The sequence below is a fragment of the Xyrauchen texanus genome, chromosome 29 (genome assembly GCF_025860055.1).
Source record: "Xyrauchen texanus isolate HMW12.3.18 chromosome 29, RBS_HiC_50CHRs, whole genome shotgun sequence".
In the NCBI taxonomy this organism is placed as follows: Eukaryota; Metazoa; Chordata; class Actinopteri; order Cypriniformes; family Catostomidae; genus Xyrauchen; species Xyrauchen texanus.
The window spans coordinates 33,811,889-33,956,067 of record NC_068304.1 but is presented as its reverse complement, the minus strand read 5'-3'; the positions used below and the strand labels follow the sequence as shown (position 1 = coordinate 33,956,067).

Genomic DNA, 144,179 nt, shown 5'->3' with positions numbered 1-144,179 from the left:
CATTTATTAGGATCCCAGCGCACTGTGATACGACGTGATGCTTTAATAAAAACTGAACGCTTTGTCTGGATGAAAGCACAGCCTGTTTTACTCATGACAGTGAAGACACATAGCTGCATTTTTTGGCCATTAAAAAAAAACAACTAAAAAAAAAAACACAGTATGCAAGTGCTTTATTTACACATAAATTTGCAGGGACATGAATTTTTTTTTTATAGTGCTATAGAATGAAGCCCCAAATAAATGTTAATAGTTGTGTTCAAAATATATGACTATTGCTGCAATATATAGAATGTATATTATGCACAATGTGCAGATATTCTGAATGGATTGAATAACAGATGGCTCACCACATCTGCCAAAATGTGCAGTTCACCATAGAGCATACTGTGTGAAATACAGTATCCAACAATGCAATGCGCTCATCTTGACCTTCAATTTCTAGTGTGACGCAGTGGCGGATCTAGGCATGCCAAAAGTAGTATTTCATTGCGAACATAGCTGATTTTCTGGTCTACTGTGAATTGCATGCTTTATGTGTTTGATTTTGCTGTGGTATGATGTAACAAGGAAACAGAAAAGCATATCGTAATGTATCTCAAACTCCATGACAAGCGGCCGCTCATACTGGAAAAACAAAACTAGATGCAGCACCACAAAAAAAGAGCAGAATGCAGGCGTCTTGAGACACGTTTTTAAAAGTTGTGTTTTTTTCTTAACTTGACTGGTGCACCTGCGTGAGATGCTAAAAAGCAGTGAGATGTGGAGCAACGGTCAAAGACGTCTGTCTAGATCATGTTTACATAGAAAAACATTGAAAAAACAATTTGGACAGAAAAACCAAAATGTGTTTAGTTTGAACAGTCCCTAACAAAAAATGTATAATGCAAAATGTTTTAGTCTGTATTTTTCAGAGAGCATTAAGAGCATTTTTCATTAGAGCAATTAAGAAACTCTAAAAGCATTCATAATTGATACTGAAATCATTCCAGTCTCAATTCAGTGTCGATCTGAAGATGAACTCTCTGAGAGATGGTTTGAAGGGTCAGTTTTTCGCCACTGGATTTGCCTCAGAATAAATCAAAATAGTTTTTCGTAAAAACATTTACATTTATTAACATTGCCATGATTTGCATAGACCCAGCAATATGATAAATTACATGGGCTGAATAAGGAAATTGACCTTTGGGTATCTAAATCCCTCTTGAATTCTAATGGTTTCTTGAGCCAGACAACAATATACCACAGCACAAATCAAAGTGGCCAAAACAAACCATGTTTATCCTCACTGTAAGTTAACCTGTGTTTAATGTAGTTGGGGTTGTATTTCCTTTAACCTCAAGTAGTTTTGCTCATGATTTTTTAAGGGATGAGTGCATTTCACACAACCTATCCATGTTGCCTAATTTGGCTAGTTTCTGACGATGAAATCTGATCGGACACACATGACAAAAAACATTCTTAACAGACATCTTTGTCTTGAAAACTTGTTTATTCATTGATTTATTTTGCGTTCCTAATTATGCATAATTATATTGTCATTTGCATTGTATTATTTGCATTCAGCATTGTTTTTCCCAGCTGAACCTATCAGAACCCAGTTTTGGGTTGTGACACAGCAGTTAAGAATCTCTGCTTTAGGCCTTATCAGAAAGTTCCTGATTGTCTTTGTTGTACATTGTTGTACCCATAATGCTTAAAGACAGGATCTTTTTCCTGGTGGCTCCATCAAAGAGTCAATAGAGTCCAGAGGTCTTTTCTCCACTGTCTGTGAAGCTTCTTCTCTTGTTCTCTCATTCTCGTTGTCAGGGGGCTGGTAACCAGGTTCCAGGGGGTCCAGAGGGTCTTTAGAGAGCAGGATGCTGATTGAGGGAAGTGTTCGGTGGACGGTCATCTCCGAGTCGTCTCCTTCCTGACTCTCCCAGACCTCTCTTAAGCCCTTGTACTGCAGTTTAGTCATCTGGTGAAGACCACCTATCTTTCTTTTCATGATCTCGGCACATGTGATGGTTTTAGTGACAGCCCGGCCTGAGCCGCTGAACACGACCTGTCTCAATCCGGTCTGACCGCTGGTCCCGGTGTCATCCTGCATCCGTGCCATGGCGAAACCCATGAGGTTACGAATTTTACTTCCCTCCTTCACCCTCATTTCCAGCACGCCCGCTGGCAACCCGGGAAATGGACACAAGATGTCCTCCTCGGTCCGACATACTTTCTTAAAGCCTGTGTGACCCTGCTTGAGGCCACTGCTTGACAGTTGCAGAGGCGGTAAGGTGGAGACACATTGGGCGTTTCTAGCCTGTCCCTGAACGGACAGGCATGCGTCCCGATGGGTGCTAAGCTCCATTGGAGACTGTTTGAACACTTTGAGTCTCGGGAGTGATTTCTGGAAGAGCCCACAGCAAACAGGTAATCATTCCTTCATATTAAATGCTCAAATGACACACTATTCCGCCGTTTTATCCGTGATTAGCACCCTACTGGTGAATCACTTCCATGAAAGGACAAACCAGAGAAGAGAGTCCAGAACCATGACTGCAGAAGTCTTATGACATGATATATTTAAAACAAAACTCATGTTGTAAAGTTTTATATATTTTGAAAAGCTGCAAGCCTTTACCCACGTGTCCTTTGAAACGCAACGTCCAACATCACTTGTCTGGTCTTTAAAAGAGCTGTTAAATTTGACAACATCCAGGCTTGTAAGTTTCAGAAATGAAAAGGCAAATCCTCAGAGTGCGTAAGGTTTCAGACAGCACATTTACTTCTTTGGGATGATCCAGGATAAATACATTTCTCCTTGTCTCTCTTTCAGTCCTCTTTACTCACCTGCATGCTCTTTCACTTTGCGGATGTGAGCGCTGGACTGCATCACTGTCTTTCTCTTTTTCTCCTCTTCTTCCACGTGCTGGCTGGGTTAAATGAGGCTGGAATTGCTCTGTATCTCTCCCGGCACCCGTGCTGCCTCATAAATGCGAGGGAGAGAGGGAGTGCCAGCCCTCTTAAAGTCACAGCAACCCCAGATTAACAATCTCATTTAATAAGCACACAGATCTGATGTGGGTGATTCTTCAATTGGGTAATGTCTGTGTCATCTAAGACAATGATGTTTCCTCATTTTTAAGTGTTGAAAGGTTACATTTGCCAGAATTTCTCAATTTTGAGCTTTTTCCTTAGCCCAAACTTTTAAAATAAATAAAATTATATTTTGAATGAGTTTGTTATTTATTCATTTATTAATATATATTTTTAGAACAATGAATCACTGTCTCAAAAAGTAAGTTAGGACATAAAGTTCACACTAAGGGCTTAGCAACTTCTAGTTAGTTTGTAACAAAGTCAGTGCTTAATTTGGTTGCACCACCTGTTCGTAATGCAAGACTTAACTAGTAGGTCATAAGCTCTCCGTAAAGCAATGCGTAGTCGCATAATATGAAGTTTACCTGTATTGATCCAATAAACAGCCTTCAAGTATTAAAAAGCCATGCATTTCAGTTCAACCTTGCTACGGCTGATGTTCAAACCTTGTTTGCTCACGTCAGCTGCAATAAATTGTATCCCCATTGAAATATGATAAATATCACGTACCAAAACTAGATTTAATTAATGGTATTTCATTTAACACCCCCTCTCCCTTTTACTTTAGTACAATGAGTGTTATTACAAATCGTAATTTTTTTTATAAAAAATAAATACAAATATTACACATGTATGTTCGGGTCATTTTTGACCCGCGAACATCATAAGTGTAACTCGCAAATGAACAGTACACAAGGGTTAAATCCATATCTTCAGAAGCAATATGATAGGTGTGGGTGAGAAACAGATCAATATTTAAGCCATTTTATATGATAAATTCTCCTCCCTTTCCTCCTCTCCTCCCGCGCTTTCATATCAACAAGACTTGACTACTGCAACTCTGTTTTTTATTTGTCTGAATAAGTCTGCTCGAAGGTCTCACATAACACCAGTCTTACTAGATCTCCATTGGCTCCCTGTAAAATTCAGGATTGATTTTAAGATTTTAGTGCTGACTTTCAGAGCCTTAAATGGTCAGGCCCCACATTACATCCTGGACCTTTTGAAGCTGTATTCCTCTGACCGCACTCTCCGGTCCTCTGGCCAGAACTTGCTTGTAGTCCCTAAGACTCGTTATAAGACCCGAGGGGACATGTCATTTCAGTCTGTAGCTCCCAGACTGTGGAACGCCCTGCCCCTGTCCATGCGTCTGGCAGACACTGTTGCCTCTTTTAAAAAGGCTCTGAAAACATGTTTATTTAAGAAGGCTTTTGGTTGATGGGTTTTCACTATTGTCACTTTAATCTTACATATGTATATACATTTTATACTGTTTGTTTTTACTTATCCTCCTGTACAGCACTTTGTGATTTTATCTGTGAAAAGTGCTTTATAAATAAACTTTACATACTTACTTACTTACTTACTCCCTGCCCAGTCGATCTCCATTTTCTACTTTCACTTTTGCATTCTCCTTCTGTTTTTGGAGATTCATATTTTTCATGCATATCACCCCCTACTGGGCAGGTAGAAGACTTTATAATGAATAATGACCTGTTTGATCCTATTGATCTGTTTCTTACACACACCTATTATTTTGTGTCTGAACACATGGATTAAACCACTGGAGTCATATGGATACATTTTTTATTATTTTTAATTTTAGTATCAACTTCTTCAAATGTGAAAAATGTCAAATCAGTTGAAGGTTGATCAAGGCCATGATCTGATTTATATTCTAGAACATGCACAAATGTTTTTTAACATCGTATGAAGGAGTTTCACTTTTCAAGATTTCAAGTTGTCAAAGTGCCCCCTTATTAAATAATCACCAATACAGAACTCTACAGAGGATTCTGTTCCTTTAAAAACAAGCCAACAGCTCTGAAGCAACTTTGTCTTTCCGTTTAGAGGACGTTCCGGTGCGAGAGCTCGAAAAACGCTGACAATTAAAGCACAGCTCTGGAACACAGAGCTGCTTGCGTGCAGAAATACACATTTTCATCAGGAGAATAAATGTGTGAATGAAATGAGCTGGAATTTAATTGAAAACATCATTCACAGAGCTGCTCACAGTCCGGCTGTTAAACTGTGCTGCACTCGGCCTCTGCCCCGCTACATGCATTTGGCCATTTTCATTTGCATAATGTGATGTTAATGGTCTTTATATAGGAGGAATCTTGGGAAAGGTTTCTTGAGCAGGGAATAAAGTGCATGATAGATTTTAATCACCTGCACACATGAGAGTTATTTGGCAACATCCTTCCTTTTCATCCCTGATTTATTTTAAACCATTTGTAAAATCATAATTAACCTATGATCTTTCATGAGTTTTTTATTATTATTATGATTATTCCGGTGTAAAGCACATTTAATTACCACTCTCTTTTAAGTGTTTTATATATATGAACTTATCTTGTTGCAAGCATCACTATTACTCACACTTAGTTACACTTACTTACAATAGTTCACACAAAGATTCAAATTTTGTCATAATTTACTCACACTCATGTCATTCCAAACCTGTATGACTTTTCAACCTGGAATACAAAAAGAGATGTTAGGCAGAATGTTTTGGAATGACAGCCTCATTCAATTACTTTCATTACAGCATTTGTGCAATGGACATGAATGCCACAAATCACATGGCTTGTTGAGGAAAGGTGTGTTATTTGTTCTTTGAACAATCTGACTTTTTTTCTTTACCTGATGGACAATAAAACAGACCAGAAACCTCATAGACATGCATTGAAGTAGCCTAGCCACATCTGGAGAACAGGATATCATATACAGCCATGGTCAAAAGTATTGGCAGTGACATACATTTTGTGTTTTGCAAATGTTTCTTCTTCAGTTGTTGTGGTGTTGATTCACATTGTTTCTAGATTATTGTGCAGAGTGATCAGATACATTTTAAATAATTGCAAAAACTTCATTGGCCAAAAAATGAACTTTATCACAAAAACCCAAATTTCAGAGTTTTTTTGGCCAGTGATATAATTTCACTAATCATATCAGCAGCACCTGGGAAAGTGTGAATGAGTACAAGTCAGGTGAAATCACTCTATCATACTGATTGGATTATAAGAACAGTCTGATTGCAATAAAAGGAGGGAATATGTGCTTCCAATCATTGTGTTCTTGTTCACAATGGTTACCCCTAAAGGAAGAGATGCAGCCATCATTGTTTGCATCAAAATGGCCTCACATGCAAGGAAATTGCTGCAAAGAATATTGCACCTGAAAGAACCATTTACCGGATCATCAAGAACTTCAAGGAGAGAGGTTCAACTGCAGTGAAGAAGGCTTCAGGATGTCCCAGAGTGTCCAGCAAGCGCCAGGACCGTCTCCTCCTGACGAGTCAGCTACGGAATCGCGTCAACAACCATGTAGAGCAGGGGTGCCCAATACGTCGATCGCGATCGACTGGTCGATCGCAGAGCCAATGACGGTAGCTCACAGAACTAAAAAAAAAAAAATAAAAAAAAAAAATAAAAAAAATAAAAACATTTTTTAAAAAAACCGCGCCTTTTCAGAAAAGCAATCCATCCTATCATGTCATTACATTACCATGTGCCCGCTGATTGACGTGTAGACAGGCCAGTCTGCTGGTTGCTAGAAAGTTTTTTTTTACACGTTACCATAACAACCATAAACATAAATGCGCCATTGCCAACGGTTTTACCGTTGCTTTTCGCTATTGCTCGTTTATTATCTGTAGTGTAGACAGACATAAATTATACCACAATGAATGAGGAAATAAAAGAATTAAAAAAAGCAAAGACTTACCATTTCCATCAGGAATGGGAAGATGACTTCTTATTCACGATGTCATACTCAAAGTGTGTCTGTCTGATCTGTCGATCCAGCATTAAACTTCCAAAGAAGGGGAATGTAGAGAGACACTTTAGAATGGTTCATCGAACCTTTGATACAGACTTTCCTCCAAGCAGTGAATTAAGAAAGAGAAAGGTGAGGGATTTGAAATCTCAGCTTCTTGGACAGCAGTCTCTTTTCACTCGGCCAACAGCGAAGCGAAGGCCGCAACAGAGGCATCGTTCCGGTGAGTCGGACGATCGTTAGGCACAAAAAGTCTTTCCAGGATGGAGTAATGGTGAAGGAAGCCTTCATTGAGGCTGCGGATTCTTTGTTTAAAGACTTTACGAACAAAACAGAAATAATGTCTGCAGTCAAAGCTGTTCAGCTGACAAGAAATACAGTGACCAGACGATGCGAAATGATGGGCGACAACTTAGTGCAGCAGCTTGCTAAGGACATTGACTGTTGCGAGTGCTTCTCGCTACAGATGGACGAGTCTACGGACATCACAGACAAAGCCCAATTGTGCATTTTTATTCGAATGGTCTTCCACGACATGACTGCAAAAGAGGAACTTTTAGCAGTTCTGCATATGAACGCACACACACGAGGGGGTGACACCTTTGAGATATTCAAACACTTTATCGACAAGAATAAGATTCCAGTGTGCAAATTGGTGTCAATCACCACCGACGGTGCACCTTCCATGATCGGCCGCTCTAATGGATTTGTTGCCAAATGCCGCGAGGATGAAGCGTTTCCTGATTTTTTAAGTTATCATTGTATTATACACCAACAAGCGTTGTGTGCGAAAATGTTGAACATGAAAGAAATTATGGACGTAGCAAACAAAGTAGCCTGCTCTATCCGTGCTAGATCTCTTCAAAGACGACTGTTCCGCTTGCATCTTGAGGAGGCTGGCAGCGACCACTCAGACCTACTGCTTCACACGGACGTAAGGTGGTTGAGTAGGGGAAATTCCTGCAACGATTCCGCGATCTCCTTCCCGAGGTAAAGCAGTTCCTACATGACAACAAACATGCGGAATACACGCAACTTAATGATGATCGTTGGCTGCTTGATTTGGCGTTTTTAACTGATCTGGCGAACTTGCTCAATGAGCTGAACGTGGAATTACAGGGCAAAGACAAAATCGTGATCGATATGATAAGCACAGTAAACGCCTTCAAGGGAAAACTTAAACTGCTTTCTTCAAAGATCCAACGCCATGATCTGGGGAACTTTAGAAACCTTGCATCTGAGCTGAATAATCAAGGGAAGGACTTAACAGAGATTGACAGTGCATGTTATGCAGAACAGATTGACACCGTCCTGTCAGACTTTGACAGGAGATTTCAAGACTTCGCCGTACTCGAGCCAGTTGCCACATTTATGTGCTTCCCTTTTGTGGAGAATGCTGAGGTCGATGTCCTTGCTTCCAAAATCGCAACAATGTTTCAGCTCAGTTCTGCTGAAGTTGAAGATGAGATCTTGACACTACAAGCGGATATTAACTTGAAGTCTAGGGCCCATGAACAATTCTGGAGTTTACTCACAGAAGAAAAGTATCCCAACATAAGAAAATGTGCAACATCACTGACTGCAATGTTTGGGTCTACTTACTTGTGCTGAATCGACCTTTTCACATATGAAATTTATCAAATCCAAATACCGCTCCACCCTGACCGACGATCATTTGGAGGCCTGTCTTAGACTGGCTATCAGTAGCTATTGCCCGCACTATGCATCCCTGGTGGACTCCATCCAATGCAAGTCATCATCTGAATGAGGTACTGACCACTGATGTGAACATGCCATGTGTATGCAAGAAAATAACTACATGCAACTTATTGTACATAAAGTTAATTCATTGTCTGAAAGTTTCAATGTTTGAACAGTGAATTGTAGTGTGATATAGTGTGTAATGTAGGCCAAATGCCACTGTATATGTATGTATGTTAAAAGAAAATTCTAGTGTTAAAAAAAGTTACATTTCAATGTGAGTGAGTGTGTGTGTGTGTTGCCTGAATGGGTAAAGTTGCATTCCAATGTGTGGATTTTGATGTACTGTAAATGCACTGAATTGTATGGGAAATGTAATGTAAGTGCCACTGTGTATGAAATCACATGCATGTTGATTAGCTTCTATTGTGGACTATGTTACTTTTGTTACTGTATTTTTAGTGTAGGTAGGGAAATTAAACTCAATCATAAATTAATAATGATTTAAGTGTGAAACATTAAAGCAAACTAGCAGCCAATATGACACTGTGTGTTTGTTTTGATACATTAAAAAAGACACGTAATGTAATGTGAGTAGTAGATCATTCTGACCTAGTCACTTAAAAGGTAGATCACCATTCAGAAAAGCACGGGCACCCCTGATGTAGAGCTTACACAATACTGGCAATATTGCATGCACAGTGAGGCGAAGACTTTTGGACAATGGTCTGGTGTCAAGAAGATCAAGAAATCAAGAAAAATTTCAAGGACAGACTGAAATTCTGCAGGAAGTACAAAGATTGGACATCAGAAGACTGGTGGAAAGATATTTTCTCTAATGAAGCCCCATTCCGACTGTTTGGGACATCTGGAAAATCGATAGTCCGGAGAAGAAAAGGTGAACGCTACCATAAGTCCTGTGTCCTGCCAACAGTGAAGCATCCTGAGACCATCCATGTGTGGGGTTGCTTTTCATCCAAGGGAGTGGGCTCTCTTACAATTCTGCCCAAAAACACAGCCATGAATAAAGAATGGTATCAAGAGCAACTTCTCCCAACGATCCAGGAGCGATTTGGTGATGATCCTTGCATTTTTCAGCATGATGGAGCACCATGTCACAAGACAAGAGTGATAATGATATGGCTCAGAGATCATTACCTTGACATTTTAGATCAGTGGCTAGGCAACTTCCCGGATCTCAATCCCCTAGAGAACCTGTGGTCAATCCTCAAAAGGAAGCCCACAAATTGTGATCAACTCCGAGCACTACTAAGGCAAGAATGGATCGCCATCAGTCAGGATTTGGCCCAGAAGCTGATATGCAGCATGCCAGAGTGAATTGCAGAGGTTATGAAGAACAAGAATCAAAACTGTATATATTGACTCTTTGCATATATTGAATGTTTTTGCCAATAAAAGCCTTTAAAACTCATGAAATGCTTCTCATTGTTTTCCAGTGTACCATAGAAACATGTGAAAAAATTATCTACAAATACTAAAGCAGCAAACTTTGTAAAACACAAAATGTATGTCACTGCCAATACTTTTGGCCACGGCTGTAGACTTGGACTTGTTTGAATTGTTTGTTCTGGACAACCATCCAGAACACTCTAAAGACTGCATAGCAACATGCTTAAAAACCACTTAGAACAACTTAGCAACCGCATAGCGAAATCCTGGCATCTACCCATCTAGCAACCACAAAGCAATGTGCTAAAAAACACCCACAGCACCTTAACAAAATCTGCTTTATTTTTCTTCTCTCTTTTTTTTTTTACTTGGTTTGAGAGCCGCAGTGGAGGGGAAGATTTTCAGTGAATTAGACCTTTTGGTTGAATTTGTTTTCTGTTCCTCACACGCAGCTATTGGGTTCAGAAGACTTGGAATAATTCATAAGAACTAATTTGATGGTGCTTTTATGGTGTTTTTTGATGGCTTTGGAGCTTAGCACTATTCGTCCCTTTTCGCTTTCACTCTATGTAAAAGAGCAGCATGAACATTGATATAAACAGCTCCTTTTTGTGTTCCACATAAAAAATAGCTGCATACGAGTTTGGAATAACATGAGGGTGAGTAATCATTTTCGTTCAATTACATGTTGTGGGAAAACAAAAATTCTGTGTGCCAAATATTTCACTTCAGATATAGTCAGTATTGCTCACTTTTTTCAAATAAAAAAAACACTATCTTGATGTTTTTTCCAAATAAACACAGATCAACAATTACACTTTCCTCTCTCTTAATGCGTTAGCACAGTGACAAAGTGCAGCTCACTAAAACCCTCATATAATTTGCTGTATATTTCCTCTCAGTGTGGATCAGTGATCCGTGATATTCTACTTTGAGTAATTTGGGTTTTTCAGTTCTCTGGTTAGCTTTGTGTGCACTGTCATTTAACCACAGTCTCAGCATGGACAGCAGAGGTACTCCGGCCCGTTTCCACCAGACAACAGGCGGGACAGAATGAGAGGTGAGCAAATGAGAGAAGACAGATCATTCAGGCTGAACCAATGCACTGTCTAAGAGAGAAAGACTCAGGGAGAGAAACTGAAAAAAAAAGCACAGAGAGAGAGAGAGTGTTAGTATTTTTTTCATACACACATTATTCCCAAGTGAAAAAAGGCAATATAAAAACAGTTTAATTTTATGCAATTCATTTGATTAATGACAATTAAATGAACAGTTCACCCCAAACTATAATATTATGTCATCATTTATTCACCCTCATGCTGTTCCAAACCATAAGACTTTCTTCCGTGCAACACACAAGGTACATTTTTTGAGAATGTCCTGTTAATACATTTTTCATTTTAATAAAAGTGAATAAACACATGTTCTTTCGAGCTCCAAAATAGCACTAAAGCACCATTTTCAAAGTATCAAATAGCCTATTCCAAAATGCTTTAAGTCAAATATAATTTGCATTACCACATGTTCAAACTTGAGTTGTGATCAGTAACAACACACACAGCAACCAATGACATCTGGCATTTGTGATGTCAAAACTGCCATTTTATTATACAAGTAAACCGGCATGGTCTCATGAAATTTACGTGTGCATTGCAATGTTTTTGCAAAACTGAAATGACAAGCTTGACTGCAGTTTTCAAATTAAATGTCCAGTGGAGGGCTCCAGAACCGAGCGAAGTGAAGTTGTAATCAGACTTGTAAAGGTTTATAAGGTGAATTTTAGATGGAGTTTTTAAAGGGGTCATGACATGCTCTTTTTTATATTATTTTATTCTCTTCCCTGAGGTCCACTTGTTAGTATTTTTTTTTAAACCAAAACATAATAATATATATAAATAATATCGTCATATATAATAATTTTCCATCCTGTCTCTGGTTTTCTGTCTGAAAACTCAGTTTCAAGATATCTGGCCCTTTAAGACTTCAATGTAAATGCCCACTGTTCTGATTTGCTAACATCGTGCAGCCTTTCCAAAGCATTAATATTTTAAACGAATAAACCTGAACAAACTTCAAGTTTACGCAATATTAAAAAAACCAAATTTCAGGGTTCACATATAACGGACACCCTGAAATATAATGTTTTTTAATCATGCAGCACCATAAACAATCAAACAGTCATGACATATGAAATATTCATGAATGAAATTGTTTATTTACGTCTGGCCACAGCAGAATGAGACGCGTTTTAAAAAGTTGCAATTGTACCTCTCTTAAATTACGGCGCACATCAACAAAAACGCATCAGAAAGATCAAAGACGTTCATATAGTGCATGTGTACAAAAGACAAAAAATTTTAAATGGCACAGATGGTTGCAAAAACAGTCCATGTCCTGTGAAGTCTTCAAATTAGCACAACAGCAAGAGAGCAAACAACCAACAGGATGAAAAAGAATGGGGGTCTCCTTTTTAGTGTAATAACTCGACATGTCATCTTTTAAAAGTGGCCTGAGATGTATGATAATGGTCAAAGCCGTTCATCTAGTGTAGAAAAACATTTAAATCCAGATAGGCACATGAAGGTGTCTAGTGTAATGATCCGTTCACATAAAGCATGAAGTAACTTTTCGCCTCGCATTGCTCGTATGAGTTTGATCTCTAGATTATGAAATATTATACATTTGTGTTTAAACTTGCGTTCGTGCAAATAACGCGAACCTGCGAATATTCCCCCTTCTCTTCCGGAAAAGGACAGGAGGAGGGGCTTCTACGACTTGGTTCATAGTGAAGTACAACCAATAGCTGGAATCATGTAGACGTGCATATTTTCAGAACTTACCAGGTAGTCCAACTTCCTCGCTCACATTCCTCCAAGCGATGTCTTTTTCCATCCGGTCTCTGTACATGTATGCCCGGGTGCCCACACACCGCTACAACAATTGTTTCATACATTTTTCCAGATTTCTTCTGTCAGTGACATCCAGACAATCTCAATGCTGATAGGCTTTCACGAAACGTGTCATGCGGATTTCTCGCTCGAGTTGAAAAATGTAAACTTGCGCGAATACGCAAATGTAGCGATTTCGCATATTCGAGTTGTGGCATTCACTTCAATCGCGCCGCCCAGCGTGAATTTGCGTCTATTCTCATCTTTGTATTGACTTTGCATGTTATTGCGCCGTGTGAAACGCTCGCTTCGCATTGTATGTAATCTCTCATGATAGGCCCATCTCTCTCCTCTTCACCTGTGTGAGTATGAGTGTCTGAGCACCAGAGGGTGGGGAAAAGGGTGCAATGACGAAAACTAGGCATTGATGTCTTGCCAAAGAGGTAGTCCACAAATTACAAACCAGCCGTTTCTAGAGCCTGATTTACAACCTATAGCTGGAATCATGTAGACGTGCATATTTTCAGAACTTACCAGGTAGTCCAACTTCCTCGCTCACATTCCTCCAAGCGATGTCTTTTTCCGTCAGGTCTCTGTACATGTGTCAGGAATCAGTCAAGCTCGTTCCAATCCACCACTCAAAGATCACTCTCCCCAGAATACTAATCACACACACCTGGTCATCATCTATCACATCATTAATCAGCTCATAAGAACACTCACCACGATTCCAGTCTTTGTCAAGCCTCCAACAGGAACAGACCGTTTCTTCTTGCATCCTGAAATCTCCGTCAACTCTGAATTCCTGAGTATCCTATTTTCCTTACCTGATTCATGCTAACCCTATGCACTGTTGTTCTGCCATCTCCAGATCTCCCACCCGATTCCTGAGCCCATGTCCGAGATCTGATCAAATGGCCCCGATCACCCCTAGAAGAGAAGAGGGGTTAACGAACTGATACTGAGTGATATTACTACGTTGGAAGTTATCTGGCTTACCTGTTGTTCTCTGTACATCCAACGATCTTCACCTGCACCCGAAGATTCACCATATACTTACCTTACACGATTATCACCTGAAATAAACAGCATTTGAATCACTTACCTCCGATCTCCTGGTCTCTACCCTGACAACATGTATGACGTTGTGACATACAAAAAAATAAAAAATATGGGTTGCAGTGTGAGGCGCATGCAGTGGATGTGAATGAGGCCAGTCCACAAATGTTAAAATACTCACAGTTTCAAAAGAATAGCCACAAGACGAAAACATTATATACTGATTTTTAGTGTGGTAAAATTACTAACTACCCTTTTCTGTGTAGTTAAATCCAATGGTACACTTTTGTTGCAAAATTACGTAGCTTTGTAACCTTGAAACGATTAAAAGAAATATGATTTAAACAACTTTACAGCTCATATAATAAGAATTTTAATAGAATTATAAGCTTCACATTTCTGCTTTTAAACTCTACAAGAATTGACCTCACTGTAACCCTGATTTTATTTTTTGTAATAAAAAGAAAAAAAAAGAAATGGTAATGATTTTTGTGATACTCAACATTGTCACAATTGCTATCAATTGAGCTAAACTTGTATTGATCCCGGAATGATCCTTTAAATTTTGGTTCGTTCTTCACACAAATATATTGTATGGCTATTTGAATGATATATTATTGTATAATTTATGGCCTTTTTTTAAAATACATGCTACGTTTTTGTGCTTTTTGTCATTTTTGGAGCTTGGCAGTATCTATCCATTCACTTTCATTGTATGAAAAACAGCAACATAAATTTTCAATATATTCACAACTTAATAATGCATGTTTAATTCAGTAAGTGGTGTGTAGTTATTATTTTGGAAATAAAAAGGTTTATTTTGCACTTGAAATCAAATTTGTGCCAAAAAATATTAATCATAACATTTAACATTTATCTTAACAAGTTGTGCACATTGCTTTTTATGATACAGTATACCACACATTGTGCTCTGTTGTATACAGCACATTTTAGCAAATTAATTGTCATCTGGGTTATCCATACAGAATGCAGAATATCTGCATACTTTGCATGCTATACTTACTACATACTACAGAAATAGTAAGTGTAACATAGCCGCTTGGTATATCAAACAAGCCTGTGTAATACTCCAGAGATAACATGTCAGTATGTCAAGACCAGAATAGAGTTTTCCACTTTAACAGTCAGAACATTGTTAAAAGCATCGTTAAATTGTAAATACTGTACATGCTCAGTAGTAACAGCAGACATTAATGACAGCAAAGCCTGTCATTGTAAAACATTCAAACCTCTACATATTTATCTGTATTTCTCATGATTATTGACTAGCAATCATAAATTGATCAATCATCGTGGCATATTTTTGCCTTTCATCTCACTAAAACAATTTGCTTCTCGTTTAGATTTCAATTTGTTTTTAAATATGATAAACTCTTCATTCAACACAACATTATCCACAGCAGGAAACATTGCAATGAATGCCACCACTTAGATAGTGTGTGTCTGTGGGGGTTAAATGATCGTTTGGCAGTTTGGGGGAAATTACCCTCATCGCTCATAAGGAGATACACAGCTGCCTACGGGGGAGAGAGAGAGAGAGAGATGATACTATTTGTGGTAAAAGGAAAAAATTAGATCGTATGAATATATAATAGGCTGGGGAGATAACAGTCAAACCAAATTGATAACACTATTTCTACTGCAAAATACATTAACATCATATAATGAACTGCAGTGAGTGTTTCAAAATGACATGAAGATTTGAGGCTAATTTGTCTTTTCAGTCCTCCTAGATTAAGTAGTTTAGCCCATCAATCATAAAAACGGCACCATATAGCACCTGTTCACACATGCTTTCTACAACAACAGCACAATTTCATACTAAAGCTCTCACAGTATTATCCAACATGATCTCATGAGTACTCTTCTCTATTTGTACTAAAATGTGGTTCTAGCATTCGTACATTTCCTTACATTTGCATAGACGTTGAAACTTATATTTGATATTGACAGCATCTAAAACTTACACCGTTTCAAGTACGATCCACTTTAAGACGTGCGAATGTTTACAAATCCTTTTTGAATCCATTAATATTGAAGTCATAGAATTAATCTGGTGATATTATTGTATTTATATTCAATGAGATAACTATATTTAATGATAACTATATTTAATGCGGTTGATGCATTTATCTAATTTGACATTATAATGGTTTGATTTTGTCCTGTCTGATTTCTGGTGCTGTATTCAACTTTAACCAAGACAAAACTTTATAAAGTTTAAATGAGTAAATATGCTGTGGAAAAGTGGTTATGTTAAGAGTAGTGGTCGGGTTTCTAGACTCAAAAAATATTTTAAGATTTCAATTTTCTTACAAATTTCCATCAAACTGAATTGTCATTTTTTAACTAAATTAAAAAATATATATTTTAAATTGTAATTTAAATTAGTGAAAGATTACCCAGTTCAACTTGATGGTAATTTGTTGTGAAATTGAAATGTGTAAATCCTAAAAATAGGCTTAATTATTTTTTGAGTGTAAAATATCTACAAAATAGTAAATATTTATAGTTTCTATAGCTGTATATGTCTTTAAATATTACATTGTAGAAGCTTTCAATATATAAAAATGGTACTTTTCAGGTATGTATACCTATGAATAATAATAGGACGAGGCTGTACGATCAAATGGTAAAATGCTTAACCTACTGTACAAATGTCTTATAGTTGTCTTTGAATATTAAGCTTGGACTGGATAAATTATTTTAACATATAAAAAAATACCCACATCCCTTTTAAGTTTTATTAAAAGAGCTGCAAACTTCTGGCAACCAATGGCAGCAAACTGTTTGGTTTGCCATAAAAAAATGGCAAGATTACCACAAATAAACAGTTTTTTGAGAGTTAATCAAGATAACCAAGAATCCCACATCCTTTCTGAATCAAGCAGGTTGAGGTGAAATTAAACGATTTCTTTATCAAATTGCCATCAGGAATGAAAGGCCATCAGTCTGTTTGTAGAACTCCAGGGCAAATAAATACAGAGCAAACATCGAAAAGACACTCTCCCATCAATAACTACCCCTGAAGCCCTGCATAAAGAACTGTGACACGTCTGAGGAGAGAAAACTGGATCAGGGAAGACAGGATTGAGGGAGAGAGAATGGAGGAAGCCAGGGGCAGCAGGGGTATAATTAACTTTCTATAACACTAGTGACACCTTAAAGCCCCCCATTGGCTTCGATCGTCCCTCAGGACTGCAATGCAGATACACGCATCAAATACACACTGACAATACACTTTTATCAGGACAACAAACACTGAGAGAGAGCATTTATAGTGTATTTAAATCCTAACTGCTCGCACAGAGATAATGATTCATAATTTAAGATGTTCAACAAATACTTTGTCAACAGATGCAGATGCAATAACAGGTAAACAACCCAAACATTTGATTCCGCCTCAGTAAGTTTGAATTCATCAGAACAACATTTCACACCATTCACTGCAGTAAGTCAAAATGCATGTTTTCTATTTTCTTTAAAGATGACTCGTGCATGTCAATGTGGAGAGTTTCATTTAATGGCCCTTCAGTGTAATTGTCATTACCTGATAATGGCAGACACATGCAGAGAGTCAGGACAACTCTAATGGAATTTATTACATTACTTTGATCAATTAAATGAAAAACAATTAGAGCTTCATGCAAAAAAGCAAATGGCTCATTAATGATTCCCTGATAAGTGATTGTTTAGAGCAGAAATGATGCATATATCATTTGAATCATAACTATCACATTATTTAAAGAAACTTTTATCAAGATTCAGCAAACATATTGCATATTGAGGAACATATTACCAGTCTTTCATATCAGTAAACTAAGGGTAAACATTACCATAAGCAATACCATTGGGTTTGGCTATGGGTGCTAAAATATCTATCAATTTGTCTGTTAAGGTACAGTGTTGAACATTAAAAACAAGTAAATCAACACCAAATCAAGCAAACAATTTGTTATTAAGAGTATTTAAAGCAATGTTCAGGGTTTTCAGCTTAAGCTCTGGCTTAAGCTGTTGTGTGTTCACTGTGAAGTGTAAAAATTATAAAATGTAATCATTAATAAAAGTTAATAAAGGGCTTTAATTGACATAATATGTTAGTTTATCATCCCCACCTATGGGGAACATTTTAACATTTCACTTCCCTTCTTTCTGGTTAGATAACCCCCAAAAAAGTATATGCTGTAGTATATGTTTGGCTTGAATATTGGAGGGGTGGGGGGTTGCAGCGTGATGCATTTGCATGTTTCCATTGATCATGGTATAAATAAAGGGGGGGTTGGGGATTGTATTTGCTTGTTTTGATTACTGGGGGAGGTAATCCCCCCCACCCCCTCGAAATCTACGCCCCTGACTGTATTCATGAAACAAGACTACATATTTGTACCAGATGTGTAAAATTAATGTGAAAGAAAAGAAAAACTCTCCACAAAGTCAAGAAAACCAAAAAATTTGGTTTGTGCCCTGCTTTCCATTACACATTCTTTGACTTAATAATTTAACAATATATGAAAACCTGTTATAAAGTTGCTTACTAACTGCAAAGAGATCAATGGAAAGGAGGAGGTGAGAACCGGCTTGACGATATAAATAATGGCTTAATGATAAACTTAAAAGACAACATAAACACACACATGACGGAAATGTCCGTAAACGATCTCTCTCTCCCGCATGATCCCCTGCAGTCGACCTTTATCCCTCACGGAGGCATAATTAACCTAATACGGGACCGGGTGTGTAGGATCCCGGCCCCACCCTCCGCCCTGCCACACTAACCTTGTCTCCATGTCAGAATTTTGTACACATGGAGTTTGCTCCTGTGGAGAGGTGCCTAAGTAACAACAAGCCTCACCACTGGCAATGACAATTAGACTCGCTCGCAGAGGTATTCAGGCACACCTGATGTCTATAATCAACGTGGGAAACACAGGGATAAAAGCCATCAAGAGAAACAGTTGAACAAGTAGTTGGTGTGAAATATATCTTTAGCTCGCTGATAAACGTGAATGCTCAACACAAAGTATGTTCCAATAACAGTTACAATAACATCAAGCTCTGGTTCCTGGTCTGAATAGGTGGGGATAATGATAGATCTCCCCGTTCCACTAATGTTGGGGAGAGACTGGCCAGGATATGAAGCACTCCTGCTGTCGACAAAGTAGCCAGTCCCCCGAAGACCTTTTAGACCACAACGTGCCCAGACTGCACTGGTGTCAACAGAAAGTGAGAGAGAGGGTGAGTCAAACAATAGAAATCTTAATGTGTTGTCTGATCTGTGCCAATTGGTGATGACAGAAGGATCCTTTGTAAGAGAACACAGAGAAGATAAGAGATTGAGAAACTCCTGGGGACAAGTCAGTTTGGTGGAATGAGAACAACAGCATTCCCCTCAACTTTTGGTGGTTCTATGTACAAAGGCAGAAACACTGATGGACCTGGCCCATTCCCACCCCATGGCAGGCCACCTGGGAGCTGAAAACGCCCTGCAGGGTACACCCTTCATCTCTTGACTAATGAAAGATCTATGCAAACTCCTCAAAATAAAACAACTGCACACCTCAATATACCAGTCACAGACAGATGGTCTGGTGGAATGCTTTAATCAGACTCTGAAACAGATGCATCGGCAGGTGATCGCTGAGGATGGGTGTGACCTCCTTCTACCATATGTACTCTTTGGGGTAAGAAAACTGCCACAAGCTTCAACAGGTTTAACTCCATTTTAATTGTTTAACCCAGGAGCTTTTTAGATGTAGCACTGGAATTCTGGGAACAGCAGCCATCAACATTCCACAAGTCCATCAAGCACATAAGGAACACAAAATACTGAATTTAATGGGTCATGCTGCTCGTGAAAAAGCACCTCGTGGAGGCCCAGCACGCACAACAACAAACATACAACAGACCGGCACAGGTACGTGAGTTTCACCCAGGTAACTGGGTCCTGTTATTGTTAACAAATGCATCATGTAAATTCCTCGCATCTTGGCAGGGCTCGTACACCATAGTGGAGCAGGTGGGACACATGACCTATCGGCTCAGGCATCCAGGGAGAAGGAAGGCAGAACAAATCTACCACATCAATCTCCTCAAGCGCTGGGTGAGGCAGGAAATCAACCAGCCCTACCAGCAATGGAAGGACCCCTGGTTGTGGATTTAGGAAAAAATCTGTCAGCAGCCCAGCAAAAGGAAATGGAGGCCCTGGTCAGTCAATTTAAGGACATTTTCTCGTAGTTCCCTGGGCAGACAGAGATAATATCACACAACATTTGCACACCACCAGGACTAGTGGCACCCATATCGAGTTCCTGAAGCCTGCCAGCAAGCCATTTAGGAGGAGTTTAGAAGAGTCTAAAACTCAACATGATTGAAGCATCCAAGAGCCCATGGTCCAGCCCAATCGGTATGGTCCCAAAGAGGGATGGCACCTTCCGCTTCTGTAATGACTTTAGGAAACTATATGATGTATCAAGCTTCGACAGCTATCCCATGCCTCGGGTAGATATACTCATTGAAAGGATAGGGAGAGCCTGTTTTATTTCAACCTTGGGCTTGACCGAGAAGTATACATCAGTCAGAAGCTGAACCCAGCCCGATATGCTGTTATATGGAGATAGAGACCCTAGCAATAAAGTGGGCAGGCCTGGAGTTGCAGTACTACTTGTTTGAGAGGTCCTTTACATTAATCACAGATCCCGCACCTCTTCAATGGATGGCCCGGGCAAAGAATATGGATGCCTGTGTGACGAGATGGTTCTTGGTTCTTGATGTCTAATAAGCAATGTGGGAAACACAGGAGTACAAGCCAGAGAGAGAAACAGTTGGACAAGAAGTCGCTCACATATTCTTTCTATGTGTTCACAGACAGAGACTAAAAGGAAGCAGACTCAGATGAGGAGCGAGTCTCACCTCTCTGCTAACGTCACCCAATTCCCATCACACTGCACGAAGGGACCTTCATCTTCACCTACCCCGCACACTTCTCCACAACCATATTTCAACCAATAAAACAACCCTCCGTAGGTAAAAGTGTACCTCGTCTGTGTTGTGTCAAGTTTGTGCCCAACGAATCCTGCTACACTCCATGTAATCTTTACATGTGCTTTAAAAATATGGTTTAAAATTTAAACCTTCTGGTACACTTTCCCCTTTGACAACCATTGTAAGTGAATATACTATAAACAAAACTTTTGTACTGATGGAGTCAAAATCTTTTTCTTTGATTACCGACTACAAATCATAGATGCTGTCCGTAGTGCTTAAGTGGTTTCAAATACAAAACATTACGGTAAAACTGTAAATAACTACTGGTGGTAAAGACTCAATTGAAGTAGGTTAGTTTCTTTTTCTTTATTTACATTTGTTTTTGTTGTTGTTGCTCTCGTCGGTCAGAAGAACTGTTTTAACTGCACTAGAGCTCCATAGGAGTGACTGTCATCCCAAACCTCATGTAAAGTTGTGCTATTCAGCATGTATCAAGATAGCAAAGAGCTCCTTAGAGAGAGAGTGTGTGTATCTACTCCCCTGCAGTGGCCGTTCGTACTGGGTCACTTCTTTCTTCGTCACGCTTGTAGAGATGCTAGGTCATCTAACACAGCATGCTCAGAGGGAAATGTCAAGTGTGTGTGTGAGAGAGAGAGACATTTTCCATCATATAATTTACAGTAGGAGCAGCAGTTTTAATCTAAATTCTCCTCTCAGCAGTTTTGTTGAAGCTTAAAAAGAGGTGATGTGGAATTTTCTTTGTTAAAATATTTCCTTCCTCCTTAATATGTAGAGACAACTGCAAGCAGGGTTGTGGAGTAACGAAATACATGGGATTACGTATTTAAAATATAAGTAACTGTATTCCACTACAGTTACAATTTAAATAATTGGTATTTAGAATACAGTTACATTCCAATAGTACTGAAGAGATCACTTTGCATTTTATTGTAATTTGTTTGATTTAATATTTAGTCCTTTCAGATGGAAAAATGTATACATTTAAATGATGCGATCCAAAGTTAATTTGAACAGTGGTGAAACACTTTCTTAAGATGTTACATTCATACAAGCAGACAGTAAGAAGTAAGATTGAAAAAAGTTTGGAGCAGAAGAAATAGAAATAAACCTTGTGTAAATTGTCAGCTTTACGCTAAGCTAAAATGTTATTTCTAGCCATTTTACACATGTTCTAATATGGTACCAGGCACGATCATGTTCCCCTTCTGTCACTCACTCGATGTTGTGTCAATGTAGTGACACTAGGGGTTGCTCTTTGGAGCCCCAGACATCTCTGATCTTTGAGAAAAGGCCAATGGCAATGTTGCGGTCGCGGATTTCCCAAGGGAAACTGGGCTCCCACCCAGTAGGCCGTCCTCGGCATGGAGCCACCCGCAGAAAGCAAATGCCACCCATCTCATGGCCGGTCGCCAAGAACCCAAGAAAAGGCTTCAAAGCGTCTTTTAAAAAAGTGGTGTCGACTTCTTCCTCTCCCGTCCCAGGCTCTTCCGGGAGTGGTCATAAGGAGCCAGGTAAGTGCATTGATTTTCCTGTTGATAAAATGCGTCTTCCTTGGGCAGAGGCCTCTCTGTCCCTGGTCGTCATGTTTGAAGTAACTCCTCCCCCTTCGGGTAGGATCTACCATGGGACCCTTCCACATGACATGCTTCTGACTGGACTCGGTCTAAAGGTCCCCTCTCCGGGTGGGGTGTGGTCTCCGTGGTGTCCTCCTCTTTAGAGGAAAAAGAGAAGAGGCCGCAGCTGGGTCAGCAGGTCCTTATTTTTTGAGAAGTTGACTTGTCCGCGAGGTTCAGGCGCAGTTTGACACCTACAAGTGCGTTGGGGGTAGTTACATGGAGGCCTGATGCGCTGGCTATGAGACACACAGAGCTTTGCCCGTCTCGCACCGCCAGTCCATGTAATGGTAGTTGTGGCATTTTCCGTAGGGACCCCTTGTGTCACTTCATCAACACAACGTCGAGTGAGTGACAGAAGGGGAACGTCATGTTACTAATATAACCTCCATTCCCTGATGGAGGGAACAAGACTTTGTGTCCCTCCTGCCACAACACTGAACTACCCGTTGAAATGGCCAGGACCTTGTCTCGGCTCCTCAGTGCGAAACCTGAATGAGTGGTTGCATTCCAGCTCATTATATACCTGTATGTCCGGGGGAGTGGCATGCAAATTCAACTCTCACAATTTCATTGTCCATTTCTCAAAGATAGTGTCACTACATCGACACAACGTCTCATTCCCTCCATTAGGGAACGGAGGTTACGTTATTAACCATGACGTAAGACCTTTGATATTAGGGCAAAAATCGTCCATCCATCCATCCATCCATCCATCGTCAACCGCTTATCCTGTGTACAGGGTCGCGGGGGCAAAAATCGTATTCTTGATAATTATTTTTGTATTGTTTTCCTGTATAAAAATTAAAAAAATCCTTAAAACAAGATCAATTTGATTTTTCTTGTTTTAGAAACAACACTGCATATGATATTTAGGTTTTTCAGAGAATGTATTTGTAACGTGTGTATTTTGTCTTAGTGTACTGGCAGAATTGTAATAGTCAAAACAAGTGAAAAAATCTACCAGTGCTGAAGAAGTAATCCAAAGAATTTAGAATACATTACTAACCTTGAGTAATCTAACGGAATACATTACAAATTACATTTTACAGCATGTGTTCTGTAATCAGTAGTGGAATACATTTCAAAAGTAACCCTCCCAACCCTGCAAGTAAACCATTCGTAGGTTGATTCCTACAAAAGTGTAAACACTGTGGCTCTGTGGAGCTGTCATATCATTGCTCTGCTTGTGTGAGCATCCTGACCAGCCTGACACAGCAATAATGGCCGACCAATGCCGTGAGTTTGATGTGGAACTCGACCAATAAAAGATGGGAGTGTTTGGGAAAGCTGTATGAATACAATCATTATTTTGCCAATTCTGTTTGGTGACACTACTGGTGCAGAAATTACATGCCTCACCTTCCTCCCACACCTTCAAGTCTGGGTTAGCACTGCACAAGGGCACTTTGTTAGTAAGAAAAATTAAACTTCAGGTTTCAAAACTTTATAAAATTTCTGCCCTGAATGTGTAATTCAGTATGTAAATTGGTTGTCTTTGTGTGGAAAAAATTAGCAGATTTGGCCCGTTATTTTAATTGCAATGAGGAGCAAATCCCCCATAATGCCATGCTTTAGAATAGAGCCATAATTGCAGGAGTGTAATTGCACACCAATATTCTGCAGCTCACCGTGTGTCGCGCGTGTGTGTGTGTGTGTGTGTGTGTGTGTGTGTGTGTGTGTGTGTGTGTGTGTGTGTGTGTAACTGTCAACAGTGAAGAGCTCAATAATTAGAAACTGGGGAGAAATGAGGTGGCAATTTTACGTCTGTAATTATCAAAATCCAACAGAAGAGCTGTAACAGTTTGCTGAGGCAGAGCCTATGTTCAGAATGCAATAGTGTCATTCTGCTTGCTGTGCAGACAGTGTACACTGCATGCCTACTGAAACAGTATGTAGTATGCAACGACAAACATTCCAAACACTACTATTCTACATTGTTGTTGTATGACGTCATTGTATTGCAAGTTTGTTTCAGTGAGTGCCCTTCAGTTATTATCTCTGAAATAAAAACAATTTATTTAGTATATTCAGTTTATTTATTTATATAAGTAAAGCATTCTTATCAAATTTTGTGAGAAAAAAAAGGCTGTCAATCGATTACAATTTTTTATTAAATTAATTACATGACAGGCATGCCAATTAATTCATTGAATTAATAAAAATTAATTGCATACATCCATATTTATAAATGCCCCAAAGTAAAGATAGTGCAATATAAGTTGTACATAATAATTCTAATATTTATAAATACATTGTACTATACATTTCATAATATATATGATATTGTAATTTAGATTTAAATATATTGCTTTATATGTTATACATAATGATAACATATTTATAAATACAATAATACAAGTAAAATGCAAATACATTTTGATTGAAATATACTGCATTATTGTGACAAAAAAGTAAAGAATTTACTACCGTAGACAATACATTAGTAGCAATATATTAGATGTCAATTTATTGTTTGTTTTATTCCCTTTCATTGAAGCCTACAGTCAACAGTAATCTATTTTACAATTGAGTTGGTCAATCTGTCCTGGTCTCGCGTGTTCTTGTGTTCTGTGTGACTTATTTTTAATTCTCGTCTAAGTACATGTGCATCAGATGGACACTTTTGGAGCATCTCAGTGGAATTCAGCATCATAAATGCCACGTTTTTTGGAATGCTTTGTCCAGTTAAATGTAGTTGAAACTTCAAAAATCGCTACTCAAGATCCTGCATTCTTCCTCGTTCTGTCAAGAATGCATCCTGTGTGACTGGCTCTCATTCTGTTGCTGCGCTGCTTGTAAGGCATGCTGACCTCCCCCTACTGATGATGCTGATGAAAACACAAAGTCACTTTAAGCTTGAATAGCTCTGATCAAGAGCGTAGATTTGGCTTGAATGTGGGTTGAATGCAGCGTAAAGCATTTACCCATGTTTCCATTGATCTTGATATAAGTTTTACTTGCTTGTTTTGGCTCCGATAGGAAAGTTAATACTTTTATTACGGAAATTACATACGGGTCAGGGAGCATGCACATAAAACATTTTAAGCACATAATTTTTTTAAATACAATTATTTTCACTAAATTAACGCATTAAATCAACAGCCCTAGTAAAAATTCGTTTTTGCTATTTTTTGCAGTCTGATAAAATAATGGGTCAAGAGAAAGAAAATGACTTATGGTTTAAATGGTCACTGTGCATGTGGATTTACAACGATATAAGTGTATGTAATTAATGACAGAACCTTCATTTTTGGATGAGCAATTGTTTTAAATTAGGGTGTATCCCAAATGGATATAAGTGAATATTATAAATAGGAAGTTTACTTTTAAGAGGGCGAGCGAACAAGTGTTTATAAGAGCAGAAATAATGCGAGCAAGGACGTGTCGAATCCGTGTGTCCTTCGGTATCCACTTTAACAACTCTCTGCGGCACTCAGGCAATCAGCTGCTCCAATTTACTGCTGATTTTAATTTTGGATGAGTGATCTAATTCCCTGCAGTCAGAGGATCTGGCAACCACCAGAAGATGCATACAAATCAGCTTTAAGGTCAACAAGCTGGGAATGAGCAGATTAAAGCCTATTTACCGCTAGTAAATGTCCACTCCCCTGCATTTTCACACCTGCTTTTCAAACACACAACACTGCAGTTATCATGAGAGCTGCACATCTAAAGGTTCACACATTGGCAGAGAAACTCTAATATCATGGCCTTCTGTAGACATTTCTAGCATTAAATGTCAATAATGCTATTTATTCCAGTTAATTTTTCTATCCATATCTTGAATGCCATATTTAAATTCAAATTATCCCAAAAGACCTCTAAAAATTCTTAAAACTCTGCTGAAAAGCTGGGAGTAGGGTGTGAATATTCTCTCACCTCCCCACAAGCATTATCGAATGGTCTTTGTCACGGCTGGCAGAGCATTTGTGCTGATGGAATAAAAAAAAAAAAATGCCTTTCACAGATTGAAAAAAAAAAAAGGTTGTGTTCAGCCTGTGATCGGTATTGGAGAAGCATTTTGTGGTAGAAAAGTGCAGCAGAGAGTGTCTTAAATACAAGGCAATCACGGTGTCAAGCAAAAAGACAAAGTGTGTGTGTGTGTGTGTGTGTGTGTGTGTGTGTGTGTGTGTGTGTGTGTGTGTGTGTGTGTGTGTGTGCACTGCAGCGAACATGTCTAGGATGGTAATCAGAGGTGAACCCAAACAAAGTGGAGTTCTTGAAACCCTTTTCTATTTCATATTGACAGCACGTCTTCACGCAGTATAAAAGCTATAATTTAAAACTCATATGCTGCTCGCCTTTTATTTTTCACAGCTGATCTGAACACACAATCTCCCTCTCTCTGTCCGGTCAGATCTGTACACTTACACTCTGGCTATTAACCATGTCTGAATCTATACTAAAAGTGCACTAGGTGTCAAATGGGAAGCTAGCCATGCAGGGTTGTGCACCATTAGAATAAAGCTGTTCAGGTTGTAGCCCTAAAGCCCCAATGAAAATGAACATTTTCGTGTTATGTGCTCCCTCTGGAATTTTCAATGGGTTTTTAGAACCAAGATTTTGGTTTGTTAAGCACGTATTATATTCACATCTTTGTAGTTTTATTCCATATTTAGCATTTTCAAAATTCCAACAAGGGGAATCGACATCTTGCTTCAGAAAGTTAATGTACCCTGAGAACACACTCTCATTACGATACGTCCCTATAGTGACTTTTTGCCAGCATCACCGAAACATCTGTCTTGGTATATATTTTTTAAATCTCACTCTAATGCCGTATTCAAATAATTTGGACTTATCCCAAAGCTACAGTACATTTAAAATACTCTCATCATTTAGTCATTGCTTTATTTTTATTATTATTATTATATTTTGCTTTTATACTCATTGTTTTGTTTGCCGTAGGACACAAAGGGAGTTTTCAGAATGTCTTAGTTGCAGGTTGAAAAATGAAAACAACAAGGTAAAAATTATTATAAAAATTGGGGTTTTGGTTAGGGGGATCTAAAATATTGATATGATAGTAAATATAACTAAAAAAACTAAATTTAACAAAACTATAATTTTATTTATCCCCTTTTCTCCCAATTTGGAATGCCCAATTCCCACTACTTAGTAGGTCCTCATTGTGGCGTGGTTACTCACCTCAATCCGGGTGGCAGAGGACAAGTCTCAGTTGCCTCCGCCTCTGAGACAGTCAATCTGCACATCTTATCACGTGGCTCGTTGTGCATGACACCACGGAGACTCCCAGCATGTGGAGGCTCATGCTACTCTCTGCAATCCACATGCAACTTTCCATGCCCCCCCATTGAGAGCGAGAACTGCTAATCGGGACCACAAGGAGGTTACCCATGTGACTCTACCCTCCCTAGCAACCGGGCCAACTTAGTTGCTTAAGAGACCTGGCTGGAGTCACTCAGCACACCTTGCAACTCCAGGGGTGGTGGTCAGCATCAATACTCGCTGCACTACCAGGCCCCACAAATCTAATATATTTATAAGTATAATGTAACATATTGTGTTTAAACAAGCATGTTAAATCTGAAGATGGCTGAACCTATGACGAATTTGCCCAAACTGCGGTGAGAAAGAAATGACAATGCCTTATGATGCTTTCAAAAAGTCGCTGTGGGGATGTTTTCATTATGAAACTGCCCCTTACACTGTCTCAAGTGTATACAATTTTTATAAAATCTATTCTACATATAAGAGAATAAGTAGACCTAATTGTGGCCAATTTAATTCAAAATCATTGATAGAACTGCAGTCGATTTAAAATAAAATATATTTTGCCTATTTCTGCTCTAATGTAATGTCTAGTGTTTCTGTGGACGGTGAGAGTCTTTGCAGTGGTGCTGGTTGGGTGGGTGGCTGTGTAATCTTGCAGCCCAGTTTAATGGCACCCTGTCAAGGCTACAGCTCCTTTCAAAGTGCTTCCTAAATAAGCAGCTATTGTAGAGCTTCAGCAGAGGAGACACGGAATGCTGAAAAAGCCATCATTGTGCCGGGAAAGAGGAGGAGAAGAAAGGGAGTATGGAGAGAGGGGGAGAAGAGAGGAGAAGATTGCAGGGCGATCTGCTGTGTTAGATATTTTGAGTGTCGTCTTAACAGCAGACCATTCCTCCTATTGTTCTGCTCTTTAAATGATAGAAAGCACAGACCATCCAGTCCTCTTTTCTATTCCATTTCAGTATCAAAGTACTCATTGGCCTGATTGTTTTGCACATAATATCTATCTATCTATCTATCTATCTATCTATCTATCTATCTATCTATCTATCTATCTATCTATCTATCTATCTATCTATCTATCTATCTATCTATCTGTCTGAAGTGTCCATCTCTTTCTTTCTTTCTCTCTGTTCATGGCTGGCGAGTCACAGAATGTCTGGCGTATATATATATATATATATATATATTCTTTACCGGGCACTGATAAGTTGTTCACAAACAGACCAAGAACCTGAATTAAGAAAGTACATAGAGTCAATTTTGACTTTAAATCAATCTCTCTCATTTTCATGCAAGAGCCAACTCTCTGTACATTTTAGCTCTGACCTATAAACTGTCTTTTTCTTCAACCATTTTGTTCTGTCTGTCTGTCATGGATGGCTGGCTCTGCATCCTGCTCTCTCTCTCTCTCTCTGTGTGTGTGTGTGTGTGTGTGTGTGTGTGTGTGTGTGTGTGTGTGTGTGTGTGTGTGTGTGTGTGTGTGTGTGTGTGTTCTGCACTTTAATTACTCCGTATTCAGCCGCTCTAATAGAAGTAATGATGAAAGTGATTAGACCTGGACAGGCCTGAATAGGACTGCAAATGGAGCAAAAGATGGAAAGATAAGTGGATGAATGGAAGGATAGAGAAAGAGAAGAGGAAAACAAGAGAGTAGAGGTGAATATCATTTGAGCACAATACAGTATAATAACGAGCTGCTGCAATTTGTTGTTATAAAGTCCTATTCAAATCCTTTGCGTATGAATGGAAGTAAATGGAGCACGTAGTGTAGTGTGTCCATGGCTTAAAACCGACTGCAGCATGTATGTAAATGTGTGCAGAGGTGAACATCTGACCTCTCCTCCTGCTAAATGAACAAAAGAAACAAAGAAACAAAGAAACAATGAAACAAAGAGGATGAGGAAGTTAAAGGAGAGGAGAGGAAGGGCAGAAGAGATGTTTAAACTCTCTCGGCACGTTCATGCATCACAGCCAAAGGGGTGAGAAGAGACGATTAGATGAGACGTGAAGGTATGACGGGAATGAGAGTGCGCACAGACGAGACGAATGATCTGCAAACACATACACACACACACACACACACACACACACACACACACACAAACACACAGGATGAGGTGCTGGTACAGTTCTGTGGTTTGTGGTCATTCATCACTCAGTGATCTGCAGTCATGGCCTGCTGTCACAGTACCCCACACCCCAATCCCATCTCCCCACACACACTTCAGAAAACCCCTACACACACACACACCAAATGTCATATGGTATAAATAATATTACACTACATAATGTTATTAATATTCACCATGATAGGATGTATTAATTGGCTTAAGATTCCATTTGTAAAATAATTAGTTTATGTGGGATGTATTGACCTTCAGATCAGATATTCAGTAGAGTATTTCCAAAATGTTGTAATAAACTGGAACTTCCAAGTCAAAACTAATGTACTTTGTAGTGATTGCCATTGATCTCAGTTCTTCCACTTCCACAGTGAGTTAAAAGCGAAACATAAAATTGACGTAGTTGGCAGATAACAAGAACATCAACTCAATAGTGTTTGTTGGCCTTTTGGTGTCGCAGTAACAAGACCATTTATTGTTCTACAGTATGTGAAAATACTTTTCAAAATTCATAATGACAGAGATTAAGTGACAGCACTTCAGTGAATGCGCAGGAAATGTGAACGGTGACTTCTTAAAGTCCTAATGACCATCATAAATAACGGTTAACAGACACGCCAACCAACGCAAATACACCCATAGCAGCGTGTGACATCTCAATTAGTGGCGCAATCAAATAAAATCCATCAAATCAGCGACAGTGAGCACTGATACAAGCTCATGTCTAATGGACATCCGACACCACTGACATCACTGCAGCCTATCAGAAATTAAGTCTATGTTCAGAATAGGATACTAACACACACTATTGCTGCAGTATATAGTATGTATATATGCATAGGATGCACAGTATTCAAATCTTGAATGAATTAAACATGCTAATTAATAAGGTCTACTGTTATAAATATAATTAACATGTATGCAGTATTCAATAAGTCATATTCAATAAGTCGTAAGCTAAAATTCCATTCAAACTTGGCGAGTGAAAGGCTGTTTTTACTCCAGATGTTAGCAATCCGTCAGGAGCTGTCGCTGCTTTGACATTAGCATCGAGTGGCAGATTTTTGGCTGGCAGCAGTATTCATCTAACCCAGCAATCACACACACACATGCATCAACAGCAAGGCAGCATTTGGCCAGCTAGAACATTAAAGCTCATCATTTATTGCCAGTTTCTGTCCCAAAATTTCACCCTCCAACAGAATGTGATTTCAACGCACTGCAGGCCTCTCGTGTTTGAATAGATGCTTGAGCTCGAGATGTTTAGTGAGTTAATGGCACCAGAGATGTGCAGTTCATCGGTGCGTTCTGAGGGTTGCCAGATCCTCTCCACATAAGTAGCCAATTAGCACAAATTATTCAAATGAGCGAAAGCGAGTTCGTGAGGGTGGGGTCTCAACTCATCTGAACACTTGAAAGATCTGTGGAACTGAATAATAAACACTCAGATCTTAATAAATATATACATTTGCATAAATACACAGTGGTGTTGTTGGTTCTAAGTAAATCTGTATTAGCTATTTATTAACTGTGAAGAGTGCTTGTACCGAGTGCATGAATGTTTCACCCTCCTGGAGAAATTGCACAAATCTTTTTCCATTTCACCCACTTTCAGGGTTTTCCCACCTCCGAAATCCCAATTTAACCCCTACCTAACCCTAAACTTTCCTTAAAAAAATGAACCATGGTTTTACCACATTAAACATAGTATCGCCATGGTATTTTGTAGTAAAATCATAGTAACCAAAAAATGAAACTATATATACTATAAATAATACTATATTAACACCATATACCATGGTTATTTGCATTAAAACTATGGCTTCCTCCAAAAAGCATGATATTACTATAATAAAACCATGGTTAATTTTACCCAGATCAAACCTTTCACAGGGTCACTCAGCACACCCTGGATTCGAACTCGCAACTCCAGGGTTGATAGTCAGCGTCAATACTTGCTGAGCTACCCATGCCCCAGGAGACACTATATTCACGCACGCACGCACGCACGTTGTCGTGACACACTGTTGTTTGCTTTGTTTCTCCCCTGTCATCTGTTCCTCCTGGACTACACTTCCCATAATTCCCTGCCCTCATCACTGCCAGCTCTCCTTGATTGTCCTCTCCTGTGTTTCATTAACTCATTATCAATTGTGTATTTAATGCCCTGTTGTTTGCTTAGTCTTTGTCAGTTGTTATGTGTTTTGATCCCCTGTGTATGATCAGTACCCTTTGGGAATGTTTCCTGTTTTCCCATCATGGATGTTTAATTTGTTCCTGTGTTTTCCCCGTTATTTTGTACTTGGTTTTTTCATCCCATTAAACTCTTTTTAGCCGCACTTAGATCCAGCTCTCGTTACTTCCTTCCTAACGTTATGTCAACTGTTACAGAACAACTGACCACAAAATGGATCTAGCGGCTTACTTCACTGAACTAAGCCAGACGTTTTTGTCAATAAGGGAGTTTTCCCACTTTTTTTTTCACTGTTGCTGTTCACACTGGATTTGATGATGCCACTCTCAAATCCATTTACAAGACTCACTACACGCCAATGGAGGGAATTGCCAGACTCTGGAGATTACACGTGGGAGAAATATGTGAGGCTAATACTTGATACACTTTCTACAGAGGATCTTCCTCTCTCAATCCCGGTTCCAGCTTCTGAGTCAACCACTTCTGAGGTTGCTCCACACCATGTGACATCCACATCTGAGTCCGCTCCATGCCAAATCAAAAGTTTACATACTCTTGAATGTTTGGCCTTGTTACAGACACACAAGGTAATACGCACAGGTTTAAATGGCAATTAAAGGTTAAATTTCCCACACCTGTGTCTTTTTAAATTGCAATTAGTGTCTGTGTATAAATAGTCAATGAGTTTGTTAGCTCTCACGTGGATGCACTGAGCAGGCTATATACTGAGCCAATGGAACTTTACAAAGATGGAAAAGGATATAAAAAGATATCCAAATGCCAGTTAGTACTGTTCAATCACTTATTAAGAAGTGAGAAATTCGGGGATCGCTTGATGCTAATCCAAGGTCAGGTAGACCAAGATAGATTTTAGCCAAAACTACCAGAAGAATTGTTTGAATACAAAGACTTTCAACAGGTAACCTCAGCAGAAATACAGGCTGCTCTGGAAAAAGACGGTGTGGTTGTTTCAAGGAGCATAATATGACGAAACTTGAACAAACATTAACTGCATGGTCGAGTTGCCAGAAAGAAGCCTTTACTGCCCAAATGCCACAAAAAAGCCTGGTTACAATATGCTCGACAACAACTTGACATGCATCACAGCTTCTGGCACTGTAATTTGGAGTGGCGAGACCAAAATATAGCTTTATGGTCACAACCATACATGCTACGTTTGGAGGTGGGTCAGCAAGGCCTATATCCCCACTGTGAAGCATGGTGGTGTTTCACTGATGTTTTGGGGGGGGGGGGGGGGGGGGGGTGAGCTCTAAAGGCACGGGGAATCTTGTGAAAATTGATGGCAAGATGAATGCAGCATGTTATCAGTTTTGCTAGCTCGCTCATGTTTTCTTTAAAAATGGTACATATATTACCAGTTCTCCATGGGTGTGTAAACTTTTGCACACAACTGTAGACCAAAAAAGATTCCTTTATGTTTGAAGTGAAAATTTTAAGTTGGACACATGGGGTAATACAGTATGCCCCCAGTTGGTGGTGTATGTATTATTTAATTTTTAAATGTTTTTGTGTATTAATTGTGTGCATTAGATATACATTTAAAACATGTTCAGTATAACCTGCAGGTTAATTGAGTTTGTATTTAATCTGATTTCATAGTATTACTATTATAGCATCCCTTCAATTAATTTTATGGGCTTCTATTATTTACAGGTCTGTACATGGTAGATATTGAAATATTAATAAGATTGTATAACCTTTGTACATTGAAATTACATCATTTGAATAGAAATTGTTGATTTAACATGATATAATTTAATGTGTAAATATGTGTTTACAGTACATATAGTTTGGAGATAAGGACATACAGTGACTAAACCTTAAAAGGTTATGATACCATCCAAAAGGATGGCTTTGTTCCTTGACCCCATGGGAGAAAGTTTGTTAAATCTGACACCATGCCAGGATGTAACAAGGCAGTGGAAGTTGTTAATCTACAAAATGTGCTTTTTGTGTGCTAAATCAATTTCTTGCTAAATAAAATCAGTTTACAATAATGATGATTTACATATGTTAAGGTTTTTTTTGTGACACAAGGAATGCAAGGTGGTCAGGCGATACACTGCCTTACTCAAAACAAGATGGCACATCCTGTAGTGTCTTTGCTTTGGAAGTAAGTGATGCAAAATAGCTGATGTATGTTATCCTCCTAAACTGTCAGTCCCCTAAAGCATGATCTTGGGAAACACAATGTTAAATAATTAAGGTGTATATTGTCTGCTGATGTCTAATTTATTATTTTTTTTAGAATTCCTTAATTTCTTAAGTGAGTTAAGGATGGAAATCGCCATCACTCCTCTCCAAAACAGTATGTTTAATGAAATTAGAGAGAACTGATTTTCCAGTGTGCTTAAATTTGTTTAGCAGAACTTCACCTGTACCATTTAGATTTAAAAGGTTATTTTACAATGCATAGTGAACATTGATGAAGTTAGAGCATTCGTGTTATCCATCTCACTTTAATTGGTTATTTTTAGATGACCTGAGCCAGCTGTGCCATGCCTGTGGGGAGGAAAGTGGTGATAATATCTGGGTAAGTACCCAGTCCACCAACAGTTACAGTGTCTGTCCGTAACATTGGTTAAAGGTCATAGGTTTTTACTTAATTTCAGTTTGTCTGTGACTGCTGCAATCAGTGGTACCACCAACCATAGCCATAGCATGGTAATCTGAGCCCCCTGACTGTATATTGCTCTGGGCCCCTTTCCTATAATAAAATACATTTTAGAATTTGTTGTGGGGCCCCCTGGACCTTTGGGCCCGTTGAATTGTTACCACCTTTCACCCCACTAGCTATGACCCTGACCACCAATCATGTGTTCAGGGACATCAAAATGGCATTTTTTGTGTCCTGCCTGTTACAATTATGCAGATGTGAAGGACACATTAAAGCTAGCTTAATGATCATTTGAATCAAATTATGTATAGGACATACAGTATAGTGTTGCTTTTGTTAATAGACCAAACCTATTTTTATGACTTTATGAGCATCAAGGCATGATGAATGAATGAGGATGAGGGAGGTAGAATCCAGGAAGGTAGGTTCTGAAAAGATACATTCACTTGTTTGTTTTGGTGTCTTAATGAAAGTAATAGATCTGTTGCCACATAATTATTAAGAATAAATAATAATAACATCTTAAGGTACATTTTGCACTTTAAATGTTTTGAGATGCACAAGTCAAACAGTCACTGCTCAACACAAGATCAGAGAAGACGTGTGCATACATTTGTTGTCCATGATTAATTTAGTCTGCGGCCCTCCAACAGCCTTTTTTAGTATAATTGGAATCTTATTTAAGTGAACAATTTTAAACAGATTTGGCAAAAGTTATGAAAAAGTATAAAAATAAATAAATAAAAAAGATACTTTAGGTGGAAAATCTTTTTTAATATGGAAAATTACCTTTTAAAGCACCTGTCAACAGGCAGATGTATTGAGACCTGTGGTCACTGAAGCGTCAGTGAATTTCTGTGTGTTTCTGCTGCCATCTAGCGGTGACACACCTCAATATCAAACCATGATTTTTTTTACATAGAAAAAAGATAAATGTTTCATTTGAAATACTCAGACGAGGTGCCTGAAATTCAAACCCAACTATCCTAAACATTATTTAAGGAATTAGTGCTTTTATATTCACTTCAGAAAATATCCTCCAAAACAAAAGCTCTGAGGATATATACAGGTGAAACTCGAAAAATTTGAATATCGTGCAAAAGTTCATTAATTTAAGTAATTCAACTTAAAAGGTGAAACTAATATATTATATAGACTAATTACAAGCAAAGTAAGATATTTCAAGCCTTTATTTGATATAATTTTGATGATTATGGCTTACAGCTTATGAAAACCCCAAATTCAGAATCTCAGAAAATTAGAATATTGTGAAAAGGTTCAGTATTGTAGGCTCAAAGTGTCACACTCTAATCAGCTAATTAATCCAAAACACCTGCAAAGGGTTCCTGAGCCTTTAAATGGTCTCTCAGTCTGGTTCAGTTGAATTCACAATCATGGGAAAGACTGCTGACCTGACAGTTGTGCAGAAAACCATCATTGACACCCTCCACAAGGAGGGAAAGCCTCAAAAGGTAATTGCAAAAGAAGTTGGATGTTCTCAAAGTGCTGTATCAAAGCACATTAATAGAAAGTTAAGTGGAAGGGAAAAGTGTGGAAGAAAAAGGTGCACAAGCAGCAGGGATGACTGTAGCCTGGAGAGGATTGTCAGGAAAAGGCCATTCAAATGTGTGGGGAGCTTCACAAGGAGTGAACTGAGGCTGGAGTTACTGCATCAAGAGCCACCACACACAGACGGGTCCTGGACATGGGCTTCAAATGTCAAACGCCTTACCTGGGCTAAAGAAAAAAGAACTGGTCTGTTGCTCAGTGGTCCAAAGTCCTCTTTTCTGATGAGAGCAAATTTTGCATCTCATTTGGAAACCAAGGTCCCAGAGTCTGGAGGAAGAATGGAGAGGCACACAATCCAAGATGCTTGAAGTCCAGTGTGAAGTTTCCACAGTCTGTGTTGGTTTGGGGAGCCATGTCATCGGCTGGTGTTGGTCCACTGTGCTTTATTAAGTCCAGAGTCAACGCAGCCGTCTACCGGGACATTTAAGAGCACTTCATGCTTCCTTCAGCAGACAAGCTTTATGAAGATGCTGACTTCATTTTCCAGCAGGACTTGGCACCTGCCAACACTGCCAAAAGTACCAAAACCTGGTTTAATGACCATGGTATTACTGTGCTTGATTGGCCAGCAAACTCGCCTGACCTGAACCCCATAGAGAATCTATGGGGCATTGCCAAGAGAAAGATGAGAGACATGAGACCAAACAATGCAGAAGAGCTGAAGGCCGCTATTGAAGCATCTTGGTCTTCCATAACACCTCAGCAGTGCCACAGGCTGATAGCATCCATGCCACGCCGCATTGAGGCAGTAATTAATGCAAAAGGGGCCCAAACCAAGTACTGAGTACATATGCATGATTATACTTTTCAGAGGGCTGACATTTCTGTATTTAAAATCCTTTTTTTTTATTGATTTCATGTAATATTCTAATTTTCTGAGATTCTGAATTTGGGGTTTTCATAAGCTGTAAGCCATAATCATCAAAATTATATCAAATAAAGGCTTGAAATATCTTACTTTGCTTGTAATGAGTCTATATAATATATTAGTTTCACCTTTTAAGTTGAATTACTTAAATTAATGAACTTTTGCACGATATTCTAATTTTTCGAGTTTCACCTGTATGAATCAGAATCAGCTTTATTGCCAAGTATGCAATATATATTATATATATAATTATGTTTATTATTATTATTGAATGTTAATTTATGCATATATTAGTATTCATATTTTTTTTTTCTTAATGCATTTATCCCCTTGTAATTTTTTTATTTGTTTTGAGTGAAATCATTTTTTTTAACAAGCCCCGCCCCTTTTATGCGTCATCTCTTTGCGCTACCACCATGCGTAATCTCCGTGCGCCTCGTCCTGTTTGGACCCGCAGTTTTGGCCGCACATCTGTGCATCATGTTTTCAGCCGCAGTTTTGCGCGCATCTGCCGCCGGTATCAGGAGTTTGACTCGAACACGTCCCGTTTACACAGGTAAACACAGACAACAGCGCGAGGAAACACATGTTGTGAGGGTTTCATTCATAGAGATCACAGCCGTTACGCTTTGAGGTCAAAGACAGTCTGAGTTTCACTTGATCACAGATTTCAGCCGGTGTCTAATGAGTTTATTGATCATTAACTGATTTTAATCGATTCGCTTGTGTTTAGCTACATGAGTGTGTCGTTGTGATTATAGATCATCGTGTTTGTCCTTGTATTGACCCGCCGCACACATTGGATTCACTTTCTGTTTAGGCGCATAGGACACTCATTTTACATCAAATACAGTATATGCATTGATTATTTGAACTGTAATCTAACAAGAAGTACCATGATGTTATTGTTTTTAGCTATGGCTATTAAATCTGTACCTGCCACAGTAGGTTTTTGTAAGGGTAATGTATATGCATTAATTAAAAAAATGTATAACTTTGTTATGGAGTGTTGTGATTGTGTCTCGTCTTTCGTGATCTACAGAAATCTTCCTGTGTTTGACTTTTAAAGGTGCACTCAGTAATTTTTCCCCCTTTAAAAAGTTTTACTTCTAAAGAAATGAATTGTAATTTTGAAACATATTAATTAAATTATGAGCACTCGCATGAAATGAAGACTCCCGTCATATCTGCGACCTTATAAATGCCATTGTAATCTACAAGGAGAGGGTCTGCTCATGGGGGTGGCCATGTTATGATCACATGCCCAGCTGAATACTACTCTCTTTATCTCAGTAACCGCCCTGCAATTGGACACTTTAACTCCAGGCTGACTGTGACTAGTGAATTTCTACAATGTCATCGGTTGCTAAAAGAAAATATTTTTCTATGTAATAACTTGCTCTGATTAAATGTTCACAATAAGACCAGGATGTTGTATTCAGACTTTAAAGGTGGATTCAGTAATTATTTTTATGTGTCATCTTGGACACCTAGGATGGAACATGAATCCATAATAACTTGTTACAATATTGCTTTTCAGTTGACATTACCTTGGTCTATCTACAAAATGCCCAGTTTGTGTGAATTTTTATTTACACTATTACATATCTAGGGTCTTCAATGACCCTTTACACTTTAGGTAATCAAGCAGTTATAAAAAATTTAGTTATTTTTTTGTTACAATATTCAGAAGAGAAAGGTTGAGGAATACTAAAGATGAATGGGCATAACTAGGAATTAGCAACTAATTAGCCAGATTTATATGCTTATAAGTGGTTGTGTAAAGTTGTTTTACATTATGGATTTGACAACTGTCATTTTTCCTCTCTGATTTATCTGGTCTTCTCTCTTTTTTTAGCTCCTGCTGCAGTACGATGTTACTCTCATGCTAAAGCAGAAACGGATGAGGAGTTTGACTCACGCTGGGTGACGTACTTCAGCAAACCTGACCTCGACACCTGGGAGCTGCGTAAAGGTGATAAAAACAAAACAGACAAATAACACTGTAAAGAAGATGAAAAATCGATAGCTGTGTCTACAAATATTAGTTTTTGATTGTGTAATATTAATGTGAGCAAATGTGTTTTTTCTTTCTCAGGTATGAACACACTGATTGGATATGACCTTGTTCCTGAACCGAAGATTTTGGACTCTGCTCTGCGTGCTTGCAGACGGTTGGATGATCTGGCCAGCGCGATTCGCATCTTAGAGGCCATTAAGGTGAGACGAGCGCAAGTTTGTTTTCCTGTGCTTCTGTATTAATTAATTCATAACATAATTAAAATGTGTCTTTAATGGTTTTGTATCTGTTATATATTTGGATTTAGTCTTTAAGCTGGCCCCAGTATTTCTTTGGAATCAGACAGCTGTGGCCTCTTATGTTCACACTTACTGAACAAAGTCATTCATGTTTATTTGCAAATTTGGCTAATCTGTGTACGTTTTCTTGGATAAAATCCTCAGTGGGTAGAAGGTTCATTGTTTTTGAGTGCGAGTTTGTGAGTGTAATCAGTCCCTTGTGTCTTCTCATTAACATGAAGTGCACACTTTTGTAATTCCCTGCAATGTTTTGTCAGGATAAATCGGGCCCTCATAAGGAGATTTACCCATATCTGATCCAGGAACTCAGTCCAACACTGCAGGAGCTGGGTATTTCCACTCCAGAAGAGCTGGGCATTGATAAAGTGTGAATGCCACATACACAGTGAGTTAGGTTGTGCTGTACATAATTGATTCAGTTGTGGGGATTCGCCCACATGGGGGACACAAATATTAAACAGACACAAAAGTGATGAATGGTGAAAATAAACCAATAGCAGAAACAGAGTTCCTTGATAAACCTGGAGTTTCTTTAAAATGCCAAACCAATTTCAGAACTACCCTGATTATACTAGAAATGTTTAAAACACTTTTTGTAATGAAACATTATTTTCAAAGATTATTTCACTTTTAACACATCAAATTCTACCAGGTAAAAGCATATAGAACAGCTGTGATAATTAAATTGACTCATCATAATATTGTAATATTGTTTGTCTATTTTTTGTCTTTTTGAAACAAATGTTTTAAATGTCTTTCTTTCTGTTTCAGGGGTTTTATGTGAAATTAATGAGGTTTCAGCTCATCATTTTGTGAAATTCAGGAAGTCAAAGTGTGTCCCGTCCTGTATAAAATAATAATGGACATAATAAACCAAGCAATACTGAATCAGCCTGTGTTGTTGTTAATGACCATCCATTTCCAGTGTGATGAATGAACCAGTAGTAATATCAACCATCATTTTATCATCTTTATCAAAATCATCTTTACTGCCAAATATGCTTACACATACAAGGAATTTGTTTTGGTGACAAGCTTCCAGTGCACAACAATACAATACAGCAACAAGACACAACAAGATAATAATGCAAAATAGAGTACAAATTGAATAGAAAATAAAGTGTATATATAGAACACACAATAAGACAATATATTCAGTACATAGTGCAAATACAAATTTTTGGCTCATCTAATCAGGCTGATAAGGTTAGAATTGTTTACACATCATTTGATTAAAAATACATAATAGAAACAATATTTATTTTCAAGAAGATGTGAAAAGGATAGTTCACCTAAAAATTAAAATTCTCTCATCATTTACTCACTCTCTTGCCACCCCAGATGTGTATAACTTTCTTCTGCAGAACACAAATTAAGATATTTGGAAAAATATTTCAGCTCTGTAGGTCCATACAATGCAAGTGAATGTTGATCAGCAATTTAAAGCTCCAGAAAGCACATACAGTCATAGTAAAAGTAATCCATATGACTTCAGTGGTTAATGTCTTCTTAAGTGATGTGATTGCTTTGGGTAAGAAAAAGATGATACTTAAGTCCTTTTAAATATAATTGTTTACTCTCACTCTCCAATTCGGTTCATGTGAGGACCGAGTTCATGGAGCCTCTTGAGTGACATAAGCGCGTTGGCATGTTCAAATGAAAGCAAAACCAATAACGCTTGTGAACAGCAATCTGTTGTAAATAAATCAGACTGCACTTCCATTTGTATTGCCTCACTTCTCACGTGAACATACCCGTCCTGTTTGCATCACATGAGTGGCTGTGTGAATTGGGTCCCATAATGAATGTGCATTATAGAGTGACTGGAAGTAAACAATTACGGTGAAAAGGACACAAATATTGATCCGTTTCTCACCCAAAACGATTGTATCGCTTTAGAAGACATTACTTTAACCACTGGAGTCACGCATAGGTTGTCTTTAATATTCTTGTCTAAGCTGTTTGGAGCTTTAAAGTGCTGATTACCAGCCACATGCGTTGTATGGACCTACAGAGCTGAGATATTCTCCTAGAACTCTTAGTGTTCAGCAGAAGAAAGAAAGTCATCTGGAATTGCATGAGGGCAAGTAAATAATGAGATAATTTGTGTTTTGGGGTGGACTTTTCCTTAAATTAGACATCACTCACTGAATTGAATTTGTGGTGTAGTGGGTTCATGTGACTACGATGTTTGCAATATTTATTAAAATATTTTATTGAACCTAAACCTTAAAAATTTTAAGCTACATGCGTACTGTTTCAAATACAATAAAAAAAAAATCCTTTCTGGGCATGGCCAGAAATGTTTAGAATTATCTGTGTACTGTTTCACACACAGACAGAAAGAGTTGGCATTTTACAATGAACGCTGATACGGTCATGAGAGGCTGCAGTACCACTGGAGCGCCTGTGAGTGGCAGTAGTGCGATAAGCGGCGATGGGTGTAACGTCAGATGAAGAAGAATCTGTTTACTGTCGCGTTAGCATAAGTTTAATCTGTGAATTTTAAGACATGATTTCATATTTCAACTTTCACTTCGAGACACACACATGAACGACATGAAGGAGAGCGCAGAGCAGGGCACTTTCTCCGACGACGAGTCTCCAGTGGCGAGGATGAAGGTCATTTTAATTTATTTTTAAAAGTGTTTGTAGCTCAAATCTTAAGCTGATGTTCGATTCCACTTTTCATAATCATAAAAATACACACAATACTCGTTGAAATTCTAATGATGTGTCTGGGCAGAGGATAACGAACAGTAAAGCTTTATTAGCAGCTATTTTATATGCTGTCATATAAAATATGTATATGTTTTGTGTTTCTGATTGAGAATTTTGTCAAATCAGACATATTTTCATCTTTTTCCTGCTGAAAGTTTAATTATCAGTGTGTTTTTGTATCTAAGGGGTGATTCAGGTGGATTTCATACATTTGTAAACCAGGAATCTGTACAGAATATCTAAATCTTCATAAGTAATGTGTCATCAGTAAATTATATTTGGTTTATTTTCCAAAGAAATTATAAGTCACATAAGGATTTCGACTTGCTCAAAAGAACAGTCATACAAACAGCTATATTTAGTTATCATGACATTACTCGCACAATATATACACATTGCACAAAATACAGTATGACACAAAATATACTGTACAGAATATTCTCTTAATGGATTTGGTGTGATGATATATAGATAAAGATTGCAATTGTTATGAGCAGGGAATATAGAACAGAATATGATATGAAGTTGTTGTTACCTTATTTGATGGACAAACTGTCACATGTCAGTATGTTGATCCAAACATTTACAAATCATGTTTAATCATAAGAGTGATGCAAGCAGTGAGCAGCCACAGATAGGTGACAAGAGAATCAAAGTGATGGAGAAGAGAGGACCGTATATCATGTCAAAAGCACCTGCATTACACATGAAACTCCGTAAGTACTGATGAAAATGCATAAGTATTCAATATACGATTTGCTTTAAAATGCTTTTTTTCATAGTGTGTAAACCAAGATTATATAATCTATTTTTTAGTAATTATTAATTAAGTAATTATTACTATATAGATAGATAGAAGGTGCAATGCATAGATGTGCTCTGTGTTCAGAGATGTGTTGTTGTGTTTATCTCCTGTCATGTTCAGATGTCATTATTTAACATGTGTATTGTGTGATTGTGCTGTATGTCTCTGTATTGTTTTATTTGCAGAGAAACACAGAGACTCGGCCAGAAGAGCTCTGCAGAACAGAGGCTTTAGCTCGGGTAGGCCTGGGCTTCATCAACTCCGACACAAACCAAAAAAGTGAGTCCTGTATGCTGTGTTTTAAAATATGCTGCTGTCATTTTCTAAAATACATTTGATCTACCTCCGGTTTTCATGAGTCAAGAATATGCATTATAATTGAGATTTTTCCTTTCATAGAAACTCTTTTGAAAGGTGTGGTGAAAACTCAATAGTAACAGGCACCCGCTTGTTTTATTTACGTCTCTTGCAGTAAATCGATTTGGTTTGTATGGTGAATCAAGGAGTAGTCTATTATCAATGATTAACGTGTGTTTGATTGTGAGAGGTCAGGTGTGTTTCACAGTCACATTGATCAAACCCATTTGTATTTCTCCTCCAAGTCAAACATACTGACTGTAAAAGAGGCAAGAGACCATGTGTTTATCGGGATAAACATGCCAGTTTTTACTTTTAAAATATTTTTCCATTGTTATGATCTTTTTCCTTATTGACATTTATGAATTTTGTATTATTGTGTAATTCTTCTGTTTGCAGTGTGAAGTTTAATAAGGGATATGCTGCTGTGAGTCAGACAGCTGAAGATTCACTCATCTCTCTGGATTCAGACAGGTATGTCAGCCTCTCAGTTATTAAAATCTGTTCAGAAAGTGTATGAATGTTATAATTAATTGTGTGCTGTTTAATCTCCTTAGTGATACAGAGCTGGATTGTTCATCTGGATATTCCTCAGCTGAGGTGAGACGCTACAAACAAGCCTGATTATAGATACACATATAGAACACTTTTTTGTGTGTGTGGAGGAAATTATCTGTAGATTTCTGTGGAATATGCTCAAGTGTGCTAAAGTGAGGTTTTATCTTTTGGGGGTCTGAAAGCATAATCAAATTAGAAAAAAATATTTAATATGCCAACATGGGGGCATGTGAATTTATGGATGTTTTAATCTGTGCCCTTTCTGTGGAATTTTGCTTGGCCTTATTGCATGCACTCCTATTCATTCATATGTATTGAGTAGTCGGATAACATTTCATTAAGCAGAAATCTTCTGTCCTGAACGGCTGCACTCATTTCTCTGGATTACTAGTGCTTAGATTTGAACTTTTAATATTTATGTTAGCAGTGTCTGTCATCACACACCCAATTTATAGTATCTTCTGCTGTTGCTGACTAACTTGGCTGCCAATAACTGACTTAGAGCATTTACTCTTCCCCAATAATTGCTGACAAGTGTTATGTGCGCAAAAAAAAATATATTCACAGAATTTACAAAAGATGTATGTGCTCATAAGTTTGTGTTAAATATGTTTCTGAACCCTGCTTATTTTTTATGCAGAACAAAATTAAGCTATAACATACAGTTTTGTCACTCAATATCTTATGATGAACTTGATTCAATGTTCCTCAAACAGCTACGAGGATCTATAGTTCCTCTGGTGCGAAAATGATGAAAAGCACTAGTCCCAGGGAAAAGTCCCTAAAATGGTTTAAGTCCCTGCAGTGGGAAAGGGCCTAATCATGGATAGTGGTTCCACATGTTTGAAATAAGTTTTAAAATGACCATGTAAATTCAACTGAAATAATTCAAGTAAAGGGTGGTAGAGTTAATTCAATGAGTGTTGGTGGCGTAGTTGTCTAAAGCACAGGACCGGTAAGCAGAAGGTTGCCGGTACGATTCCTCGACCACCACTGTGTCCTTGAGCAAGGCACTTAACTCCAGGGGGATTGTTCCTGTAATAAGTACACTGTAAGTCGCTTTGGATAAAAGCAACTGATAAATGTAAATTAAGAGGGAACCTACCTTAATCAAGTAAACATAACAAGCTTTATTCGTTTGCTGGTGGGAAGCAGTAATAAGTGCATCTTGGTCACCATGCAATGATTAGCACAGCATTTTACTTGAGATGTTGAATACTTAATATGTATTGGTCATCAACCTAGTCTCAAGATCCTCTCTTCACCATGATGGTAACTCCCAAAACTGCAACTCAACAGAAATTCTTCTAAATCTCTACATAACAATACAGTAATCATTAACAAGTCTACCCCTTTATATCTTTATATCTAGTACAAAGACACATTCAATAATGCTTCATTTTAATATGTATTCTTCCTGTCGAGTCCCATACAAAGCATGCTGGGAATTTGACATTTTCAGTTTCAGTTAACAAAACAATAAATATTCATGTTGTTCCTACGCACATGGTTAAGTAAAGTTGACAAGACACTTTTTTGTTGTTGAATCACCTAAGTTTCCTTGGTGTATTTTTATTATTATTATTATTATTATATAAAAATATTATACTAAAAAAAGTACAGACATAGATCAATCATAATTTCTGCAGAGTTCCCACAGTCTTGGGAAAACCTGGAAATATCAGGACATTTTATAATAGGGATTTCCTGGCCTAGAAATCATGGACATTTTCTAAATCTTAAAAAGTATTTGGAAAATCTTGGAAATGTCTATAGTGAATACATTTTTACTAGTGTAGTCTAGTCTGTACAATATTTCAATTGCTAGCAAGTGTTCTTTGTGTGTGCAATCTCTAAAAATATATAGATTTTTAAATCCTTATCCAGTAATCCGAACACCTAGAAATATCATGGAATTGAATTGGTGTGGTAACCCTGCTTCTGATTGAAAGCGTCCACATGCAGATTTTACACACATATGTTTACACACATATGTGCCATTCAGTTGGTTAGTGAATTAGACTTGATGTCTGTCCCATCAAGCTCAAACAGTCTCTTCTGTTCTGCTCAGGTGCATCCAGACCTGAGTAGACAGCTGTTGAAGGACGGATATCACCTGGATGAAATACCTGATGATGAAGACCTGGACCTGATCCCCCCTAAAGCCTTGACCTCCTCTATGTGCTGCTGTTCAGATGCGTCATCCTGTTGCGTGCAGTGATCGAACCCACAACACATGCACTAAACACTCAGGATATTCGGTTTGGCCACCATGTTAAACTTCAGTGCTGTCACTCCCAGTTGTGAAATGGAGAAGAAACATTCAATTTGAGTTCTTCTGATGTATTTAAAACCACAGTGATTTGGAGAATTTTTTTTGAATCAAGGCTACTTTTAAAGGAATAATTTACCCCAAAATGGATATTGTCGCCATTTTCTCACCCTCACGTTGTTCCAAATCTGTATGGCTTTCTTTGAAACACAAAAGGATGTTATGCAGAATGTTCGAGTGTCTTTTGCATACAATACAATTTGACAGTGAATACTGTAAAGCTCCTAAATAAAAAAACTAAAACAAATAGGTACCATAAGTATGACTGGTGTGTTACATTCCAACTCTTCTGAAGGCAAATGTTAGCTTTGTGTGAGGAACAAACCAAAGTTGCATAATTCATTATTCGTTGAAATGCTTCCCCTCCAATGAAGCTCTCAAATCTCATTCGCACTTCCACATATTCAAATGAAGTGATCAGTCATCTGACAAGTTAGAACCAATGACATCCACCAATGATGTCAAACGCGGTGTAGATTTTCAGTGAATAACGATTTAAAATCAGGTCTGTCCGTCATACAAAGCTATTGCATTCGACTTCAGAAGACTTGGAATATAGCACACAAGTCATATGGACTACTTTTTGATGCATTTATGGTACTTTTTGTCCATTTTGGAGCTTTGGAACAAAGTTATTGTTATTGTATGCCACTGTTTACCATACATTGTCAAAAATGTTTAATTTTGTGTTCTACATAAGAATATCATACAGGTTTGGAACAACACAAGGGTGAGTAAATGATGACAGAATTCTATATTGGATGAATCACTATGTTTTTGCTGTCACTATTTTTGATTGAGACAGCAGCTGTTAGTGGTTTTGTTTTTTAAAAAAAAAACATTTGTTGGTTCAGAAAGCTCAACGTCAACTAGTATGACTTGAAACAAATGCCCATAATTCCATCTCATAATCAGCACATTGTTTGAGGAAGTGGAGTGTTCCTGATATAGAGAAACCGGACATTACATACTGTTGAGACAAACAGAATTTATAGGTGGGTGTGTATGTCTTTGCAGAGCTCATGTTTGCTTTACTACTCTGCTTTGGAGATTTGGACTGGGTGATATCCAGTCTCTGTGTTAAAAGTTTGTTTATTAACTTTTTTTTTATCTTTTATTTGTGAATTGCTCCTTTTCAAATATATGCTTTAAAAATTTGTAATTTGCACACACAAAAAAAGTGTTACTTAAGTATTGTACTATTTTTCTGTTACTCCCAAAGAGAAAACACCTGCTTCTGCTTAATTGTATAGCGGCTGGTGAATTTACATTTGTTGTATTTGTTTATGACATGAAGTATGTTTAGATCTATGCTGTGAGAGATTGTGCTATTTTATATTCAGTTTATAATTTGTATTATCATGTATTTGTATTTTCCCCTGAAAAAAAAATGGAGAATTGTTTTTTCTTGAGTATTAGTGGTGTGTGCACGTGCGTGCGTGCGTGTGTGTATCAGACTGGACAATCTGCAACACTATGCAACAAAACATTCATTTTCACTTTGCTGCCACAATGAATCAGTTACTGACTTCACATGCAATAACTTAAAATACATTTATCTTCTTGTAAGAAAACTATTATTTGTATTTAACTGTTTTGTGAAATTAAAGGAAACATACCAAAACTATAGCGATGTTAATGCTTTTATTAATGACTGTTGAATGTTTATATCGAGAACTGAATATCAGCATGGACTCAGAACGTGGATGTCTGAAGATTATTTATGTTTGCACAAAACAGAATGTCAAGCCAACTTAAACGAAAAATAAATTTCCAAGTGACTGTAAAATTGTGCCCACTACATACGAACACTAGAGGGCGCGCTTGTGTAACAGTGACTGGCTCCATTGACATTTACAGGCTTTAAGTTTAAACAATTATTTTGATTCCCGAATTTACAATTTTTTTTTTTTTTAGCTATATTCATTTGATTATTTTAGAATAATTAAAAACTCACTCATTATCAACAACAGGTCTTGCTTGACGCACAAATAAACATGTTCATCAGGTTGTGCTCAAAACCTAGAAAGCTACCTACCTATACAGCATTTTGGGGGCATTATTTGCGCCCAAGATGCTTTTTGGTCTCTAAGAATTTCCGCGGACCGTTTCTTGACAGACTTATTAAATATAATGTATTTTTTATATAAAAAAATAAAAAGATTTTTCTAGTTTATGTTTTATTTAATTGTTGTTTTAATAATTTAATATAATTTTCAAAATACCAAACGCACATGTATTATTCGTGTGTGCGTGAGTGAGTGCGTGCGTGCGTGCGTGAGTGAGTGAACTCATTCAGTCGCTCTCGCGGGGAGGAGGTTGATCGGAGTGGCGAGGGGAGGAAACGCCAAAGACAGAGAGACGGGAACGGAAGGGAGTTGTGATCTGAACGCCAGGCGGGTCGGAGATCTGTGATCGGGTCCTGCTCATTTACCGAGAGATATCAGCGGCCGAACGCGCACCGGATTCACAAGCACTCGGTGGACAAACGGAGAGTGCCGCCGGTGCGCGTGCATGATTTATCGACGGGACAGTGACTGAGAGAGACATTGAGGAGCGGAGGGATGGTGGACAACACCGGCAGCAGTAAAACACAGATGGTGAGCAGACCATTCAATCGCCTTTAGGAGAGGATTTTAAAATGGTATGTTTCATCCTGACTAGTCATGGGAAATCCACAAAATTTTAAAAAGTCATGGGAATTTTTGTAATTAATTTAATATGTGTCTAATTATGCATTTCTTTAAATTGTTTCACTTAAATATTGCTCTCGTTAAGTGCATTTACTCGTGAGTCGAAGTGATGTTCGTTTTGTCAGTGAATCGTTCATTAATTAGTTTTTTTCCGATTTTTTTTTTTTTTTTTTTAATCATTCAGGAATTACGAGCCACTGTAAAGGTAATGCAAATGAAAAAAAAATTGCCGAATGAAGAACCGACTTCATTTGAGTCGGTTCTTTTCAACGAATCGAACCGATTCACTATTTGGTTTAAAATTATTTTTCCAGTAATCATAAACGACTAGAAGGCTAATGGAAATTCATTAATTGGTCTAAAAGTGTGTAAAAACGGCAAGACAAATTATGCTTTTAAAACTCTGAAAAGTGTAAAGTTACTAAGTGTCATGTATTATTTTAAATGTTAGAATATTTTTAACATTAGTCTCTTGCTGCAGCTTTGAACATCCTGATGTGCTCTTAATCAAACACAGATAGGTCCCTAATAAATGTCTTCAAGGGACCTTTTATTCACAGTTTAGCGCCACATTAGATTTTTGACGTGAATGAAAACAATGCTGTGAGCGATAGACTTCCAGTCTTTTCATTGATTTGTACTGCTGTTAAAAGTGTTTTGGATCGTTCCGCCGATGAAACATTGAAAAAAACATGTTTCTAAGAAATAACAGGGGACAAAACACTTTAGAAAACACAAGCTGTGGGAAATGAGATGTCGTTTAGGAGCTTTATAAGATGCCATTGGAGAGACTGTAAGTCTATCCCTCACAGCCTTGTTTCAAATAAATATGACGCCACGTTGAATAATGTCTAAAAAAAAAAAACACTGTATCGTCACAATTAATGTGTAAAAGACACAAACACACATTTGTTTTTATGTCATAGTGGGGATAAAATGGTCAGAGAAACAACATTTTATTCTAACCTTGTGCCATGTTTGTCATAGATGTTTTTTTTTTTAATGCATTATTTAGTACCTTTTATGAAGTAGTTTTTTGCATGATTGTGTGACCTATAATGTTGGTATGTTTAGGCTTAACTATCATTGTGGGGGCACTGGCACAACACACACACACTGTTCTGCACCAGATGCATCTGAATGCACAAACATGCTGCTTTCATTAAAGGCTTGTGCTTTGATCACAAATTTTAACTGTTTTTAGACCTGTTGAATTCCCTTAAACCACATTTATTCTGAAGAATGGCTGTTTTGTACTCTAGTATGAAACTGAGTTTTACTTCATGTCTGATTTGTTTAGACTCAAGAGCATCTCATCAGATTTTTTGACAGTCATGGAATCTGCCTAGATAAAAATGTTTTACGTGTTTAAGCATTTCATATGTCTGTATGTTTGAAACTTTTTTTATGCTATTTTTGCAATAGCATAACTTGAGTTAAATTAATCTAGACAAAGCACTGTATTACAAAAATTAAGATTACACCAATCTATCCAGATTAACCTGCATATCTAAAAACTCAGTTTGACAGTCATTATTGATGTGTAATATTTTTTATTTATTTTTGTGATTTTTTTCTCCCCTTTTTCTCCCATATTTTGAATGCCCAATTCCCAATGCGCTATTAAGTCCTTGTTGTGGCGTAGTGACTCTTCTCAATCTGGGTGGGGGAGGACAAATCTCAGTTGCCTCCACGTCTGAGACCGTCAATCCGCGCATCTTATCACGAGGCTTGTTGAGGGCGTTACCGTGGAGTCATAGCGTGTGTTGAGGCTTCACGCCATTTTCCGCGGCATCCACGCACAACTCCCCACGTGCCTCACTGAGAGCAAGAACCACATTATAGCAACCACAAGGAGGTTACCCCATGTGACTCTACCCTCCCTAGAAACCGGCCAATTTGGTTGCTAAGGAGACCTGACTAGAGTCACTTAGCACTCCCTGGATTCGAACTCGCGACTCCAGGGGTGGTAGTCAGCGTCTTTACTTGCTGAGCTACCCAGGCCCCCCACAATATGTTTAATATTTAATTTATTGATTATTGAATATAGGACCAGTTAGCTTTAGTTTTGTTTGCTTTTTTTGCAGGTTGCATATCATAACAGGCAGGGCCATCAATTTGATTTTCAAGTGCTTTAAGATAAAAACACTGATATTTAGTTTATAATGTTTATTTTTCTGATGGACATACAGATTTTGACAGGTTATTAAAGTATGTTGTATTTTGCAGGGCAAACCACATGTGACTAATTATTATTTTTTTCCAGATGTTCTGAGAAATGGGTTAATATTTGTTTTCGGGAAATATAGGTGTTTTGTCCTACAGTTGTTCAATGTTGTTCCATGACAAGATTTCAAGTTTCAGTTTTAATGTGCTTTATTGGCATGCAACATGACAAATAATCGTACATTTGTCTTGCTAAAGTGTTTGCAATTTAGATGTGTGCAAAACATTTAGCAAATTAACATAAATAAATTATGTGAAATAACATATTCATAAAAGTTTCTCACACATTTTAAGTTAAGCATTTTAAGACCCTATCAAAACAAAATTAGTATTGTTTTGCTTTTAGTCCAAGTCTATTAGCTTTCTATGTGTAAATCAGTGTACTTCTAAAAGTTGACAAAATTAATTTTCTTATCAGATATACACATTAAAAAATTGTGGATAAATGGGCCAAAAATGTATGACATCATCTTGTACTCAAATATTTTGTCCAATAAAATGCTCCCTAGAATAAGATTGTTTCTTCTGCTAATACCACCTGCCTCTGACTAGCTTTAACAAGTAGCAAATCATGGCTCATGGCTGTGATGTAAACTAAAGGCTATTGGCTTTTTAAAGGTGCACTCAGTTATTTTTTCCTCATTAAACATTTTCATCATTTACTCCAAAAGAAATGATGTACAGTTAGTCCAAGATGCACCATTAAAAAACAAAAAGGATAGCCCTTTGATATATCCTGTCCCAACTTTCTGTTTCAGTTCAAATATGTCATCACAGGACAGTGAACTGCACTCGTGAAGCCATTTCATGGGGTCTTTGAAGCTTTAAGGATGTGACTGTAATTTGAATGCTTTTTTTACAGCACATCATTTATGTCTCTGTCTCTCAGGAGGGTGGTTTGGGGGGTGGGTACCCTCAGAGTGGTCCAGCTGGGTTGAAGCTAGAGGCAATGATGGAGCAACTTCAGCGCCAACAGCAGGCACGATTGGACATGGAGCGGAAGGAGCGGAGTTTGCATGAAGCTCACATCATGTATGCACAGCAGTTTGCGGCTCAGCAGGCCATTCTGGCTGCCGCCCGAGCTTCTGGGGCTGGCTTCATGGGCAAGGGCCTTGGCACAGGGGCTGCGGGACCCCCGGGGGTCGGGCAGCTGTCTCGAGTGTCTAATCAGTGCAGTGTGGACTCAGAACGAGAGGATGAGGAGGAACGGGGCAGAGACTCGGGTGAGGAAGATGAGGATGATGAGATGTTGGAGGGAGATGAAGGCAGCGAAGAAGATGACGTGGCGGCCAGTGGACTGGAGTTTCTCAGAAAGCAGAAGCTGGCACTGCAGCAGGGAGCTGCCCGGATTCCTACATGTCCGTTCGGGGACTCGCCAGCTCCAGCAGGAGCCCAGAGAGCTCCATCACCCCCTCTCAGGGTGAAACAGGAGCCCGATGATGATCTCTCACCTGTGGAGCGGCCATCAACGTCTTCTCCTAACGACCAAGCAGACTGGAGCTTTGACGAGCATTTTAAACAGGTAAGAAAACTGCTTTTGTTCTGCTAAAGGAACCTCATTTTGCAAATCTAATTCAGAATCGGGTGAATCTCGCAAACCTGTCAAGAACATGTTAAGGTTTTTATTTTTAGGACAGTTAAAGGATTAGTTCACCAAAAAAATTTAAGTTCTTTCATTATTTACTCACCCTCATGCCATTCCAGATATGTGGGACTTTTTTTTCTTCTGCAGAACACAAATTAAAGATTTTTAGAAAAATATTTCAGCTCTTTAGGTCCATACATTGCAAGTTAATGGTGATCAGACCTTTGTATCCCCATAAAACACGTAAAGGAAACGTAAAAGTAATCCATATCACTCCAGCATTTAAATCCATATCTTCAGAGGTGATATAATAGGTGTGGGTGAGAAACAGAACAATATTTTAGACCTTTTTTACTCTAAATCTCCACTTTAAGTGAAATTAAACAGGCACCACATGTAACATTCAGATGTAAAAGAGAAAGTGAAGTTGGAGATTTTTAGTAAAAAATGGATTTCAATTCAATGTTCTGATTCTCAACCACACCTATTATATTGCTTCTGAAGATATAGATTTAACCACTGGAGTTTGATGGATTACTTCTGTTTTCTTTGTTATTTGTGGAGCTACAAATGTCTGAACACCATTCACTTGCACAAGGACCAAGAGAGCTGACATAGTCTAAAAGTCTGAGATGGCATGAGGGTGAGTAAATGATGAGAGAATTTTCATTTTTGGGTGAACTATACTTTAAGGTTTAGTTCTTCATCTTAATATTATTTTCTTGACAATTTAGCACATTTATTCCCAAATCCTCTTTATTATAGTGTGGAAAAAATACATAATTACTTAAATGGTAAAATATTAATTAAAGCTGTCATGCGATTTAATTTTTATTTAATTAATTACATGATGTATTTACTGAGAATGGCCCCCAAATAAAGATAATTTAGTCTATAATACGACCCCAATTCCGAAAAAGTTGGGACAGTACCGAAAATGCTAATTAAAAAAAAAAGGAGTGGACCAGAGAACACGACGGCTGTTTTTTCTAAAACTATTTTAAATTTGGACATGTTGGGCCATGAAACATGATTCCACTTGTCTACTCTCCATCTCAGAGAGGTTAGCAGCGCTTCTGGACAGTGTTAGGTGTAGGGCTTCTGCTTTTCAAAGTAAAGCTTTGATCTGTGGATGCAGCAGCGAATGGTGTTGACTAACAAAGGTTTACCAAAGTGTTTCTGAACCCATGTCATGATATCTGTTACATAAGAAAGATGTTTTTAAGACGTCACTGTCTGAGGGATCGGAGATTATGCTCCTTTAGAAGTGGTTTTCCAGCAGGACAAACCACATACTGCCCGGATTACAAGTGAATGGTTGCGTATGCAGAGAGTGCAGGTGCTAGATTGTCATGAATGCAGTCCTGACACGTCTCCAATTGAGAAAGTGTGGTGCATTATGAACCTCACAATATGGCAATGAATGTTCACTGTGCAGCTGAATACCTGCATAATGGATAAATGTGGGAAATTCTGCTTGTTTAACTTACTGAAAAAACATTAATTGCTTTAATTTGTTTAATGCATTCATTTTTACAAACATTTATCGCACTAAATTAACACATTAAATTGACAGCCCAATTGTTTTTACCCAATGCTAGCATCTATTATACTGTCTGTAGTGCGTACTGATTTTAGTTTAAAAAAATCACACAGAATCACTGTTGAGAATAATCAGAAGAATAAAAAAACATTGAAATGAGAAATAAACAAAGCAATGCAAAAAATCTTAGTGGTCCAAAAATACAGTAGGTTGGATTTTCTTACTTGCTAAATTTCTTCTTTTTGTTTCTTTTGATTTTTGGATGAAATATGACTTGGAAATGTTTTTTCCGCCTGATCAGCTGTCTGGCAGACAGATGTTGCCTATTTGTATCTGGAAGTAGTTTTATGCTTTTAAGCAACAGGTTAAATACTTAGGGAGCACAGTCGGGATTGGATTACTGTACACTGTCTCTGTAATGGTTTCATTTTGAATGAGTTCTCCCTCTCGCCCTCTTAGCACCTTTCTGCATGTTTCTGTGTGCATTTATGGTACGTGTTAGAAGTGGTGTAGTAACTGCGCTTCAGGAGAAAGATCTGCCCTCATGTTGTTGCTCTCTGGAAGTGTTGCTGGCACACAGCCTGACATTTAGCAGCACTTATTTGTTCTGTCTCACTGCTGCCAAATGCTGACTCAAGTTTGGCTTGTGTCCAGACTACATCAAGAAAGTTTGGCCCAGTTTTGTCAGTTAGCATGTGGGAGTCGCAGCAGGAGTGTTTGTGCACGCGTGCAGTGGGTGGGGTATGAGGGGGAAGTTGTACAGTAGCTGCAGCTCTCTACAAGGTGATCTGAGACATTTAAAGTCAACATGAAATATTGTTTGCTGCTTACTTTACTTTGGGTGGGTTTTAATTTTTGATTTTCAGAAACTGATTGGATGGTGTAGAATGGTCTCTATTTAACAGGTGGTTTAAGGGAGGGGTTAAAAAAGCAGAGGGCTTGGTGACATCAGCCGAAAAGGAAAGTTGTTTTAGAGGTGGAGCAAATTATTACATTTTGATGAAAGATGCCAAAGCAGACACACAATAATAACATAAGTATGCATTAAGAAAGTATACAAGCAATTTTGATTTCATGTTTCCTTTAAAGTGAAGCTAAATCTATTGATGCTGTGTTGTAGGCATGAGCTTTATGCCCGAGACTATATGTGTGCTGTTGCTGCCAGCGAACCATCAAGAGATCTGTCCACATGAAGAGTGTATGATGTGATTAAAGCGGGTGTGGAAGCATCCTATTTATAGAGGAAAGGCTGCCACGTTCATTTAGTCTTTCCTAATATAGAACAGCAGTGTGGAAACAGACGATCCCAACAGTGAAGGGAGAGAGAGGGAGAGACTAGCGAATAAGACAAAGAGACAGGAAAGGGAAGTTGTTACGTGTTCAGAAGTTGTAATTATGATGTGATGTGCGTTCAAGTGATTTGGCTCGGCAATTTCCTATATCTTTTTCACTTGGTGACCTGTACAGCAAGCTTTTTAGCAATATCGTTTCACAATAAAGTGCAAATAATGCACATTTTGTGTGTAATTGATGCTTTTTTTTATAGATTTATATTATTCTTTTGCAAAACTAATTTTCAGCCATCCTGAAATCGACCCCATTCTGTTGAGTTACTGACTAGCGCCATCTCCCATCACACCTTTTTCCATCAATTCAAATGTGTTTACTTTTTCTTGCTGCTTAAGCAGCCTTGGAGATACGAGTGCCACAGAAACCATAATCGATGATGAGCATGATTTTACAGGTTGCATTTCTCTTCTAAAAGAGGAGTCCATACATTCAACAACACTTACAACTTCGGCACCGGCGGCAATGCTTTGAATATTGGTAAGCATAGACCAATTTCAGCTGAAGACATTTCGACATACTGTCTGCAAATTCACTGTGAGATCAGCCTGTGCAAAATGTGTACAAATTAAATTTAACAGTCAACTTCACAATGAAAATTTGATGCTTCTGTCATGACATCCCCACAACTTGTCTCTCAAATTTCCTGTGCACTCGCTGTTCATGTGCACTTATCTCATAATTATGATCATTACAGCATTACAGTTTCTGATGGATAAATAACATTAGATTATGAAATCATTTATGCAACACTAATCAGACTGTCAGTATTACAATGTAAAGCAGAGGTGCAGGATTTCTGAGCAAAAAGGGAAATACAGATGGTGAGACAGGGGGATGGGAGACATCATTGTGCTTTGAGACAGCTCTGTCTCTCTCGCTCTCTCTCTTTGTATCCTGTCTTTTATGCATTCTTTCATTATGTGCGGAAAGCAGTATATAATGACACCTCATCACGAATGCAGTTTCATGTTGCGTGGTGGATGGGGGCGGGGAGGGTTTCTGAGACAGCTGGACAACACGCACTCATTTTAATGGCGTTTCTGTGCAAGATGGAGACTCTGTTTTAATCACCACTGCAGATATTTTTCCTGATATGATCTGACAGGATGTAGTGTTGCAATGAGACGATGTCTGATTTATTGATCAAAAATCATGAATAAATCGCATGCTGGTCTATGGATTGTCATGTTGGATTCTTCTGGTTGGCTGGTGTGTTAATGTTTATGTCTCGTAAACAGTAAATTAACTACTTAAGTATATGTTATAGATCGTATAGTTCCACATTTTTGTGAGCTGTGTTTTAGCAAGTCAGTCCACTGTCAGCCATCTTTGGAATGGTCTCGGGACACTATTTCCAGTCATGGCAGTGCAACTCCTATCTACTTGAATTGGGAAAGACCGAAATCTCAAAATAAGTTGGTCAAGATTATGATCAAAAAACATATTTTAAATCAGCAATAAAACTTGACAATACTGGAATCATAAATTGTGCTTCTTTACCTCATATTATGTTAAAAAACAACATTTTCCCGGCTTGTATAGCTAATGCGTATTCTTAAGTTGATTAACAGGCAATGTCTGTATCTAAAAGGTGATTGGCTCTTTTACCTGTAAGGCGGGACGTCCTTTCTACATCTGTTGACCGCTGGGCGTTCAAATATCTCCCATTCTTTTTAATAGAAGTTGCCAAAACTACTCGCACTGAGCATGATACATACACCTCAATGAAAGTGAAGCGCACTGTTGTATTGTGTGTCAATGTATTTTAATGCATTATGCACCAATTTGACAATACAGAGTTAGCAGAAAAAATTTATGTGTTAGGAATGAGAGTTCAATTTGTCCATAATTTTCTTCAAGTCAGTAAATGAACAAATTCAGTTCAATTAAAAAATATCAATGGAAAATTCAATTCAACAAGTGTGGCAGTGAGTGTAAGAGGTTAATGACTCATGCGAGTGTATGTGTGATAGTGTGGCTTTGTGGGGGTTTTGTCATTGATGTATGAGTGCTGACCTCACCCCTCTTCTCTCCTAAATAATTGTTAAACAAGAGAATGGACAAAGGTGTCGTGTGCTGTGTTCAGTAGGGAGGGTCCAGCGATCTGTGAGGGCCTTTCTCTTGCCTGGCGTGGGCCGCAGTGGGACGTACAGGTCAGCTGACCCTGATAATCCTCCGGTCTGTCCCTGGGGTCCAGAGGGACAGACCAAGTTTCAGTCCATCCAACAGCAGTTGAGATCCGTGCCCCTTTGTAATCCGACAGTGATTAATAAAGTTTTAATAACACCTGCTGAATGCATATGCTTACAGCAAAGTGTTTTGCTGGTGGTTGAAGAGTAAATGTATCCCTTCTTTTGTTGTACATACTGTCATTTTCATGTATTGTGGTCAGTATGTGGCCTTCTCTGTTAGTGATAGGCCGATATATCAGCTGGTTCACTTAATCGGTTGATATTGAGACATTCAGCATTCAGCCTATAAACTGAGATAAACTTCAGTGATTAAAGGGGTGGTCCAGGTTAAATACAATTCAGCTCAATCGATAGTATTTGTGGCATAATCTGGATTACCAAAAAAATTCTTTTGATTTGTCCCTTGTTTATTTAAAAATAATAATAATAATGAAGTAGATTGGGCCTGCATAAACGCTAAAATTAATCCATATCACTCCAGCATTTAAATCCATATCTTCAGAGATAATAGGTGTGTGTGAGAAACAGAACAATATTTTAGACCTTTTTTACTCTAAATCTCCACTTTAAGTGAAATTAAACAGGCACCACATGTAAAAGAGAAAGTGAAGGTTGAAATTGAGATTGAGTAAAAAAAGGAATTAAATCTTGTTCTGTTTGTCAACCACACCAATTATATTGCACATCATGTATGTAAATATTATACATATTTAACATGATTGTAGTGTCATAAAATCTGTTATTTACTGGTGTTAGGGCATTAACCATATTACAGGGCTTATCAGCGTTATGTCGTCATGCCAACAAAGTTGTAATAAATATATTTGTAGTGCAAGTGCCTTACTGTAACCACTATTTTTGCTTTTTAAATAATGAACCAGGTTCAGGTCGAAATAAGTCAACGTTATGCCACATGCTGTTGATTTAATTTTAACTTAATTGCACAGAACCCAGAACATCCCTTTAACAGTAATATTTTAGTTTCTTAAATGTACAGACCGCTTTGTTAATGGATAATGCACATTTCCTGATTTGAAAATAGTAAGCATGGTGTTTATATCAAATCGTATTTTTGTCTTTTACTGTAGAAATGCATTTGTCACACCACAGTACTATTTAAGTGAATGGCAAAAAAGGTTCAAGAAGTGGTGCCCACTTACACCTTACAATATATACTTTCCATTATATACATATGTAAAATATGCTTTTTATATATATATTAAAAATGAAGTTCATGGGCATGTGAAACTCCATATTGGTTGAGCACAATAGTTTCCTCTCATATACTCAGCTGAGCAGTGTCCATCTCAGTGCCTCGTCACCCCCCTCCCCAACACCACAGCTCAGCGTGTTGCATTATTTAAGCATTACATGGGCTGTACAGAGAGAGGAAGTGGGGCTGAGCAGCTAAGCATTGATCGATGCGGATTGTGTAATCATTTACGTCTCATGCATGATGAATGCGCGGGGTGGGGGTTTGGGTGTCTTCACGTGCATTTTAGGTTTCTGTGCGAACTGTTGCAATCAGATGGGTCGAAATTTAAACAAAAGTAGGAGGTGCTTGATGTGACACCTGTTTTTTGTTTTTCAGTCTGGTGACCTAGTTTGAGTGACTGATATTGTTATTGTAAAGTTTATTTTAAATTCAAATCAACTAGGCTAATTTTTATTTTATTTTTTGCACTCGACCATTTCACTTCTGTCTCACGCACATTCTGCAGTTAAAAGCTCATTTATTATTTATTCGTTGTCCCTATCATTCAGGACGGATACTTGCAAAGGATCAGTGACCGTAATTAATTAAATGAACACATATGAGAAATCTTATTTAATGATTTTTATTTATACACAACAATACAACTTGTAGCACTAATACACAGCAATATTTATCTAGATATATTTTTACCTAAAGGAATAGTTCACCCAAAAATGAAAATTCACTCATTATTTATTCACCCTCATGAGATGAGGTGTGTGTGGCTTTCTTTCTTCACCGGGAAACATGGTGATTTAGAGTTAAAAAAATGACTTGCATATTGATCTTTTTCGCACCAAAAGCATTCGTGTCGCTTTAGAAGACATCGAATGTCAAAATCCGCATCTACCTTGCATTTTAAAGACCTAATGAGCCAAGACATTTTTTTTTTTTCTTCAAATGTGTTCTGGTGAAGAAAGAAAGTCATACACACCTGGGATATCATGAGGGTGAGTAAATTATGTGAGAATGTTCATTTTTCAGTGAACGAAGCATTGTCATGTAGATGCAAGATAAGGGTCTTCCATGAGCGTTTTTGAGAGATATCGCAAACAAATCAGAGTTGTGAAATGTAAAATTTGAAATGTAAAATTTCAGGGACCGCTAATAGAAATGAATCACTCTCCCTGTCTCTTGTCTGGATTTTTGCTAATGACATTTCAATCAAAATTTTAACTGGCACACAACTGGCCAACTGACACTGTCTTTTGGAAACATGATAGCCAAATCAAACTTGAATTGAAGTCAGTGTGTTATTCACAATTCGTTGCTTAATTTCTTATGTCATACATTTTAAGGCTGGGTGTCTATACAGATTTCATGAGTTGATTCATATTTTGATATGCTTGAATTCTTATTCAGTTGGGTATATTTCAGATATAATGTTGACTATTTGCTTATGTTAAATAAATTCTCTCCCAGCTAATGCTGTAAAATATAAAGGGAACCTTCTAACTTGGTACATAGAAAAAGTTATTTAACAGATATAATAATCAACAAAACCAAACCTGAAATAAGCTTTAATATAAACTAAAAGAGTGATCTTGGCATTTTGAGAAACTCTATTGGGATTGTTCAAATGAATATCATGATTAATCCGAAACTTTTGATTGTTACATTGCCCAATTAGATATGAAATATATCTCACACCCAGCAATACTAGCACATCATAAAACTGTTTGGAGGATCTTTGAGGATCTTTTGACAAATGTTGTAGATTCTCTGCTAGAGGCGTGTTGTATTCAGTACCTCAGTTATATTTGAATGCTTTATTTTCATAATCCAGCCTCTCCCATTAAATGTGGCATAACCAGACAGCCTCTGGCAGGGCCGAACTCCATGTTTACCCAGTTTAATAGCATGCTAAGTTGACTGCACTGAGGGATTGTGGGCTGTTTATGTGGTTTGATGTTCTGTGGGCCCAGTATTTGCGGCATTAAACTTAAACGTCCAATGGTTGCATTTTTTGCACAGGTCTTTTTCATTACTGCAGAAATGAACATACTTGTCGAAAGACTGAATACATTTCTCTTGTTTCTCTACACTATTTATAACACTGTAGATATATCCATTTAAACATGAGAGCAACAAAGAAAAATGGAGTAATGTGAAAAAATAGAGCGGGACGTGTCCCAAACATGTTAAGCCGAGAAGAACTTGTTATTAAGAGGTGATTGTTAGGAACAACACAAAGTAGAATTTAGTTGTTTACTGTTATGTTGGATCTTGCTGCATTAATGGAGAATTCAACTGATCTCAGGTCACAGGTGTGCAAAAACTCCTTCGAATGTGGCTCATTCAATCAGAACTTAGATTAAGAACACTGCATTTTATAACATTATTTTTACTGTTTTACTGAGTCTTTTGTTTTTAACAAGTGTTTCCTAATGTGAGGCTGTTTTTGTATATATATACAGTTGAAGTCAGAAGTTATCATACACTTAGGCTGAAGTCATTATAACTCATTTTTTAACCAGTCCACAGATTTAATATTAGCAAACTATAGTCATTTAGGACATACATATTTCCAACAATTGTTTATAGATAGATTGTTTCACTTTTAATTAACTTTATCAAAATTCCAGTGGGTCAGATGTTAACTGCCTTTAAGTAGCTTGGAAAATTCCAGACAATGATGTCAAATATTTAGACCATTTTTAGACCTTTAGGCAACTATTTTAAGGCCTACCCTCAAATTCAGTGCCTTTTTGCTTGACATCATGGGAAAATCAAAATAAATCACCCAAGACCTCAGAAAGAAATTGTGGATCCCCACAAGTCTGGTTTATCCTTGGGAGCAGTTTCCAAACACCTGAAGGTGCCACGTTCATCTGTACAAACAGTAGTACGCAAGTATAAACACCATGGGTCCATACAGCCATCATACCGCTCAGGAAGGAGACACATTTCTCCTAGAGATGAACGTACAGTTGAAGACAAAATGATTAGCCCCCCTATGAAATTTCAATTATTTTTCAAGTATTTCCCAAGCGATGTTTAACAGAGCGAGAGGATTTTAACACAGTATTTCTTATTATATTTTTCCTCTGGAGAAAGCCTTATTTATTTAAACTTGGCTGGAAAAAAATAATTATTTAAAAAAATTGCAAAACTGCTAAGGTCAATATTATTAGCCACCTTAAGAATTTATCTGTTTGATTGCTACAGGACAAACCACTGTTATCCAGTGATTGCCTAATTGACCGATCTCACCTAATTAACCTAATTAATCCCCCAAGCATTTAAATTGCACTTCAAATTGAGGATTAGTATCTTGCAAAACAACTAGTGAAGTAATATAAAACTGTCATCATGGCAAAGACAAAAGAAATTTGTTTAGACTTGAGAAAAATTATTGTTAATGCTCACAAAGCAGGAGAAGGATAGTTTATCAAAGCATATTCAGGTATCAAGAACTGTCATGAGAAGTATTATCAAGAAGTTTGAAGAGACCCACACAGTGGAGAACAAGACTGGCAGAGGCAGGAAGCAAAAGATTTCAAAAACCTTGGAAACAAAACTGGTGAGAGGTTTCTAAAGACCCAAGAACAACTGCCAAGACACTAGTGAATGATTTAGCCAAGTCTGGGATTGATGTCTCAACGAAGATAGTCACTAGAGCCCTGCACAGGAATGGACTGCGAGGTTGCAGACCAAGAAAATCTCCACTTCTGAAGAAGAGACATCTCCAAGCTAGACTGAAATTTGCCAAGGACAGCCTAGAGAAAAATTATCTTTGGCCATAGAGATGTTGCCTATGTTTGGAGATAGAAGGGAGAGGCGCTCAACCCAAAGAACACCGTTCCCACAGTGAAACATGGTGGAGGGAGAATAATGCTGTGGGGATGTTTCAGTGCGTCTGGAACTGGGAATCTCATCAGGGTCGAAGGAGTCAAGAAAAAGGAAGACTATGAGAAGATTTTGAAAGACATTCTCAGGCAATCTGGAACAAAACTTTGTTTGGGTCGACATTTCGTCTTCCAGCATGATAACGACCCAAAGCATTGCTCACTTCTGGTGAAGAACTTCCTCCAAACAAGCAAAGTGAATGTCCTTGACTGGCCTGCACAAAGCCCAGGCTTGAATCCCATAGAAAATCAGTGGGAACACTGAAGACTAGAGTCCATGCCAGGAGACCAACAAATCTGGAGGAGCTTGAGAGATTTGCTAAGGGGGAATGGGCTGCGACGACTCAGGAGAAATGCCTAAAACTTGTTGAGAACTACAACAAATGACTTAAGGCTGTTATCAAGCAAAAGGGATACACTATTGACTATTAACATCAGAGGGCTAATCATTTTGACCTGTAGATTTTTTTGTGCTTGGTTATAATTTTGTTTCTATTTGTATTATAAACACTCGAAGTTGCCTAAATAAACTATTATGTTTAGAAATGCTATGTTGATAAAAATCTTTGCTCCATTAAACAGCACTTGGGAATTATTTCAAATAATTCCCAAGGGGGCTAATAATTTTGTCTTCAACTGTAGTTTGTTGTGAAAAGTGCAAATCAATCAGCAGCAACAGCAAAGGGCCTCGTGAAGATGCTGGAGGAAACAATTAGACAAGTATCCTAATCCACAGTAAAACGAGTCCTATATCGACATAACCTGAAAGCCTGCTCAGCAAGTAAGAAGTTCACAAAACAGATGGCAAAATATCTCAAGACATCAGCCAAAAAGTGAAAGTTCGGTTGCAAATGGGTCTTCCAAATGAACAATTACCTCAAGGTCAAGGTATTGGAGTGGCCATCACAAAGCCCTGACCTCAATCTGATAGTAAATTTGTGGGCAGAACTGAAAAAGCATGTGCGAGCAAGGAGTCCTATAAACCTGACTCGGTTACACCAGTTCTGTCTGGAGGAATGGGCCAAAATTCCAGCAACTTATTGTGAGAAGCATGTGAAAGGCTACCCAAAACATTTGATCCAAGTTAAACAATTTAAAGGAAATGCTACCAAATACTAACAAATTGTATGTATGAATGTGATGAAAGCAATACATCTGAAATAAATCAATCTCTCCACTATTATTCTGACTTTTCACATTCTTAAAATAAAGTAGTGATCCTAACTGACCCAAGACAGGGAATGTTTTCTATGATTAAATATCAGGAATTGTGAAAAACTGAGTTTAAATGTATTTGGCTATGGCGTATGTAAACTTCTGACTTCAACTGTACAGTATATATATATAAGCTACACATATTTTCACACATATGTGTGTACACACTCTTACACACACACACATATGTGTGTGTGTGTGTGTGTGTATAATAAATATATGTATTATATATGTGTGTGTGGGATTTAAAAGGAAGCAATGAGTTGAACAAATCTTCTAGGATTGTCTAAGTGTGTGTGTGTGTTTAGGGTGTGCCTGTAGAATCCTGCCTCTAACTGTCAAGAGTTATAGATTCCTCGGGGCCAGAAATAGATGTATTTAATGTGGGGGATGGTGACAGGGTAAATTGGGGGTGGGTGGGCTGGAAGTGTTGCTCCACCCAAAGGAAACATTCCAAACGGAATTACAGAGTTAAGTCCTCAAACATGACGGATTTCCCATCGGAGCAGGGTTGTTCCAATAATAGCGCTGGTTTCATCCATGCTCCTGGTTTGTGTGACTCCTTGTCAATACTACAGTTAAAGAGTAGTAGACGAACGTTAGAAGGAAGGGGTTCTTCATACACTGTTTGTAAAACCTTTATTGGTTATGCTTCACAAACTTACATACAGACTGTTATTAATTTTCTAAGAGATCAGACTTCAGATTTATACCTGAGAGATGATAAAATGGGTGCAAATAAATCCCACAGACTTGTAGTAAAGGATGGTCACGAGGCATTTCTAGAGACCAGAATATCATAGAGACTTGGGGTTGGGCTTTTTTGACGTGGGTCCGAAGCAGCCACCCACAATACCCTTGAAGCTATCACCTAGCAATCACTAAGAACACCTTAGCAACTGCAGAGAAATGCCTTGACAATTACCTAGAACCCCGTAGGATCGTGAGGTTGAAGTTTGCACATGATTCATTGCATTTAATTGTGTTTTTCACACAAACAAATACAGACATCATATCAACTTGCTCTGATATGCACATACCTGCCTGTATTCTCTGCTTGACCTCTTGCTTTGTTTGCTTTGCCCAAAGGAATATGCAATCAAAACAGGTCTGGCCTTGAGTCAGTGCTAGACATTTTTACAATGATGAGTGAGCGTGTGAATCACAAGCTCAGAGACTGTTGAGAAACACCTTTTGAGTTAAATAAATGGAAAAACATTTTTTTTAATCTCTCTCTCTCTCTCTCTCTCTCTCTCTCTCTCTCTCTCTCTCTCTCCCAAAACACTTTTCTTTGGGAGAGAGACTTTTTTTGGGTTTGCACAAAACTCAACCCCACTAGGGTGTTCTGTGTGGTTACTTACTGGCACAAGTAAAAAGAGCTCACCCCCTCTCTGATATTCTCTGATATTCTGATCTCTAGATATGGCTAAGCATTTTCTACACCTATTTAGTCATCGAAAACCAACAAAAAGTCTGTTTGCTTTGAAAAGTAACGACAAACCTTTCTTCAAAAAGCTGCATGATTTGAGGTATCATTCATGTCTGTAGTCCAGCCTGTGCAGGACAAGTTACACAATGAGGTTTAATGTGTGGGGTGGTTTGTTGAAATCACTAACCCTAGTGTGAGCAATAGTAATAGTGATGCTTGACCTAACAAACACCACTAACTATCCTATAAGAACTATTCATCAATCCATCAAATACAATCCATAAAAAATTATAGCAAATATTCTCAAAACTCAAAACTAGTGTTACTGTTGTGTGATAATCTGCTGCAGTTTTTTTACCTCATAGTCCCTTGTATCTGAAGCTTGTGGTCAAAGTCTGATGAAAATTGTCTGTTTATTACACTTGTCATATTGGTTGGTGAATTGACCCTGACAAGCAATCTCATGATCCCCCATGTGGCAAAATATACTGATGACCGTGGTAATATGATCTGTCAGAACATGCACACACTGTCGAGTCCTTCATTACAGTTAATGGCAGATCTTGTTAAGTGACCCTCAGCTAAAATAGATCAGCTGTAGATGGGTCTTTTCATTCTGGTTTTTATATGTTCACTGCTAATATTGGCTTGCTTAGACTGGAAATAATCAGGACTATGCAACTAAATTTGGGTCAGGTGGACATTCGTATTTATAACAAAGTTACACAACTTTATGATCCCAGTGTGAACAATTTTTGCAGAGTTATTGGTGGATGAACATTTACCACCCTGTTTAGGCTATATTTGGAATAAAATGACTGAAGTGTGTAAATAAAAATACCCTTATAAAAAATGTAAAACCTCTCTTTGGCTATATTCAAGCATGCAATTAAGTTAGATTGACGTAAAAATAGCATGATTGTCTGAACCGACTGTTCACAATGTTCACATGTTGCAAAGAAAGCAGATATTTATCCCATTTATTTCAACATTTGAGAGTGGCCCAGATTTAATGTGGTCATCCAAACGGATCTGTGCCACATGTGAGGGAAACCAGCTTTGGCCACATTCAGCTGTGTACTGTCAACATAGCTTTAGGCTTGGTTCCCACTGCACATACATGTGATTTGCAAGTGATGAAATCGGATCCGTTTGTTGAGACAGTGTAGTTGATATCCGTTATTTCTTCATCTGTTGCTAGAGTAGTGTCTAAAGCATCAAACAATATCAACACACATAAGAGAGTAGATGTGATTGTGGAAATGTGATTGTGTGTGTGTGTGTGTGTATATATATATATATATTTTAGCCTCTGCTGATGTACAGGACATCTTGCTGTGGTGTTGCTTGCCTGAAGGGCATCAGAGGTAGTGTTTACACATTATATGCTGTGTCTTATACCACTACTTCAGTCATGCTTTTGCCATGTAATACATAGTGAATGCCACATGTGTGTATATGATAGGGCTGGGTAGGCCTGTCGTGATAATTAAATTAAATAACCATGGTTATTTTAGATAACCGTGATTATTGTGCAATTTAAATTCCAATCACATTTTAGTGTTCAAAAAAGGGAATGAATGGTGCATTTGAGTAGAACTCTGACGTTTGCCGCACCAATGACTCTGAAGAGTGGATTAAGATTAGCCATTTCAGAACCAGGCTTGAAGTGATATGATGTGGCAAACTCCCGCTAAGATATAAACAAGTAATTTATTGAATGCAAAGTGCTCCAGTTTGACATTAAATGGATAGTTCACCCCAAAATTTAATTCTCTCATTATTCACCCGCATGTCATCCTTGATGTGTATTGTGTGACTTTCTCTTTTCTGCAGAACACAATTGAAGATTTGTAGAAGAATATCTCAGCTTTGATGGTCTTCATAATGCAAGTAAACGTAACCAGAACTCAGAAGGTCCGAAAAGGACATAAAGGCAGCATAAAAGTAATCCATTAGACTCCAGTGGTTAAATCCATATTTTCAGAAGCAAAATGATAGGTGTGGGTGAGAAACAGATCAATATTATATATATTTTTTTAAATCTACATTTTCACTTTCACTTCCACATTCTGTTGTGGAAATTACTTTCACATTCTTCCATGTACTGGTTGGGCTGGTCAAAAGTAGACATTTATAGTAAAAAGGACATAAATATTAATCTGTTTCTCACCCAAACCTATAATATCTCTTCTGGAGACATGGATTTATTATGGATTACTTTTATGCTGCCTTTATGTGAATTTTGGACCTTCTGATTTCTGGTCACTATTCACTTGCATTGTGGCTTTACACTTCGGTTGTGGATGAATTTTTAATAATTCAACGGGCTAAAGTTAATTGTTTTGCTTTTGTCACGGTTACCACACCTTAAAGGAATAGTTCCCCCAAAAAAGAAGATTATTCAACTTGTACTCACCCTCATGCCATCCCAGATGTGTTTGCCTTTATTTCATCTGCTGAACTCAAATGAAGATTTTTAGAAGTCTTTCTCAGCTGTTTTGGTCCATACAATGCAAGTGAATGGGTGCCAAAAGTTTCTCCAAAAATCACACAAGTCAGCATAAAAGAACTCCCGAGACTCCAGTGGTTAAATCAATGTCTTCTGAAGTGATATGATAGGTGTGGGTGAGAAACAGCTAAATATATTAGTCCTTTTACACATAAATTCTCCTCCCTGCTCAATCAATCTCCACATTAACATTCACATTCTTCTTGTGATTTTGCTGATTCAGATTATTCATGCATATTGTCTCTTACTGGGCGAGGAGAAGAATTTCTAGCAAAAAAGGACTTAAAATTGATCTGTTTCTCACCCATTCCTATTACATCACTTCTGAAGATATGGATTAAAGTACTGGAGTCATTTGGATTACTTTTATGCTGCTTTAATGTGCTTTTTGGAGTGTCAAAATGTTGGCACCCATTCACTTGCACTGTATGGAGCTGAAATATTCTTCTAAAAATCTTTGGTTGTGTTCTGCTGAAGAAAGAAAGTCATACACATTTGGGATGGCATGAGTGTGAGTAAATGATGAGACCATTTTCCTTTTTGGGTGAACTATCCCTTTAGGGTCATAAACGGTTAAACAAAACTGATTGCCACACATTTTGCCCATAACCCTGAATTTGCAATGCATATATACACCTCTACCGCTTATCCAATGTGTATACGTGTGGTGCGCATGTCTGTTTATGTTTTGATGTCAAAAGCAGAGAATAATCAGATTATTTCAAATCTCAATTAAATGTGGTTTTCTTGCATTTTTAGATTTTTGGTTGTTATCAGCATTTTAATATGCATGTAAATGCGCTCAATGTCTGCCTGATCTGTCCTAGGTTCTATATTATTATTTTATTATTTTGTGAATCTGGTCAGTAGGTTATCTGCAGACTCTTCCACATCTCCTCAGGAGTAGCATGCCTTTTCAGGTCAGTAGGTGTAGTCTTCCCTGCGGTAAGCGAGTTGTGAATGGACCACAATGATTGTTGTTATGGCTCGTGTTGGTTTGGCTCCCATCCAAATCAGCAGCTGAACGACCCATCACAGACCTGCAGCGGGCTGGCACACGGCCACAGACTGCAGAGAGAGAGAGAGAGAGGAGAGTGAGAGAGAGTGAGAGGTATGCAAGTGTTTTATTTCACACTCCTGCTGTAGTTGCCAACCACACATGATGTAAGCGCTACCGTGCTGCAGGGCCTTTAACTGCATGCCAAGAGTGAATTCCTTGCTAAAATAACCTACACAAACTCAGCCTGACTCTTTCAGAGAGAGAATAATCATATTTTAGCCTTTGTTTTAAACCATTTTATTAAACTGAGGAGTCTTTGTTAACAATTTAAATCTTTTTCTTAGTTCCTGCTGTTAGGAAAATTACATCAATTGTAGGGTGTAATTTACTCAAATGTATTCTCATGATTTCATAACATTCCACTAATATAGCAATTTTCGCTTTTCCTATTGTATGATTCAATACATTTTATCCATATACTGTATGCATTATGCATAAGATTTTAGATTAGCTTGAATAAACATTTATGTTTTAAGGGATTTCAAAGCTTACACCATAAACTTTTATAATTCATCATAATTCAATCCACTAATAATCTAATGTCTTTTTTAGAGAGATTGACTATGAGAGTCTAGAAATAGAATAGCATATTTTCTGTAAGTAGCATATAAACCATTTATGTGAAAACAAAACAAACAAAAACTCTGTTCCTCATTGTTTATGTCTTTGAACGGACTTGCTTGTTTTTTTAACTTATTCACTGTCTGCATTAGTGGGCCAATGTTTGAATGTTGGAGACTTGAACAACAATTTAACAGGCAAATAAAAGTGATGCATATGTGACGCACACACGCAGTGTCTACTGTTGAGACCTTTAAAGTTCTATCGTGCAATTTGACTTATTCTGTATACTGTATGTTTGCTCAAGGTTTGTCAAAACAGATGTCATATAATCCGTTGCTCAGTAGAGTTAAACCAAATGAAAGCACTAGATAGCTTTAGATTAGGATGTTACCTAGACAATTTACGCTGTCGTTCCAGGTATAGAATGGAGCATTTGACATAACAGAGCACTTATTCACTTTGAAGCGCGTAGTGCATGCAGACTATATTTCTATAATTTAATCACAGAATTTTGTGCTTTAATATTCAAACTGGGTCATTACTTATCCAAAGGTGTGAAGCTACCATCAAAAACAAACACAAACTGGAAAGCCTTCATGTCAAAATAAAAGCTTGATTCAACTTGCGACATAAATATGTTAATATTGTATAGTAAAATGTAATATTCACTCAAATGTATATTCACAATAATTATAATTAGGGCTGGGTATTGATACAGAGTTCCCGATTCAATTTGATTCTGATTCATAAGCTCTCAATTCGATTCAATATAGATTCATATGGGTTTATTTCAGTGATAATGTCCATTTTGCTTACATATCAAATAAAATATCTCCTAGCAAATTGTTATTATACACGGGACCCTTTAACTAGGTACATTAGGAAAATATACATATTACTAATGCAATTGTATTACTTTTTCATAATTTTGGTCACATTTTGGCTTTTGAAAAATGAACAAATAAATGTATTCAATCAATAAATAAGATATTATATTTCATGTATTATTTTTGTTACATATTTATTGTTAAATAGCAAAAATTTTAAAATTTACAAGTATTTACATTGACATGCTTAAACCGGTACTGTCTCTCTAACAAAATAATGCATTTCTGTAAAAAATAATGCATTTCTGTAAAAAGCGCCTTTTAAATGAACAAATGTTAATGAGAGAAGATTTGAATGGCTTTACCTCATCTCTGCCATGCATGAATAGAATTAAATATTGTTTTGTAGTTGTTTTTGATCAATAACCGAATGTAAAGAACAGAAAGGGTATTAAAAGAGACAGTATTCAATGACAAATGGGTTGCGTGGATCACGTCCTTGAACACACATTACACGGAACAACTTTTACTCTCAACACACTGTGAAAGCATCTCGCTGCTGAACATTTCACAACTAAACTACACAATTACTGGTGAGTGAAATGGAAACATTAACCAGCCAGTTGGCAAATATGTTCACTTTAGTCGCATAGCTTGAAATTTGGTTGCAAATGCCAGTGATTTCCTCTCATTGTAGTAGAGGGTTGTGCATTGAGTGAAAGATCGATCTTGGGATTTAAGAATCGATATTGAGATCATTCAAATGAAGATTGCGATTAATCAGAAAAACAATATTTTTACCCACCCCTAATTATAATAATTGGGTATGTCCTGATACGATACTGATATCTGAATCGGGTCAGATATCAGTATCAGTACTTGAACTCATGCTCGCACCTGATGTACGAATGTCATTCTGATATCCCATTGTGATTATTATTTATTTATTTATTTCGATCTCCATTAGCTGCACACGAGCAGCTACTCTTCCTGGAGTCGATACAATCCAACATGCCGCTTACAAGACTTTTACACCAATATTCAATGCATTACATTTTGCAAAACAAAACACTAATGCAACAAAGATTAAAAACACAACACCCCTACTAAGCTCAAATGCTACAATTTAATGAGTTAAATATATAGTTTGCATGTGATGTATGCTTCAAATTCGCTTGTGAATGTGTGGAGCCAGTGTTGTGCTGGCACTGGCTGCTTTTAGAGCTCCTTTGCTTATACACTGAAAACACCATAATGAGCATTGTGCGCTCTGTTTGTAGTAGATGACAGCAAGCAGAGTGCTAATGCACTTTGCAAATACAGACTACATTTTATCAATTATTATTTAATTGAATAGCAGCCTTTTTCGGTTTAATAATAACTTTGAGTCATGTAGCGACCAGCTTTTCTGGAAGTAAGATGCTACCATTAAAACAACACAGAAATGGAAAAAAGCTTAATTTAAATGGTAAAAGTACAATAGATGTATCACTACTGTATAGTTATGTAATATTTACTGTAATACTACTACTACTACTAATAATAATAAATCAATAGTTATTGTATTATATTTAAGCAATATCTCACATCTTTTGCAGCACTTTTTTTTTACAAAAATAACTAATGTTGTATTTTGTGTTTATGTTGTGAGGTTCTGTGTAAAAGCATATCATTTGATACAATATTATGTTGAACATTTTTTGTTCTATATTCATTTGGTTAAAGTTTTAATGGATTTATTTATTTAGACACCATTTTGATTATAAAATTAAAATAAACCGTGGATATGGAATTCAGAAATAAAACCGGTATTGTATCGTGAGTATGGAAGAGGAAGTATTGGTACACGTTCTTCAAATGTGGACATCCCTAATAATAATGTTAAAGTAAAATCTCACAAGTAAGAGTGTTGTTAATGAATAAAAGTTTTTATCAATGTTTCAATGTAATTTATAAAGAGATATTCTGTTGTGTAGCACTTTGTATGAAAAATAACACCAATGTTGTGTTTTAGATTGTGCTGTGAGGATCTTTGTAGAAGCACTTTATCTGATAAAAATAATAATGCAATGGTATGTTAAAAAGCTATTATTCTGTTTTTGTTTTTTCCCTTTTTTTATGAATTTTGATGCTGAAGGTGAATTAAACTTCAAACATAAAATTCAGAAAAAGTTTAATGGAAAACCCAAGATTGGAGAAAAAATGTTCCTATTTGAAAAAAACATTAAGCAATGTTTATACTACTTTTTTGAAAATCACTTGAAGGAAACATGCAGTTGTTTTAATTTATTTTTATTTACATTAATATTTAACTTTATTTAATTAGGTTAAAAAAGTGTATTCAATAGCATATTATACATTTTGGCTGTTGTATCGAAATTGGAATCAAGAATCTTTAAATTTTACTGGTATTGGTACAGACTACTAAAATTTTGTATCTTGACAAGCCTAGTTTGAGCAAAGCTGCATTCATATCACCTGGACAAAATCTGGAAAATTTGTTTTGTGTTGAAACATGTAAAGCAAAGGAGAGTAAATTTCTGATGCCGTTTGTCTCTGAAATCAACAGTCACCTTACCAGAAATAACCGAAGGGTTTTTCATCGCGGCAGACAGCTGGCCGCAAATGGATCATGTTTCAAGACTAGTTATTCAAATTGGGGCTTGGCCTGTTTTGCTATATGGAAATTAACATACCTTAATTTGGTTGATATATGTTTCTTACCAAGTAACATATATTCCATTATTTTTTTCAAAACACATATGATAAAGTCATTACCTTTGGTTTGAATTTTTATGCATTTTGCTTAATTTACTTGTGTTTAAGTATAACATCTTGGCCTAAATATATTTCTTCATAAATTCCCTGTCTTATAATATCATGATATCTGATTTAACTCCTATCATTTTGCATTATATTAAAGCAGATTAATGAACTCATAAAAACACTAATATTGTTTCGCAAAGTTTACCAGCTGATTCACTCATACAGCTGAAAAAAATATGGGCTGCGTTTCAACCTGTTTCTGCAACGTGTGCTGCAGACCACTTCCTCTAAATGTAAAAGTTTATGTCAAGACATGCACGTGTGTCTTCTGTTTGTTTTTGTTTTTTAATGTCTCTTCGTGTGTGTTTTTCACTTTATCTTGGACTCTTCTCGAGATCAGAGAAAACATGACTGTGGCTGACTCTGCCTTCCCTACTAAGGAGGAAGCAGGAACTGGAGTGAACAATCAACAGAACATTAATTTCCAGCTCAAATTTAAACAGTACAAAGAAACATAGATGCACACACATAGACACTTGTGTCTCTCTGTCTCTCTCCCCAACCGGCATCTCCAGCTCGTCCTTATCCCCCTCCCAGCTGATTAGGATGATACACCGCCGGGCGTGCAGCCTCACAGCCCGGCCATGCCCTCCTCCTTGTCACAGTGACCATTTCGCTGGTGTGTCTATGCAACTTCAGGAGAACACATGGAAATGCGTCTTTCCCTCAAGAGGGTCTTCAGTGAGATGTCTTATGAAACCCCATGGTGATACTGATTAAACATTGTGAGGGAAAATGAGCTGTCGTCAGTACTACTCCTCAGTATCTCCTTTTGGTTTTATGATTTTAGTTGCCATTGTTTGCCACATTTGTCCCAATTCCACTGTAGAAACCTGTTTCACCACTGACAGTGGAAAAACAGCTGCTGGCTACAACTTTATAACCTTACAAAAATAATTTTCTCTACCATCGTAGAATGAATTTGAGCAGTTATGCGCACGAATGAGTAATGTATTTCAGCTGATTTGAATTCTTAAAGTTGATCGTTTGAAACGCTTGAAGCAAGTTAAGAATGTAAGTGTGTTGAGGTTTATCATAGCAACGTTTTGTTTTGAAGCGTTCGATCTGAATGTTATTTTTAGCTCAAGGTTTTTGTCTTTGAGAATAATAGAATAGATTAATGGTCTTATGGAGGTGTAAACACTAGCATTACGCAGAATGATTTGTCCTAATGGCATCAGATACAAAGCAGGGCTCAACTATATGGAAGGCCTGCTGGCCCAGGGCCAGTGTTGTGTTGTAATTCAATTTTTTCATTAAATTGTTAATGTTTTTTCATGCCTTGCAAGAACCTTTGGATTCCTGTGATTCATATCAAATATCTAAACATTTGGATTTCTGTGATGTATTGAATGTTTGGCAAATTCTGCTGATTTAAACTTGTCATCATGACAGGCTAAGAGATTTTAGACACCGAGTATGTTATCATTCTCTTTGAAGCATCTGTAAGAATGGGCTGAAAATTACAAACCATTGAGTAATGTCTTTTTTTCCCCAAATGCCATCTTTTTCCAGCAAAATGTTAGCTGTATAATTTCCAGTTGTTATTGCAATTTTTAGTAGTCATTATTTATTTGAAAAAAATAAATAAATGTTTAATATATACACTCACCTAAAGGATTATTAGGAACACCTGTTCAATTTCTCATTAATGCAATTATCTAATCAACCAATCACATGGCAGTTGCTTCAATGCATTTAGGGGTGTGGTCCTGGTCAAGACAGTCTCCTGAACTCCAAACTGAATGTCAGAATGGGAAAGAAAGGTGATTTAAGCAATTTTGAGCGTGGCATGGTTGTTGGTGCCAGACGGACCAGTCTGAGTATTTCACAATCTGCTCAGTTACTGGGATTTTCACGCACAACCATTTCTAGGGTTTACAAAGAATGGTGTGAAAAGGGGAAAAACATCCAGTATGCGGCAGTCCTGTGGGCGAAAATGCCTTGTTGATGCTAGAGGTCAGAGGAGAATGGGCCGACTGATTCAAGCTGATAGAAGAGCAACTTTGCCTGAAATAACCACTCGTTACAACCGAGGTATGCAGCAAAACATTTGTGAAGCCACAACGCGCACAACCTTGAGGTGGATGGGCTACAACAGCAGAAGACCCCCACTCATCTCCACTACAAATAGGAAAAAGAGGCTACAATTTGCAAGACCTCACCAAAATTGGACAGTTGAAGACTGGAAAAATGTTGCCTGGTCTGATGAGTCTCGATTTCTGTTCAGAATTTGGCGTAAACAGAATGAGAACATAGATCCATCATGCCTTGTTACCACTGTGCAGGCTGGTGGTGGTGGTGTAATAGTGTGGGGGATGTTTTCTTGGCACACTTTAGGCCCCTTAGTGCCAATTGGGCATCGTTTAAATGCCACAGCCTACCTGAGCATTGTTTCTGACCATGTCCATCCCTTTATGGCCACCATGTACCCATCCTCTGATGGCTACTTCCAGCAGGATAATGCACCATGTCACAAAGCTCGAATCATTTCAAATTGGTTTCTTGAACATGACAATGAGTTCACTGTAATAAAATGGCCCCCACAGTCACCAGATCTCAATCCAATAGAGCATCTTTGGGATGTGGTGGAACGGGAGCTTCGTGCCCTGGATGTGCATCCCACAAATCTCCATCAACTGCAAGATGCTATCCTATCAATATGGGCCAACATTTCTAAAGAATGCTTTCAGCACCTTGTTGAATCAATGCCACGTAGAATTAAGGCAGTTCTGAAGGTGAAAGGGGGTCAAACACAGTATTAGTATGGTGTTCCTAATAATCCTTTAGGTGAGTGTATATTTATATAGCGTTAAAATATTTTTTTTCTCGCATCAATCTACACTCTACCCCAGAATGACATGGAGAAAAACAGATTTTTGATAACTTTGGAAATTTACTATAAAGAAAAAACTTAAATATCACATTGGCATAAGTATTAAGACCCTTTGCTGTGACACTTGAAATTTAGCTCAGGTGCATCCCATTTCTCTGGATCATATTTGAGATGTTTCTAAACTTTGAGTGGAGTCTACCTGTGGAACATTCTATTGATTGGACATGATTTGGAAAGGCACAGGTTTTTTCCTTTGTCATTATGGGGTATGGAGTGTAGAATGATTATAAAGCATAAGGCTTCAACATAACAAAATGTGAAAAAATTAAGGGGTCTGAATAATTTATGAATGCCTTGTATTATATGTGTGTGTGTGTGTGTGTGTGTGTGTGTGTGTGTGTGTGTGTGTGTGTGTGTGTGTGTGTGTGTGTGTGTGTATATATTGCGCACATACACACATCATGATGTTACTATATTGTGCATTTTAGCTAAAAACTGATGCATTGACCAATCAGCACCCAGGACTGCAACTGTCATTTTCATAACAAATGTTTTGAATGTTATAAATCTCCATATGAAAGTCTTGAATTGGAGAGAAAGGAATGTTTACAAAGTACATATAATGTGCTACAGTGTTTCAGTTTGGTGAACAGCTGTTCAAGGGTCTGTTCAGTAGACTTCCAACTAAGAAATTCTCAAGATTTCTGCTATGTAAAATTTAACCTCAAACGGTCACTTTGTGCAGACAATGTGGCACAAAAGGAATGCACACAGTGTGTTTTTATATGGTTTGAAAAGATATATCCTCATATTGGATAAAAAAGGAGGGGGAAAATACACAAAAAATCAACTCCATGTTGCAAATATTGCCTCTTCGTAAAAAAAAAAAAAAGTTCCTTTCTGACACTGATTTTAGTAATTATAATGTACTTTGTTTTAACGTTATAGAAGACTATGTATGTCCTGATTAAGATATAGTAAATATGTGTGTGTGTTTCCAGCACTACGGAAGCATTAAAGAGGGGTCGGGTGGTAAACCCTGACTCTGTGAGTGGGGGAGGGTTTTTGGAATGTAGCGTGTTGGTGAAAGCGATCTGGTTTGAACAAATGCTTCTGGGTTGATTGGTTGAGTTCTGTTTGTTTGGGCCAATCACGGCTGTTTGTTTTTGGCTCCTGAAGTCACCCAGCTGATTTACACCTTACTCTCAGCTCTCTTATATACAGCTTTAAAACATTCCTCAAGTTACACCCTTTCAGTGGGATTAGCTGGAGTAAAACAGGCTTCAGTGTCTCTCTCTTTTTTGTCCATGAGATCTTTTACAGCAGTAAGTGGATAAACCCCACGAACCTCTTCATCCGTTTTCCGCTCTCTCCGCAGTACTACAGATGATTCCGGTCTGCTCATTTGGGATATTAAGACCCAATTATTTAATCTGGATTAAATATTAACCCCTCCTTAAATGGCTGCTATCTGTGCCTTGCTGAGAGAGCAGAACAACCTGATTGGCCTACAAGACCTCACCCAATTCAGCTTTATTACCCCAGCATGAGGGGTTTCAGAGCCACATACCCTGTGTTTGATACGCACGCAGGTTTCACATGAACTCACACAATCCTTTAAAACACATGAGGCAGTTTAAAAAATAATTTGACCACCAGGTGTGTGTAATCCTGCTTTTATTTCCGATTTTTCTGTGAAGAACAGATTAGTGTGTGTGACCATATCTCTGTCTAGTCGTCTTCCAGAACTTTGCTCTCTGTGAGATTTCCTGTCACTGTCTACTATTTGACAGGTAGTAGTTTTCTTACAAACATATTAGCTGACCTGCACACACACACACACACACACACACACACACACACACACACACACACACACAGCTAGACACACACACACACACACACACACACACACAGAAATGTGATGTCAACTTCAGCTCTCAAAGCAGTGCAAATTAATTTGAGTAATAATAGTGCAAACAGAGTAAACAAGCAATAATTAAGAAATAAAACAAAAAGGCATTAAATTAAATAAAGAAATTCATTAAAAAATACATAAAATTAAAATAAATTTTATTAATTTAATTTAATAAATTAATAAATTTAGAGAATTTAATTTAAGAATTAGAGTAAAATTAAAAAGTGACAATCAGCAAATAAAAAACAAAACAAAGTAAAATTAATTTAATAAGTAATTAGGATAAATAAAAATTAAGACTAAATATGGCTGTAATTATATTGAATAGTAGAGCTTCCATCTCTCTCTCTCTCTCTCTCTCTCTCTCTCTCTCTCTCTCTCTCTCTCTCGACTTTTAACCTTCATTTATGTGTGAGGGACTATATCACGTAGCGGAAGGATGAATTTGTGTTATAAAATGAATGTTATAATAAAATGTTGTATTCTTAATATGTTTAAGATATAGCAATTGTTTTGAAAAGTAATACATCACTTGAGGTGTGATTTATATTATGAATATAATCAATGATGAACTATTCCAAGACACCAACAACAGTTTTAACGTTCTTCAACTGACCAAAACTGACTTAACAAGCGCCAACATGTCTGTCTTTCACAGTTACTCTGCAAATGAATGAAGTGACTTGGCGAAACTAGAACGACCGTGTTAAAATCAACAAGACTGAAAGTGTTCAACACAATGCAGACCTCTTTGTTGGTTTATAACATATATGATATATAAAGTTTTGTTGCATACAATGTGTGTTTACATACATTCAAATTTTGAGTCTGAAATCGTACCAGTCCAATATTTTTTGTTATCTTTGATTTGTTTGTTTTTTTTTTTTGTTTAGTTTTTTGGCAAAGTCTGACCAAAAGACCTAGATAATGCAATTATAGCTAATTATACACACCAAGAAGACCACAGTTGGACTTGGCATTGTGCACATGCTTCAAAAGACAGTGAAAGAAGTGACGTGCGGCATGTATTTAAAATTGTTCCTGGTATACTGTAGTTAAATTTCGCAAAAACTCGCTGTAGCTCAATTACAACCCCAGTTCCAAAAACTTTGGGACAGTACAGAAAATGCTAATCAAAACAACAACAAAAAAAAAAAAAAAAAAAAAAGAGTAAAACATCAAATAATATGTTGTTGTATTTCTTTTAATATAGCATAGGATGAATAGATTTTTTTTTTTTACATTTTCCATACTGCTGTAACCTTTTCTGATTTAGTGTTGTATTATTGTGGATGTAAACTCAAATCCATTTAATTTTTTTGTTTTTTTGTTGAGATGTTGCCTTTTGTAGGCATATATTGTTTTTTGTGAAATCATCTACCCTCTAACATTAAAACTGTGACACATCACAAGTACAACATTTGATGGTGATAAATGACAAGGTGAATCAAGTTAAAAGAAGCTCTTACATTCATACAGACAAAATAATCACAGACTTAATTTAATCACAGCATGGATTAAAAGCAATTTTTGATGTTTTTCTTGATATCGTTTTTTGGGTGTTTTTCCATTCTCTGCCATTGTTTCCTCCCACTGATGGTCACAGATATGGTGGCTGTGGGAAAACGTGATGACATTGATACAAGTCAATACATCAGTTGGTGTGTTGCTTGGGAATGGAACCCATAACTGTGGTGTTGCTAGCACCATGCTCTACCAGTTTAGCTACAGCAATCCATTGGTAGATTGACTTCCTGAAGAGTGTAAATACTGTGACTGGCTATTTCAAAGCATCGTTGTTTGTTTCAGCAGCCTGATATGTCCAATTTTTCTTTGGTTGGTCGGAATGTTTGGAAACAGTAATTGCAATTCCTTTTGACGCCACTAGTAGCGCAGAATTTACACACTGTTTAACTGCAATTATCAGACAGAATGATTGGCCAGTAGGGCAGCTCAGAGCTATATGCTGTTGTATAAAGTTCATTCTCCCATGATCCTTTGCTCTGAGTGATGACAGACACACCTTGACCCCTCTCGTCAGCACTCTGTGTTCTATATAGTATGTGCTGCATATACACAGGGACCAATGACCCCACAGTCGCTGTCTGCCCTCAGGGGGCCTAAGATTAATTTAAAACTAATATTCTATTCCTGACATTGTAGGTTTGTGGTTCAGGTAATTTCTTTTATCCATTTGAAGGGTTTTTACAATGTATAGTTTAGAGAGAAATGGAGTAACATGTCTACGGCAACACTCTTGATGCATTCGTGAAGATCTTTGTTTTACAAATACACAGTATAAATTAAACAAGTGTGGGACTTGTCTGTTTACATCTTGGGCCAGTAACAAAATCTTTGAAAGCACACAAATGAAGACGCAAAGGCTTGGCCAATCCATTGCGAGTGCTTGACACCTTTGTAGAAATCTAACGTGTGTTTCTTGCATTACTCTGGCGGTAACAAAACTCAGTACCAAAAGGGGCATCAATGTTACCTTCAAATGTCTGTACCATTAAACCAGATGTTGTTTGTAAAAACATGTTTATAATTTAAATGACTTGAACTCAGCAAGTATACACTCAAAAGTGACCACAGAAGACTGTTTATGCTTATGTCCCCTATAGCACCCCTTGTGGCAATGCTGAGAATTCAATGCGTATTTGTTTTGTGTTGTAATAAATGTACTCGGAGACGTTTCATAATGCAACCATGTGTGACATCCAGAAATGTCTATGTTCAGATAATTGCATAAAGTTTGTTTCAGGCCTTATACATGGGAACTTAAATCTAATAGAAATAGTTGGCATTATTTTATAGCACTTTCTTTACTATGCAGCCAGAGCAGATCTTGTAGGGTAAAGTCCATGAACTTGGTTGCCTGTTGCAAGAATGTGTGTGCATTGGTGTGTTGGGGGGGGTGGGGTCAAAGGTCATGAGGGGTGGAAGACACAACTCTATGTACTGTTTCCTGTGAACCGACACCTGTGTGTGTGTGTGTGTGTGTGTGTGTGTGTGTGTGTGTGTGTGTGTGTGTGTGTGTGTGTGTGTGTGTGTGTGTGTGTGTGTGTGTGTTGTTTTCAGAATGGCAGTGTGTCCTGGCCGGAAGATGTGGATAACGCCCGTGGGAGGGGTGAAGCCTCAAGAGAATTTGCCAAGGTGAGTTTAGCTCCATGCACTTTAAGATGCAATTGTATAAAGTATTACCTCGGTGTTGTTTTTTCTGAGTAAACTGGACATTTGATAATTGAATCATTGAATTGATCATTGAATGTTAATTCTCGATATGATTTATTAAATGAATACAGATTTATGCTTCAAGGGTCATTTTCTCGAAAAATGAAAATTATGTTTTCATTTACTCACCTGTCATTACAAACGTTTATTAATTTTTCTTTTCTGCAAAATTCTGAAGAATGTACTTGTCTGTGTTTTTCCATGCTGTGGCAATGAATGATGATTGGAGATATCAAAGCTCAAATAGAAAAAAGAAAATATCTCCATAAATTAGTCCACACAACTCGTGCACTATATTCCAAGTCCTCAAGTCAAACAATAGCTTTGTGTGAGGAACAGACCCAAATTTAAGACATTATTAATTATACTGAAAATATTGAGATCTGCCCAAGTGTTTATGGGAGTAGCTCATTCACACATATTTTTGTTTGTTTTTATTTTATTTTATACAGTTTTATGTAAATGATGTCAAATATCACAGCATTCCTCTCTCTCTGTTTTTCTCTCTTTTTCATAGTTATATGAGTTGGATAATGACCCGAACAGGAAGGAGTTTCTTGATAATCTTTTCACCTTCATGCAGAAAAGAGGTGAGAGAATTTAAGGATTATTTGCTGATCAACTGCTGGTCATACAAAACTTTTGTCTTACAAAACATACATACTACTGTTATTTACGTCAAACCTCCTGATACTACTAGATACTATGGTACCAAATTGAGAGTACGTGAAGAAAAATTGTGATATCAGTCTTTTTACAGTATTTGCTGTACCGAATATCATGAAATTTTACTGGTATTACTTCTGACTAGAATTTTGGTATCGTGACAACCCACTCACACGTGTTATCTGTCTGTGTGTATTCTTAAGCATTTACACATGTTTGTGTCAAGAATAGAAAGTGTGTGTGTTCTTTGTCAAAGACGTTGTAAAGCCTTTGTGATTGATGTTTCATGGCTGAAACCTGAAAATCTGGATGGTATGTTTATTTGCATTGAATGTGGAGGGGACATCAGTGGCGCTTCAGGGGCCGCAGAATCATAAGGTTAATCAAGTGATTGAACTGCAGCAAACTCAAGCAACATGCTACATTATTGTGTTACTCTCCAGTAAAAGCAGCTAAATATGGTTAGTTGGTAAACTTTATTTAAAATAACGTGTTACAATACTTTTTTTGGTTGTTATTTGGTTGAGGCTCTCTCATGTTGCACTGTGCTTTGCTTGCTGTTTATGGGCAAGGAAGATGTTTTCAATTATATTATTTGGCATTAAAATAACAGTAATAAGTAGAAACATAAAATGTGATACTCAGGTGCGCATTTGCCCTATATAAACGGGTGCTCACACACCATTTCTTCAGAATTGCATTCTTCAAGACCGACATCATCTCATCTTGACTACGCTCCTGGACCAGCCATCGAAAGATTCCAATCAGCGGATGGGATTCCCTGCAGAAGTATCAGGACATTCTTCGCCTGAGTCTCAACGCCTGCAGCTAGGATCACCTGCCCCTTTTAGAATTCTGGCGAAGAAGTCTCTCCGCCTCGCAACCGGATGGGGTTCTTCACTCAGTGAGACATCTACCCGCTTCCCCATCCAGGCAGGAGCTGAATCCTTTCATATATATAAGAACCACTTGAGTGTACGCGTCTTTTTAAAGATGTCATATCGTAAGTGTTCCTGTGAGCGACAGGAACCGCTCCATCAGACCATGGGCCGCCAAGCTGAAGCAGCTCTCATAGGGACAGACTACCCTCACTGAGAGGACATGAGTCTCAAGATGCTCTGCTCTAGGGTCACCCTCATTCTGAGGGACAATTCTGCCTCACACGCCCTCCCGAATGCTTCCTCTATGTTAAGTCTTGAGGGAACACATGAGGAAGCACGGTGCAAGCCCCACGAGCCCCTCAATCTTCCCACACAGCATCTTCTCCAGTGCAGTACGCACATGATGACCTCCGGCTCTCTTTGAATGAACATGGTGTTGTCATATTTGGCAGGTCTGACGATGATAATGATGCGTGTCCCTCGCAGCATCGGAAGAATGGTCCATGGAGGATGCTGCAGCCCCTCCCCCTAGCAAGAGTGAATAGTGCGCTGGCCATTGCACTGCACTGGCCATTGATATGAGTTACTCCGCGTCATTGCGCGTGTGGTCGAGGAGCTCGGCCTTCGGTGGTCGCCTCCTGTCGAGCTGTAAAATTCTCGTCTGAATGACTGATTTCTGCACACCATCTGCCGTCAAAAGACCATGGTTCGGAAAGCAACATCGTTCTTCCCTGAGGTTCACATACAGCTTACTGAGACCTGGTGCACACCTTACTCTGCTTGCACCCAGATCGGAAGGGCTGCCATCCTTAGAAATATTTCAGCATCTTTGTACTGTGACGCAAATAGCACTGTCAGTCCTCAGCTGGAAGAATCCCCCTAGCGTTTGTAGGAATCTAGAGCTCATGCCTTTTCTATTATGTTTCGACTCGCCCTTCCCCGCTGATGATGATTGACAGCTCTGAGTCCACCAATGATCACATATATTTCACAGTACTTTTGGACTGATGCTTTAGATAACATTAGAACATTTGTAAAAGGAAAATATAAAAAAGGCACGTAAATAAGTATATGTGTGTTACAATAGCCTGAACAATCTGTCTATCTGTCTTTCTTTTTCAGTTTGTTTGTCTTCCTTGTGTCTCTCTGTCTCTCTCTCTCCTGCTCCTGCATATTGCATCATTACTTGGCTGACCTGAACTTCCTCCTTAAACACACTTGAATCACTGAGAACAAATTGCTTGGCTGGCGTCCCGGTTCCACTCAGCTGTGTGTGTGTCTCAGTGTGCTGTGAGTCAAGCAGGTGTAAAACCACATCAATGACGAGATATCCACCAGTGGTGGTTTAAGCTCATTGTGATTTCAACAAACCCCTAACCTTTAGTATCAAAATTCATTGAGTAACTGATCCTGTGCAGTTTGTGCTACAGACATTATGACACCTCAAATGGCAGGTGATAAAATGTAAGGAAAAAATCCCATAGACTTACATTGAAGCAGGGTCCCCGAGTCATTTCTAGAGACCAGAATATTATAGAGACTTGGAGGTGGGGTCTTTTGACTTGAGCCAGTAAGCAACCACCCATTACACCCCAACATGCTAAAAAACACACAGAATGAGCAACAGCATAGCAATTCACCTAACATTTTGGCAGCAACTTCTGCACAGGCAAGCACCACTCACATTGTCATTAGATAATGTTAAAGTCTAGTTATTTTGGTATGATACACTCATTGCCCATAAACACTCATGTTTAAACTCTCACAGTTTAACATTACATTAAATAAGAGATTCTCTGCATCATTCTAAACATTTTGTGTCAGTTTCTGTGGGTGTGTGACAGAGGGAAAAATACGTTCCATCTGTCATCTCAGGGAAACCGAATGAAGGGAAGGGAAAACACAGAATCTCACTTCCGTGTGTGTGTGTGTGTGTGTGTGTGTGTGTGTGTGTGTGTGTGTGTGTGTGTGCGTGTTTTTGTGATTTACAAGGACAATTTTGTAAGTTACAAATTAGTAATTACAAGGGTATTATGCTATAAATGTGATTTATGAGGACATTTCTAGTGTCCCCATAATTTAAATTGCTTAAAAATCATACTAAACAATGTTTTATTGAAAATGTAAAAATGCAGAAAGTTTTCTGTGAGGGTTAGGTTTAGGGGTTGTGTTAGGTTTAGAGGATAGAATCTATAGTTTGTACAGAATAAAAATCATTATGTCTATGGAAAGTCCTCATAATGATAGGTAGACCAACGTGTGTGTGTGTGTGTGTGTGGAATTTCAGCAGCTGTCTTTAACGGACTATCAGGGGGGCCCGTAATTGAGAGAGAGATTCGGAAAGCCACATGTTGCTGCCGCTTTATTCCACACAACCGAAGAAAACGAAGCATAAACCCGTTTGTTCTTCAGAGCTCTGTATGTCAAGCAGCAATGCATTTGCTGTATTGTAAGTTCCAATACTGAATACATTCAATAACATAATGAAATTATGACACTTTCTTAATATAGAATTTATACTTTAGTTCATAGGATCGGTTTGTTTATTGAACGTGTGCATTCTAAATAAGCACAAACTGTAAAGCCACTTATATGAGGCGCTACAAAGTAAACCAAACTGTTTGCTTTAGTTTATATAGCAATGTAATTGTAACATTATGCTGTCTCACAATTTATTAAATTGTGACACATGCACAGAGATGTCTATCATATTGTGAAGTTGATGGAGCCTTGCATTTCACTCCTCTTGGTTTTGTTGTTATCCACTGTGGAGTTGAGCAGATTATTTCAGCAGATAAAGACCACAGCACAAAATAGTCTAAACCATGACAGTGCTGTCCACTTTCAGTGATTAATGATTCCTCACTTCCTGTGATGGACAACACCAGGGAGGAATGCTTCTGTCGAACACATCAGAGAGACTGACAGAGTGAGCTGTGAGATGTTAAGGAGGTTAGACATCTGTTTTTAAACACAACACAAGTGCCAGTTTGTGGTTTGACATCTTCTGTCACAGGTGCACACAGCAAAATAAAATTATTTTCTCACTCTGTATTTTTGTCTTGTTTGACTGTAAAAATATCCTTAAAACAAGATACATTTACTTGAGGAGCAAAATGACTAATGATATTAACTCTTTATTTCAGAGAAATTAAAATTCAGTAAGGGTTTGTGCTTAATTAAAAGGGGAAAAAAATGCCTTTCAAGTTTATTTTTCCTCTCCAATTGACAAATAGTGGTCTTGTTAAAGGAATATTCCGGGTTCAATAAGTTAAGATCAGTCGACAGCATTTGTGTCATAATGTTGATAAAAAAAACTACTGGACTTGCCCCTCCTTTTCTTAACAAAAAAGTAAGTAAGTAAAATTTATTTCTAAAGCACACTCAAACACAGCAAAACATTAAAATAAAACAAACGCACCAAGTACATATGAATATACAATACATTCATAAAACAAACACGTCATAAAAAAAAATAAAAAAAAATAAAAATAAAAAGACAATCTCATTTAATACTGCAAAACGCTCGAGAATAAAAATGTGTTTTAAGCCTACGTTTAAAAGTAGACAGTGATGAAGCTTGTCTAATGTCAAGTGGTAGCTGATTCCATAGCCTAGGGGCAGCAACTGCAAATGCTCTATCACCCTTGCATATACAACGTGACCGAGGAATATGCAATAACATTTTGTCTTCAGACCTTAAAGACCTAGTTGGTAAGTATGGCTGTATTAAATCCCTAATATATGATGGGGCCTGGTTATTAAGAGCCTTAAAAACAAACAAAAGTATTTTAAATTGAATCCTAAAATAAACAGGAAGCCAGTGCAGCGAGGCCAGGATTGGTGTAATATGATCCCTTTTTTTTAGATGTCAAAAATCTGGCTGTAGCATTTTGAACCAGTTGAAGACGGAAAAGAGAGGATTGAGGAAGACCAACATAAAGAGAATTACAATTATCCAATCGAGAGGTGATAAAAGCATGAATAACAGTCTCCAGGTCTTGAAAAGATAAAACTGATTTAAAATTAGAAATCATTCGTAACTGATAAAAACTATTTTTCACTACTGAATTTATTTGTCGGACTAAGCCCAAGTCAGAATCTATAATGACACCAAGATTCCTCACATGCGAATTAACATGGTGGAAGTGTTGGCCAAGCTTGTTAGCAAGAGCGCTTCTAGATTCAGCAGAACCAAAAATAATCATTTCAGTCTTATCATTGTTTAACTGGAGAAAGCATAAATATTTTTTGAAAGGGTCCAATTTTTGAACATTAAAATACTCAATCTTTCAAAAGTATAGCCACAAGACATAAACAATATGTGTGCAAACATAATTTTAGTGTGATAAAATCACTTACTAAACTTTTCTGTAAAGTCAAAGCCAATTTTACAACTTCGTTGCAATAAAGAATTAATGCTGTAAACCCTAAACCCCTGAAATTACAGTAAAACAAAGATTTAAACAACGTTGGAGCTGAAATGATACACATGTTTTGATAGTAATCATTAAATTAATGTAAATGCTTCTATAAAATGATATGCTTCACAATTTTGCCTTTTTAAACCCTATCAAAAATTGGCCCCATTCACTTCCATTGTAAGTGCCTCACTTTAACCTCGATTTTATGCAACAAATGCTGTCTATTGATCTTAACTTGTATTGAACCTTTTATTATTCCTTTAAGCATAAACTTAACAAAACAAAACAAGACTTAATATGTAATATGTTCTCAAGTAAATGCACATTGTTTTAAGGATGTTTTACTAGACAAAAATAAAATTGATCATTCTGCATGTGTCTGGACATGCTATCATGAAAGTTGTGGTGGTGGTGGTGGTGGCATTGCAGCATGGGAACAGTGGTTTCTCAGCAGGGGTTGTGAGGAAATCCTGCCGTGCTGAGAGCCGGCGTTCTGTCCACACTAATTACAGCATAAGTGGACTTGAGGGAGCCAGGGCATATTACTTTACATTAACATGCTTATGTGATCGGCTTTATACAGAGACCAAGGTTTCACTGAAATGCATTTTACATTTAAAAATGCTAAACCAGAAAATGCTGTTGTTTTGGATTTATCAATCTCTCCATTGCGCTGTTCTTCCTGTGTGTTGCTACAGTAGGGCCCTCTGAAACTTGATAAAGTGGGTCTGCAGGGCTGGATTAGGGGCCCCCTGTCTCTCACTATGATTAATGAGCCCTTCAAACACACTACTACGCCTCTGATAGAACAAGTTTTGCCTCCCAGACAGAGAGAGAGAGACGGGCCTCACGTCCAGAGAGACAGAGAGGGAATGTGATAGATTTTATGTGTTTTTGTTTGTTTTTTTATGTATTAATGCTTATATTGTATGCATAATAATCATACCAATAAAGTACTTTGTATTTCATAACTTGAGAGACAGACCTAAATCAGGAATCTGGGACTGAAAAAAGGGAAATTATTTTATTTCTTGTTTACTCAAGTTTATTGAAAGTGTGTACAAGAAATGTAAATTGGTACTTAATGCAATTAAAAGTATAATATATATATATATATATGAGAGAGGGAGAGATAAACACTTGAAAGGGAATGTTTCATTTGAGTGTAACAAAACCATAAACACACATGTCTGCATAGAAAAACAAGGATTCATGCTGATTTGTGCTTAAACTAGTAGTTAGAGTTAGATCAGTCTCACCAGATAGAGACACCGACTGAGAGAGAACAGCAAATGAACAGCCCCAGGAATCAGGGTGGGGGCCCCTTCCACTACTCCATCTGCCTTATAATTAGTCCATCCTGAAGCAGCCCTATAAGGAGATTCTTATTCTTAGTATCTGAAGTTTTTAAAGATTTTTATTATTATTATAAGGTGAGGTTTTTGGTCAAAAATTACATTCTTACGCCCGTCTAGATATATTTTTAAATTGCATAGCAGCGGCTGAGGGTTATTTATAATTTTTCTCCTTTAAACCAGGGCAAATAAAGCTCTTCCTGCCTCCACGCTGGGCCACGGATGGTACCTCTTTACAAATACTCCTGTGTGCCATTATTATATATCATTATACCTTTTTCACACCCTCTTCCTGTTCTTCAGCCGCCTCTGCACGTACTGTTTAATGTCTTGTCACTCTTTCCAGACTGATCACACAGTGAAATTGGAAACAGCAGGTTGGTAGATCTTGCTTGAAATCGGTCTATGCTTTCCAAAATTCGAAACACTGCCCCTAGTGGACAAAGTGGGTAACTGTCGGTGAGAGAGGAGTAGACAATTTTATGCATATGAAATTCCGCACCTGCATTCCAATCTTCATCTTGATGAAATCCTTCTTACATGATTACGCAGTGTGTTTTCATGAGCTGAATGGTAGGCTGCAGGATTTGCGCAAATTTTGCACTCAAACTATTATGCTGATAATATTATTTGTAATTAAAAAATAAATGGTTAAAATAGAAAAATGCAAAATACAGAAAATCACATGCACATACATTTGTTTTTTATGTTATTTTCCGTATTTTGCATTTTTCTATTTTAACTATTTATTTTTTCATTATATTATTTTTTCAAATAATATTGCTGGCATAGCCATTGACCAGGAAAATAAAAAATGGCACTCCATGTCAAAAAGGTTGCCGACCCCTGCAGTAGAATAAAGAGGAATGCCTATTTTATAAGATGTACCTCTCAACCGAAACCCCAAACCTAACCCTAACCAGAGGGAGAAATGCAACCTCCAAATCACACTCGTCACTGATAACTTTGTGATTTCAACGCATGATCTGAAACCAGGTTGCTAGTTTTTCAGCATGCATGGTTCCTTTGTGCACTTTAGAGTTCAGAAAACAGCTTTCCCACCAATTAAACAAACTGGACTTTGACGCAAAACAGACTTGAATCTGCACCGAAAGCTCTTGTATAAGAACAGTCTTAGAGTTCTGCATCTGAAGTGTGTTTGTTGGGGGATGTTTGTGTCTCCCAGCAGCTGATGCTGACACTATTGATTGTTCTCCTTTCTGATCAGTTGATCACTTCATCTGACTGTGTGATTTAGGGATGGACGGATCGATACTAAAGAATCGATTCTTCCGATACTGATGTGGTATCAAGAATATCAATCCTCACATAAAATATCGATTTTGAAGTTGTTTTTTTTTGTGATCATATTATTTAGATTACATGAGTATTAATGCATCTCATAAGCTTCGAAGTGGAAAAAAGAATTATATTAGTGAATTGTTGTATGTAATGGAACAATGTTTTTCTTCCGCTCATGAACACCAGATGTCTTAACGTCAGCAGAAATGCTGAAATACACTAGCAGTCACAGACAGAACTCACCCTTTCAGACATAGCGCTCGTTCAAAGAGGGAGCAGTGTAATGACAGAAAAACAGCATCGGGAGTTATTCACACATGACAATCTAGACATGACATGTATTATGTCGTAATGGGCTCACTTGACAATTTTAACAGAGTTGTTAAAACATTAATAATGATCTGTAATCCTTGTTAATGATACTATTATGAAAACTGCCCATGGATTTACTGTAGTAATAGTGTATTAACCATGACTGTAAAAGCCATGTCTTTTTTTTTTGTTTGTTTTTTTTTGTCAGTAACCATGGTGTTGATACAATTAACCATGGTTTTGCTACAGCATTACTGTAGTATCCATATTGTAACTTGTTTTAGTAATAGTAACCATATAACAATATCTATGGTTCATTTTGTGGTTTTATATGTGGTTTATACTTAACTAATTTTTAAAGGGTAAACAAAGCAGCCGTAATAATTTTTTGCTTACGCCTATAAAATTACAAAAAAGTAATACTCTAAGTTACAAATTTTATCCAAAGAATTCTCAAAAATTCAATTCATTAGAGCTGTCGGTATTGGTATCAATAATTGCGCTACTGGCCTAAAAGCAATTGGTATTGGATCGAAAAGAATAAGTGGTTTCGCCCATCCCCATTGTGATTATGCATTGATTGGTGAGGAAAGAGTAAGGGGGCTGCTTTCCTTTAGTTGTCCTTTAATAGGGTCTCTGTGACCTCATGCTGTGACCCTCTGCATTAGGGCTGGGTATTGCCAGCCACCTCATGATGCAATACTTATTGTGTCACGATTCCATATATCATAATACATCACAATGCATATGTCACAATTCAATATATCACTATTCACAAGCTTTCAATTCAAGTTTCTTTCTGCATACAGTATAAAAGAAATAATCTTTCAGCTAATAATACTGGTATTAATTATATATGGGACCTATTACTTGGTAAATTATGGAAATATTAATTTAATACATTTTATTTTCATAATTCTTTCTTCGTTTTGGTCACATTTTAGCTTTTTAATAATATACAGGTCCATGCATATATATATATATATTAGGGCTGTCGATTTAACGTGTTAATTCAGTGCGATTAATGTAATTAAAAATAATGTGTTAAAAAAATGTACATTTATAATCCATCACAATGGATTATAATCAGGAAGATTCCTGAGAAATGCAAGCTTGTAGTACCACCTGTTTACTCCAGAGGGGAGTAATTGAAATTTCAGCTGTGTGGCAATGCGCAGTTTATACAGTGAACAAAACAACCAGACAGCACAAAACGTTCTTGCGTCCAAAACACTTGATGGAGTGCAAATTCGAATTAAGGGATCTCAATATGTGTTCTAAGTATTAAACTATATTTAACTTGACACAGTGACCTAAATATTTTATGTTTATGACGCAATGCCCCGCAACATTTTTTATATTTATAGATAACTATGTTTAATTATTTCATTATATATTGAATTATTGATATATGAGGCTGGCGACCTGTCCAGGGTGTCCCCCGCCTTTCGCCCAATGTTAGCTGGGATAGGCTCCAGCCCCCCGCGACCCTGTACACAGGATAAGCGGTTGACGATGGATGGATGGATGGATGGATGGATGATATATGAGGGTCTTTCTCAGCAAATATTTCTATATGCGATTAATTAATCAGGACATCATGTAATTAATTTGATTAAAATTGTAATCGATTGACAGCCCTAATGTAAATATAAATATATATATATATCTATAGAGGGAGATAGAGATGGAGAGAGAGAGAGAGACTTTACTCTCAGCACACGGTGAAAAGATCTTGCTGCTAAACTTCATCGAATCGAGTCGAATCTGAAAAATTGCCAGCCAAAGTTTGTAAAGAGTTGTACATAGTATAAAAGAGCGATCTTGGGATTCTAAGACATATCAACATTGGGATTGTTCAAATGTAGATTACATTTAATTTGAAAATCAATATGTTTGCCCGGCCCTCGTGCCAAACACGTGAGAGAGTCTCAGCTTATCCACGAGAAAAACGGGCTCAGTTTCAGTCTCTCTCTTGCCTCATAAAAGCATCTCTGACTGCGCTAAGGAACGACATTCTGAGTTTGCACTTATTTGGACAACAGGCTTGATAATAAATACAAAACTAGTTGAACATAAATTACGATACATGGATCTAAAGTATCGAAACAATATTGTGGAAAAAGTCTCGCGATTTATGGATATTTGTTGTATTGTATTGACCGAGCCCTACTCTGCATCATTGCTTGGTCTAAACATATACTCTGAGCATATAAGTTTAAAGCTTGTGAGCTTCATGTCCTCAAAACTTTAAAAGATGTTCAGAGTTTTGGTTGAAACACTGTTTAGTAGCAAGACAACTCGATATCTACAAGAAGAACTGTGCTAAGTATTTGGTACTTGTTGCTTTTGGATCAACAGAAATTCTGATTACAAAGTCTGTACACGTTTTTGCACATTCAGTAGCGAATCGACTCTGCTGTGCAATTATTTGAGTTTTCCACCAGTCTATTATAGTTGTAATAAACCATTTCTGAAAATTCTTCCCTAAACGCCACACACACACAAAAAAAAAAAAAAAAATTGGTTGCTGGTTGCCTTACATGTCAGTCAAACAATCTTTTCCTGTCTTAGTGGGCGGAACTTGAAAAAAACAAAAGGGGCTGGGCCCAGGTTTTATGCAGCTAGAGTCCAGTAGATACATCTAGGCCCAGTGTTTTATACATTAGAATTTTGGAAGTCATTCTCTATCAGAGTACAAGTCCAACACCCCTCTCCTCTCTCCTTGTGTTTCGATGAGGTGTTGATAAGATCCTGATCAGTTCTGGTCACCCCTCAGAGGGTCTCAGAGAATCTAGTTTCACTTAAATTGGTCGTCTCGCTTTTCGTGTAGTCAAGCCTTTTGAGTCGTCTCCTCTTTTCCTTTTATTCCGTCCTGGTGACCTGTCGTCATGAGCGGAAGGTGTCACATTACACCCTCTCGAAAGGCTACCTCTCTCAATTAATTTAGTTGGGTATACATTGTTAGCATGACAAAAACTGTACATTTGTATTGCCAGATCAAATAAAGTTACAATAGTACAAATGGAGTAAATAAGTCATTATTAGTGGTGTTTGCTAAGGAAAACAAGCATCACTACTACTATTGCTCATATTTGATTTAAACAGACCCCTAACCATAAGTGTTATACTTCAGCGTTTAACCTGTCCTGCACTGGTTGTGCTAGAGACATGAATGATATCTCAAATCATTCAAAGCTTTGCGGTCAAATTTAGAATTTCGCCTGGCAGACGATACAATGGATGAAAAAATCCCATAGACTTGCTTTGAAGGAGGGACTCGAGCCACATCTAGAGGCCAGAATATCACAGAGACTTGGGGATAACCTCTTTTGACTTAGGTAAGCAAGCAACCATGCAAATACCTTAGCATACCTTAGCGATCGCAAAGCACTGTCACACTTTCTTCACTCATGTAGAGCGATTAGCTCCGATATGTGTGATCCTTGTTTTGGATTGAAGCCAAATGTTATTAATGAGCAGTAAAGTGCTGATGTGTTAATCAGATCATTGATTGTTAGATTCAGCTCTTCTAAACAAATACGGTTCAATTGATGCAAAGAATGGAAATTTGTTGGGCAGGTTTTGTTTGTAATTTTCGTTCTTTTCATGATCTGTGACTTGTTTATGCATATGGAAATGTTTTAACTTAGTTTTCCATTGAAGCTGTGTTATTGTGCTGAGGTCAAGTTGTAGGATATACGAGGAGAGCTTGGTGTCTTCATTAAAAATTAAATAAATTAGACGTGATACATTTTGTTCATTCATGTCAGTTTCTTGTTGTTGCTCATGAAAGGGCTCTTAATGTCAACATGAAACAGCATTCACAACCCAGTTTACTTCAGTGATGTGGTATATTTCTGACCTAAAGAAATGTAGGATGGGACTTGATTTTATCCCTTAATAACTTTAAGACGTCATGGTGGAAAAAAGTTATTACATAATTTTTGTTTTGATGACATTTTACGAAATACTTCTGGTGAATCATGCACAATTAGAAATGTGTATTAACAAAGTCTATTGGGTCCATTTTGATTGCATGATGACTTTAGGCCCTAAAGCTTTGTGCAAGTCAGTTTGCTGGTATACAAAAACATGTACTGTAAAGGTTTATATGCATATGTTTTATTTATGCAAGTGTGTAAAAAAACAGCTTCTGTGTGTTACAATGTCTTGTGTTTGTAGCCTGGCGAGTGACCTCTTTTCTAGTTGCATGTAAACAAGCAGTAAGTCTGCAGTTGGTATGCACAAACATCTGTATTTGAATCAGTCTGTCGTGTGACACGGCACGGGCCAGACTAAATATAGCAAATTCCATGCAGTCATTGAGCATTACCTTTTATGCCCTGACCTGCCATTAAAAATAAAAAAAACCTGACGCTGATAATGCAGCGCACACACACGTTTAGTAGGCAGAGTAGAAACCGACCGCAAGACCTCAAGACCGGTTTTACAAACAGAGGGAGTCAGAGTTATGCATGACCTGTGACTGATGTCTTTGTGATGCATCAGGCCAAAATAACTCTTCCCCTCTGCTTCGACCTGTTCCATCCATCTGTCCATCTCTGCACTTTTAGAGCAGAGCTGCAGGATGTGCTGTGAAACTGTATACCGGCCTGATGTAGCGCATTGAGGGAGAAATTAATTTGCTGTGTGTGTCATGCGTGAGGTCTGTCACTCAAAGCCTCTGAATAATTTACAGAACGACCGTCGTGTGAAATCAGCCATATTTAATGTGTCATGCTGATACAGTATATGATGGTTTGACTTTGTTGCTGAATTAGGGAAGAGGTCAACATGCAATGACCTTTTTGTTTATTTATTTGGGTGAATCTAATGAAGAAAAATATCTGGATAGTTTTTCACCCCAAAATCAAAAAGAAAAGGGACAGTTTTTTATTTTTATTTTACATTGTTATATTATATTCTGCATTGTTTTCAAGACAGTTAAGCACATTTACCTACTAAATTAATGTAATTGTGAAAATATCTAACTCTCATCTGTAATGCAGTACCGAACATCATTCTGTATGTTTTATTTTTTATTAAATCTGCATTAATTAATTACAACATATACAATATGTATTGTACATATACAATATTATTTTATATTTTATTGAATAATATTATTTATATTTATTATTTATATTGTATAAAGTATATAATATAAAAAATATAAATACTTTGCAAAGGTTTAATCATTTATTTATATATATATTTTTTTTATTTTAGGCTGAAATATAACTGAATATGAATATGAGATTCACCCAAATAAATTAAATATCAGCTAGACACATTAATGAAATAATAATATAATATGACCTGGACGTGTTCTTGATTGGTTTTGTGAGATTTCCCCCATTCATATTTAAATTGGTGTCTTTTGCATCTTGTTTTGGATTTGATGACTGGGTCAGACAGTCTTGCTGATTTGCCCTGACACTAATGATGCATTTTTGTTGTTGTTAGCAAAAGACACTTAACGTCTGTTGTTTGTAAATGTAGTTTCGTGTATTTGAGGATCAGGGGTGTCACACTCTCAACTAATGCATCTCAGTGATGTCCTTTAGTTTAGATATTTTTTTAGTATCTGTATTGTGTTTTTTGCGCTCTTCTGTACATGCTTTTCTGACGTGCTCCTCGTGTGCAAACAGAAGTTGTGTTGAGGGAGGGGCCTTCGGGGACCTCAAGCACAGTATATCCCACCAGTGTGACCTCTGACCCCACCTGCCATTAATCACTCTGTTCCTGATGGGCTAGTCCCTCTGGGAAAATCAACCCAGCAAGGCATGATGGGAGGGTCAACCGAGGGCCAATCAGAGCGCTGCTCCAGTCAGCAGTGGCGCCACAGTCAACTACAGGCCAAGAGCCGCAGTTCTGCAGAGCGCAAGCGTGAATTTACTCTGTTTATTTGGTTACTGTCAGAGAACCAGCAAAACTGACATACTGTTTCACAACAAACTTAAGGTAAAGTCAAAATATATAATGCACGCACTTGTCTTTTGTGCCTTAAAACATTGTTTAAGGTCTTTTAATGCTGATTTTTGGCATACTGTAATGTAAACTAGAACAGTATGGTTATACAGTATAACAGTAACAATATTCCAGGTTCAATACCATTTAAGCTCAATCAATACAATATAGATCTGATTATATATTCTGATTGGATGAGCAGTGTTCAAAGCCAATGTAAAATGTTTATAAACACACATCTCTGACTCCGTAGTAAAATCACTGTAACAAACTGCCTTTTTTGCTTGTCATTTACACATATTTTTTTTATTGCATTTTTTTACAAATATTGTTGTTGGTAACACTACTATTAATCTTTGTTAATGTTAGAAAAAAATAAAATTGCTCATTGTTAGGTCATAGTGCGTTAACTAATGTTAACAAATACAGTAGATGTTGAAATTAACATAACCAAGATTAATAAATGCTGTAAAAGAATTGCTCATTGTTAATTCATGTCAACTCATTTGCTAACTAATCTTAACAAATAAACCTTATTGTAAATTGTTACTTTGTCGTTCTTGTTTTTGTTGTTGTTTTTTCTCCTGAATGTTTTTGTCATTTTTCATGTATGAAATGTGCTTTGCAAACTGTTTTTTGATTATTTTAAACGTGATTAATGATTTTAGTTTAGTTTGCACTGTGTGCTATTAGGAAATGTATTCAAAGCTGCAGTCATTATGAATCATTCAGAGCTTTTTCACTGTTGTGTATCACTGTTTCTATTGTCTCTTATCCATTCTCTACTGTGTGTTCTCGTACATATGAAATCATGGCTTCCTGCTGACCAGCATTTTAATTCAGCCATCAATAACCTCAGGCTGACCTCTAACCCTTGTGGTTTTACTAATTGTTAGATGTTGGCTTGATGGTCAGAACAGCATTAAAGAACTGCAGAGATACTTCTGGACTTCCTGGAAATTATCAGATCATGCATCTAACGTTACATCGATACACTTCTAATCAGCATGAAGGGGTGGACAGGCTATTTAACCGCTGTTGAGTTTCATATCATTCTCAAACATTGACATTTACAGCTCTAAAAAGCCCTTTTGTTTCTTTGTGTGCGTGTCATACAACCTTTAAACTTGAGGGTTTTTCATCATACATTCTGTAATTTCTTTATGTTCTGCTATGTAGAGCAAGATCATAAATCTGTCAGTTGATTTGAGGTGGTACGAGTCATTTCTATCATCATGCTTTTAGATCAAATTCTGGGTTTGTTGCTCGTATTTTAGCTGTTCTGATGGCTGTGACTGCTGTTGTTTCGTATCTGCTGCGACGGCATAAAAAAAAAAAACATTAAAGGCAAGCTGCACTGAGCTGATGTTAAGTTAAATTGATAGTTTGTTAAAAAATACAAATTCTGTCATAATTTACTCGCCCTCATGTTGTTCCAAACCCATATGCCGTTGTTTTGTCTTTGGAACACAAAAGGTGAAATTTTGAAGAAAGTTTGCAAAACTCTTTTCCATACAACAAGTTGATGGTGACCATGGATGTCAAGCTCTAAAATGGACAAAAAAAAAAACAAAAAAAAAGCACCATAAAGGGATCCAAAATTGACTCCATACTTGTGTGCTATATTCTAAGCCTTCTGAAGTCATACAATACATTTTGGTGAGAAACGTAACCAACTTTTTGGATTTACTCACTGAAAATGCAAATCTCGTGTTCATGTTTATTCATATACGGTGCTACTAAACGTCATAGGTAGTTGTGTGTCTCGTAACCAAATGCAACCCACCAACTTTGAATTTGCTCAAACTTTTGTGTTCCGATGAAGAAAATAAGTTATACATGTTTAGAACTACAAGAGCATGAATAAATGATGACAGAATTTTCATTTTTGGATGAACATTTCCTTTAAGGCAGGGATGTCCAAACCTTTCCATTTGAAAAAAATAAGGTGCTGTGGGCCACATCCCTATAATCAGTTATGCTTAAATGAAGTTTTATTCATAATTTGTGCTCTATGCTTGTGTAGGCCCTACATTTAAATAAAGGATATGGTATTTCACTCACAAAGAACTCTTATAATGGAACAGTGATACGTCTTATATAAAATATTATACTCCATTTTATCTTTTTGACGTCCAATCAGTGGCACTGCAAAAAAAATATAGATCTGCTACTGAGTGTTGGGTGTGACCATCACAATAATCAGAATTATATTACCTTTTCCTGTTATGAAGTGATGCAACAAATTACTCTTTATTTTCAATTATTTTCAGCATTACTTGCATTACAAATATGATTTTAATTTGATCAAAATGATTGCATGATTATATTTAGTGGACATGCATGTGCAAGCTGAGTGTGTGCATCAGACAGATATGCAAATGATATAAGCGCTCTCTTCTACAGTATATAGTATGTCCTCACTCAAATGGTGCTGGGAAGCACTTGAATAATTTTTCTTGTTTCAACTAAATATCAGAATGAACCAGTTGATTATACATCCCAGTGCTAGAGAGGACTTCCTGGAAAAGTATGATCGGTTCACACATCTCTGTGCACACTTAACAAACTCTGTTTAGCCGCTTGCACAACTGCAGCTCTACTCAGTTGTATGATGTGGGGTATCGGGACATTTTAACAAGAACAAGTACATGAGTAAAGTACCGAACCTGATGTCAGTCCTTTAATAAATGCATCATTCTTTCTGCGTGGTGCTTCATCCTTGGAAATAAGGAGTATTCCAAACTCCTGTTGAACTGTGCCATTGGATAAAGCTGATGGCGACAGGCAACATAGAACACTCTAGTGGAGACTATGCGCTGTGAATAGTGGCTGTACGTGATCGCGACATCCAGTGTCCAGAAATATAATTTCTCCATAGAGGGCCTAAATCTATTTTATTTCTAAATCTCTCGTGGGCCTCATCAGAGCAGTCGGAGGGCTGCAAATGGCCCTCAGGCCGGACTTCGGACACCCCTGCTCTAAGGCATCAAATTGGAATTATATTTCTAGCAGATCATGTTTCTGATTCAAAGAGACATGTATGTGTGTAATGAGGTCCATTATAGCAGTCTCCTCATGCGCTCTGTGTTCGCAGTGGATTACTCCTCTCACACAATCCCTCCCTGATGCCTGTCACAGTGGGAGCTGCTGTGTGCTTTTCATAAGGACGTTTAACCAGACAGCAAACGACCGCCCCGAATCCTCCCCTGCCCCTGACCTAAAGATAAGCTGTTGAAAAGTTTAATGTATGGCTATCAAAAGTCTCAGGCTGGTTTGCGCTCTTATCCAGGTCAAGCTTGTTTGAGTAAAGCAGGCTAATATGTATTTTTCTGCCCGGAGCCCTCCTGTGTCTTTTGAAGTCTGCTCTGGCGGCAGTGCTGTCATTTGGGTGACCTGAACTCTCACCCCTATACACACATTACATATACCCCTAGAATGTCAATGCATTTTATTGAGTTTAAATGTAAAGTGGATTTTTAGCATATAACTATTATAGGAAGCATTGCTGCTACGGTTTAAAGAACAATGAAAAAATAAACTCACATTGATTCATAATAGACTCATTCTGGGGATAAAAGTTGCAGTGATTGTTTTACTGAATTACTGTAAGTAGAGCTGCAATTAATGATTATTTTGATCATCAATTAATCTTCCATTATTACTTTGCTTAGTCAAATATAAGCCCAATTTTATTTCCTGTATTTTATTCATGAATCTGTATTTATAAAAAAAAAACATAAGTGATTGTGTGTTATACATTGTGTACATAAAAGGTTTAAAATACTTTATAAATGTTACACTATAAATTGCATGTAGTTTTTACCAAAAATTAGAATTATTTTAGTTGCTGTGCAAGACTTCAGGTGCTAAATATATAGGCTATAGTTTTTCAAATTTGATCTTATAATTTGGCACATTCAAGCTTTTTAATAATGTACAAATTCCACATTCTATTTCATCAAAGCCCATCTGTAGGAGTTTATTTGTTAAATTCTTCAATATTACAGTATTTCAGTAATACAGTGTTTACACATTTTTATAATTATTTGTAGTTTATGCATACATTTTTATTTTACAAAAAACTGTACATGTGCAGCAGCACTGTCTCTTTAAGGGATCTCACGGAAATGTGAGCAAATTAAGGAAAGAGGAGTAGTATGGTTTCTTCACTGCATCCATGCATTGTGTGATTTAGAATTAGTTTCTTTTTACTTTTAGAGCAGCAAAATGACCAAATAACCAAAATTATTTTAAAAGAAACCTTTATTTAGTGAAAATGGATTACGTGGATCTCATCTTTGGACACTGGGTCTGTTGAGCCATTTCGGTGCTAAACATATTTGCCACTCACGGCAACTGGCCCACATTAAACTGAATGCTTATGATCTTTTAAGTGTTTATCATAAATGCGCTGGATCATGTTTTTTTTTTCTGCTTCAGCTTGTCTCAAACAAGTTGTATCATGCAAACACATTTTTCCCTACTGAAAAATGGCATCACTAACAGTTGACACTGACTCCACACACACCGCATATTTACAACTAATCGATAATGAAATTCATAGATAATTATCAATTTTAGCAATTTGTTACATTTACATTTATGCATTTGGCAGACGCTTTTATCCAAAGCGACTTACAGTGCACTTATTACAGGGACAATCCCACCGGAGCAACCTGGAGTTATGTGCCTTGCTCAAGGACACAATGGTGGTGGCCGTGGGGATCAAACCAGTGACCTTCTGATTAACAGTTATGTGCTTTAACCCACTACACCACCACCACTCCAGTTGTTGCAATTTGTTGTTGCAACACTAGAATTAAAAGTAAATAATTTTAATTGATCGGCATTTTTTTTATCAATATCAAAATATCTTGATTCATTTTAGAAATTACAACAATAATAAATGTAAATAGACTTAACGAAATGTATATTAAAGTTATATAATTTAAATGGCATACATAAGAGAAAACAAATAAGTGAATCATTAATTATAAAGTGGATAGTTCTGGCTCTAAAATCTGATTTGAAGTGGAAAAATCAAGGTGTTGTGTTGCTTATCTCTTTAAATGACAAAACATTTATTATTGATTGGTTTCTGGTCAGCATTTCTGAAGCGAAATGAACCCTTCTCATATTTCCAGGTTTGGAATGCAAAAGTAAACTATAGTGGGGTAAACTCATATAGTGGTGTAGGCAAATATAATTTTTGCGTTTTCATTTTCCAAGACTTTCCAAAAGAGGAAAATAAATAGAGAAAGATGGATTACAGGAAGACAGAAGAGAGAGAGAGAGATGCTGAATTTATGGTCACTCCCTCAGTAGCCATATTTTTTTTTCTTCAAAATGCCAGGGTAATATAACACAAACAATAACATTATGAATTTACATGAATTAATCTATGTACAACATATAAAAGTTGGCTAGATTTGTAATATGTCATCACTGTCTGTTGAAAAAAGGCAGTTGTTAAAGGTTGCTAAGATTTTGATATTATTTTACATCAGAGATGATAATGTTATTGTTTTGTTTTTTTGTCCTGAAGGGACTCCAGTGAACAGGATTCCCATCATGGCGAAGAAGGTGTTGGATCTGTACATGCTCTATAAGCTAGTGACAGAAAAGGGTGGACTAGTGGAGGTCATTAACAAGAAGATCTGGAGAGAGATCACCAAGGGTCTCAACCTGCCCACCTCCATCACCAGTGCTGCCTTCACGCTACGCACACAGTACGACACACACACACACTCTATCTCACGATTTCTTCTCTTCTCAACATATTCTGCTTCACACTAATTAGCCCAAAAGATTTATTGATCTATTGATTTAGTTTGTCTTTACTGTGGTAGGTTGATGTGTAAATTCAGATGCAGGTGAAGATTTATTGCCATGGTAACATTAGTAACATAAAATATTCATGCATGCTCATGTATGAATAATAATATATATATATATATATATATATATATATATATATATATATATATATATATATATACATACACATATACACACACATATACACACACATTTGAAGTCAGAAGTTTACATACACTCAGGATGAAGTCATTAAAACACCACTGTTGTTTGTGTAAATCCCAGGAGATCAGCAGTTACAGAAATACTCAAAACCAGCCCATCTGGCACCAACAAACGTCGATGCAATTATCTAATCAGTCAATCATCTGGCAGCAGTTCATAAAATAATTCAGATACGGGTCAGGAGCTTCAGTTAATATTCACATCAACCATCAGAATGGGGAAAAAAATGTGATCTCAGAGATTTGGACCGTGGCATGATTGTTGGTGCCAGATGGGCTGGTTTGAGTATTTCTGTAACTGCTGATCTCCTGGGATTTTCACACACAACAGTCTCTAGAATTTACACAGAATGGTGCCAAAAACAAAAAAAACATCCAGTGAGCGGCAGTTCTGTGGACCGAAATGCCTCGTTGATGAGAGGTCAACAGAGAATGGCCAGACGGGTTCGAACTGACAAAGTCTACAGCAACTCAGATAACCACTCTGTACAATTGTGGTGAGAAGAATATCATCTCAGAATCCTATTCTTAGATGCGGGTTGGCACAGTTTGGTGGCACGAGGGGGACCTACACAATATTACATATATATTATATGTGGCTGATCGGTGTATATGTACATTCAATTTTAAAATTTAAATGTGAGAAATAATAGTAAAATTAGACTTTTTTTGCATTACAGCGATGAGAATTGGGGCAAAATGTGCTTAATTGTCATGAAAATAATGTCACAATGCTCAAACATATTGATGGTCCTAAAACAATTTTTATGCTAAATATATTGACTCGTTTCTTTTTGATTATGGGCTTAAATATGGACATTTTAACCTGGACTTTTTCAGGAGTTTCACCTATTAGCATCTCCACGGAATATAAACAAAGAGGTAATTTTGACTTTCTATCTCACAATTGTGACTTTATTTCTTACATTTGTGAATATATCTTGCAAATTCTACTTCATTTCTCACAGTTTTATAAAGATATTAAGTTAGAATAACCTTTTTTATTCCATGGCGGGATCAAAACACCAAAGGTTTTTCTGTATGCGTGGAGGTAGCCGATATGAAAAGTTCATGAAGTGACAGTAGTTGTAAACACTGTCTATTTGTATTGTTTACTTCTTGGCCTAGTCTTGGGCATAACATGGACCTTAAATAATATACACACTGAAACATATTCTAATAAATCAGATTCACAGATTTGGCCTGTTATTGCACTGCTCTTGTTTTCTTGTATCTGTCAGGTATATGAAGTATCTGTACCCATACGAGTGTGAGCAGAAGGCTTTGAGTTCTCCTAGCGAACTACAGGCGGCCATTGACAGTAACCGTCGTGAGGGGCGTCGACCCAGCTACAGTAACAGCCTGTTCCACTTTAGTCCCTCCCACAGCTCCGGCCCTCACATTCTTTCCCCTCCAAAGATGCATCTGTCTGCGCTGGGACCCGGTGCCGTGGGGGTCCTGAACGGACTCCAGGCATCACCCAGGCCGTCTCTGAAAAAGGGACTTGGTGAGTGAGGGGAAACTTTCTTGCCCTGAAATAACAGTATACCGTTGTCATTCACACTATTGCTGTTTGCTAAAGAAATATTTCTGGTTGTTATCAACATAATGTCTATTATACAATAATGTCTGATTATACTGTTTTTTAATAAATTATTGTCTGTTGTAATTGACATCAGACCATAAAAATGCTACCTGTAGACATAATATAAAATTTCCCAGAGTATGAACGACCTAATGAACACAACAAATACAATTTTCTTTTTTTTTCTTGTTTTTTGTTTTTGTTTGTGCAGATGCATTTTCTATTGGAAACTGGAAGTTGGAGTCAGGTATAGGGCTTGTCCTGGTTTTTTAATAGCCAATAGGCTTTAGTTTACATCACAGCTACACAAATCCAAATGGTATAAATATTATAGGCGGAGGAACATTCTTATTCTAGAGAGCATTTTATTAGACAAAATGCATCATCAATATTTATTATCCATTTCCTTGGATAAGAAAAACTGTACATTTTGAAATTGTACATCAAAGCTAATAAATATGAACTAAAATCCACAAAACCTTTATTTTGATTTCATGGGGACCTTTAAGTTGAAAATAACCCGTAAATTCCTTTTAAAGATACTCCAGGTTCATCTAGTTGACACTTGCTGTGTTCATGCAGTTTTCGTTCATGAAAAGATAACATTTAATTTAGTTCTTGTTGGTGAAGTTAAATCTGTACAGAATGTTCTGAGTTTTAATAGCACAGCGTGTGCTCGTTCTGATGTTGTAGTTATACACTAACAGACTATGCTGTGTTAGAGCGCCCTCTGGCGCCAGAAAGATGAACTGCATTTTCAAAAAATAGTTACACTTAAGTATTTCACTGCTGTTGACTTAAAACAAGTCTGTTGTCTACTATTGTATTAAGCTTTTGTTTCTTTTTTCATTTCATAAATATGGAGACAACAGAACACTTAAGAAAATTCTTAGTAGCCTCTGTGTTTTTCTTTACTCAAAGGTATTAATCATTTTAAAATCCTTCCAAATATCTGGATTTGATTCTCTCCTGCACGAACTTCATAGATTCAGTCCATTACAGATTCAAAAGGAAATTTTGAATTTCTGTTGTTATTGGGTTTATTTTGTGTTGTTGGTGTTACGGGAAGTGTAAGTTGTGGTAATTAGTGTTTCATCCAAGAAAGCCACATGTTGTGCGGAAGACTGTAGTTATGAAATACTGTAGTTATGAAAGACTGTAGTTTTCATGGGTTCTTATGAGTTCATGTAACATCTTATAACAAGTTCTCGTTACACCTAATATAGTTCATTAGCTTAAAGTCCTGTGCACACGGAGTGAACATTTGCAGTGAACAAGATTTTCAAAGCAACGCAAACAAATAGAAACTATGTGTGTCTGATGTCCTTCCATCCGTCCATCCATTCAACTATCCACTTATCTATCCATCTTTCTGTCTGTATCTGTCTCTGTTTGTCTGTCTCCATCTGCCTGTCTGTCATCTGTCTGTCCAACTATCCACTTATCTATCCATCTGTCTGTCTTTGTCTGTATTTATCTGTCTGCTTCTATAAATTTGTCTGTCTGTTTCTATCTGTCCTTATCTATCGGTCTATCGTTCCAACTATCCACTTATCTGTCTGTCTGATTGTATTTTTCGGTCTGTCTCTATCTGTCTGTCTGTCAAACTATCTACTTATCTAATATCCATCTGTCTGTCTGTCTTTATCTATCTGTCGGTCTGTTTCTATCTGTCTGTCTGCCCTTCCATCCGTCCATCTATCCACTTATCTGTCCTTTCGCCTGTCTGTCTGTACCTGTCTATCTGTTTGTCTGTCACTATCTGTCTCCATCTGCCTGGCTGTCTGACTTTACGACTATCCACCTATCTGTCTGCCTGTCTGTATTTTCTGTCTGTCCAACTGTCCACTTATCTATATATCCATCTGTCTGTCTGCATCTGTCGGTTTCAATCATTCTATCTGTCAGACAGTCTCTATCTATCTATCTATCTATCTATCTATCTATCTATCTATCTATCTATCTATCTATCATCTGGAAAATATTAAAGGGGTCATGATACAAGGAATCAAATCTTCCTTGATTTTTTTAACATTAAGAGGCCATTGTAGTATTAAAAAAAAAAACTTACTGTAAGTTTCAGATCTTAAAACATCCTCCTCACTGCAAAAAGAGCATTTGTTGAAACCAAGCTGCCAAAATGACTCTTTTTCTACTTCCTCTACATTGTGATGTCACACTGTGGTATGCATTTGCATCTGGCCGCCTTCACAACAGCACCTCAGTGATTACTTTACCTTATCACTTCTGTTGCCCTGCCCAGCAAAGGTGAGCAGTGAGATGGCAAGCAGAGAGCAGGTCCGTCAAGAGCAGTGAGCCAATCATAAATGTGGGCCAGCATAAGGTTGACAAATTTTGCATGTGTGCAAAAAACCTTAATATTATAATTGAACCTCAAGGAAAAATAAAAATTTTAAAATAATAAAAAAGGCATACATGTCATGACCCCTTTAAAGTCAACTTGGTAACAAACAAGCAGAGCAAAAACAATTGATATGAAAAGCAATTTAACACCTTCCTCATTCAATTTCTCCTCTAACTCACCGTATCTCTCCTCTAGAGGACGGTGTCTCCTCTCTGTCCGGGCGTTCTCCAGTCATGGCGCTGGCGTTGGGTCAGCATCAGCTGGCAGGTTTGGCACGAGCAGCTACACTGGATCAGCTAAGAGAGAAACTGGAGATGGAAGCGCCTGAGAGGAAGATTGCTCGACTCGCAGAAGAGCAGCAGAAACTGATGCAGCAGGCCTTCCAACACAACCTGCTCACCATGACATCACAAATACCCATGAACATGCGGCTTGCAGCGCCACCCAGAAGTTAGTGCATGAATCCCAACCAAACCTGCCAAGAACATGTCCAAGTCATATTTCACCCCTAAATGAAAATGAAGCCTAGTTTCAGGAACTTTAGGACGATTTTGTGCATTGCGTCATCATTTTCATGACAGTTAAGGATATTTTCCCCGCAATATTCTCATTACTGATGCACCTTTCCAAGATTTTGCATCTTGGAAAGTTTTGGGAATTTAAATTTGGGGGAAATTTTACATAATTGACATAAAAAGGATGTCACAATGCAAAAACTTTTATGGTCCTATATTTAGGCTTGATTTTCTTTATGCAAAATACATTTGTTTTCTTTTGCTTTGTGGCTGATACAGTATATGACCTGAATATGTTGGTTTGAGATCCTGCTCAATATGTGACTGTGCCGGACTGTGTCAATGTGTTAACGTGTCTAATTCAGTTTTGTGTTTGTTTGTGTAGATGAGAAACATGATCTGTCGATGAGCATTTCCTCCACTGGAGTGGCGAGTATAAGTGTATCAGTGGAAGTGAATGGCATTATTTACTCAGGTATCATTTACTCTGTTGCCAGAACTTTGTTCCAAACTCGTCATCTAATGTTCCCTCTAATTTCTGTCTTTGCTGGGCAAAACCTATTTTTATTAGGTGACCCTTCAGTCGCCTGAGCAAAAACTCACTATGCACAGAGGGGTCCACTGTGAAACTTCTAACACTTTGCATTTTTTTTTTTTTTTTTAATGTAATACAGTGAAAACAAGTTATCCAAGATAGGGCTGAGCAATTAATAAAACAAAATTTAAATCAAGAAATTACTAAATGCCGTTATCAAACCACGAGGGCTGCGATTTTAATTAAATACTGTAAATTGTCTAAATGCGCTGCCCACTGTGCTGCACTCATGTGGGCAGCTGTTTTGTCTGTAGTGTGTTGTGCTTTCTTTATTACATGTAAATAGGGTCAGTGTTTAAGACGTGTTATCAGAGCGGTTCTGTGCTCAATAAACTTGTATCTGGTGCCCTGAATGACAGATGTGCTGTGAGTTTGGTTCAGGGTGCCAGCATGTCTGATCGCATTAAAGTGCTCCAGATTCAATTTCATTGCACATTTGGGTAATTTCACATGTTTGGTCACAACAATTTCCTATACACATCTAAAATAACCTTATGACACCGGGTTTTGTAATGGACAGAAAGGGAGATGAGCATTTCATGACATCAAAGGGTTGTTGTCAACTCAACTAGAAACAACAAAAACGTCAGTTCCTTCAGTTTTCTGCCTAAATAAAAGTTTACAGCAAAATACATTTTAATAATTCAAGTTTAATGTTTGTGTGCTGTGTTTTATTAGTCTGATTACAGTATCATGTCATTAGCTTAGTGAAATGTTAACATCAAACTATTATATTTATATAATATATTTGTATAAGCAGATTAGTTATTGGCTTTCAATTAAAGTAGTTACTTTTAAAGGAATAGTTCATCCAAAAATGCTAATTATCTCACATTATGAGATATGCATTTACTCACCCTCGTGCCATCCCAGATATGTTTTACTTTTTCTTCTGCAGAAAACAATATGATCTTAGAAGGCCCAAAAAGCAAATAAAGTCAGCATAAAAGTAACCCATAGGACTCCAGCAGTTAATCCATGTCTTCAGAAGTGATATAGGTGTGTGTGAGATACAGATCAATATTTAAGTCATTTTGTTTTTTTACAATTAATCTCCACCTTTGACCAGCCGGAACCAGTAGATGGCTCAATGTGAAAGTCACTTCCACACCACAATGTAGTAGTGAAAGTGGAGATTTATAGTAAAAAAGGACTTTAAAATGCATCAGTTTCTCACCCACACCTTTCATATCACTTCTTAAAATATGGATTAAAAAACTGGAGTCATATGGATTACTTTTATGATGCCTTCTTTGGACTTTCAAAGGTCTGCTCACCATTCACTTGCATTGTATGGACCTACAGATCAGAAATATTCTTCTAAAAATCTTTATTTGTGTTCTGCGGAAGAAAGTAACTCATATTCACATCTGGGATGGCATGAGGGTGAGTAAATGATGAGAGAATAAGCATTTTTGGGTGAACTGTCTCTTTATCTTTGGTTAAATGTTTCTAAAATAATAATAGTAATAATATGTATAATACTTTTGAAATATACATTCAAATGTATGTCTAATTGTGTTTCTGTGACAGCAGAAGGGTGTGTGACAATGAACCAGGAGGAAATATAGATATTATTTTGAATTCGTTGCGTAACTTAAAAGTAAAGGAATTAGTAAGTACTTTTCCAATGAAGTGATCACTAAAGTAATCTGATTACAATTTCAGGGAAGAAATGATCACAGTTATTAATTAAAATAACTGTCCGTATGGCCTTGCGGTCTAAAGAGTATATACTTTGAAAGGCTGAGCGTTCCACAAGGACACCCAAGCCTTTAGGACGCTATCTTAAAAGAATACTGCCTAAGTAGAGAGTAGATAGTGAGGCATCAAACTAAAGTTTGGTTCGGAGCTCATGTGGCCATATTAAACAATTCACATAATTTAAGATTTCATCCCAGTCTTTCTCTCTGTCAGGAACTCTGTTTGCCCAGAAGTCTGCAGCTGCAGGTGTGAATGTGTCTGCTGCAGCTACTGCATCTTCAGCTGGACCCAGTGGGGTGGTTACCTTCCCTGGCTCTGCCCCAGCCAAGCCAAAGCCCCAGCTCCTCTTCTTCCTCCAAGGGGCCAAGTTCAGCAGAACCGTCCACCAGCGGCTCGCCGTAGCTCGAGTGCATTCATGTTTCGCAGCCCAGCGCTGTGCTGAATACATCAGTCATTGATCAAACTGTTGCACAACCAGTACCTCATTTTTTACTGTCCACTTTGGCTGTCCACATATTTTGAAACATTTGCGTTTTTCGCACATGTACACATACACACACACACACACACACACACACACACTTACATGAATGCATACACTAACATTTGCAACTCACTGGGTCTCATTCTTGAAATGCAAGCAGGACAAATTTCTTTGTAAAAAACATTCTTGCTTACATTTTCACATTCAAATAAATGTAAAAAATTTTTTAAAGAAATTTGTTCTGCTCATGTTTCACAAATGTGGATCGGTGTTCGAGAAAACGCTACAAATAAAAAGACCGTTCAGCCAAGCAACTGACAGTCTTCAAAGAACTTGAAGATTTTTATTTAGGAAAAGTGTGTGTTGCGATCTTTCGGTTTCTGATTTTGTTTTGTTAGTTTTTCGAAATTATATTTTTCACATGAGGTTCCTCATATCACATACCTCAAAATGTACTCTCTACAGTTGTTGATTATTATAGGATTGTCTTTTACCTCAGGAGCTGTAGTTGACTTTTTCTTGTTGAATTTACTTAATTTTGGTCCCGCACCTCGCCATGGGCCCCTGCAGCTCCTCAATCTAGGTGGCACATCAGGGTGTGATCGTTTAGCAAGGGGAATTCTGGAAGTCTCATAAGGGTCTTGGAATGATCTGCTTTTCCATGACTTCAGCCCCTGATCACGGAACCAATCGGCCCAGAAAAACTCAAAACAGCTGCCAGTTGCCTCAAACAAACTGAATGGTTGACGTCAGTCAGATGTCACACCTCTCACAAAACCTGTCAAGAACATGAGCAACTCATATTTCACACCAAAATTAAAAGGCAAAAAATTCAGCATGCTATTTTATTAAGAAAATTAAGACTATTTTTAAGACCATTCAAATTTTACATTGTGGCAATTTTTTCATGGCTATTAAGCACATTTTTCTCCCAAACCTATTACCGTAATGCATCTGGACATCTTAATTTATTTTAAACAAGTTTGTTACTCTGCATTTGTATTGTATTAGTCAGCATAAATTAAATGCAAGAAGTCAAGAAATACTACCATTATTACTTCACAATGGAAAGCACAGCTCTTTTTTCACTTATTTTCAAAGTTTGTTAATGAGATCTGTGAGTGAAAATGTTTTCAATAGACGGTACTTTGTACTCACACACACACACACATACACTCATTTATATACTGTAAATGTGTATATATACATACACATTTACAGTATACTCTCTCTGTGTGTGTGTGTGTGTGTGTACAAAGTTAATACTTAATTTTCAGTAGGCAGTATTTAGTACACACACACACACACATACACTCATTTATATACTGTAAATGTGTATATATACATACACATTTACAGTATACTCTCTCTCTGTGTGTGTGTGTGTGTGTGTACAAAGTTAATACTTAATTTTCAGTAGGCAGTATTTAGTACACACACTCACACACACACATACACGCGTTTATATACTGTAAATGTGTATATATACATACACATTTACAGTATACTCTCTCTCTGTGTGTGTACTAAGTTCTGCCTATTGAAAATTAAGCATTTTCACATATAGACATGTTTGTGTGTGCGCATATATATACACACACACACACTCCGTGACCACTTTTATTTTATTGTATTAAGAACACCTGTACACCTACTTATTTATGCGATTGTCTAATTAGCGAACTGTCTGGCTGCAGTGCATAAAATCATGCAGATACGGCTCAGTAGCTTCAGATAATGTTCACATTTTTCCAACAATTGTTTGAAGACAGATTGTTTCACTTTTAATTGACAATGTCATAATTCCAGTGGGTCAGAAGTTTAAATACACCAAGTTAACTGTGCCTTTTAGCAGCTTGGAAAATTCCAGAAAATGATGGCAAGTCTTTAGACAATTAGCTTCTGATAGGAGGTGTACTGAATTAGAAGTGTACCTGTGAATGTATTTTAAGGCATAACATCAAACTCAGTGCCTCTTTGCTTGACATCATGGGAATATCAAAAGAAATCAGCAAAGACCTCGAAAAATAAATTGTGGACCTCCACAAGTCTGGTTCATCCTTAGAAGTAATTTCCTGTTCAAACAATAGTACTCTAGTATAAACACCATGGGACCACGCAGCCATCATATCGTTTAGGAAGGAGACGCATTCTGTCTCCTAGAGATGAATGTAATTTGGTACGAAAAGTACAAATCAATCCCAGAACAACAGCAAAGGACCTTGTGAAAATTCTGGATGAAACAGGTTGACAAGTATGTATATCCACAGAAAAACAAGTCCTATATCGACATAACCTGAAAGGCAGCTTAGCAAGGAAGAAGCCACTGCTTCAAAACTGCCATAAACAAGCTAGACTACAGTTTGCAAGTGCACATGAGAAAAAGGTTTTTGGAGAAATGTCCTCTGGTCTGATGAAACAAAAAAATTAACTGGCCATCGTTATGTTTGGAGGAAAAAGTGTGAGGCTTGCAAGCTGAAGAACACCATCCCAAGTTAAGCATGGGGATGGCAGCATCATGTTGTGCAGGTGCTTTGCTGCACGAGGGGCTGGTACACTTCACAAAATAGATGGCATCATGAGGAAGGAAAATTATGTGGATACATTGAAGCAACAGCTCAAGACATCAGCCAGGAAGTTAAAGCTTGTCACAAATGGGTCTTCCAAATGGACAATGACCCCAAGCATACCTCCAAAGTTGTGCCAAAATGGCTTAAGGACAACAAAGTCAAGGTATTGGAGTGGTCATGACAAAGCCCTGACCTCAGTCCAATTGAAAATGTATGGGCAGAACTGAAAAAGCATGTGTGAGCAAGGAGGATTACAAACTTGACCCAGTTACACCAGTTCTGTCTGGAGGAATGGGCCAAAATTCCAGCAACTAATTCTGGGTATAGGGCTACCCAAAATGTTTGACCCAAGTTAAACAATTTAAAGGCAATGCTATCAAATACTAACAAAGTGTATGTAAACTTCTGACCCACTCGGAATGTGGTGAAAGAAATAAAAGCTGAAATGTATAATTCTCACTATTATTAGCTGACCTAAGGCAGGGAATGTTTTCTACGATTAAATGTCAGGAATTTTGAAAAAACTGAGTTTAAATGTATTTGGCTAATGTAAACTTCTGATTTCAAATCTATCCATCTATCTATCTTGTGCATGTGTGTTCATTTTTATTTTTGTGGTGAAATACGTCCGCTTTCATGCTTTTAATATGACAGGTTTTGTGAGATTTACCCAAATGTTTGCTCAAACATTCTCAGTCCAACCATTCAAACCATTCCTCAACCAAAACAAAACCTCTTATAGCCAAAACAAACCTCATAATACACAGACTTCAGATCCTCCTGTGATGTTCTGTAATGTATAGAGACCAGTCGAATGAATGTGAGGTCCATACATGTCCAGTAAACTTGAAGTGGTTTTAGTGAAACCACATGTGAGGTCTAAACTGGATCTCTATAACACATTAACATTACTGGACTCTCGAGTGATAGGGAGTTTTAAAACCTCTTATTCTGTTTATTTTATATAAGGGAGAGGGAATCCACATTGACTTCATTCATGGCATGATGTTTGTTTTCAATCACTTTTTTGTTTTTTGTAATGGGAATGCGTCTTTCTCAGGTAGTACTGTGATGTTTTGAATGGAACTCGCATTATTTTTAATATTATATATGATGATAATCACTCAAGAATGCACAAAACATGGACAAGACTGTTGCTATGAAGTATACCTCAAACTCCATGGAAATCTACACTACATACCTCATGCTGCCATGTCTAGAGGATGTACAGTTAACCCGCTCCCCAGGAATGATCCGAACTTTTTTGCAATTATAGCGCAGAACCAGGAATGCTGGCCGTGCTTGGCTGAGGTGTTTCCTCAACTCAAGCTGAACAGTAAAGGGCCTGCTTATGTTCTTGCTCTGTGTTTTTTCTCTTCTTTTTCTTTTTACTGTTCATATTTACGCAACTTCTCATGGGATAACAATCAACTTGATGTGTTTGCATTTGTACAATCAGGTGGCCAAACTAGCTCACCGTAACCAAACTAATACTGCCTTCAGTTCTTGCATAGCTAAATACCAAAGACCAGCGGCTCCTTACTGCATATATCAGCTGCTCAGGCTTCACAGGTCAAAGGGCACTCTCTGAATGCTTTTTACAGTATGTGATTACTGATGCTGCAACTAACTTCTGACTGAATGTTTGTGACTTTTGCATATGGGAGATGTATCAGTTGAGTCTGTATGTTGTGAAGTAAACGGTCAGGTGACCAGTGAATGAACAAGATGCATAAACAACACACAATGCATACTTGCCTGCATGTGTCTGTCTGTTTTGAATGACATTTTGAAGGTTTTTGAATCGAGTGATATTGAAGGTGAGAAGATAATCAGCTATATTGTTTTTTCCATGTACTCAGGAAATGGATTTTTATTAATCAGTTCACATTGTTGAGTATTGAGCTTCAAGAAACTTCACACTGTTTTCTGCAACTCTTCTGTTTGAATTGGATTAAAAAACACTGTGCAAATGTGCAGGGTTGGTGTTTGCATATTGCATTGACTCATTGGCCTGTTTTTATATCTCACCATGTGGACCGTCTCTATAACTTCAGGTTTTGCAGACCTTTGTACATCTGGTCAGGTTTTAATGTGTAAGATTTACAGTGGCTGGCCGTGCATTATAATTCTAGGCCTTCAGTGTGATTTATGCCATTAATAAAAACACAGTTTCACAATGAATAAGACACCCTATGCATTTGAGAATAAATTATGTCGCAGCTAACTAGTACCAACTGACATTTTAAAAACATGTCCTCGCACGAAAGCCAGAACTTAAAATGACACTTCATACTCAACCAAACCTAATTTTAACTGCAGCATGACTGTTTTATTTGAAATGTTGCTTGCAATAAATTTCATTTCGTCAGGGTACACGGTTGCATTCTATTCAAGTTGGATGAGGGATGTTCCTACTTGACATCTGACCATAAATGCATTCCATTCCCCGATATATTAGGAACTGCAACGCTCCCGTCAGCTTAGCAACGGGTTGACTCTCATTAGAGACGTCTCCTAGAAACCCAACTGATAAACAATGCTGCAGCGCTAGCATATGTGCTTCAGGTGTATGATTATCAAAAGAGATTATAATGCTTGATACACGTGTTTCTGAAAGCATTTGTTAAACGTCTTTAATATCATGTAATGTGGAAACAAATGTATGTATCGCTTATTTAGATGCTCATTCATTTGCACAGTTGAGGGATTCTGTAGAAATTATGAAGGCCTGAGGGGGTGGAGCTCAGACTCACATGCTGCTTTGGGCACGTGATTTGTGAAACAGATGTCACACACTTTGATTGTATGCATCAATGAATTAATTCTGACTGGATAAACTTTTAATTTTTCTCTATTTGTTTTGTAGATTAATTAAGAATGGAAAGTGATTAAAAATACAGAGGCAAAAAGATGATTGAGAATGAAAGGATGAAAGATATTTATTTATTTGTCATGTTAGGCCAGCAGAGAAGGATTTGCTGGCCCTGAAAATTCGCCACTGAAGATTTACAGTATATATATATATTACATGTAACTTATTAAGACACAATAATTCTGCCCTAAAATGTTTAAAGAATGAACAGCCAGGTGAGCTTACTGCTACCAAATAGCATGATCTTAGATCAGCATCCTGGTCGGTCGTCACAACCTTCTTCACATCAACCAATCAGATATTAGGGTTAGGCTTTGGTTGGGGTTGGGCTTGAAGAACATTCTTATCAACAATCATTCCCTCTGATTTTTGGAGTAGTTTATGCTTATGGATAGGACTAAATTTGTTTGACAGAAATGCTGCTCCATGACCATCCAGGTGTGCTGATACAGGTATGTGATGTCATACTTGGCCAAATCATCACTATCCATGCGGGATCTTCGCCTGTAGAACTCTCCAGAAAGCTCTGCAGAAATCCACAGATCTGGAAAACCTGACATTGTAAAAGTTCTACAGTTGACAACTCCTTCATTTTTATATATATTGTCTGTTGTAGCTAATTTAATATTGCTTTGAACTACCAGTCAGACTGTAGTACTCTCAGCTCCACTTAACATGTTTTACCACGTTTAAACCCTTATATTTAAGATTTACGCTTTGACATTTCAGAACAAATTTCATAACAATGTTTAGTTATTTAGTAAAAAAATATATATATTTTATTTATTAAAGGTCACTTAATTCAATTCCCAAAAAATATTTTGTTCAGAAATTAAAATGCATAAATCTTAAAATAATTATCATTGAGTGATGAAATGTAAAAAAGTCTACACTTACATATTCACCGTTTAGCTAGGTATGACTAACATTCACCAGAAAATAATAAAAGGAGTTTCCTTTGGTAATTGTATTTTATTTTCAAATGATGGATATTGTGCCAAGTTGTGCGTTGCTTACCTACATCTATATATATATATATATATATATATATATATAATTATTATTATATTTTGGACATCTTTAACAGCTAGATGTTTTTAATCTTCATCACTGCTGTATTCTGTGTGCATGAGATGAGTTATCAGATGCTCTTTAAAGATTAGAAATTGCATTGTTTATCTTTGTTCATTTTCATGAATATACTGTGCAAAGTTTTAGGCACTTGTGAAAAATGTTGCATAGTGAGGATGTCTTCAAAAATAATATCAAATAGTTTTCATTTATCACTTAATGTCATACAAAGTCCAGTAAACATAAAAAAAAGCTAAATCAATTTTTGGTGTGGCCACCTTTGCCTTCAAAACAGCACCAATACTCCTAGGTACACCTGGACACAGTTTTTCTTTGTTGTTGGCAGATATGATGTTCTAGGCTTCTTGGAGAATTCTCTTTTCTATCTAATTATTCTCAACTGCTTCTGTCTCTTTATGCAATCTCAGACTGACACAATGTCCTGTGGGGGCAATGCCATCTCTTGCAGAGTGCCCTGTTGTTCTATTCTAATCTTTTCTTTTTGCAAAAGTAATGTTCGGGAGTCTAACATTTATTTTTATATTTATAGCTTTATACACTAAAGCTGAAGATATAAATAACCATCTTAAGACAAATACTTTTTGTGAAACATAAGATTTTGCACTGTACTGTATATTCATGAAAAAGAACAAAGACAATCCATTTATTTCCATTTCAATAGGAGAAAGGCCAAGTTGACTCAGCCATGGTTAAACTATAGGTGGCACTCTGATACAAAGCAGAGAATGAAAGGGTTGTGATACATGTTTGAGCGAGCTTTTAAAGAACAGCATTAAAAGGCATCAAACATGTCCTGTTGTTTTTATTCTGTTTTTTATTTTTCATAATGTCTCAGGAACACATGCAGAGGTTTTTGAGTTATCGTGAGAGCCTGACATCGTATTGAGAATCATTGAATATGTGTATTATAGATGCAGATACACAAATGCTTATTGATTACCTCATTTAACTTCTCTTTCATTGTTACTTTTTGTGTCCGTGTTTATTTTTTTGTAATTTGCTTGGTTCAACATTGTACAAACCTTCACTGAATACATGAGCAGTGAATTTGTGCATATTTTTGTACTGTTATAATATAATGTTTTTATGACCAGGGTGATAACTATATTACTGATATTATAGTTTTACATTTTATCTTCTTGGTTAAAAGGTAAATAAATAAATAAACATGTGAATGCTTGTTCAACTGGTTGATGCTGATTGAATTCAAAAGTGGAGCACTTTTCCATAAAACAACATGAACGTGAATTTTGGACACTTTGAGTTTGTTTGCAGTAGTACTATAAGACATGACATGGTTCTCAGGGCTTTATACATGCAAGTTGTGATAAAGTTTTACTTTATAACTTGAGCTGTGTGATTGATTTTGTCGTTTTGTCTATGGACAAACTACAAAATTGTTCTAGTTGTATTATTATACAATTAAGAGACTATACATGGAATTTGTACTTTTATAAATTCATTTGTCACAGTTATAGCACCTAAAATATAGGATTTACCTTTAGATAAATTCATCTTGTGAAATATTGTATTTGTGCTTTTGGCCTTTTTAAATTAAGTTTTTTGTGTCTTATTTCTAAATTAGGTATATTTTACTGGTATTTCTAAAAAAGAAAATGTAAATACAAAAGGCGCAAACTTTTCCTGACCTTCTGAAATATAAACAAATTAAAAAAAGTTCTGATACGCTTCCTGTGTTCAGAACATGAGTTCAGTGGCATATCCTGTGATGTCACCTGTATATGATTTACTAAAAGCATTACTTTACAATATTTAATTAATCAGTCATACACTTCACACAAATAAACCTCAGTGTGTGCATGTGTGTGTTAAATGTTTAAATCCACCAACACAAACTCCTGATAGAATAAATTACTAATCACTCGCTGATCACTGATATCACTGTGTAACAAATTTTATTAAAAATTTTTCCAGGGTAGTACATTTACATTTATGCATTTGGCAGACGCTTTTATCCAAAGCGACTTACAGTGCACTTATTACAGGGACAATCCCCCCGGAGCAACCTGGATTAAGTGCCTTACTCAAGGACACAATGGTGGTGACAGTAGGGATCGAACCAGCAACCTTCTGATTACAGTTATGTGCTTTAGACCACTACACCACCACCACTCCCGTAATTAGAGGTCGACCGATATTGGTTTTTTCAGGCCGATGCCGATCTTTTGAAATCCGGGTCGGCCGATGGCCGATTAATGCTGCCGATTTATTTTGGCCGATATTTGGCCGATATGTGCTTGTTTTTAACCTCTTATTTGAACCTTTTATTTGAAAGATAAAATGTAACACAAATAATTACTTAAGATAGACAACATTTCTCAACAAATACATTTACTGAACACTTGACCAATCTGCACTTGTACACTTAAAATTAAAAATGTATAATGTAAAAACATATTGTATAAATAATGTATAACAAATATATTAAATAAACAAAGCAGGTGTTACGAACTGCTCCGAGACACGAAGGTTGAGATCCAAATGCAGCTTTAATTAAGGGGCAATCCAGACACGTAATCCAATATTCAGAGCATCCAAGAGAAGCACAGGCATAACTAGGGATGGGAATCGTTAAGGTTTTAATGGTATTACTATCTTACCGATACTGCTTATCGATCCGGTACTTTAACGGTATTCTTAACGGTTCTTTTTGTTATATATATATAATTTTATTTCAGGAAGGTCTACTAACATTACTGTTCAGGTGTGGTCTAAAAAGAAATCTAATAAAGTAATCAATTGTAAAATAATACTGCATAGTTTATCATAGATAGATTAATGCTTATTAATGCAGAAGTTATTCATTCAAGAGCTGTAAGTGACTTTCTCTTTGCCTTTTGTTGTTTGATTCGCAGTAATGGCTCAATCGTCGGCATGTTTATTAGGATGCTTCCCCTTTAAGACCGAGTTCAGATCTAATAGGCTCCTGATGCAGCATATTTTCTCCCCAACTATTTCCATAACTACGTCCATTTAAGACATAAACTGTGTTTAAGTGAATCTCCAAGCCTGTCGTTTTGACATATTTTTGTGTATAGTTGATCGTTTAGACGCGCACATGAAACCCAAAGTAGCCTATAGTTTGCTTGTCTCTTTGCGGTGTGTTTCGGAGCGCGCGCCGCATTGGGAACGGTATCTCTTGGACTCTTTTTATTATTAAACACGTCCCGCAATTTAGCAACAGTAGCATTTTACAACAATCACCGATCGTGCTGATTCTGACGTTAAGTTTGAGTTTTAAGGAGAAATGTCAGTGCACCGCTGTGAAGGGAAGGAAGTTGTGCTAGGCAGAATGTGGCTTATGTATAAATATTCTTTTTATAATCTTTGGAAGGCGAAATCTAAAATAAAATCAGACTAATAATCACAGATCTAAACCAGGCTATGTTTGAATGTTTAGTTCTGTCACTCATTAAGCAGGGCTCGTTTTGTGCTCGCTGTGGCACCGCGTGAGCGAGATCTCTCTCTCTCTCTCTCTCTCTCTCTCTGACTGCGAATAGCTAAATTGCATCACAGACAAATGGTTTCATATTATTATACATAGAAATGGCTGGCGAGATAAAATAACTTTCTCTTTATAGCAATAAAGAATGTATTTTCTTAATTTCTCCAGTACCGACAGCAGAACCGATAACGTCCGAGCTTACCAAAGCCAGTCCTTCAATAGCCTATACTGCGTTGGTATTTTATTACTTATTTATCTGCATTGAGTGACAACCCTCTCAAATATAAGACACACAAACAGAACAAATAAAAGTCTCAGATTCACTGTCTGTAATTGCAAAATTCTTGCTTGCTTATTGTGACATGATAGCAACCCTTCTGCTGTGATAATGCAAATTCAACTACGCTATCAATATCCAAAGTAGCCGAACGTCATGTCAATTATCGCGTTTGTCACGTTTTTTTCTTGAAATTAAATCTAAAGAAGATATACAAATGTAATCCTTTCTGTTTTCTCCAAGGAACTTAGCTCCTTCCTTAGGCACTGGATGAGGTCTGCTCACTCTGCTGGAAAATGACTCTAGGGGCAGTGTGCATCGAACACGTGTTCCACAACAACACTAGGCTGCCCACAGATGCGCCTGCCTAATAATCGGCTTGATATGCGTGGATACTGGCCGATCCCGATTATGTAAAAAATGCAAAAAAATCGGCCAGCCGATTAATCGGTCGACCTCTACCTGTAATAGTAGGTGTTAAGGACAGTGATATTTTCGTTCACATAAAGTCAGAAAAAAAACAACATATAAATCCAAATTAACGTGTAATTATTTATACTAAAGTAATATTCAAAGCCGTGCTGCTCCATAAAGGTAACAAGTACCCATCTCTTCCCCTGGCTCACACCTCAAAGAGGATTACAACAGCATCAAGACCTTGCTGGATGCCTTGAAGTATGAAGAGTACAGGAGACTTCAAAATGGTAGCTATCGATATGGTAGCGGCTGTGGCTCAGTTGGTAGAGTGGGTCAGCTGCCAATCGCAGGGTTGGTGGTTCGATTCCTGGCCCACACAACTCCACATGCCGAAGTGTCCTTGGGCAAGACACTGAACCCCAAGTTGCTCCCAATGGCAGGCTAGCGCCTTGCATGGCAGCTCTGCCACCATTGGTTTATGAGTGTGTATGTGAATGGGTGATTGGGAAACAGTGTAAAGTGCTTTGGTAACCTCTAAGGTTAAAAAAAGTGCTATATAAGTGCAGACCATTTTACCAAGGTGGTTTTATCAAGTTTCCCTGCTATCTTTGCCTTTGGGACAGCGGGGAACACCAAAGCACACTTCCACAGACAGGACTGGCCACAGCGGACCGAGTTCTCTGTGGGGAGGACAATGTTAGCAGCTGCATTGCTGTAGAGGAGGGAGCTTAAATACTCTTGTGTACTGTTGGATCTGAGGTCAGAACACACCCGTTTTGGAAATAGACACAGTTGATTTTCTAAAACCATTCTATCGCTTTTTTCCTCCATGCAAAATTCCATAGTTAATGTGATGAACTACACATGCGTATCTTTGCCTTTGGGACAGCGGGGAACACCAAAGCACACTTCCACAGACAGGACTGGCCACAGCGGACCGAGTTCTCTGTGGGGAGGAACAACGTCAAATGGGAGCCACTGGTGGACCCCTGGAAGGTGCTGATGCCACCACTGCACATCAAATTGGGCCTTATGAAACAATTTGTCAGACCTCTAGATAAGGAGTTGGCAGCCTTCAAGACTTCTTCTCTAAGCTGTCTGAGGCAAAGGTCAAAGCCGGTGTCTTCGTCGGACCACAGATAAAGGATTTTAGATTCATAAGTTGTTTTTTCTGACTTTATGTGAACAAAAAGTCACAAATTCGCCCTAAGTTAGATTACATAAATTAGTCACAGTAGTTAAGAAAACCTTCACTTCCTTATTGCACAAATACATATTTCCCTCACACTAAAAATCTTACATTTAGGCTAAATAGTTAAGCAACCACAGTCAACCGTTAAATATGTAAATGTCTGAATGTCATTGCATTTGTAACGGGCTGCCCTGTTCTGAGAGAGATGCTGTTTTGGGGGAATTTTGTGATCAGATCACATATTTGCCTAGTTCGCTAACTTGATGTTAGCAGCTGCATTGCTGTAGAGGAGGGAGCTTAAATACTCTTGTGTACTGTTGGATCTGAGGTCAGAACACACCCGTTTTGGAAATAAACACAGTTGATTTTCTAAAACCATTCTATCGCTTTTTTCCTCCATGCAAAATTCCATAGTTAATGTGATGAACTACACATGCGTGAACTTAAGGGAACTGACTTCATACATCCACTAAAAATTATTTTGACACCAGTTGTTTAAAATTCATTGCAAATGTTAGTTTTGAGAAAAGCTCTATCTGAATTTGTTTGTTGATTTGTAAGGCTTGTTTTGACCATTTTGAATCTAATGCAATGACATTCACACATTTTAAGTGTGATACAAGTGAACAGATAATAATTGTTTTTGATTTAGAATATTCTTGCAAGTGAATCTCAATAAAATAAAATAAAACACTAGTCATTTGCAAATAACAAACTGTGTCTAAGCCCCAAAAAATTATAAAATACACTATATGTGGAGTAAATCAAAATGAAAAATAAAAAAACAATTAATGTTTCAAAAAAACACTGATGATAATGAAAACAAATTTGCAAAACAACTAAAAATTCTAATCTTCCCACATCCTCTATAATCACATGAAATCATCAATTCAAAAATGATGTTCCAATAGGCATGACAAACATCAGAGCATGATATTCTCCCACATTAGCCTCATGGATGTTCAAACTCTTATTGCATACGACTAGCTAGGTTTTTTAGGAGTACTTTTCTCTCATATATTTCACATTTAATATACTGTATACTGTATTTGGAATATTTTGAAATCCAATGCAATACCAGCCCACCATCTGCGATAAACGTCACAATTCTATTTATCATGATACATCACAATACATATATAACGAATCAATATATCACGATTCACAAGCTTCCGATTCCAGTTTATTTGGGTATATTTCAGATATAATGTTAAATTTGCTATTTTAACTAATACTGGTTTTAATAATACAGGGTGCCCTACGAACTTAGTAAATTAACAGAAATATTAATTTAATACATTTAATGTTCATCCGTTTTTCTTAATTATGGTCACATTTTAGCTTTAAAATATACCAAGTCCATATATTTCATCAATAAATATAATGCTTAAAATTTAATATATTATGTATATATACAGTATACAGTACACACACACACACACACACACACGCTAGAGAGAGTCTCGTGACTTGAGACCAAGCCCTCTTATTTTTCACCAGCTGCCCTCAACCACCTGTTATAGAGTCCACATTATGTAGCACATATGTCCCAGCCAAAGTGACAGGTTTTGCCTTTAACTATTTCTATCAGCAATGTCAATATTAATCATTAAAAATGTATCAAGTAATACTGTTAAAGGTTTATAATAGAAGAGCCATTGTTAGAAGTAATAAACATGTTAACATTATTGGTGCGACACTGAGTGCTTGTGATCCGCTCATACTGAGCTCATATTGAGTAACAGTTCTGTTATAGTCCCCTTCTGAAGACACACATCTGTACAAACCTTCATAAGTTGCATTCATACTCTCGATGAGATACAAACAGCCCACATCAGTGTAAACACACTCCTCACGTCTATTGCCATGGTACCAGTGGTATGTGGCATGACGGGATATTATCGTGCAGAGCAGGAAGTATCTAGCAGATGCTGGGACGATTTGCACTGATGATTTGGCACTAATTTCAGTTTTAGATTCAGCAAATTCAGCCCTATCTGAGGAACACAGATTGAAACAGGTTAATCTGAAACTATTTCACTTATTTTAACTGTTCTAAAACCTAAACACTACATTGCTAAATTACCTGTGTGTAATACAGAAAGTTATCATATTCCCTATCAGTTACTATTGATATCAAAACTGGGCGGCAGTGTTACACATATTGTATCAAGTTCAAAGCAGCCCAAACTAGATTAATCTTGTAGGCAAAAATTGCAAATATTAAGCAATTTCAGTTATATTTTACATTTAAATTTACATTTATTCATTTAGCAAATACCTTGCAGGAGGTACACACCCAAACATGCAAAATCTCAACTTACTGCAATTAGTGAGATCCATGTTGTCACTGTGAAAATGAGGACAGGTTATTGAGATGAGACTAGCAAACTACTAAAATCAAAATGTTTATTTAAAAAAAATATTTTTTGATTTGAAGTGAATCAGACATATTCAAATGATTATTGAATCAACAGTGTTTGTGAGAGTGAGTTTTGGTGGGTGTGTGTGGGTTAACATTGAGGTACTAAAAATTGTATGCAAATGTGTGTAATCTTAGAAAAGTTCACATAGAAAATTAACATGATTTGATACATTTTATAGTTTAATTCTGAGGGTTAGTGCTTTGTTCAAATCACTTAAAGGAATAGTTCACCCCAAAATTTACATTCTATCATCATTTACTCACCCTCATGCCATCCAAGAAGTGCATGACTTAATTTTTTCTGCTGAACACAAACAATGATTTTTAGAGGAATATCTCAGCTCTGTAGTTCCATACAATGCAAGTGAATGGTGGCCAGAACTTTCAAGCCCCAAAAGCTACATAAAGGATGCTTAAAGTAAATAATGTCCACCTTTGACCAGCCCCGACCAGTTGGTGGCGATATGCATGAAGAAAGAAAATCTCCACAACACAAAAGAAGAATGTGTAAGTGAAAGTTAAAGTGGAGATTTATGTAAAAAAAAAAAAAGAACCTAAAGATTGATCTGTTTCTTTATATAATTTATATTGCTTCTGAAGACATGGACCACTGGAGTTGTGTGATTAATTTTATGATGACTTTATATGCTTTTTGTGCTTCAAAGTTCTGGCCACCATTCACTTGCACTGCATGGACCTACAGAGCTGAGATATTCTTAACAAAAAATCTTTGTTTCTGTTCAGCAGATGAAAGCATGTCATACAAATATGGGATGGCATGAGGGTTTTAGGTGAATTATACTTTTTAAAGTACAAGCAATAGTTGTATTGATGCTTGACTTGGGAAACAATTCAAACTCATTTTTCTGTCATGCTGAAAATGTGTTATCAGGAAGGAAGCAGATGTGTGACATTGCAAAATTAGGTCTTACGCTGTGGTGGGGCTGCAATGCGAACCGTTCCAGTGGCAGTAGGGGTCTCTGGATAGGACACATGCTTCACAATCATCTCCATACACATCACAATGCTGCAGGTTTATCTGTACCAGCTCATTACCAGAACTCACATACAGATGGTTCTGAGAAATGAAGAAACAACACAATGGTGCATCCATAACAGTTACAAAAGTGCAATGAACTACATAAAAGCTGGTTAACATCAATCTATTTAAATATACTGGTCATACTTGAGCACTGTCCAACAGCATGCTGGTGATGTGCGTTCCTTGTGGAAACATCTGAAACTCCGCAATGACAAAAACGTGGTGTTGAACATGCTCTTCTAACACTTTATGGACCCCTCCACTTTCTGAGGAAAAAAAGTTCAATATTAGAATCCCTACAGGTTGCATTTTAAAAGGCATAATCTGTATTTGACACATAAGATTGGTTCCAAACCCTTTTTCCCAAACCCTTTTTTGTTGTTGTTTTGTTCAAACAGTCCATTTTCAATTAGACTCATCTATTTTGCCATTAAAGGAATAGTTCACCCAAAAATGATCTTCTGCAGAACACAAACAATATTATGGAGATTTGATGTCTGTTTGTCTACACAGTGCAAGTGAATGGTGAACAAAACTTTGAAGCTCCAAAAAGCACATCAAGGCAGCATAAAAGTAATTAATACGACTCCACTGGTGAAATCCATGTCTTCAGAGGCAATACAAATGGTTTTAAGTGAGAACAGACCAAAATGTAAATCCTTTTTCACTGTACTACTTGCCATTGCGGACTCTTGGCATGATCTTGATTTCAAGCTCAATTACACTTCCTAATGCTTGATGCATACGCAGAACACTTGATGGCCCTAAGAAGTGTAATCTGGCTTGAAATCATGCTCTCCATGGAGACATTAAAGTTGCATATGATGCTTACATTTTGGCCACAACAAGTTGTCTTACAAGGCAGCTGCCATTTTGCTGCCTACTAATTAAAAGCATGCCTATGATGCCTAAATGGACACCTATTTAGACTGCTCACTAGGGTTTGAAACAGAGCTACAGCATATTCTGATGCATCTTGACTTACCAAATCAGTTTGATACTTTGATACACTTTACTCATAGTAAGCGTTCTGTGTCATCTGATTAACATACAACTGCTAATGATCATTATTCCACTTATTTTTCCAGTAATTACATACACTTGCTATTTCCTGTACCAAAAATAAATAAATAAAATAAATTGAAAGATGAAGGTAGCATTCACATGGAACAGGATCTATAACTTCAACAAAAACCAATAATAGATGTTAGATACTTCTACGAAATGCCACATTTTCAGTTCATACAATTCACAGATATCTCACTGACTAGTTGGTTGCAGCTCATAACCACAGTGACAAATTTAGACATATCATGACATCCTGACTCAACTTAAACTTAACCAACAGCATTAACCAACAGTGTTTCATGCCTTTCAGATCAGTTTATAATTGAATACCGGTTTAATTTCTCAACTAGTGTTCAATCAGACATGGTTAAACTTGAAGCAATTACAGTAAGTTCTGTTCCATCGTGACCAAGAGGGTTAGGAATCTAGAACTCTTTCTGAATAATGCATGTAACAACTAACATACAGTGTGGCCAGTCTAGTACAAAGTAATTAAAGTTGATTAAATTCATTAAAGGCTTATAGGTGTGAATCTGTCTCATCTCTGAATCAGTAGGAGTGATTCTTGACTTACTCGTCACTTGAAACATACACAAGACATTACTTTCATCAAATGAAGCATAAGTATAAGAGTGTAAGAGTGTTAAATCTTAAATAATGTTTGCAGGTTGTTCATATGACAATACGTAGTTAAAGATACACATTCAGTTTTGTTCAAATAAATTGTACTTTTTATATTAAAACATATTAGAACAAGTTTTAACCAAAAAGTTCTGTTTTTGTTTAGTTTAGTATATCATTTGGACCAATAGATTTTTCATCCAAAGTACTACAAGAATCATTAAGTGGAATTGGAACCAGATTCATAAAATTCCTTGAGATTTCCTCCCTAGCGACAAATGCACATACCTAGAGACAGAAACAGGACCCCAACATGGGCCACCTGTATGTGAGTGTAGTGACGGTGTTGAAACAGCAGGGGGCTTTTCTTTGGCATCACCCACTTCTTCATCTCTGGACGCTCTTTCATAAACATCAACAATTCACTGCTCAGTTGAGTACGGTCTTGAACACACTACAAGAAAGATGAGGAGTTAGGAACAACAGAAAAACACTGTTGAGTAACTGTAGGGTTCGGGCAGTGGTGGCTCAGCTGGGCAGTGTTGGCTCAGCAGTTAAGGCTCTGGGTTACTGACCAGAAGGTCGGGGGTTCAAGCCCTTGACCCTATCTGCTCTAGGGGTGCCGTATCATGGCTGACCCTGCGCTCTGACCAATATGTGAAAAAAAAAAAGAATTTCACTGTAAGTATGCAAAAATATATAATGTGTGACCAAATTAAAGGCTTCTATTCTTAAATTTAAAATCTCCATTGATTTTAGTGATAACGTATAAACCTTTCAGCACAGACTTACAACTGTATGATCTCAACGAAATAAAATAATTGATCAACCCCCATTTCTAGCACCCAAATCATATATGGTGACTTGATGAGATGACGTTTGGTCACAAATTATAAATTACAGCATAATTTTCTGTAAAGCTGCTTTGATACAATGTGTGTTGTGAAAAGGGAAAAACAAATAAAAATGACTTAACTTGATGTTATTGATATCCAACCTGTGCCGTTGCGGTCATATTTAATTTGAGCACTAAATTAAAATTTTTGTTCATCGCACAAAGTGATCGTATGGCTCCAGAAGGCTTGGAATATGCACCAGTCAGTTCAATTACTTTTACTGTAGTTTAATTTTATTTTTTTTAGCTTGACAGCTGGTCCTGGCGTGGTTAATAAATTATTAAATAATCATATGATTGTGGTTATTTGATTGTTCACTTCAAATATTAATCACATTTTAATGTACAAATAAGGGAATCTTAAGCGGATATACACCAATCAGCTACAGCATTAAAACTACATGCCTAATATTATGTAGGTCTCCCTCATGCCGCCAAAACAGCGCCAACCTGCATTTCAGAATAGCATTCTGAGACGCTATTCTTCTCACCACAATTGTACAGAATGGTTATCTGAGTTACCGTAGACTTTGTCAGTTCATACCAGTCTTGCCATTCTCTGTTGACCTCTCTCATTAACAAGGCATTTCCATTTGCAGAACTGCCGCTCACTGGATGTTTTTTGTTTTTGGCACCATTCGGAGTAAATTCTAGAGACTGTTGTGTGAAAATCCCAGGAGATACTCAAACCAGCCTGTCTGGCACCAACAATCATCCATGCGATTATCTAATCAGCCAATCGTATGGCAGTAGTGAAGTGCATAAAATCATGTAGATACGGGTCAGGAGCTTCAGTTAATATTCACATCAACCATCAGAATGGGGGAAAAAAATGTGATCTCAGTGAGTTGGACCATGGCATGATTGTCGGTGCCTAAAATCCCTATTTTATTATTTTATTTATATATTGGAAGTTAAATAAGAAATATGACAATTAATCATGAAAGCCCTAAAAGAGACAATTAATTTTGTGTGTCACGGTCGAAGGAAGGGGCATGGAACATCATGAGGGTGAGTACAAAATGTAAGATTTACATTTTTGGGTGAACTCTTCCTTTAATATTAAAGGAGGATCTGATGGGTTTAACAGTAAAAGAAAAAATCTCACCGTTCCAGGCCGGGGATTCACAGGTTTAGTGCTGGTTTTCATGAATTCAGAGAGACTGAAGATGTTCTTGATTTCAGTCATATTATAAACACACACTGCACTCATGTTCCTGAAAGACAGAAACAAATACTTTAGGCTTTCACATGCACTTACACACCAGTGGCAGCTGGTGATTTTCAAAACAGGGGAAGCACAGATGTCAGTAAAAAAAAAGTGTTATTTATTTCTGTTGTTTTTTTTTGGGGGGTGTTAGTCAAGTCAGGCAACTTAAATGTGAAGTCTTCTCTCTTATTTTTTTGCAGGATGTGTAACTAAGTCAGTGCTTAATTTGTTCCTGTTCTTGTTTGCACCTGTTCTTAAGGCAAGACTTAACTAGTAGGTTGTAAGCTCTTCGTAAGTAATGCATAGTCGAATAATATGACGTTTACCTGTATTGATGCAATAAACAACCTTCAAATTTGTAAATAGAAGGGTTAAAAAGCTGTGGCATTTCAGTTTGATCTTGCTACGGTTGATGTTCAAACCTTGTCTGCTCGTGTAACTGTCAGCTGTAATAAATTATATCCCCATTAAAATATGACACGTAATAAAAGTACATTTGATATATTCGCCCTGTGTCAATAACAATATATAGGAACTGTATCTAAAATAAATAAGGTGTGATAAATAAATACTAATACAACTGGCTGGAAAAATAGATATTTATTAATTTTAATATCCTATAAATATTTTGAATGTGTTGAAACTTGACACCGGGCGACGCACCTTGAAAGCTGCACCATTAGAACAGTTTCATTTTGAATAGCCGCTTAAAAGTTTTTTATCTCTCGTAAATGTAAACGGCTGTAAATGTCAACAACATCATACTCTATGTTGAAATGATTAATGCCTGTCACGCAAAACATGCTCATTGATGTCATAAAATATCAGTTTGCTTTTTTATTTCAACCTTTACTCCTGGTCGGAGGCTTCTGTAAATATTTTGTTTATACGTAGTGTTAAGTCCTACATATAGAATATAGATAAGCACACTGACCATCTAAAATTAAATATTCTTTGCAATGCATAAGAGGAAGTCAGGTTTTTGTCTTACCAAAAGTTTCTGAACAGGCCATAAATTATGATGTCATTGTCTGTTTCTACTGTGTCGATGTCTATTAGCTGAGTAAAGTCATATCCTGTCTCCTTGTCTCCACAGAATATACGGGCGTAAATCATCGATGTCCAGCTGTTCTGAAGATTATCTTTAGGCCCACCTTTGTCATCCTGAAACATATTGTGATGTTTTTTTATTGTTTTGAAAAAGGAATACATGAATACATGTGTATGAATGATTAGTTCCTTGATGAACTGTATAATGTTAACATGATCACACAGTAAGTCGGCAGGTTGTTTTCCGAGAGTTCCGGTACCCTAGGATCGGCAAAATTATGCCGACTCACTGACAAGCGCCACCTCATATCAGACATGTTTACACCGGCTGCAGCATGTTTACCTTCCCTGTGGCACAACCAGAAGTGTGTTGTTGTGTCAGCACCAGTTTGGATCCCACGCTGAAACCAGGAAGTAATCACATTCAAAGAATCAGTGATGAGCAAGATAAGGATATTGCATTTTCCCCTCCAACATTACATATTTACTCTACTGATGGTTAAGTTTGGGGTTTGGATTGGGGTCTAAAGTTTATAAAATGTGCATTTCTCTTCACTGTATTACAGCCCATACAGCTTGCGTCCCTCTGTGGACATAACACTAGGAAATGGAGCACACAGGTATCCCCAACTTTACTTACTGCTTTGGCCTGGTTGCTAGGGTGGGTAGAGTCGGTGGGTAAAAGTTGGTTTAACCTCATCGTTGTCGCTATAATGTGGTTCTTGTTCTTGGTGGGTTTTGTGGTGAGTTGTGCATGGATGCCGTGGAGAACAGAGCTAGGTCTCACCAAAAGTGAAACAAATGCGTGGACTGATGGTCACAGGCAACTGAGATTTGTCCTCCACCACGCGGTGAGTCACTAAGCCACCACGAGGATTCAGAGCACATTGGGAATTGGGAGTTCAAGAGATGAGGACTCTAGTCATATCAGTAACCTTATAAAAGCTGTTTTAATATACACGAAGAGGGTCCACTCATGGGAGCAGCAATTTTAGAATCACATGTCCAACTTAATACTACTTGCTTAATCTCAGTAACTGTCTTGTTATTGGACACTTAGGGTGAAGCCTAATTCAAAGAATGCAGAGAACAGACTTGTGTTCTTCTCAAGACCAGTCTTGCTAAGCATCCTTGAACGAACAAACTCGGAAGGACAGGAGGACGTAAAACACCTCTATTGCGAGCTTTGAGATGTGCTGTGACCTTACTGTTGCACAATTAAACATCACAGAACATCTGATCCAGTGAGAGAACTACTAGCATTAGCACACACCAGTGGCCGCGTTAATATCATCACACCAGTGAGTTTTTGCAGGACTAGTGACACGTTAAAAGAATAAATTCTTTAAACACTTGTTTTCTCCATGTCCATAACTGTATAAACATAATGGTGATGGAGATTAACGACTCTAAAAACCCATCAGATTTTTGCGAGCTTACAGCGGGAAACTCTTGAGGAAGAAACTAAACAAAATGATAAATGTCCTTCGTCTGCCATCATAGTACTGAGTTCTTGCCCACAAGTAACCATCCGATGCATCATCGATTTCAAGGACAGATCTGGGTAATTTCTTGCGTTCTTGAGGATTGGAATTGAACTTCGGCAGTGGATGATGATGTTGAACGAGTCCATGAGAATTTAAAATTAAAATTAATAAATGAATCATGGATGATTGTGAATAGTGAATTTCTACAATGGCACCTGTAACAGAAAACTATTGATTTTAAATAATGCTGCATCCACACCACTAGGTGTCACTGTAAGTCCAAGATGCTACGAACTAAAAGTTATTGAGTGCACCTTAAAAAAAAAAAAAAAATGGAATTCTTGACAGACAACCCTGATTTTTTTAAGTCGATAGATAGACAGACAGACAGAAGACCACGACAATGGATTGATTGATTGATTGACTGACTGACTGACTGACAGAAAGACAGACAGATGACGACGATAGATAGATAGATAGATAGATAGATAGATAGATAGATAGATAGATAGATAGATAGATAGATAGATAGATAGATAGATAGATAGATAGATAGATAGATAGATAGATAGATAGATAGATAGATAGATAGATAGATAAGGACCATAATAATATAACTTGTTACGTCTCTAATTTATTTTCTGGGCAGCAAACACAAGCTCAATTAATCAAAACAGGAATTACATCATATCATAATAAATATTGTAATATTTCCACTCACCACGCAGCTCTGGGACACTTTTGGAATCCAGAAGTCTGATTCTGAGTCTCTACTGTCACTTGTATGTTTCTCTGTGAAGAACAAATAAACTTTGTCCTGGTGTGTGCCTGTCCCAACGATCAACTTCACAAACCTCTGCTCTACATATCACAGAGAAAAAAAACAGCAGTTTTCAGTAACATTAACTATTTTCAGTAAAAGAGTGACTTCGTGTCCTAGCTAGCTGTTGTGGCTTGTTAGAACAAAACTATGCTTAACATGGAAAATTGCATGGAAAATATTTTTATCGTATGTTGTTGTGCATCTGGTTATGACACCTTTTCATCCTTGTAGCTAACCATTTAGATGTCAGTAGTATTGTGAATGGTAAAGTAGGGCTGCACAATTAATGAAATAAATAATCAAGATTACAATTACAGCTGCCACAATCGTGCAGATCTATAGTATATTCTTGTAAAACACTGTTTAAATTCTCACCTGTTTGAGTTGACTGAGGCCACATTTTCCGTGTATCTTTGCTGTTTATCCTGAACAATCCTTTATCAGACTTAGTAAAGAACAGCATATCATCTGACAGGACAAATAAAGATACAGGATGTCACATTTAGCATGTAACAACATAAATAACTTAAATAATTTATGATTATTTATTATGAATTGAGTCATATCTGTAATTAGTGGAAATTGCTAAGGCAAGCATCACTATTACTATTTTAATTAGGATCTATTAACATAACACAAACATACTGCACACATATATATATATATATAAAAACAAAGATAAATATATATGAAGTTTATAATGATTGTGTACAGAGAGGTGTGCTGATACTTTTCTATGTGATCAAACTTACAATGTAGCACAATAAAAGGGCGGGGGGAAAAAAACAATAGACTTGAATTAAAGGAGATAGCTGAGCCATATCTAGTGACCAGAACATCAGAGAAACAATTTTTATTTTTTTTACTTGGCCCAGTAAACAACCCCCCAGTACACCCAAGCAACATGCATTGTTTTCAGCTAATAGGGATATGCAAAACTACACTTTTTTTATTGAGTAGTAAATTTATTGTTGATAGTGAAATTGCTTGTCAGAAAAGTGCTGATTTGATGAATGTAGCAGCAGTGCTTTAAAGAGGATGGGTTTAGAATTTTTTTTAATCGAGGTCTTTTATTTCTCTGCTTAAATTCGCACGTACAGCAATTTATTTTCCATGACATCTCGGGAGAGTGTTTAGACCAGCATACAGTGTTTTCAAAACACCAGATTTAAATAACTGACAATGTAGTTAGCAAATTCGTCTGAATGTACATTATACCGCTTGTTAGGCAGCTACTTACCAATGAAGTATAGCCTACATTTACACAAATATTGATTTGAGTTGATTAGTTTGAGACATTTTGATTAATTAAAAAGAGAATATTTAGTTATTAATACAAGAGACATGAAATTAGCACGACTGACCAATCAGATTTAAGTTTTACAGAAAGCTGTGCAATAAAGCAACTTGTCCCGTAAGCTGGTCAGATGGCGTCACGGCGAAATAATTCCAGAACGTTAATTAAACATTGATATAAGTTATAAGGAATTTTTTTCTACAGTGTGTAAGAGGTCACACATTGTGCTAAAACGTGCTAATACTGTGGAGGGTGTGGTAAGGGACTGTCTGAAAAGTCCACATTCTGTGCTAAAACTGTGGATTTATTTACTTCTTTTTTTTAAACAGAATGTTCCATATAAATATTCAATAAGTTGTACACAATTCAATATACAATCACTGAGTCATAAAGACAAGAAGTACAGGTGAAGGAAAAATTTAATAAAAATAAAGTAAATAAAAAAAACCTTACACAGATGTAGGCTATACATACGATAAATAAATCGACGAAAATTATTTTTTATAAGTCATGGGCCAGAAAAGTTCTCAGCATATAAGAAAGGATATACACTTTTTATTATTAATAACTCAAAATAATTTATTGTGAAGGATGTGACAAGGGACCATCAATTTCTAGGTATTATTCATCTTCAATGTAGGAATACTGACCGGAACTGTCGCTCACTATACGTATATTATGCAGCCTGCGTTGTGCACCTACTCCCATACGGGAGCACCATCTTACCATAGGGGTCACCAAAAACTCCACCAGCTGCCGTCCTTTTAAGCACTGTTTTCTTAATTTGTTTCTTTGTTCTTATCTTATAACCGTTTCCTTATCTTGGATAATTACTTGACAACTTGAAACAATTAACAAATTAGTCAGTATTAGTTTTTGCTTTGAGAATCATTAAACTTCACTGTTATTGGTTCCGACTATGCTGAAGTGTTGGCATCATTACAACACTGCCTACAATGTATATATAAATAGTGCATGGTAGATACTGTAATAGCATTTTGAATAAACATGTGAGCAACTGCAACTGCAACTGCAACTGCAGACCATCACCACGAAAGGTTTAGTTCCTTTTCATAACCTCATGCCAGTAAACTTACTGTGAAAATAGGAAACTGCTGCCCTTAATTAAGCCTGAATTCACACATTTGTCTGACATATTTTGAAACTTTATTTGCTACTCTTTTAAATAGAACCTCTAAACATAACACAAACATACTGTATACCAACAAAGATAAATATATGTTAAGTAATAGTAATAGCATTTAAAAAAAGTAGAGCTCATGCATAAACGTGTGAGCAACTGCAAATGTAGACCATCACCACGAAAGGTTTAGTTCCTTTTCATTACCTCATGCCAGTGACCTTACTGTGAAAATAGGAAACTGCTGCCCTAAAATAAGCTAGAATTCATTTGTGTGACATATTTTGAAACTTTCTGAAGAGTTTGGGGTTACAGTAAAATCCATGAACTACTCTTTTTCTCCTGTTCGAATATTACTGTTATCCAAGACATGAGGTTAAACATTAACAACAACCCTGTTTATACCTTGTATGTTGTATTAGCCAATAGCAGAACAGCTATGGTGAATTTTCATATTATGATCAGTTAAGTTCTATATCTAAATATGTATCATGCAAATGTCTGAACCGCACATTGGCACCACTACTAGTTTTAGGCAGCCCTGTTTTGCAATGCGTCGGCTATTAAACTTGCAGCCCTGTATGTCATCATCACATTTAAACACTTCATTATTTCATTATCCAAAAAGCTTCATATAATTCAGTGTATTTCTATAGAGCTTTTGACATACAGTATATGGTTTTGAAGCAGAAAACTGCAAGGAAGAACTCTAAGTTTATGGATGGATATCTCAAAGGGATATCTACAACCAAGTGGTTTGTTGAGGAGAGGTGTGCTATTACTTTGAGATCAGACTTGTGATTTTCACGTTCCCATAGACTTAGATAGAAGGAGGTATCTGAGCCATTTCTAGAGCCACTAGACACTTGGTGTGGCCTCTTTGAACTGGGAAAATAAACAACCACTTAACCACCCAAATCACCCAAGCATTCTCATAGCAACCCCTGGCAATCACAAAGAAGTCCCCAGCACTGTGGCAGCAGGTTTTGCACAGGAAAACCCCACCCTTATTTTCCTAACAAAATGTCAAAATCTAGTTATTTTTGCACAATGGCAATTCACCTATAAATCAAATGTATAAATACATACATGCACACTGCCAATGCATAATACTTACCAATGAGTAATGATGGCTCATTCATTTCTAGTTCATATTCTGATTTAAAGGATTCAGTCAGGGAATAACTTGCGTTCTGAAACAGAAGCAATGACTCAGCTTATCATACTTAATAAGGACATAAGCTTAAAATGTTTCAATATAAACAGGACATACCATATGATAGCACCTTGTATCATCCTTTTTTGTTCCACAAAGGAAAAGGAGATTTCCATTAACACCCTCTTTGAGCAGAGAGATATTGTATTCACGTTTCTGAATTGCAACAAACTGGGAGTCAGACAGCTATCAGTTCCTTTATATGTGTAAAAAAACAAGAAAAGCTTTTCCTAAAAACAACATATAGTTGTTTTTAGAGAGCCTTCAGTTTCGAGAATAGATTCACCTTTTTCTACTGAAATATCAAGGGTTCCCACAAGTTTTGACCAATTCATTTCTGTGAATTCTTTAGTCATTCATGATTACTTTTGTGATTTTAAAAATTATTTTCAGGAGATTTCTGGGGAGGTTTTCCATTTGTTTGTCATGTACTAGTCCTTGGAATTAATATATTTGTTAAACTTATACTTATTATTACACAAATGTCTCCTATATTATCTATTAGCATAATCTACTAGCCAAATATTTACAAACTGATTACATATTTTAAAGCAGAACATAACTGAAAGAAAATCTATATTTACTGTAAATCTATATAATAATAATAATAATAATTTCTATGGATATTCCATGAATTATTACTGTACTTTCATGACAGGCCTGGAAATATTTAAAGTTCCCTAAACTTGTTTTCAATAACAATGGGAGAACCCTTAAAATGTCAAAGCTCTTGCACTTTGCTTTAAAAAGTTCATACTTATGAATACTTACTGTGATGTTTTTTAATTTTTCCTTTAAAAGAATCTCATTCACCTAAAGATCCAAACAGATAAAACATTACATCAAACACATTATGAAACATAGGCAAAGTGTTAGTCCTGGAAATTAAAGAGTCACTTTGGTTAAAGAATGCATTTCTTGCTCTTATTCACGACCAAACTATGAGTGAACATCACCATATGTAGCACTAACAACCTGTGGAGATTGGGGGAGTGGCCGAGCAACCTCTGTGGAGAGCGAGGATGAGAGAGTGAGTGCAGTAAGGTTTGGCACCTGTGGGGAATCACCTCTAACAGCTGTTTTGTGTTTGCATTGGATTTACAAGGGCAATGCAGACCACCGGATGGGAGAGAGAGACGCACGCTGCAGCAATCGTGTGCACCTTGCACGTTGCTGAAAAGCAAATATTTGTGTCTTAATAAATTTCCGTTGGATTGCTTGCCCGGCTCTCGCTTCAAACCTGTCACACAACCGTATTCTGCTGCTGATGGACATAACACCCTTGCATAATATTAAAATATAGTAGACTAAATATTTGAGAACTTCACAGAATTGGCATCTGTGTACTTATAATGTTTCTCACGAAAATGTTAAACTCATGTTCAGGGTTGGGGAGTAACAGAATACATGTAACGGGATTACGTATTTAAAATACAAAATATAAGTAACGGCATTCCACTACAGTTACAATTTGAATCATTGGTAATTAGAATACAGTTACATTCAAGGCGGCACGGTGGCTCAGTGGTTAGCACTGTCGCCTCACAGCAAGAAGGCCCCGGCTCAACTAGGTCCTTTCTGTGTGGAATTTGCATGTTCTTCCTGTGCTTGTGTGGGTTTCCTCCAGGTGATCTGGTTTCCCCCACAAGTCCAAACACATGCAGGTTAAGTGAACTGGAGACTCTAAATTGCCCTGTGTGTGAGTGAGAGTCCCCCAGCCACTGGGAGTTGTGTCAGGAAGGGCATCTGGTGTAAAACTTGTGCCAAATCAAATACGTATATATGTAGACTATCACAAAGCGGACCATGCACCTATGCGGCACAAACACTTGGGAAGAGAGACAGAGATGGAAAACATTTATACATATAAATTATGCAATCCAAAGTGCATTTGAGCATCAGTGAAAGACTTTATTATGATGTGCTACATTAATACGAGCAGACAGAGAAGTAAGTTTGAAGTTAGGAGCAGAAGAAATAGAAATAAACCTTGTGTAAATTGTCAGTTTTACGCTAAGCTAAAATCCTATTTCTAGCCATTTTACATGCACATGTTACCAGGCATGATCATATTTTGTTATGAAGAAAATTCACGATGGATCATAATTTCTTTTTTTCTTGTAAGACCTTTGATATAACGGCAAAAATCATATTCATTATAATAATTATTGTATTGTTTTTCAGGTAAAAATATCTAAAAATCCTTAAAACAAGATCAGTTTGATTTATCTTGTTTTAGAAACAACACTGCATAAGATATTTATGTTTTTCAGAGAATGTATTTTTAACATGTGTATTTTGTCTTACTGTACTGGCAGAGTTTTAATAGTCAAAACAATTCAAAGTAATCCAAAGTATTTTGAATACGTTACTGACCTTGAGTAATGTAACGCAATACGTTACAAATTACATTTTACAGCATGTATTTTGTAATCTGTAGTGGAAAACATTTCAACCCTCCCAACCCTGCTCATGTTATATAATCAAAAAAGTGTTTAAAATACAGATGGTTGTGTTTAAACCATGATGTGTTTTGAATGATCTGTGAAGCAGATATAGCTACCTGAAATAAATTATGAGGTACCTGTTTGAGATTGGATTTTTGTGTTGTGTTCATGGAATGGAGGATCTCAGAACCTCCAGCCCAGATGAGTTCAGGGCTCATGATAAGTTTGACCATATGATCATGTTCAAAATACACCCGGGTCATACCTGAGAAAGAGAGAGAGACTGAAGCATGGTGTCAAGTGTGGAATATTTTCATTTTAATAGTGTTCCTATGTTACACCCCATTGCAGAATACGTGTTCTGTGTGTGAGAGATAATGGGAAGTTAGATAGGTCTGTCAAAATATGTGTGAGAAATAAGCGTCACTTTGACATATGAATTTGAGTTTGAACTTGTTTTGACACTTCTTCATTAATCTAAAAAAAATAATCTTTGATTATACAACTAATAAAGCCAAAATGTTATTATTACTGTCTGACAAGTAATGTTTCTGGGGTTTTTTTTTTTAAATAATTTTTTGTATCTGATTCTTTTAACATAACAGTAATATCTAATATTTATTTACATTTAACATAACATTAAGGATAAAATAACAAGAATGGTTAAGTGTCTTCTTAACATGACACTGAGGCAGTGAGGACTGTTTAACAAATTATAAAAATATAATGATAAAATAGCAGCTCACCTTGGTCTGTCAGCTTCACTCGAGCATTATGATGCACTCTTGCTGACCCAACACATGAAATGCACGCCAACAGCACACACAAACATGTCAAATCCATCTTACATATGAGAGACTGAGCTCGTTAATGCTTCTACTTCCTGGGATTAAACGTCTAAATACTCGAGAGGCGGGGCGGAGGATTTCGTATGATTTATTCATTTAGAATTGCATCAGAACAAGTACATTACGTAACTAAATGAATTATATTGCATTTAAGAAAAGTAACTCTTAATGCTCCCTTGACAAACAACGCGCCTGTCATCAACTGTTTCCTTATGTTCCGATTACGTTTACGATGTTTCAATGATAACTCACACAAATATACGAACCTAGTGGCTGAAGCACAGGGCTGTTAATCAAAAGGTCGTTGGTTCGAACCCCACGGCCACCACCATTGTGCCCTTGAGCAAGGCACTTAACTCCAGGTTGCTCCGGGGTGATTGTCCCTGTAATAATTGCACTGTAAGTCGCTTTGGATAAAAGCATCTGCCAAATGCATAAATGTAAATGTAAAAATGAGTGCGGTACAAGGCAATTAGTATGAAGATGTATTTGGTGCAAATCAAATGAGCACCTGTGACAGTGTTATTTGTAGTTGTAGAGATTAGCCGCACATGTGTATCAGCAAATTTAAAATCACAGATAAATATATTTTAAGAGTTGCAAGCTTGCAGATTTTTTCTCTCCCACAAACGCAACACAACAGTTACACCTTCTCAAATTCTTCATTGCAGGTGCACAAATCCTTTTCTACGAATCACAAATTAAGAAACTTATACACTCACATTTTTGCTACAGTTGTTCCAGTAAATATGGTGCAAAACACATTCACACATTCTTTGATATTTTTCTCACACAAACACAAATACAAAAGTACAACTGCTTGAATCTGCTGCTACGAGTTTCAAACGCTGTTGTTCGCGCGCTCTCCCTTTTGCACCACATGGAGCAAAAGTGAGTTGTGCATCTGTAGAGGCAGGAGGCGGGCACTGTTCAGAGATCAGAGAATTTTGGCCAATCAGAAGAGCTGTTCGGCCAATGGCGCCTCTCCATTGGCGGAACATGACGCCCGAAATAAGGACAAAGTTGCAGTAAGTGTTGAGTCGTGCCGTCTATACGCCTTTGACATTAACATTTATTCATTTTAGCAAAAGTTTTAATCCAAAGCGATTTACAATTGAGGAGAACAACAGAAGCAAATCATCCTATTCCTAGGGAAGTGCTGTACACGTTTCAAAATTTTTTAGAGAAGTAACCCTCAGCAATGAGGAGGTTGACAAATGCATTGAATGATAGTATTATTATTTATTTATTTTGTATGAAGATAGTGGGCTAAAGGGATTGGATCATGAGCTCACAAAACAGCTGTGTCTTTAGATGCTAAAATTTGAAGTCAATTGAAAGAGTGTGTATGTTTATTTTTTGGTTTGTTTGTTTGTTTTTACATTTATAATGGCAGTTCAGAGTATCGATCACTCATGATGGGTGACTCTAGAGATCGTTGCTCATGCTGCTTGTAGGTGACACAAGATGCTCACGAACCATCTGCCATGTGTGTTGGAATCACGCTGTGTGGTTCTGGATCAGATCCGACCCGACTCCAGAATCTAGAGTTTAAAAGGTGAGGTGGGTCAGAGTTATGGTAGTGTGCTTTGACAGTGCTGTAGAGCAGTGGTTCTCAACCAGGGGGCCAGGACCCACTAGGGGGCCTCAGCATATTTCCAAGGTGGCCTCAAGTTGACTTAAAATGTATTTAAAATAATAAATATTAAAATAGTTCATCTAAATTAAAATGCAAAAAAAAAATACTTAAAGATGTATGCCTACAATTATAAACAGACTCTTTCTGAAACTTCTAGAATAAAAATGTATCCATAATTAAATATTTTATTCAGTCCCGTCTAGTTTCAGGTGAGGGGACCTTCAAATATTGTCTTGGACAGTGGGGGGCCCTCGAGAACCTCTTCTGTTGAGGATTAGTCCTCAGTGAACACGGTTTTGCGAGACTAACATAATTCATCCATCTGCACAGTTTTGGGCCAATGTCTCAGCTGAGATGTTTTTAATTGACTTTTTCCATGCACAAAAGTACTGTTGTGGTACTATGGTATAGTGATGGTACCTTAATGTATACCATTGTAATAAATAATTAATAATGTACTATGGTATTTTCATAGTTCTCTCCAAGTTTCTTCAAAAGAATACTATAGTATTATTGTGATACCATATCCAAACAAACATGATTATCTTCCTTAGTGTAGTGCCAGTCATTTGCCTGTCAGCAATTTGTGTAGTACAAAACACAATGAGAAGGAAAATACAAAAGTTAAAGTGGTAGTTCACCCAAATTACCATTTACTCCATCTCATGTTCCAATCCCATATGATTTTCTCACTTCCATGGAACACAAAAGGATTCTTGTGTTTCAAATTCATCAAATTGAACTGAGTAATCTTTAATAAATATAAAATTGAAAAACTAAATATTTTAAGTTTTGCTAATTTAATTTAGTTAAACATTACTATTTGTTTTAGTAATTCAACCTTTTTATAACATGGCAAATTAAGTTCAGGTTCTCACATGGTATATGGAATAGCCTTAATGAAAACATTATGCAAACTTTTTTATTTCTTTAAAACTTTATTAAATCAAAACCTTTTTTTAGAAATGTATGAAACCAACATGACATAATTATACATTTTTTAAAGAACTTAACATGTGTTTTAAATAATATTTTTAAAAGATTTTTATTATCTCAGATGTCATTATTTTTCATTGACACACAGAAATCTGTGCAGCCAGTGTGAGAGCTGCTGTGCTGTGTTACATCTAAATGTCTGGTCACTTCTCATCACCATTTTATTCTCATAGAGACATTATTTTAATATGTGTCTGTGCCCAGTTTAAAGAGCAGGGTACGGTATGTCTTCTGGGATTTAACTGACAGGTGAGGATGTTTCGGTTTTTAAGTTCATGGCTTTGATGCTGTTCCTCTCTACCCAAATTAAACTGCAATTCCTCTTCAGTCAGGTGTTTTTTTTACACTTACAATAACATTCAAAATTAGAAAAAAAATATTAGTTTGATAGCAATCTTAGTTCATGTTAATTTTAGAAAATACAATTGCTCGTTGTTAGTTCATGTTACTTCATACATTTTTAATTACATTTAATTCTCTTCAGGCACATGAATAAGCCGTTTCGAATGTGTGTTTTCTTTTTAGATATGCCACAGTATAACAATGATTAATGAACACATGTTACCTGTCATGCTCAGCCTCTTGATCTGTCACTCACCAGACTCCTGTTTCTGGGGGCAGGGCCTCCAGCTGCTCTGATCAAAGCTCATCAGAGGAGACCAGAGGGGCAGTTAAAAGGGCCGGTCAGGTCTTACACCAGGGTCAGAAATTAACAGGTGCTTCAGTTCTACATGTGTAGATTTATATGTAGAATCAGCTTCAGGAAACTTCTGTTCTGTTTTGAATCTATTTATGAATTATAAATGTATGATATATTTCAGTTGCTTAACTGGATAATACCTAATCACAGTATAATACGTATAGTGAATATATTTAAGCAATATCACACAAGCAAGAGTGCGATATGGCCCTACATCAGCACTACTGTGATTCGGCCATAGTTCAAGTACCCTAGGTAATCCCAGCAGTGCTGATTTAGGGACATATAGATTGCGAGTGTGATATTGCTTATATACAACAGTTCAATGAACAAGTACATTTTTAAAAATGAGGAAAAACTGTCACAAAAAACGCATTTGTGCATGGAACTAATTTCTTACGAGATGGATCAGAATCTGCAGTTGCTAGTTCAAACCAAATGATGCATGTTAGTAATTAAAAATGTGTGTGTGTGTGTGTGTTTGTGTGTGTGTGTGTGAGAGAGAGAGAGAGAGAGAGAGCGAGAGAGAGATGGAGCATGTGCGATCAACTTTTGATGATGTGTAGTTTGTTAGTCAGCTTTCTGAAGATAATGTGAGCATGTCTGGGATCTGTGAGGGCTAGGGCCATTCCCCCAGAAATGTCCGGGAACTTGTAAATGCTTTGGTGGAAGAGTGGGGTAACATCTCACAGCAAGAACTGGCAAATCTGGTGCAGTCTATGAGGAGATGCACCGCAGTACCTATTAATGCAGTTGGTGGCCACACCAGATACTGACTGTTACTTTTGAGTTTGACCCCACCTTTGTTTAAGTTTGCTGAAAATAAAACCAGCTGAAAATGAGAGTGCATTTCTTTTTTTGCTGAGTTTATATGTATATATGCAGTTTACAGTATATTCCACAGGCTAATTTGTTCTATAGAATTTGAATGTACTTCCTCTAATAAGTAACTACTGAAAGACCACAGATGTTCTTTGTAATAAACTATGAGATGTCATATATCACAGTTCTTTCACACATGACCATGGTCATAGATGTCTCTCTTACACTGCTACATGACTAACAGCTGGTTAATTCCCTCAAAAAGCAGTAATCTAATGAATTATACTCCATTTATCAAGTGTAAAGTGAAACCATCCCAGTTGTGCACTATATACAGTCGATGTTGAGATTTGTTTAGTCTGTACAACTGGCAATGCATTACAGTCCAGAACACCCTATCTTCATCCCAAAGACAGTGCAGACCTTTATTTCCTAGTTATTCAAGGTGATACTGACAAACATAAAAAATAAATCAATATCTTCAGTTCCACCTAGCTGAGCAGTCCTGACACCTTGGGAAACGTTTGGAATTTGGTTTTGCAGTTAACAGTAATGAACTAAAGCCTGCAATTTCTACAGCCATGTCTCACTGTGGTGGTTAAATAATGCAGCTTTATGAATTTTATGCATTCATAAATGACACTTAGGGATCAAGGACCCGAAAGCAGTTGTGGAACACAGACGATTGCTTCACACTCATATCACGCAAAAATGAATGAAAATGAATCTGCTGGGCATTAATAGGGTGACCAGGGCCACGTTCAATCTCAAAACGCTGTGCCATTTTGCTACGGCTTCCGGGTTGAACGACATGTTTCCTCGAAACAGTGTGTAGCGACATGTATATAAACCCTTACCATATTAAAAAGGCTGTGCGCACAATGGATCCAACTAAAGTCCTTTACAAATTTGTCCACTGCAGTTTGGTGTATGCAACAATTTAAGATATTAAAATAAATGTTTGC

At 37.2% G+C, this 144,179-nt stretch overlaps 4 protein-coding genes and 1 pseudogene across 5 annotated transcripts; 3 read left to right on the top strand and 2 right to left on the bottom strand.

The window, feature by feature from the left end:
• Positions 1-1,685: 1,685 nt before the first annotated feature.
• Positions 1,686-2,835, bottom strand: LOC127623059 (ribonuclease P protein subunit p25-like protein). The gene is made up of 2 exons (XM_052097258.1): positions 2,830-2,835; positions 1,686-2,386 (listed from the first exon to the last, which is right to left on the bottom strand). Exons 1-2 carry the CDS (start codon positions 2,833-2,835, stop codon positions 1,697-1,699), a joined length of 696 nt encoding a protein of 231 aa, XP_051953218.1. The 3' UTR covers positions 1,686-1,696.
• Positions 2,836-37,602: 34,767 nt separating this feature from the next.
• Positions 37,603-40,414, top strand: LOC127623224 (cytochrome c oxidase subunit 5A, mitochondrial). Its single transcript, XM_052097560.1, has 5 exons — positions 37,603-37,744; positions 39,047-39,163; positions 39,287-39,408; positions 39,765-39,892; positions 40,279-40,414. Exons 1-4 carry the CDS (start codon positions 37,669-37,671, stop codon positions 39,876-39,878), a joined length of 429 nt encoding a protein of 142 aa, XP_051953520.1. The 5' UTR covers positions 37,603-37,668; the 3' UTR covers positions 39,879-39,892; positions 40,279-40,414.
• A 1,537-nt stretch (positions 40,415-41,951) lies between these two features.
• LOC127622964 (protein FAM219B-like) lies at positions 41,952-47,899 on the top strand. The gene is made up of 6 exons (XM_052097171.1): positions 41,952-42,129; positions 42,836-42,944; positions 43,219-43,312; positions 43,790-43,864; positions 43,948-43,990; positions 46,020-47,899. Exons 1-6 carry the CDS (start codon positions 42,058-42,060, stop codon positions 46,167-46,169), a joined length of 543 nt encoding a protein of 180 aa, XP_051953131.1. The 5' UTR covers positions 41,952-42,057; the 3' UTR covers positions 46,170-47,899.
• Positions 47,900-48,663: 764 nt separating this feature from the next.
• On the top strand, positions 48,664-110,845 carry LOC127622977 (AT-rich interactive domain-containing protein 3B-like; annotated as a pseudogene).
• A 150-nt stretch (positions 110,846-110,995) lies between these two features.
• Positions 110,996-139,067, bottom strand: LOC127622976 (semaphorin-7A-like). Of its 2 annotated transcripts, XM_052097195.1 has the most exons (15): positions 138,956-139,067; positions 138,347-138,474; positions 136,534-136,575; positions 135,820-135,918; positions 135,664-135,739; positions 132,484-132,576; positions 132,007-132,146; positions 129,740-129,912; positions 128,647-128,755; positions 126,932-127,097; positions 125,099-125,220; positions 124,845-124,990; positions 123,812-123,837; positions 123,275-123,484; positions 110,996-115,596 (listed from the first exon to the last, which is right to left on the bottom strand). In XM_052097195.1, the coding sequence occupies exons 1-15, from the start codon at positions 139,050-139,052 to the stop codon at positions 115,397-115,399; spliced, it is 1,827 nt and encodes a 608-aa protein (XP_051953155.1). In that variant the 5' UTR covers positions 139,053-139,067; the 3' UTR covers positions 110,996-115,396. The 2 variants fall into 2 exon arrangements, with proteins under 2 accessions (XP_051953155.1, XP_051953156.1); XM_052097196.1 differs by lacking the exon at positions 135,820-135,918.
• Between the last annotated feature and the right edge of the window lie 5,112 nt (positions 139,068-144,179).

Coding starts and splice junctions, on each gene's coding strand:
- LOC127623224 (XM_052097560.1), top strand. CDS start 37,669: ATGTTTTCAGCCGCAGTTTTGCGCGCATCTGCCGCCGGTATCAGGAGT. Junction 39,164..39,286: donor CACCTGGGAGCTGCGTAAAG/GTGATAAAAACA, acceptor TTTCTTTCTCAG/GTATGAACACACTGATTGGA. Junction 39,409..39,764: donor GCATCTTAGAGGCCATTAAG/GTGAGACGAGCG, acceptor ATGTTTTGTCAG/GATAAATCGGGCCCTCATAA.
- LOC127622964 (XM_052097171.1), top strand. CDS start 42,058: ATGAACGACATGAAGGAGAGCGCAGAGCAGGGCACTTTCTCCGACGAC. Junction 42,130..42,835: donor CTCCAGTGGCGAGGATGAAG/GTCATTTTAATT, acceptor TTTAATCATAAG/AGTGATGCAAGCAGTGAGCA. Junction 43,865..43,947: donor ATCTCTCTGGATTCAGACAG/GTATGTCAGCCT, acceptor TAATCTCCTTAG/TGATACAGAGCTGGATTGTT.
- LOC127622976 (XM_052097195.1), bottom strand. CDS start 139,052: ATGGATTTGACATGTTTGTGTGTGCTGTTGGCGTGCATTTCATGTGTT. Junction 136,576..138,346: donor AAAAATCCAATCTCAAACAG/GTACCTCATAAT, acceptor TTGGATCTTTAG/GTGAATGAGATTCTTTTAAA. Junction 128,756..129,739: donor GGCCTGTTCAGAAACTTTTG/GTAAGACAAAAA, acceptor TCTGTCTTTCAG/GAACATGAGTGCAGTGTGTG.